Source organism: Pantherophis guttatus, chromosome 2, assembly GCF_059756535.1.
Source record: "Pantherophis guttatus breed Tessera chromosome 2, ASM5975653v1, whole genome shotgun sequence".
NCBI classification, from domain to species: Eukaryota; Metazoa; Chordata; class Lepidosauria; order Squamata; family Colubridae; genus Pantherophis; species Pantherophis guttatus.
Genome location: NC_142064.1, coordinates 195,724,770 through 195,839,594, shown reverse-complemented (window position 1 = coordinate 195,839,594; position 114,825 = coordinate 195,724,770). Strand labels below are relative to the sequence as shown.

General features: G+C 39.1%; 2 protein-coding genes across 9 annotated transcripts; one reads left to right on the top strand and one right to left on the bottom strand.

Annotated features, from left to right (window-relative positions):
- The first annotated feature begins 7,566 nt into the window (after positions 1–7,566).
- On the top strand, positions 7,567–57,404 carry MAPK9 (mitogen-activated protein kinase 9). Of its 8 annotated transcripts, none has more exons than XM_087887488.1 (14): positions 7,576–7,700; positions 16,727–16,830; positions 26,662–26,897; positions 27,825–27,995; positions 29,976–30,105; positions 31,493–31,551; positions 33,959–34,097; positions 35,306–35,471; positions 37,122–37,193; positions 41,784–41,966; positions 42,525–42,649; positions 43,140–43,203; positions 43,637–43,708; positions 51,018–53,370. In XM_087887488.1, exons 4-14 carry the CDS (start codon positions 27,874–27,876, stop codon positions 51,158–51,160), a joined length of 1,275 nt encoding a protein of 424 aa, XP_087743614.1. In that variant the 5' UTR covers positions 7,576–7,700; positions 16,727–16,830; positions 26,662–26,897; positions 27,825–27,873; the 3' UTR covers positions 51,161–53,370. The 8 variants fall into 8 exon arrangements, 6 of the variants coding, with proteins under 6 accessions (XP_034258980.1, XP_087743614.1, XP_087743615.1 ...); XM_087887489.1 differs by having other exon boundaries at positions 51,013–53,370; XR_004588701.3 differs by lacking the exon at positions 26,662–26,897 and adding an exon at positions 55,998–57,404 and having other exon boundaries at positions 7,587–7,700; positions 51,018–51,219.
- A 5,755-nt stretch (positions 57,405–63,159) lies between these two features.
- LOC117655559 (rho GTPase-activating protein 24-like) lies at positions 63,160–66,171 on the bottom strand. The gene is made up of 2 exons (XM_087887487.1): positions 65,603–66,171; positions 63,160–64,840 (listed from the first exon to the last, which is right to left on the bottom strand). The coding sequence occupies exons 1-2, from the start codon at positions 65,734–65,736 to the stop codon at positions 64,603–64,605; spliced, it is 372 nt and encodes a 123-aa protein (XP_087743613.1). The 5' UTR covers positions 65,737–66,171; the 3' UTR covers positions 63,160–64,602.
- Positions 66,172–114,825: the final 48,654 nt, after the last annotated feature.

Genomic DNA, 114,825 nt, shown 5'->3' with positions numbered 1-114,825 from the left:
GAAATTTCTCCTTAGTTCTAGGCTGGTTCTCTCCTTGATTAGTTTCCATCCATTGCTTCTTATCCTGCCTTCAGGACAAGAAATAGGTTAAGATAGGTTGACCCCATCTTCTTTGTGGCAGCCCCTTAGATATTGGAAAACTGCTATCATGTCACCCCAATCCTTTTCATTAAACTAGCCATACCCAATTCCTCCAGTCCCTTAATCATCATTGTTGCTCTTCTCTGCACTCTTAGTCTCAACATCTTTTTAATATCGTGGTGACCAAAATGATGCAGTATTCCAAGTGTGGTCTTACTAAGGCATTATAAAGTGGTATTAACACTTCACATCAGGGGTGGGTTCTACTTACCTTTACTACCGGTTTGCAGTGGAGCTGCGCACATGCGCAGAAGCATTTTGATGATGTCGGGGTCAGTGGGCGGAGCCTCCCACCAGTTTTACTACCAGTTCTATAGAACCGGTGTGAACCAGGGGCAACCCACCACTGCTTCCCATGATCTTGATTCTATGCCTCTGTTAATGCAGCCTAGAACTGCATTGACTTTTTTGGCAGCTGCAGCACACTGCTGACTCATATTTAAGTGACTCATTTAGAATCCATTAGGATTCCAAGATCCCTCTCTGTTGCTACAATTGAGCTAGATGCCACCTGTTTTATACCCATGCATTTGGTTTTTCTTGCCTAAATGCAACTACTTTCCTCACCATTGAATTTCATTTTTTTAGATAGGGCCCAGTGTTCAAGTATGTCAAGATCCTTCTGTATCTTCAGCCTATCTTCTGGAGTATTGACTATTCCTGCCAGCTTGGATAATGCTGATGAGTTTTATTCTTAAATATTGACCTTGAAGTCTGTCTCCTGGGATATTAGGTCTTAAGTAAAAGATGTGATACTTGGTGTGTGTGTGTGTGTGTGTGTGTGTGTGTGTATACACACACACACATTGTTATATTACTGATAACTTTTTAAAACCCTACATCAATCAACAACTGCATAAATCTAATGAAGTGAACTAAAACTCATGGAAACGTAATGCCTTTTAATAAAAAGTGTTAATCAGGGTGCTATCAGGCATCTCCTAATTGGGCTACCATAGACTAACAGTTTTCTGCAACGTGTGGGAACTACAGGAAGTACTCCTGAATACACTGGTGCCCATGACATTAGGTTGCAAACCCCTACTATTTTCATCACTTAAAATAGAAAAGCAGAAAGGTTTGATAGATTTTCATATTTGGTTTTGGGTCAAGGATGAACCACATAGTTGTCTTTGAAAAGATAATCCTCTATAGCCAGTAGAAATGCATTTTAAGAATAAAACAATAAAAACACACCTGGGCAGGCACGAACAATCAAGACCAAGAACTTAACGTAACGGCCCCAATCAGAAGGTGAGTTACTTTTTAAAAATTTGCTCCTTCATGGATTACTGCCTTGTCGTGGTGAAGGGGCTTGCATAGTTCTATGAGCTATGAGCTATGCCATGCAGGGCCACCCAAGATGGACAGATCATAGCAGAGAGCTCTGACAAAATGTGATCCACTGGAAGAAGGATCCAGTATCTTTGCCATGAAAACCCCATGGATAGTACCAAAAGGCAAAAAGATATGACGCTGGAAGATGAGCCCCTCAAGTTGGAAGGTGTCCAATATGCTACTGGGGAAGAGCAGAGGGCTAGTACTAGTAGTGCCAGAAAGAATGAAGCGACTGGGCTAAAGCTGAAAGGACGCACTGCTGTGGATTTATCTGGTGGTGAAAGGAAAGTCCAATGCTGTAAAGAGTTATACTCCATAGGGACTTGGAATGTCAGATCCATGAATCAAGGCAAGCTGAACGTGGTCAAACAAGAGATGACAAGACTGAACGTCGACATCTTAGGAATCAGCTAACTAAAATGGACAGAAATGGGTGAATTTAATTCAGATGACCATCAGGTATACTACTACGAGCAAGAATCCCTCAGAAGAAATGGAGTAGCCTTCATAGTCAATAAAAGAGTAGGAAAAGCAATACTGGGATACAATCCCCAAGATGACAGAATGATCTCAGTTCAAATCCAAGGCAAACCATTCAATATCACAGTAGTCCAAGTCTATGCCCCAACCACTGGTGCTGAAGAGGATGAAATTGACCTGTTCTATGAAGCCCTACAGCACCTTATAGAATTAACACCAAAAAATGATATTCTTATCATCATGGGGGACTGGAATGCTAAAGTAGGAAGCCAAAAGATAACCGGAATAACAGGCAAGTTTGGCCTTGGAGTACAAAATGAAGCAGGCCACAGGCTGATAGAATTTTGTCAAGAGAATACAATGGTCATAGCAAACACTCTTTTCCAACAACCTAAGAGACGACTCTACACATGGATATCACCAGACAGTCAACACAGAAATCAGATTGACTACTGTATGTGCTCTGCAGCCAAAGATGGAGAAGCTCTATACAGTCAATAAAAACAAGACCAGGAGCTGACTGTGGCTCAGATCATGAGCTTCTCATTGCAAAATTTAGGCTTAAATTAAAGAAAGTAGGGAAAAGCACTAGGCCACTCAGGCATGAACTAAATCATATCCCTGATGAATATACAGTAGAGGTGACAAATAGATTTAAGGAATTAGATTTGATAGACAGAGTGCCTGAAGAACTATGGATGGAGGTTCGCAACATTGTACAAGAGGTAGCAACTAAAACCATCCCAAAGAAAAAGAAATGCAAGAAAGCAAAATGGCTGTCTGAGGAAGCTTTGCAAATAGCTGAAGAAAGAAGGGAAGCGAAAGGCAAGGGAGAAAGAGAAAGATACATCCAACTGAATGCAGAATTCCAGAGAATAGCTAGAACAGATAAGAATGACTTCTTAAATGAACAGTGCAAAGAAATAGAAGAAAACAATAGAATAGGGAGGACCAGAGATCTGTTCAAGAAAATTTGAGATATGAAGGGAACATTTCATGCAAAGATGGGCATGATAAAGGACCAAAATGGCAGGGACCTAACAGAGGCAGAAGAGATTAAGAAGCGGTGCAAAATTACACAGAAAAACTATACAAGAAAGAGCTTAACATCCCTGATAACCACAATGGAGTGGTCACTGACCTCAAGCCAGACATCCTAGAATGTGAAGTCAAATGGGCCTTAGGAAATCTGACCAACAACAAAGCTAGTGGAGGTGTCAGTATTCCAGCTGAACTATTCAAAATCTTAAAAGATGATGCAGTAAAAGTGTTACACTCAATTTGCCAGCAAATTTGGAAAACTCAACAGTGACCACAGGATTGGAAAAGGTCAGTTTACATTCCAATTCCAAAGAAAGGCAATGCCAAAGAATGTTCAAACTATCACATCATTGCACCAGGGGTGAAATGCCCCCGGTTCGGAACGGATCGCCCGATCCGGTAGCGATGGCGGTGGGTGGTTCGGAGAACCGGTAGCAAAAATCCCTGCGCCCCCCCCCCACCATGCCCAGCTGAGCCTCACAATCATCAAAGGCTTTTTTTTTAACTTTTAAAAGCATTTTTTCTACAACCTCTTCCGATGAAAAAATGCTTTTAAAAGTTAAAAAAAAAAGCCTCTGATGATCGCACAGCTCAGCTGGGATCATCAGAGGCTTTTCAAAGCATTTTTTTCTGCAACCTCTTGGCCGAAGAGGTGGTAAAAAAAATGCTTTGAAAAGTCTCTGGCAACTTCCAGCTGAGTTGCCTGATCGGCAGAGAGGTATTTTTAAAAGAGCCTCTCTGACAATCCCAGCTGAGTTCCTGATGGCAGAGAGGCTTTTCAAAGCATTAGAAAAAATGCTTTGAAAAGTTAAAAAAAAAAAGTTGACCACGCCTACCCAAGCCACGCCTACGCCCACATTACCCACCCACCCGCCCACGCTCACAGAACCGGTAGTAACAGATTTTACATTTCACCCCTGCATTGCACTCATTTCACATGCTAATAAGGTTATGCTTAAAATCCTATAAGCTAGGCTCCAGCAGTATGTGGATCGAGAACTACCAGAGATACAGGCAAGATTTTGAAGAGGCAGAGGAACTAGAGATCAAATTGCCAACATACACTGGATCACGGAGAAAGCTAGGGAGTTCCAGAAAAATATCTCCTTCTGCTTCATTGACTATGCTAAAGCCTTTGATTGTGTAGATCACAACAAATTGTGGCAAGTTCTTAAAGGGATGGAAGTACCAGATCATCTTATTTGTCTCTTGAGAAACCTATATGCAGGTCAAGAAGCAACAGTGAGAACTCGACACGGAACCACTGATTGGTTCAAAATTGGGAAAGGAGTCCAGCAAGGCTGTATACTGTTGCCCTGCCTATTTAACTTATATGCAGAGCACATCATGAGAAAGGTGGAGATAGATGAATCAAAAGTTGGAATTAAGATTGCTGGGAGAAATATCAACAACCTCAGATATGCAGATAATACCACTTTAATGGCAGAAAGTGAAGAGGAACTAAAGAGCCTCTTGATGCAGGTGAAGAAGGAGAGTGCAAAAGTTGCTTGAAATCCAACATTAAGAAAACTAAGATCATGGCATCTGGCCCTCTCAATTCCTGGCAAATAAATGGGGAAGAAATGGAGGTAGTGACAGATTTTATTTTCCTGGGCTCCAAGATCACCGCAGATGGGGACTGCAGCCAAGAAATTAAAAGATGCTTGCTCTTGGGAAGGAAAGCTATGGCAAATCTACAGCATACTAAAAAGCAGAGACATCACCCTGCCAACAAAAGTGCGTATAGTCAAGGCTATGGTTTTCCCAGTTGCAATGTATAGCTGTGAAAGTTGGACCATAAGAAAGGCTGAGTGCCAAAGAATTGAGGCAGGAAGACCTGGAGGAACGTTGTCCATGGGGTTGCGATGGGTCGGACACGACTTCGCAACTAACAACAACAAAGCAACTTGGGGGTAGACCCTGAAAGTCCAGCTGTTAAAAAAGAGTACATTTGTAAGTGGGAGATTAAGGATTTTCTTAACAGTGTTCCCTGAGGCAACTTTTACTGTACAAGAATATCTCAGACATTTTCTTCCATTCTCTCCTTATTAACAAAAATGACGCCACCAGCCTAAAGAGCTGTCTAGTTTCAAATATTCAGACCAGCCAATCATTATTTTGGAAAAACCATTAAAACATAGCCCAATGAAGATCTTAATCCATATGATCCATACCATTTTTCCTCAGAATCTCTGCTTGTTTTCTTTACCACCAATTTGTATTTTCTATTTTCAATAGATCCTTCCAAAGACGTTCTTGGATCTCAGTAGTCCTTTTATAAAAATGAAGGTATCTATAATTTTCTATGACGAGTATAAACTTCAATCCACATTTCAAAAACCATACACAACAGTGCCACTTTGATACTGGGCAAATAAATACCCATAATTAAAACAAATCAATTCCTCTTCCTTTACCCAACCCCAAAACTTAGTTTGGAAAAAAAGGCACAGAGGTTTCTGATGCAAGAATCTTCTGTAGTCTTACCTCTCATCTATTAAATCCTGCAGCTTTTTAGCACAACTGGGGAAAGTGGTTATTCCTATCTCTCCTAAGCAACCTGTTTCAGGATAGTGCAATAGCTAGCTAGCCTAATTCTTCATACCAACTAGCAAGAGGGTATGGGATCAGAAGAGATGATGACTGCTGTTTAAAATGAGCAACCGTATTATGCTTGCTCATTTTCATTTGTTCCTTTCCTTTCTACCTCATGTCAGGGAAGACCACTTTTTATTCAGGGATGAAATCCAGCAGGTTCTGACAGGTTCTGGAGAACCGGTAGCGGAAATTTCAAGCAGTTCAGAGAACTGGCAAATACCACCTCTGGCTGGCTCCAGAGTGGGGTGGGACTGGAGATTTTGCAAGATCCTTGCCCTAGGAGTTGGGAGGGAATGGGGATTTTGCAGTATCCTTCCCCTGGAGTGGGGAGAGAATGGGGATTTTGCAGTATCCTTCCCCCAGGAGTGGGGAGGGAATGGGGATTTTGCAATATCCTTCCCCTGGCATGGGGTGGGAATGGAGATTTTGCAGTATCCTTCCCATGCCACGCCCACCAAGCCACACCATGCCTACCAAGCCACGCCCACAGAACCGGTAGTAAAAAAAATTGAATTTCACCACTGCTTTTATTAAACCACATCAAGCATGTTATGGCAGGCACAATAGTTTCCACTGCCTTGTCTGTAGAGAAGGAGAGGTTCTGAAGCAAAAGAAGACAAATGAGCATTTCAAGAGAGAAGTAACCATTACCTAATGTTTATTCTCTGGGGAGTGAGAACACAGATGAGCAATAGGATGAGATAGCTGTTCTAAGACCAATCATTTGCCCTGCATAGCAGAGTGGTACAAACAGCAGGTCCTTCCTCTTGTGGTAAGAGAAAGATACCAAATAACCATTGCCCTACTTGTCAAAAATATATTGTGCCTACTGCCAGGTAGCCAAATGTAGAGGTGGCACTATCAGAGGGAATCTAGGGGCTTTGAGTGCTAGCAAAAAGCATTCTCTACTGTCCATAAATCTGATGTTTTTATTATTATTTTCTTTTAAAGGTAGCATTAAGCATAGTTTCCCCCCAAAGGGATAAATTTCTCAGGGAGTTACATTCTTAGTTTGTGTTTTGTTGTACAAAAATGGTCCGTAAGGAGGTAAACTGTGGCTGCAACATATACCTTTTGTGCTGTTCTGAGTAAGGCAGCCTTGATTTTGTATTCATGGTTTTGGAGATGTGGGTTTGGCGCAATAGTTGCCAAAGGTTGAAGCAAAAGCATGAGCTAAATCCTCCACCCTTTGTCTGAACTCATGTTTAAGTTTTTGCTATAAACCATCCAGTATTACAGTATATTGTATCTAAAATAAGTGGGAAAATAAGCAAATAAAAAGAATTTATTAGACAATGATCAAAATATTAAATTGGACAACACTTCAGGGACATTTGGGTACTTCCTAAAAAGAGGTATATATGCCAACTTTTTTTAATGACACATCTGTCATTAGGTAGCACACTATATCACAATATATCCAAACACATTTTAATCTAGACTATTATGTGAACCTGGCCCGAGTAGATCAGTTTATAAATACTATCTCTTACAGAAAAGGGGGTTGAGAAAACTACAGGTAAATACAAGTAGTTTACAATGGCTAATTCTGCCCATCCTACTTGCATTTACCCTACCTCATGCCATAATTAAACTAAATTAGTGCATTAAAAACAGAAGACTTTTTCTTGTACTCTTCTGTTGACTTGTACCATTTCTGTTGTTGTGAAAAGTGGACGATTACCGGGGAGCAGACATTAGTCACGATGTACTTTCAAACCGAGCAACCGAATCGGAAAACTCGTCTTAGCCAAAGTCACGCACAAGGCGTGTGGCATTTCAGCCTCCCAGACGCAGATAACTTCGCCTCCGAGGAACCCACCCAACACCAGCCCCCCCCAACCCCCCCTCCGCCCCCCCCCCACCCTCTTAAGAGGAAGGCGCCTGTCGCGCCTACTTTATATAGTGGTCTTCGGACTCGCCTCCGAAAGCTGGTTGGTAGACACCTGCCGAACGTCCGCGGCGATTGGGTGGCACGGGTGCTCATCAGCATGCCTGGTTCTGGTGCGGCCTGTGAGGCGCTGAGGGAGGCCATTGCGGCTCGAGAGTGTATGAGAGCTCGATAAAGACGCGAAGCGGCTCGCCCGGGGGCACCAGAGGAGGTGAGGCGGGAGCGGAGGGGGGGGGGGTGAGGCTCTCTGCGGGGCGGGCAGGCGGGGCAGCCGCGGGGGCTTGGCGATGACAGCGGCAGAAGCAGCGCCGCTCTAGGGCTTTAGCCCCCCCCTCTCCCCCTCCCCCACCAGGCGGTTTGCCTGGAAAGTTTCCCCGGCATCGCGTCGCCTCTTCGGCCTCCTGGCTGGGCGCGGGTACCGCAGAGGCTCCGCTCGGAGCCCCAAGGCGGCTTCCTGTCCTTGCGCTCCCCCCCGCCTTGTTGCCGCGGCGCGCCTCTTCTGCGCTCTGGTGCCTTGAAAAAGGAGCCCTCAGTCGCCCTTGCGCAGAGCCCGTCGCGGTCCGTGGTGGTCCTTGGGGACGGAGCCCAGTCCTGGCCGTCTTGAAGGACCCTCGGTCGGGTGTCGTCAGGCATCGTCGGGCCGGCTGGACCCCGAGCTCTTGTCTCGGTACGGACGAGCATATGTTAACGCCCGGTTCGGTCTACATCCCTGCCTCTCCCTTGGCGCTGTGTCCTTTCCTTTTACTATTGGCAGCTCGTCCGAGGTGGCTGCTGGTGCTCTGTCTGTCAACTGGAGTGATTGATCGGAGGGTAGAAGATCACTCCGATCTACCCCTCGGAGGCATTACAGGGGGTTGAACAACTTTTCGGGGCAAATGATTTCAAAATCGTGAGGGGAAAGCGGGGAAAGGCATTCCTTTGCACCCATGGTTTTTTTTTAAAAAAAACCTTTTTCAGCCTCAGAGAGTAGGATCTTGTGCAGAAAAGGCATAGGGAAGTAAATAATTTCCACGTCTTGAGTTGGGGATAGTTTTATCTCTATCATATCAAGCAACCATGCTTTCGAATTAACATGTTTCTATTCTGCCCACAGTCATCCTACACACACACACACACACACACACACACACACACACACACACACAAACTGATAACTGAACCACATGAGAGGTCAAACATATTTCAGTCATCATCTCTTCTACTCTGAACCAATCATAGATGAGAGAGATATACACAGTGAATAGAATCTCATCTTATTTCCTTTTTTAACTTTTCGATAGAGAGTAGAAACTAACAGAGGGGTGAGGGACCTCTTGGCAGGAAACCCTCCCCATAATGTCCTCTCTCCAAGGTGAGATTTTATTTATTTTTTAAAGTTTTTCCAAAGATGTTATTGCTTCTAAGAGTTTAAGAAATGGATAAGGCAAAAAAAGCAGCAGTAACTCCTGTTCCTGTCTTTTAAGGGTGCAGCTTTGGTTATAACAGGAAAAGGAGGGCTGGCCTCAGTGCTGCCCATTGAGAAAGCAAGAGCAGTTGTCGTTTCTCTCTTTACCTAGACAGCATACAGGGAAATCTCAGAAGGATGGTGTCACTTGCTATCTATATATTCAGATGTACTATCATTTTGAATGGTGTTGAGAGGATTACACTTAATCTCTTCAGGGGTCCATTATCACCAAGGGAAAGAAGGTTAAGGAGCAAGTTGGGTTGACAGTTCCTCCTCCAAATAAAGTCTCTTGATAACTCCTCTCTTAATTGTTTGCTCTTTCTTCTTTGTTCTGCATAGTAAGATGAGGCAACTGAACAGTTACCTTATTTTTTCGGTTGACTCACTCTCAGTGTCCCTTTTAAACATCTGCATATATTGCCCAAAATGTGAGGCTAAGTTGACAAGCGAGAAATTAGACACCAGCAGCCATGATTACATAGCTTTTCCTGTCCAGAAAATCTCAGGAAATTGGTAGATTACAGGCCTCTGACAAGTTACTCGCCCTCCGAGAAAATTCAGTTTACTGAGCTGTAGCTGAACCATTTTGCTACCCAGGAGTAGGAGTCCAGATTTATGTGGTAGAGAATAGTGCTCCTGCCACAATCCTGTTGCTTCATCAGTTAATAAGAGGAATAGTGATAACTGCTGTTATCTAAAGGAACAGGGCCCAGAAAACATGAACAAGAGAGATTGGTAGTATAAGATATTTTTTTTCTGCAATTAACATGCTTTTCTTAACAGTCATTGCCAGAACTATGCTATACAGAAGAAACGTGTTAAAGCTGTAGTCACTACTTCTATACAATCCTTCAGCTTTTTTTCATTGTATAATATGCTGCTTTGCATTCTATGACTTGGCCAATGCAACAAGAAGAATATTATTATATCTAATTCCAAGAGCAACCTGGATTTTATGAAGGAGTCACTTGGTTGGACCCAATCTTATTTGAAGGTCAGAGTAGTGGTTATGTTAATAATGTGAGTGTAGTTGCTTCTCTCAGTTTTGGTCTCCTTAAAGTAAAAGGTGGGAGTCCCATAAGGTTCCTTCCTATCCAAAGCTCTTTTTAAAAATTGAGCCCTCCACTTTATAATTTATAATTATTTCTTTCAGTTTTAAGCAAAAAGTCCAAAGGAGGTTTTCAAATAGAAACAAAGCTAGACTAAGTCTTCTTTAATCAAAGCAGTCAGTTTTGCCATCTCTGCCAACTCCATTAACCTTATCATTTATTCTGCTATTGTGGGAATTTGTAAGTCCTTCCCTCTGCATACAAAAGTCTTGCTACTGTTGTCATATATAAAAACAAAATCCAATGGTTTTTTTCTGGTTTATCTATCAAACCTAAAAAAACTCCATCTGGTTTCAATTGTACATTTATTTTAAGAATTCTCTGAATTAAAATACATATCTGAACCCTATATTTCATAGCTGCCTTACATGTCCACCAAAGATGGTAAAAGGTACCTTCACTTTGATTATATTTCCAATATATATTTGACACACCCTTATACACCAACCTTTACATCTTCCCTCTTCCTCTTTGTTCCCATGATGGGTAAAATATATATTCTAGCTTTCCCAATCCAGCCTACAGAACTGCAGTTTCCTTTTTTGTTTTTGTTTTTGTATTTATTTATTTTATTTTTCCCTCTTCATCCCCCCTTTAAGTTGCAATCAAGGAGTGAGCTGCTTTAATGTTGTGAAGCTGAATTGTGAGTTGTTTCCTGCTAGAGTTTCTGTTAACTTACTGAGAAAAATAGGAATGAATGAAAACCAACTTCCCTATTGCTTTGAGTATAAGAAGTCCTTGCTTAATGACTGCTCTGTTAAGTGACTATTCAAAATTATGGTACTGAAAAAGTAACTTTGTGAACTTTATAAATTCATGTTTATGACCATTGTAGCATCCCTATGGTTCTGGGTTCTTCACATCTGGTGAACATTTACGATTACAAGCAGAGTCAGTGGAGAAGCCAGCAGTAAAATCACAAGTCACAGTCATGTAATATCTCACATAATGACCGCATTGCTTGGCAAGAGAGTTGCTGGTCCCAGTTAGGGTCATAAGCGAGGACTAACTGAGCTGTATCCTCAGAGCTATGATGATACCATAAGAAGAAAAAAGGAGGCATCTGTGTCAATGTCAGAGAAGAGAATTGTGAAGGGGAAGTAAAGTCATTTGTTTGTACAAATTTCTGTACAGGAGCTATTGATGCAGGAGTAAGTCTTAAAAATAAAAGGCAGGTATTGGTGACTGGTCCACACCAAAACCAACCAGTGAGATTTGCCTTCTCTGCATGGATGGGAAGGGTGGAAGGCAGGCGAAGAACCATGCCAGTCTTGCAATGGGTTTAGTCCATGCTGAGCAGCAGCCTGACCCATTGCCAGCTTGCTGCATTTTCTGATATTTTTGGAATTTGATGTTGTTGAAGAAACACGTAGGAGCATCATGGGAGGCAATTTGATATTGTTGAAGAAACGTGACATTTTCGGAATTTGATATTGTTGAAGAAACACGTGGGAGCATCATGGGAGGCAAGCAACTTAGCCTGCAATGCTCAATTATACTGAGTTGGATCCGGTGGGGAGGGAATAGTAGTTCAGTGGGTTGACTACATTGACTATATTGGAACATCTTTGTTCAGGTAAGATGAAAAGCACTCCTCTAAACCACTAAAAATTGCTCTCAGTTGATGTGTTCAGTATTGGAATTAATTGGACCAATAGTCTGACTCAGTATAAGGCAGGGTGGATTTGATTTAAATCGAGTTGATTTAAATCACAATTTAAATCATGATTTAAATCACAATTTAAATCATGATTTAAATCACTAATAAAAAGGCTTGATTTAAATCAATTCGATTTAAATCATAATTTTTAAAGAGCAACTGTCATCTCTGCTACTCTTTTAACCCACTGTTGACTCACCGATAGTCCCAGTGTTGCAGAATATACAGCCTCATGCTACATAACTAAGCTCCATTTCATGCTGAATAAACTAAATTATTTATGTATCTTAAATAGAAAACTATCTTACGATAGATTTTTACCCCAAAAGTTTTTTATTAAAATAAATTCGATAAAAATCAAAAAAATCAGATTTAAATAAAAAAAAATCAGATTTAAATAAAAAAAATCTGATTTTTTTGATTTTTTTAAAAAAATCATTGATTTTTATCCACCCTAGTATAAGGCACATTTCTAATATATTCAAAAGCCTCTCTTCTTAGCTCCGAGGGTGATGGTGGCCAGATATTTTTGTTCTTTTCTCACTAAGCAGATTCCTAAGCAAAATCTTTCCTTCCTACACTACCCACAGAGGCCAAGGAAGAAAGAATAAATAAAAGCTGGTGCTGCCCTCTCTTGTTTCCACACTTCTTTTTCATTTTCACTAACAAAGTGTTATGGTGAGGGGAGGAGCTGTAGACTTCCTGCTTTCTTGTTTTCTTTCAGCATCAGCTGTGGGACAGAGAAAATGAGGAACAATTGCTAATTATTATTTAATTACCTCTTCTCACCACTGGGTTTCCTTTCTAATAAAAGGGGCATTTGAAAATAGCCTTTTCAAATACCTGTACAAGTGTCCTCTCTAATTTGGCACAGAGGAGAGAGAGGAAGAGCTCTTATTTTCCTGCTTTATAAAGAGCCCTTTCAGACTCTAATGGCAAGCCAAGCAAATAATTTTGAAAAACAAGAATAGTGTAAAACATTGGGGATGTAAAAAAAAAAATGCTGAGAGCCTTTGGGCATGCAGTACAGATATATCACAATTATTTTTATTCCTCCAGAGTACTATTTTTAAAAATGTGAAAAAGCAATGTAAGCTGATATGCTTCCAGTTATGTACAAGGGCTTTCCATTCATATAAAAACATACATGCCCCCTCACAAAAAACCAAAAAATGCTAGCATCTTTTTCAGTATTCTTGGATCAAAATATATTTATCTACTTTATGAAATGCTGTTTTGTATTAAATGTTAGTTCATTAATAAAATATTTATGCTATACAATAATGAGATAAATCTCACTAATCAGTGACAGATCCTCCACATGTTCATTTAGGAAATTCATTGAATTTGACAGGCTTAACTTTCAAGAAAACTTTTGCCTAACCTTCCTTTTATCTAGTCACTGTCCCATCTCTCTTTTGTGTCCATGAAGTGTTATTTAAAATACTTAACAATAGAAAGAGGATAGGAATTACCCTTTGAAGCTGTATTAATTGTTTAATGCAATAGGCTCTGCCTGGCAATATTTGAAGTCACTCTTGTGTGAGATTTATAGCTGTCTTTTAAATTAGTATAGAATTTTGATACGTTAAATAGTTCAGTGGGAAGTAGGATTAATTACGTTACAGAGATTTTTATGTTCTGTTTTTTATTTGTTGGACTCATTTATTTAAGCTGTCATAATTGGTGACTCTGATATTCTAAATATCAGAAAAAGAACAATAAAGTGAAAAAAAATGATATGTTCATGTCACAGTACAGATTCATTGGAGGGGGAAAAGCCAGATCTTTAAAGCTCTATAGAAAGCTAAGAGGATCATCCTTATTTCAAAGGTCAGGCATAGCAACAGAGAAGGTCTAATTAGGTATTGCATCAGAGACCTGAAGCATCCTTATCTTCTATGGTCTTATAGAAATGGCCATTACTTGCTACTTATAAAATGTATTATAGTTTTTTTTCTCCACTTAGTCACTGAAATCAGCAAAAAAAACCTTGCAAATCATGGTCACATGACCATGGGACATTGCAACCAGTTGTAAATGCGAACAAGTTGTCTAGTGCCTGAAATGTGACTACGTGTTTCTGTGGCAGCGTAACTTCAAGGATATATCATAAGTAGATTTTAAATTCTTATAACTTTGAAGTCATTAAATGACTAGTCGTAAGTTGAGAACTATTTGTTATATGAACATTAAAAAATTAAGCGTTAGATCTATAACTAAATTCAGCATCTAGTAATGTTAACAGCATTAATTTTAATAGAAAATAAGACTAAAATACTGATGTAATTACTAATATAAGAACATAGACTGCTAATGTCAAGGTTAATATTCTCTGCATTAGAGGAAGGCAATTGTTAATAATGTGGCCTTGCATTTTTGTTGTTATTGTTCCTAAAAGGGACAACACGTAACATTATATTCACTGAAAAATGTATAGTTATGAAAAAGTTGGTTGTATGTTTGTTGATATAAGAAAAATGCATGATAATTAGCTTCAGCTACGTAATGTGAATGCAATTTGAAAGTTGGTTGTTGAATGCAATAAGACGGATGAATGATGGAAGTAAAGTATGTGATGAAATGGAATAAAATGCATAATACATAGTTCAACATTGAGTAAGGAGATACGTTTGCTGGAGATATGAATGTGTATACACTTTTGTATGTGAAAAATTTGCAGTACATTCACTCCTCGTTTAGCAACCACCTTGGTTAGAGACCATTCAAAAATATGGTGATAATAAATGGTAGTAAAAAAATAATTAATTTTCCAACTAATGCAGATTAAGAGCAAATTTTATCCACCTTACAACAAAAGCCTTCAGTGTGAAGCTGATTAAGGTCTAGTCAGTTTCTGGCAGCAGCATCAGAAAACTAAGGTGTCTAATCAACTAATTAAGGCACAGAGCTGAACTTCTTAAGTGATAGCACTTTTAAAGGAAGTGCTGTGTGAGCGGGAACAGCTCAGGAAAAGATAGCTTGTTTAACCAATTGTGTCTATTCCATGAAGAAACAAAAGGGTTCAGGCACAGGATAATGTATCTTTATCTGAATGAGATGGCAGCAACCAGTGTTCTTCACAACATCTCTCTTTCTCTCTCACTTAGTGACCAGAAATATGGATTTCAGGCTGGACTTAATAGGTTGCTCCAACACGGCAGAAATTAGATTAATGAAGGTATTTAGGAATTGGCAAAATCTAACTTTCCCCAAACTGAGGATAGCATTTTTCAATGCCAGTATAATATTTTACAGTCTATACTGCTGCGAGGCAAATATTCCAAAATCCCATTAACTGAGCAGAGCTGCCTGTGTGGTGACAAGGAGCTCAAAACCATTTTGATCACCTGTTTTATTTCACAGTAATAGTATCAGGTTTGCTTATATTCTGCCTTTAATACCTAAATTTCCAGGACAGACAGACACCTTCTATGTGAACTATCTTCAGAACACGTTTAGAACACTTTCTCATGTGCAGCAGCCAAATTCTGTGTTGCCACAGTTAAAATAAGCATAACTGGTCACAGAAATGACAATTTCTGTTTCATTTTATTTAATGTATATTAAACCTAATTAATAAAACTATCTTGTTTTAGGTGTTTTGGTTTCTATTTCATAGGTTCCGTAGTAATATTTTAGATTTACACTTGCACAGGAATTAACAAACCTTTTTAATAGTGTACGCTACACTTTTTATTTGTTATTTTATACTTTATGTAATATTTTATTTAATCTATTTTATTTTACTTTGGTGTATTTTTTTATCAAATGTTACTGGTTATTGATTGAATAAACAGTATTTTGATTCATTCTGGCCATTTCACTGAACGACAATCATTGGAATGGAATGCAGTTGCTAAATGGGATTATATACATTAGGCAAAGGGCAAATTAATATGAAGAATTTGGATCTGAAATTTACATATTATAAAGACCATAATAGATATGGTTGACAATTAAAGAGGAGTGAATGCTTTTAAGATACATATGTATGAAAAACTAGAGCAAGAAGATAAATTTGTGTGCCTTCATAGAAAATGGAAATTAGAGATGGGGATAGGACTGCAGATATAATTTATGTGTACAAGTGCTGATATTATAAATAGACCGTATATAATTTGTTGTGAGGATTATTTATCAAAAGTATTCCCAAAAAGGAATACAACGAGTTCTATGCATGTGTTCATCATTCTCACATTCTTTTACTACTTATACATTATAAATTGAAGGATTTCAGTCTTTTAAATAGGCTTTAATATGTTTTGCTATTTGGGAAAGGTTTTCCCATAAAACAGAAAGTTGTTTTTACTAGGTAAACTTCTATATCAACATATAAATATTTTTATTATATTTCATAAAATAAATAAAATAAACTTCTGTCTTTTGTTTTCACAATAGATTTGTGACAGTAGCTATTTGATGCATTTGCAGTGGAACAGTACTTTACTTTTGATTTAGTCATTATTTGATTAACACATGACCAGCTGTAGTTTGGTGTTAGTCACTATTAGAAGATTTTGCTTTGACATTTCCTAGACTATTTAACAAAAATAGTATGAATTGCATACTATTATTATGTCCTGTAATACAAGACATGGTTCTTACTTTACTGTTGAATTGCCAAAACTATTAAAATGTACTATTTCATATAATTTTTAGAGTGAGAAAAAATGGAATCATAAACTGTCTGATGTTGATACAAATGTAGCAATGCATAAAATTCGAATTCATGTCAGTGATATTCAAAAACTAGTTGTCCATATTCAATCGTACTAGAAAAGTCTACAGCTTATACAGGAAGCTGGTTGATGGAAAACAGGAAGGAATAGGGAAGGAATACAAACAGAGTATCTTGGCATCTGTTCATTGCATAGAAAACAGTACACACGATATGTTCTTGATATTGACAGATGGAGCATGTTGAGAGTTGGGAGAAACTCAACCCAAGCATATTTAAAAATAGCTGTTTGTTCGCGCATTTATTCCCTTGTTTTCAATTTTCTTCTTGGTTCTTTCAGAACTGCCTGTTTCAGCTTTGGATGCTTGGAAATTACAGTCCTGAATTCTTGAAGCTTGATCATCACAATTCCAGGCCTAATTTTCAAAATAGCCAAAAAAAGTGGTAAGAATATGCCCTGTTAATACACACTTTCAAAGAGCAGGCAGAATTCACATAATTAACTACTTTTAGGTTCTAAAACATCCTCTCTACCAAAAAATTAGAACTGGTTCATACATGCTGAAGTATAATACGTGGATGTATACATGATAAGTTACATATTCATGTCAGTAAACTGTTTCAAAGGAAAGGTGTGATTCTATCAAGATAAGAAAATTAATTTTTACCTTGAAGGAATATTTCTTAGCATCTTAAAATTTCTCTGTTTTTCTTCTGTCATCTGCAAAGTTACAAGAGACATCTGTGAGATGCATAGAAACCTTTTTATCCTGCGCTGGTAACTGCTAAAAGGAAAGTATTTCTTTGCAGTTTACCTACTCTTGGCATATTCAAAAGCAGGAGCCTGTAGCACTCAACCAATCCAGAAAAGGCTTCTCTGCAGTTGTTTGTAGAAGTCTTTATTGAATTTTCAAGTGCTAGAGAATACTGAGGAGGACTGCTTTTCTCTGCTCTTAAAAATGAAGGGTACATGTTGTTTATCAAGGGGGTGTTTTTCTTGAAACTTGAAACCTGAAGCAAAGCATCCTTTTGTAGATATGCACAATTATAGTAAGTAGTCTGTTGTTTCAAACTAGCGATTAGTTTGAAAACAATAATTTTTAAAGTGTTGAGTTCCCTTACCATTGCTTGAGTCCATGCAATATCTCTCTTGCTTTCTGCATATCTGTAAGAATATTCCCCTCTTAAAATATTAGTTGACTGTCTTACCAAGCATTTCATTGCTATTAAGACTTTTAAATACACATGCTTGCTGGTACCTTAGAAAATACAACCATTTAAACTTTACATGGTTTATGAAATAAAGCTTTCTATTTTTATGTTAGTATTTATAAAAATTTCTTTGTGTTATATAAGATTTCTTTGACAATATTTTACTTTATGGAGCTGCTTAAATTGATAGCTGGAGGAAAGTAGTACCACAACACAGAACAGCAAGTTGCCTAGTTCAGTGCTCCAATCAGCATGAAGATAGACTGCTTTGCCTGAATACCTAATTTCAAAGTATTGTCTTCTGCCCATGTGCATAGAAGATCATTGAAGGCATGCAAAACAGTTGTTTCAATACAATGGTTGCTGCTTTTGCAAAGTTATATCAAAGGAGCTCTTCTTTTCCTCACCTGGCATACTGTCTTTACTACAGAACAAAAAAAAAACAGGGAGAATTCTTTAAGAAACTGCATGAACAATTAGTGAAAATGGCATATACTGAAATCTGTATGATAGGGGATTTTAACGGCATTGTAGATCCGGAGAAGGACCATAAGAGCAATAAAGTTAAAAAAAATAAAAGGACAAACTTACCGAGAGCATTTTTTGAGTTAGTCGATGAATTAGATCTAATTGATATTTGGCGTACCCTGCACCCAAATGACAGGCAATATACCTTCTTTTCAAATGCACAAAAGTCGTGGTCCAGAATTGACATGGCATGGGCCAGTAGAAATTTGGGGTTGGAAATTGAAACTGCAGTAATTAACCCAAACGATTGGGCTGATCATAATCCATTAGAAATCAGATGGAAGTCTCTCCAGAGAAAATACCAACGGAGGTGGAGGTTTAATGCTAAATTACTGGGCGACAAAGACTGTATACAAAAATTTAAAGAAGAAATAAATTTCTTTTTCAAGGAAAATGAAAACAAAGGCACATCCCGCGCAATAGTTTGGGACACAATGAAGGCCTATCTGAGAGGAGTCGTGATTTCATATATTGCACATAAAAATAAAGAAGAAAGGAAGATCCTGGAAGAGTACTTAAATCATATAGGAGAATCAGAAAGAAAACTCCAAGATAATCCAGAAGATGAAGCAGCCAAAGAAAATTGGATGATGTGGAAGCATAAAGTAAACATCATGGAGCAAGAAGAGTTGGCACAAAGAATGAAAAGAACGAAACAATATCTTTTTGAGAATACCAACAAATCGGGGAGGTGGTTGGCCTATAAATTAAAAAAGGAAAATGAAAGGGGAATAATTCATACTTTAGTAGACTCTAAGGGCAAATTATTGATTACCGAGGAAGAAAAACGGGATAGGGTGAGAGAATATTACGAATCCCTATATAAAGAAGAGGAGATATCGGATGACAAAATAGAACAATACTTGATAAAAGCAGAGCTCCCACAAATAACTGATGATGAGAAAGAAATGCTTAACAGAAAGATCACAATTGAAGAATTAAAAATAGCCCTTTCCAAATTGAAAAATAATAAAGCGCCAGGACCTGACGGATTTCCAGGGGAAATATATAAAAAATTAGAAGAAATACTCCAACCGAAATTAGTAGAAATTTTTAATGATGCACTGTTAGACCACAAAATTCCAGAGTCATGGAAAGAGGCGCATGTCACACTTGTGCCGAAAGAAGGTGCCGACCCAAAACAAATTCAAAATTACAGACCAATCTCGCTCCTAAATACGGACTACAAATTATTCATGGGCATAATGGCCGAAAGAATGAAAAAGATTTTAAATAATTGGATATATAAAGACCAGAATGGATTTTTACCGGGGAGACAAATTAGGGATAATATGAGAATTGTACTAGACACGCTAGAGTATTATGAGGAACACCCTGAAAAACAGATGGCTCTGATTTTTGTCGATGCTCAAAAGGCATTTGACAATCTAAATTGGAAATTCATGAATAAACAAATTGAGATGATGAAATTTGGAACAAATTTTGAAATGATGATTAAATCCATTTATAATAACCAAAAGGCGAGTATCTTGGTGAATGGGGATAGGACTAAAACATTCCAAATCAGTAAGGGAGTAAGGCAAGGTTGTCCCCTATCCCCTTTATTGTTCATTCTGGCCCTAGAAGTTCTTCTAAGGAAAATTAGATTTAACGATGAAATAAAAGGATTACAGATCAGAAAGGAGATTTACAAGACGCAAGCATTTGCGGATGATGTAGCCCTAATCCTTGAAGACCCTATAGAATCGGGACCTAAAGTATTGGAGGAATTAAGTAAATATGGAGAGGTGGCAGGCTTCAGACTGAACAAAATCAAAACCAAAGTATTGATCAAGAACACAACTGAGAGCCAGAAAAACGAGATAGAAGAAGTACTAGGATTACAGGTTGCCAAAAAAATTAAATACCTAGGAATTTGGATTACATCAAGATGTTCGACCTTGAAAGACGATAATTATATTCCCCTAATCAGGAAAATAAAACAAGACCTAGATTGCTGGAAAAAAATAAGACTATCACTTTTGGGCAAGATAGCCACAATTAAGATGAACATCCTCCCCAGAATATTATTTCTATTTCAAAATATACCCATAAATTTAGATAAAAAATTCTTTTTAGAACTAGACAAAATTATTAGAGAATTCATATGGGAGGGAAAAAACCGAGATTTTCCATTAAAATTTTAAGGGGCAAAAGAGACATAGGTGGATTTGGACTCCCGGACTGGGAAACATACTACAGGTCAGCCAAGCTAGTATGGATAAAAGATTGGATCACCCTGGAAAATAAGAGAATTCTTACCTTAGAAGGCCATGACCTGCAAAAAGGCTGGCACGCCCACATCTGGGAAACGGAGAAGAAAAGGAAGACACATTTTCATAGACACAAAATTAGAGATTCCCTGATACAAACATGGACCCAGATTAGGCAAAAATATTACAAAAAAATCCCAAATTGGCTCTCAACGATGGAGGCCCTGACCCACCCAAATAGGTGGGAGAGGGAGAAAATGGGCAGATATAAAGATATCCTAGACGAAAGAGGGTGGCTTAAACCAAATGATATTCTACGAGAGCAAGGAATAACTTTAGATTGGTGGACTTATGCACAAGTAAAATCCAGATATCAGAAAGACAAAGAACAATATGGTTTAGAACTGGGATCAAACGGACTGGGTAAAGTCTTGATGGGAACAAACAAAAAGATTCTGGCAAAATTATACAATTATATATTAAACGGTGACAAGTTCGAAGATGTCACGAAGAATCAAATAATTGCATGGGAGAAAAATATAGGGCGCAATATAAATTTTGGGGAATGGGAGGAGGCATGGAACAGAAATCTTAAATTGACTAGAGCGGTGACATATAAGGAAAACCATTACAAAATGTTTCATAGATGGTACTTAGCCCCGGCCAGACTAGCGAAGATATATCCCAATATACATCCCAATTGTTGGAAATGTGGCCACGGTCAAGGCACCTTCTTTCACATGTGGTGGACATGCCCGGAAGCAAAAGGATACTGGAATAAAATTAGGAGATGGTTATATGAAATAACTGATGAAGATATTGCATTAACACCAGAGATTTTCCTCCTGGGAATAATAAAGAAGCCATATAGAAAGGAAATGATGCATTTAATGATCCATATAATTACGGCCGCTAGATTGGCATACGCACAGTATTGGAAAGAGAAAATTCAACCACCAGAAGAGCTTACAATTAAGAAAATACTTGAGTGCGCAGAGATGTCTAAATTAACCTATGAATTAAATGATGAAAAGTCAGTTTACTATATGGTGTGGGAAAGGTGGTACAAGTGGTTGCATGATAGAATGAAAGAAAGATCTAAAGGTGTATTAAATAATGGTTAAAAGTGAGTTAAAATGTCACCAAGTATTATTTATGGAAATAGTTAAAACACTGCACATCCGATACAAATTGAAAAGCTATATTATGTATATGTTGTTTCATGTTATTGTTTGAATGTTTGTTTGTTTTTTCCTCTTATTTCTCTTTTGTTTTTGTCCTTTGTTTTTTGTTTGTTTTTTTTAAAAGAAAATCTCAATAAAGTTTAATTAAAAAAAAAAAAATTGTTCTAGCAACATATTTAAAAAATATTCCTTGTGATTCAGTGGCTTTCTATGGAAAGTTGATTCAGAATTTGAGTTTAGATCAGGAGTGGGCAGCCTATAATAACTCCTCTAGTGATGGAATGAGAGCATAATGCTATAAATCATTGATGTTTCTAAAATTGTCTTTACTAGTGCACTAGGGATTTCTGCACTTATGGATCATAAAGGTAGTCCTTAATTTACGACCACTATTGAGGTCAAAATTTCTGTTGCTTCTGTTGTTTGAGACAGTTGTTAAGTGAGTTTTATCCCATTAAAACCTTTTTTGACACCGTTGTTAAGTGAATCATTGCAGTTGTTAAGTTAGTAACACAGTGGTTAAGTGAATCTGGCTTCCCCATTGACTTTGCTTATCAGAAGGTTGCAAAAGGTGATCATAGGACACCAGGACACTGCAACTGTCATAAATATGAGATAACTGCCAACTGTGTGAATTTTGAACATGTGACCACGGAGAGAATACAGCAGTCATAAGTGTGAAAAGTCACACAGGTGTCCTAAGTCACTTTTTTTCAGTGTCATTGTAACTTTGGTCACTAAACAAACTGTTATAAATCGAAGACTATCTGTATAGCCCTTGTACAAGTACTTGCATTATAACTTTCAGTTATAACATTGTACAATCAAAATTTAGTGTCAGAATAGTCAAATTTTTGGCTTTGGGGGCTTTTCCAAACTCAAAAAAATAGAAATTGTGGCGTTATAATATTCTTTAATTGGCCAAATTATAGTAATATAAAATGTTATTGTTTCTGTATTGTTGATTTTTTTTGTTTTTTGAGTTGTATATTGTTTAGAGTTGAAAAACCAAATCTGAATAAAAAGATTCCCAATAAATAAAGCAATAGAACCCTGAAAAGATTACTGAAAAAATAAATACATCCCACCTCAATGATATCTCCACACCATTGGATAACTTTATATGGTTTCTCTCTAAGGTTGGGGGATTGAATTCAGTGGGGGGTTGCCCCCGGTTCGCACCGGTTCTGTAAAACTGGGGGGAGGCTCTGCCCACTGACCCTGATGTCATGAAAACACTTCTGTGCTTGCGCAGAAGAGCGCGCAAGCGAGCGAGCGTGTACGGCCCCGTTGCGAAACGGTAGTAAAGGTAAGTAGAACCCATCCCTGATCGAATTGTATATGTAATTTAAATGTTGTCCATCCTGATCTAGATGATAGCATGCAATACAAATATTGTCAACAGAGTAGAGACACAGAAGACTCTTCCTGCTCATTTAATATATCTGAACCTTATTTATTTATGAAGGAAAAACTTCCTTTATATCCAGTTGTGTCCATCCATCAAGTTTACAGACATTGCTGGCAGATCAGTTTTCTCAATCCTCTCTCTTGCATTCTGTGGAATAAATCTGAGATGTGCAGGAGAACAAGGGGAACTCCTTATGTCCATACAGTGGACATAATATGTAGATTCTTTGCATGCAGTTCAATTGAGAGAAAAACAGAATGTTGTATCCAGAGATCGACAACACATTTGTGGAACAGTGTGCTGGCAAGGCATTAATTAATATTTTTAAATACTAGCAGTTCTATACAATGCTTTGACAGTTTGGATCTGAGTTTTAGTATAAACTTTAAATTCTTTTAATTATTGCTACATATTGTTTATAAAGCACAGAAAAGGAAAGGTTAGGTTAATGAGGTATTGCTGTTTAGAGAATTGCTTTTACTTATTTTTTTGCTAATATTTACTGTAATTCAAGACAAATATGGTTTCTGACCAAAGCAATAACTTCACAAGTTTTATTTAGGAGCCATAGCAAGAGGATACCTAGCAATATCAGAAATCTGGATGGTCCTAACAGCAACGAAGTATAGATTTATTTTCAGTTAATTTATCATACATTTCTTTTTGTGATAAAGTACTGTTAAATTATCCTGATAAAAATTCTTCATAATATTGGATTTCTGCCCTAAATTGGCTTCCTAGAGTATAGGGGAATGTTAACCATTAGAAAATATTAAAATTTTCTAATACAAGGAAATATTTAGATTCGGGATAAGAATATGGAATGTAAAATATATGAATATTATTAGATCTTTTTGTGATAATCATTTTTGAAATATTTCAATGTCATATTAAATTATGCATGGAGAAACTTGAGAACTAAGTTATACTATGCTATAATTAGACTATACTGATTGTAAAGTTTCCACATTGTATTTCATGTATTACCATCATTGGTGAGAATGCTAAATTAGAATTTGGCAAGTTCTTCAAGGAATTTGGCATTTCTTGAAGAACTTTCAAGGAATGAGGAAAATCATTAAACAATATTTCATTAACTAATCTTGATATTGGTTTATTACCCATTTTTCTTAATAATAATGGCAATGAGCAATAAGTATTGATTCAGTGATTGCTGTTGGTTTCCAGACTTGTTAATGCAAGATGAGAGGATTTTTTTTCCTTAATAGATTACCTTTATACGTATAGATTTAATTTTAACTACAAATATTTAATACAGATTTTAATTTTTTCATTCAAAAATGAATGTTGCTTGATGAGGAGTTATATTTTATAACTATTGTTTCTACAAAATAAAATCATTTTTTAATGAAAAGCCCTAAAATGTCAATGTTGATAAAACCTTTTTTCTCTTTTGCATACTTCAGCTATCAAATAATTACAGTTCTAGATTTCTTTTGGTGAAGAAATATAATATTCAGAGTAAAAAGCTGAACTATAAACTTTCTTTTCATAATACATTTTAGCAATCAGAAGTCATGATACCAATGTTTTTTATTTGTGTAATTGAAAATAAAATAAATTCTATACCCTGTTATTTTTAGGGCTACTTCTACCTTTTTCATTTTTGCTTTTTTTCTCTGTCATTATTATTTATTTTTATGCACAAACTCTTTAAGTTCTTTTACTGCATTGTTAAAAACAGACAATATGGTACTTTTTTAAACATTCTTAATTATCTGTTCTTTTTTAAGAACATCACAATTCAACTAAAAAAAGCTTTTTTAAGGAAACCACTTCAGTGATTTTCACAACTATAACAAATATTACATCTAACTACAAATTATATCTAGTTATAACACAAATATTATATTATATCTAGCATATAATATGTGTAATATGTGTGTTACAGTATGATAGAATAGAATTTAAGGCACTTATGATACTTTGTAGCTACATTAAACATTTCTTGAAGCTATATTTGTTATTTCTTGAAGCTTACCGTTGAAATTACAGGAAGCTGTTCAGCATTTGGACCAGTTACTGTAATTTGGCCTAGAGAGCAAGGCATCTCTCCACATAGACTTCTTACCCTAGAACAGAGTTGCCCTACTTAACTATTTGCCTAGAGGAGGGGTGGGCAACTGTGGCCCTTTTACAGCCTGTGGACTTCAACTCCAGAATTCCTGAGACAGCCATGCTGTCTCAGGAATTCTGGGAGTTGAAGTCCACAGGTTTTAAAAGGGCCACAGTTGCCCACCCTTGGCCTAGAGCATGTCATCATGACCACCTCTGTAAGACAGCCTGAAAATAAGTTTAGACAGTCTAGTGTGACAGTGATGTTTTTACATATTATACCAGAACAAGCCATTCCATGTTGTTAATGTAGGTTTCATGGAACAGGCAATTTGGGATAACATGTTTCAGTTCAGCAATCTCGTAACTCCAATTGGGCCACTAGGTGTGTCCTGGGAGATTACTACCTTCTGTCCACTCACTGGGCTCTGTTTCTGTCCTGCATACTGTTTTGACTGAGGAAATCACCCATATAGTGCATTATTATAGAGCTCCAAGTGATTTGCTGCAATATAATGAAATCTTTTATAATTTATGGAATGAGGCAAGAGCTTAGGTACTGTAAAATAGTCTAACAATTGCAGTAAGGTTCATCTATTCTGCCAAGAAAAAAAAAAACCTAAGCGTGTAAGGTATATTATATAGTCAGATCTGAAATTAGAAGTTTGCAGACATATGTCTCTCTGACACTCTCTCTTTCTCTCATACACACATGTTAATCATATCAGAAGCATTTATTTGTTATAATAATTAGCATTGTATGATAGATTTGTTATGATATCAAATAGCCAGAATGCCTTTAGGGGCACATTAAATTTATGCATAATAGGTTATTTGCTACATAATGGAAAACAAGTGGTTACAATGATGCTAAAATTTCATTTAAGTACTGTGTTACATTGATCAACCTTTTAGATCAGGGGTGTCAAACTCGCGTGGTCATGGTGTTGTCATGTGACATGTCACGACTTCCCCCCCTTCGCTAAACTGGGCATGGACGTGGCCAGCGCTTGATGCATCAGGCCCACGGGACATGAGTTTGGCACCCCTGACCTATAGTAATCAAATCACTTTGAAGATAATTTTATTTGTATGCTTACAAGCAATAATACTGGGTTCCTAGCAAAGCTTTGATACTTTGCTGAGCAGCTATGAACAAAAGCAGAACCAGGGCTTATATATTATTGGCCTGCTACATTACAAGGCAAACAAAGGCAACAGCAATACAAAGAAAAGGGAAAACACGGTGGAACCTGTGAGATGTGGGCAGTGAATAGAAATAATTTGGTTTACTGGGCCACAGGTTCCTGAAGAGTCTTATCTCTGTCACCACTTGGGCAGTACAGCTTGTTGTGAATGTTTTCTTCAAGGGCACTTTAAGCAATTCATATGTGGGAGGGGCATCTTATAGGGTGACATGTAGAGTACTATATGAGGAAAGGTGATACCTATTACTCATTAAAGATTGATTCATCGTACCTATAAAAATTTTACTTGGAAATTTTAAAATCTCCAAATAAATCTGGAGCACATTATGGAAAGTTAACATTTGGAAGTAGCAGGCCCAGATAATATCCCTGGGCATGTTCTTAGGGAATGTGCAGATGAGTTGGCTTGTGTTCTTACAGATATTTTCAATCTTTCATTGCAGCAGGCAGTGGCCCCATCGTGTTTTAAGACTACCATTATTTTGCCAGTGCCAAAAAAGTCTACAATTACAGGTCTTAATGTCCGGTTGCACTTACATCCATCATTATGAAATATTTTGAGAGGCTGATAAAGGACATTTTTGCATCCAGCCTCCCTACAGCATTTGACTCTCTTCAGCCTCGTCTTAAACGTAAAATGTAGGAAAAAATAAAGAGATCATTGTCGATTTCAGAAAAGGCAAGCAAAGTCATACACCTGTGTATTAATGATTCACCTATTGAGATAGTTAGCAGCATCAAGTTTCTGGGTGTGCAGCTAATGAGTAGGCTAGCTTGGTCGCTCAACAGTGAGACATTTTCTGTGTCACATGAGAAAAGTACATCTTCCTTTCTCTGTCCTTACCACTTTCTATAGAGGGACAATTGAGAGCATCCTGTCATATGGCATTACTGTCTGGTTTGGAAGCATTACTGCTTCGGACAAGAAGGCAGTGCAGAAAATGGTGAGGATGGCAGAAAAGATAATTGGTAGTTCACTCCTTTCTATCCAGGACATAGCATATAAGCGATGCTTAAGCAGGGTCCACAGGATTGTCTGACACACTACACATCCTCTTCATGACCTGTTTTCCTTGTTACCTTCTGGGAGGAGGCTTCATGGTATCCGAAGCAGAACATCTAGATTTAGTCACAGTTTGGTTCCATATAGTATCAATCTTGTGAACTCTCAAGTTTCCTGTCTGTGGAGATTCTCAGTTTTCCAGGTCATGGTTGTCCCAAAGGTGCTTTTTCAAGAGGCAACTGGACTTTCTGTTTTTCTTTGAAGATGTTTCGCTTCTCATCCAAGAAGTTTCTTCAGCTCTCAGCTGAAGCGAAACATCTTCAAAGAAAAACCAGAAAGTCCAGTTGCCTCTTGAAAAGCACCTTTGGAATCTCAATTTTCTTCCTTCCGCTATGTATTCAAAATGGACAGTGAGATGTGTGTGTGTGTGTGTGTTACATGTGTATATCTGTGTTATGTATGTGTATGGGTAGAGGTATACTTTCTTTTGAGAGGAGGCAACTGAATTTCATTTTTGATGTGTGCCACAGTAAAAAGTGACAATAAAAGTTATCTTACCTATCTTAAAAGACATTTCACATTTCAAAAATTCTTTTCACACAGATCCTGAAAACTGCCAAATTCTGAGATAAAGACTACATGACACTACAACATGAGCGAGAATAAATGTGACACACAGTTTTACAGTGTTCAAGTTGCAGATTCAACATTCACTGTACTAAAACGCTATCAGCAATTGAAACCTATTGGCTCTGGGGCTCAAGGCATTGTTTGGTGAGTAGGCAAACAAATAGCAGCACCTATCTTTTCTTGGTTAATTCCAAAGAAATTTAGTGGGGTTGTTTGTAACAGTAGGCTAAATTATTCAAAAAATAACCTGGCAGTTGACAATGGCAAAACAGTTAGATATTGCTAATAAGCAAGCTGCTACAGTGTGTTTGTCAAGTCTCAGGAAACAAGTTTGACTTGAGAGTCTTCATCTTTTATTTGTAAACACTAATATAAACAACTGCTAAAGTACAGTCCACCTCTAGGAATAGTAAAATAGTAAACAGTTAAAATTACCAAAATTTTAAATACTTCATATATAAGAGAATTGTTAGATGGTTTGTGGCTGGATCTTCCCAGTGCCAACCTCATTCGCCCCCCCCCAACCATGACAGTCATTCAGCCTAAAGGGATATGGGAAAAATACGACTGAAAATATGAGCTGGTTGCCAAGCACCAAAAATACGATTATGCAACTGTGAGCTGTGTGAAACTGTTGGTACTTCGAAAACAGGCTGTAATAGCTCTAGAGAGATCAGTTGTAACTTTGAGCAATTGTTAAGCAACTGGTCATTAAGCAAGGACTATATTTTAATTACTTGGCCAAAAAACAGCATCTAACTCTTGGCATTCACTTTAAGGAACAGCCAGATGACTTACATAGTGGCCAAAATTGTGGAAACCTTTTGGGAAAAATGTATTTTTGAGGTTTGATGGCTAATAACACCAATTTTTTTTTGGAGTTTCAAGATAATCATATTCCACTGCTGGAATGGCCTGGGAATAGCCCAAACCTTAATCTAATTGAAGCCAACAATATGGAGCCGACTAAAGAAACTTGTTAGTCAGAAGCAACCCAGCAATAAAACCCAGTTAATAGAAGCAATCATTCAATCTTGGTTTCACATTATAACAGCTGCAGAACTAAAAGACTTGATTTACTCCATGGGACGACGTTGTAAGGCCGTAATTCACGCTAAAGGTTACCCAACTATTAACTGACATGGTCATAATTTTTGTATATCTTGTTTTTTCTATGATGATAATTTTTGTATATCTCATTTTTTCTACGTGTTTCACTTTTCTTCTTTATACTGTAACTGTTATTCTAATAGCAAACCCTTCATAAAAGTTATTGCATTACATTCTTGATTAAATTATCTTTCCATTGATATATAATTTTATGGTACTACTCCCAAAAAAAGTGGTGTTATTAGCTAGTCTTAGAAAATACACTTTTCCCAAAAGGTTTCCACAATTTTGGCTACTACTTTATATAGCTCTGTAGGAACAGGTGTTTGAGCAAATTAAAGATGGTAACAAAATAAGTAGATGAATTTAGATTGAGGAACAGATGAGGGAAGATAGCTAGGATTGGGGCACTATAACATCCTTGGCAATTGCACAATTTGTAACTTACAATTTTATGTTTATGCCAGTGCTGTTATCCATGGGTGCAGAAATTCATGGACAAATGAATAGCTCTTCAAAATCTGGCATATATTACTGCCATTTTAATGTTATTATTGAAGAGTTGCTATAGGTATGTGGTTTTTCTGGGGCTGGGAATCCAGGTTCCCATCTCATCTGGGACTGTTTAACCCTTTGCCAGAAAGTTCGTGGTATACTTCTAAAATTCACAGGGGTAGTCATTGGAGGGAATCCTTGCTTCATTCTGGAGCTCTACACAATCATTATACAGTAACTGCATTGATGGTTGTTTGTCTCCCTATCCCTGTAGAATTTCCTTTGCACACTGGATGCGAATCTTATTTTTCCTCAGTCCGATATCCATTCACTCAGCTTAGCAGTACAATATGCTGGTCATGATCCTGGTTGTTGGGAAAGCAGGAGTTTTACGTGCCCTGCTCAGAACAGGTTGCTGGCTGGCAAATGTTAGTTGGCTCAAGTTGTCATTGCTTTCAACGTACACTAGTCTTGTTTTCAAAGAACCTGAGCTAGAATGTTTCTGCTTCACTGTTTCAGTGCTGCATTTGATACTGTTCTTGGAATAAATGTTGCTGTAAAGAAACTGAGTCGTCCTTTCCAGAATCAAACCCATGCAAAGAGAGCTTACAGAGAACTAGTGCTGCTAAAGTGTGTAAATCACAAAAATGTGAGTAAATTTAATATAGCATATTTTGAAAATATGTATTTTATATTGAAATCAAATGACTACCCAAAATGTTATGTATGTATGTATGTATGTATGTATGTATGTATGTATAGGGAGGAAGAGGGGGGAATCTGGAAATGTGAGAAATACTTAACAATAGTGTCAATAAAAACATATTCGTATGCTTTTATTGAGGAATTTTCAACCATTTCTTGCATTAGGCTTATTTAGTATAATTACTGATATGACGTATTAGCACAACAGCTTGAATTACATTGTTGCTAATTTCATTTATTTTAATATTTTAATAGCATATAGCTTACTGTACCTTTGTAAAGATTGCTTATACTGAGGTGTGAAGTTATACAAATAAGCTTTTATATGTGGCTAATAAAATAAAACACTTGAGCCAGTCATTCTCTCTCAACTCTAGAAAATAAACAATGGCAAACCACTTCTGAAATCTTGCCTGAACTGCAGGGATTTTCTATGCAGTTGCTAGGACTTAACTCTGACATGAAAACACACACACATACACACAAAGGACAGAAAAGTTTAATGATGAATATTATTAGTAGATTTGAGTGTCATAGAATAGCTGAAAACATTTACATTACAGTTTTGGAGTAAATGTATCTGTCAGTTGTCATTACAGTCTAAGATAATATGTAGTAAATCTTAATAATTTGCATTAAAACTTTTCACCAATGTTAATGAATTATGATAACTATAGGAATTGCTTTCTATAAGGTGAGAAATGTATAGTATTTATTGTTCTGAAAATAATTTTATTTACATTAGCTTTTGTTTCATTTTGTAATAATTCTACTCTGAAAGCTGTTTGAAAGGGTTCTTTTCTTTAATATATACTTCAACCGTAAAATTTCAGATATAATTATGTGCTCAGTGCAGCCATACAAAACTATATATAAGAAATTGAGATAATATTGTTGAAATACAGAAGATCTATTATTATACTAGAAGAAACTAAAAAAGATTTTTCATTAAAATCTATTTATCATATATATTAATTTTGCCAAACATTGCTGAAAGTGGAATGATGGTTCATTGGCTTGCTTCATAAATTTGCAACCAATATTTCTATAATTTATTAAAATGGTCTAGACAATAACATCTTGATTGCTGTTTATGGTTTTGTCACTCTTTCTTCAAACTAATATAGACTTGATTATACTGCATTACTGCATTTTACTACAGTATTTTAGAATCTTTATACTGTACTGTATATTCTTTGATCTTAGCACTCCCAGAATGCTTCATATTAACAATTACTGAATGATCTGATTATTATATCATCATATAATAATTGTGCAATTTTGTGGTTGTGCTAATTTTGTTTATTTCTATCTGACTTCTGCTTTTGCAGATAATTAGTCTATTAAATGTATTTACACCACAGAAGTCATTAGAAGAATTTCAAGATGTGTAAGTTTTTATTTATTTATTGAGTTTTTTTTATAAATATACATTTTGACCAACAGTAAGCTAAACATATAATTCTTCCTAATGTATCCTTAATGATCTTTCAGTAAATATGAGAAATATATGTATATATCTCTGTTTCTCTCCCTCCTTCCTTCTCTCTCTCTCTCATTTGTTCATTTTTAATCTTTACTAAACAAACCTAATTGTTAAAGATACAAATAGTTTTTGAATTAGAACCATTCATTTAGTGATCATTTGAAGCTGCAATGAGAAATTTCCTTTAACACAAACTGGGCAAATGAAATATTTTAGGCTTTCCATATATACCAGATTTCTTCACTGTCTATATAAAGTTCAGCTAAGAATAGTAGTAAGACAAGTTATTTTCCCATTAAAGTGCATATTGGATATGATTTTTGGGATACAATAACCTGTTTGGTATATAGTTCACATTCTTGTTTTAACTATATTCTACCTTGTTGTGGACAACATACCGTTTTAAAAAAATCTATCTATCTATCTATCTATCTATCTATCTATCTATCTATCTATCTATCAATCATCTATCTACCTACCTACCTACTTACTTAATCTTCTGTTGTTGTAATCCAAAGAACTCTCAGTTATTAATCAAAAATAACCCCCCCCCCAAAAAAATACAAAAAATAACAGAAACTAACAATAATGAATTTATCTGTAACAGCAGACCACCTCTCCAATAATTCTCTCAACATTCTATAGAGAAGACTTGTCCTATTTGAGAAATGCTAATGCATTAGGTGTCGCTCCAGTCTTTGGTGGGAGACTAGTCCACAGAATAGAGGAAATTACTGGAAAATACTTTTTGAGTCCCCACTTTCCTTACCTCAGAAAAATTGATTGAGCTTTTGAGATACAATGCATTTTTGCTGTGCTACAGATGATTTGCATGTTGCCTTTGTAATGCAATTTGTTTCCTCTGACTTTGGTTGCAGCTGTTTCCTTACCCAAAACTAGTAACATCATCAGTGCTAGTGGGAAGTGGGAAGTCCTAGTGGGAAGTTGCTCTCAGTGTATATACTAATAGCCACTCCCTACTAGCACTGATGGTGTTACTTAGTTTGGGTCTGCAAGAAAACAACCATGCTCAGAGATCACCAAGGACCCCCTTCAAACCTGAGCTACAAATACACTCCTCTATTGCCAATTTGTTTTCCTGGTTTATTCAATTTTAAGATAGGGTCACATATTTAAGGTATTGGATGGGCACTGGGAAGATACAGCTGCTGGTCTACTCTCAAGCTTGAGTTTGAGTTTGGCTAGTCTTTCTTGATCCACCTGATCTAACAGAGTTGCTATGGAGAAAAATTTATATTTAATTCAGTTAAATGTTTCAAGTTTAACACTTTAATCAACTATTTCATTTTAATTGTAATTTTTTGTTCTTTGTTCCATTTATACTAAGTGCTTTCTATTTGATTTTAAAATAAAATAAAAAGTGTATATCTGACTGTTGAACACTATGACAATCCTTGATTAAAATGATTTCTGCATAAACATGCAGGTGGTCCTCGCTTAATGACAACCCTGTACAGCAGGGGTGTCAAAGTCAAGGCCCGCGGGCTAGATCTGGCCCATGGGATGTTTAAATCTGGCCTGCAGGGCCGCCCTGGAAACGGCGAAGGACTGGCTTGTGGTGCCTCTGCCAACGAAAATAGAGCTCAGGAGGGCTGCGCGCAGCCCTCCCACACGCAGCCCTCCTGAGCTCTATTTTCGCTGGCAGAGCACTTGGGCCACCATAGGTGCCCCCGACACGAGTGACATCAAGCTGGCCACACCTACCCTGGCCACATCCACCTGGCCCCCCCAAGGTCAAACACAACCCTGATGTGGTCTTCAATGAAATTGAGTTTGACACCCCTGCTATAGAGCAACTATTCAAAGTTACTATGCTGCTGAAAAAGTAACTGTACAATCAATCATCACACTTATGACCATCACAAAGTTCCTGTAGTCATATGATCAAGATTCACGCACTTCACAGTCAGCAGGGACTTACGAAGTCAGAGTGTTTTCCAGTCATGTTTTTGCAATTTGTGTGCTTCACAGCCAGTTTCTAATAAGGAAAGACAATGGAGAAGTCAACTGTAAAATTGCAAGTTGTGGTCATGTGTTTTCTCGCTTAATAACTGGGAAATGATGGGAAATGATGTCAGAAATCCATCATGGTCATGTAATTAGTGACCACATAATTTAGTGATTGAGTTGCTGGCTCCAAGTGTTAATTAAGCAAGGACTACCTGTACTATAGTTTTAAGCCTATGTTATCTCACTTATTGTCCTGAAATTATTTTATATTGAAGAAAATACACTGATGGCTTGAACTGTGATAGAATATATGTTAATTACTTTTTAAAAAATATTTCAGGTATTTGGTTATGGAATTGATGGATGCTAATTTATGCCAAGTTATTCATATGGAGCTGGATCATGAAAGAATGTCCTATCTTTTATACCAGATGTTGTGTGGGATCAAACATCTTCATTCAGCTGGTATCATCCACAGAGTAGGTAGTGCTGTTATAATCACACTATTAATGTGACTTTTGATGACTATTGACTTTTATTTTACATTGTTGTGTCTATATCTTCTATAAATCTTTTTCTAATTCATTTTTCTACCTGTTGAAAAAATAAAAGTGTATACAATGATATTAGTTTTTATGGATTACTTAGATGCACTGTTGCTAAGAATCTTACCTGCTATGTATTTTATCAAAATACATAATTGGGTAAGATTTTTTAGAGCTATACTGTTGCTTTGATACTTGCCTATGGATTTTGACATTAGGGTGAAGGTATTTCACCAGGTATTTTGCACAATTTATTTATTCTGTTCCAATGCAAACAAAAGTGACTCTCAACAGCTTATAGGAATAATATTAAAATATATAATGAGAATCAAGTTATTTGCTTCTTGAGGAGAGTCTGTACTGTTTCCTCCTCCTTCATGGCAAGCAGCACCACCTTGTGTCCTAAGGATCCATTAATTGTCCAGCCTCTTATTATGTCCCTGGGGTGGAAATATTTGAAATGTAAACATAATATTGATTTGCTATAACCCCTCTCTATATTTTCCTACCTTAAGTTATTGGTTTTTCTTTTCCAGAAAAGGGGAATCCATTAAGTAGAAAAAGATAGTGGTGCCTTTTTATTGTAGTGGTGTATGAGCCATCTCTCTGAAGACATCCAATTCTTAAAATGAAATTTAGGAGAGTGTCTTCCTCTCCATCCCCCCCAAAAATTAGCCTCTACGCAATACTGCACATTCTTAACTATTACCTGTCATTTTATTCAGAATTAGTTAATAATTTAAGACTGTATAGCCCACCTTGATATTCCACTTTTTTTACATTAATTTTTTAAATAATGTGTTCACTTGGGAGTTCCTCAATGTGGGCTACACTGTCAGTATTATTACACCAATAAACACCGGATAAAATTACAAAGAAGTGTAAGTGCTTTTCCAACTGTCGAAAATATGCCACTGCTAAGGCAAAGTTTCAGTTACAAATAACTTTTTGAATAGAGGTAACTCAGAACAGGGTTCATTGGAATCAACTGGAAAGCATCTGTGACACCTGTCAGCATCTGTTCAATGTGATTAATTGATCAATAGGTTTTGCTTGTCATGTATGGCAGCCTAATAATGTGCTGACTTTTAAGGATTATACTACTTTTTCAGCATTTAACTGGATTCATTTTTTGTCCATAGGATTTAAAACCCAGCAATATAGTAGTAAAATCAGATTGTACTCTCAAAATCCTTGACTTTGGACTTGCAAGAACAGCATGTACTAATTTCATGATGACCCCATATGTAGTAACACGATATTATAGAGCACCAGAAGTTATTCTTGGCATGGGATACAAAGAGAATGGTAAGTTACAGAATAGAAGTGACATGTTTGGAGTACTTGATCAATGGTTAGATTTTACTACTTTTTCACTGTCTTACCACAAGCTTACTGGTTTCAGACTGTAACTTAGTTTTCTTGTCCTGTGAGGTAAATTACCTGAGTCAGTTTGGCTAGGCTTGTTCAGAGAAGAGTCTTTATTTTGAAGATGAAGATGGCATAATATAATATCAAGTGATATAACTAACTCAGCCATCGATACTAAATAGCCCCTTGAAATGAAGGGGATCTCATGCTTTGGCTAGTGTAGGAAGTAGCTTTAGTAACAGGAGAAAATGTTTTGGTGAGTAGAAGTTCCAAACTTGACCCAGCTGCTCACTTATGCAACTTTAGTTCTCAGCACTATCTAGGAAGTACCTGCTGATTGCTTACAGTAAAAGTAGGACTTCTGTCCTTGATTACTGTATACATGATAGTTGACAAAAACTTTCTGCAATATCTTCATGAGTACAGAATGAAAGCTAATGATAAAATTGATTTCCTGAATTGCTACATGGCAATTAGAATTTTAACGATAAAATGTGCCACCTGCAAATAAGCCAAGTGTTTTTTAATTTTCACAATTGACTTATCCACATGTAGTGCATCTTTCACATTATTTTGGTTGAAAATACAGCTTATCCATGGTTGGTTGGCTTTATCGGTAGATTTATATAGGATATATAGGTACTTTAAAAAAGTATTACCATGTATATTTACAGAAAACCCAAACTCAATACTTTGGGTGTATTTTGGCATTTAAAATTCTTGGCTGATTCTTGAATATATGCAGTACATTTGCCAATGACTCCTTCACAGTGCAATTATTTTATGAAAATATATGTATAGATTTTTAAAAAATGTTTAATTTTTATCCCCATTACACTTAACATTTAATAGTGGATATCTGGTCTGTTGGGTGCATAATGGCCGAAATGGTCCTCCATAAGGTCCTGTTTCCTGGAAGAGATTGTATCCTTTGCAGCTCTTTCAGGGAGTTCAGATTATTCAAAATAAGCTTGACATGTATGTGTGTGCGTGCGTGTGTGGGTGCATGTATATGTATATGTTTATGTGTAAAGCAAATTTCTTGTATGCCCAATATATATACATACATACATACATACATTCTGAGGTTTTCGCGGGTGTTTGTATGTAGGTCTTTGGTTATTCGGGTTTTCTCCCGTGTAAAATTGGAGGTGTTTTGGCAACGTTTCGATGAAGTCTCATTCGTCATCTTCAGGCTGGTGTTCTCGGCCAAGAACACCAGCCTGAAGATGACGAATGAGACTTCGTCGAAATGTTGCCAAGACACCTCCAATTTTACACGGGAGAAAACCCGAATAACCAAAGACCTACATATATATGTATGTATGTATGTATGTATGTATGTATATATGTATATGTATATATATATGTATATGTATATGTATATGGGTATGCATAAGATTTACTTTTAATGGTGTTCTGGTATTTTAAATTTGTAATTAGATCATTATTCCTGTCCATATTGTTCCAAAACATGTTAGCTGTTTTACTTTATGCATTGTTATGTTTTAAATGTAAAAATGTTTTTTCGTTTTCTGCTTTAGTTCATAACACTTCATAATTTTATCATTTCACTTTTACTTTCAGTTGATATCTGGTCAGTTGGTTGCATCATGGGAGAATTGGTGAAAGGTTGTGTGATATTCCAAGGCACTGATCGTATCCTTCCCTAATAATCTTTGAATCTTAATTCATATTTAGCAACAAGTTATTTGATTAATGGGTGTAAAAGATGCTAATCCCATAGCATCTGTTCAGTGGAACAGTTCTTTCTTGTATGAACCAAATTTGTGAAATTTGTTGTTTTAACAAAACAGCTAAACTTTTATTCTTATATTAATTGCATTAATTATAGTTTTTGAACATTAATTGTCCATTACAGGAATTTTATATTTTTATAGTTTTAATAATGCAACACATTTATTTAAACTGAAAATTCTGCAAACTGTTGCTCAAAATTTAAACTGATTGCTTTTTTCATTTTTCTGCACGATGGAAATGGACTCAACTATGGTTTTGTCTTGTCACTTCTTATCCTGCTACATACCTAAAGAAGGCATGAAGGTTAGAAAAGTATAATTACAAATGCTTAATTTTAGGTATTTTAATGGTTGATTGTGTGTTAACCTATTAACACAATAAAAGAGAGGAATCTTGATTTTCATTTTTTTTTAATTTCTATCCTGTGTATTCTTTTATTCTCTAAAGCCTTATGACCAACCTAACACAATTCTTCATGAATGCTGTGTCTCCTGTGGATTTTATGTTAATGCTGATTTTCATATTTGCTGTCTTCATATATGTGTCTTTCATGCTTATTAAAACTTTTTGCAATAAAAATATCTTGGTTATGGGAATCTTGCCAACATATTACCCATGTTGTTACTTTTTATTTCTGAAGTTGTATTGGATCGAACATAAATTGCAGAAATAATTGTAGTTTCTTCAGAAATGTTATTTCTGTTTATGATTGAACAGGAACAGATGAAAAAGCAGTAGTCTTCACAAGACTGGATAATATTTTAGGGTGGAGGCTGTAAATTAGACTTCTTGATCTAGAACAGGCCTGTCAAATTGGTGGCCTGCGAGCCGGATGCGTCACATGCAGGCCACACCCACACCAGCTCCGTAAAGAAAAAACGATACATCATGTGACGCAATCGAGTTTGACACCTGTAATCTAGAGGATCATATATAGAGGATGTGGTGAAGTCATTAAAAGAGGTGTGACTGTTTTTTTTTTTTTTTTGCCTTTGTTATATTTGGCTGCGTGTGTGGGGGAAAGCATATTGCTACAATTCTCACCTTCTAAATTCAGAAGAGTGCCCCCAAATTTGTGCCCTTTCCCCATCCTATAATTTAGCAGAATCTGCAATTTAACCTTTAACTGTGCTATTAATTCTCTAATCTGATGTTCTTCAGAAGTATAAAAACTTGAATTCATAGAGAGCAAGGCATGAGATTAGTCACATCAGTGGATGGAATAAAAAAGCTCAGAGATTATCTTGATAACTTCATATCTCCAGCATGAAAGGCACAGATTTTTAATTATTAGCATTACTTTTGAAATATGCAACAATTTCCTTCTATATTTATGTTAAAAATTCTTATCTTTATAATGTGAGCCTGCTATATTGTGTTTATCCCTCGCCCCTTTATATGGCGTGCTCTTCTTCAATATACTTTCTAAGTACTTTTTCCCTGTTCGGTTCTCTAGTTGATGTAATGATTTCCTTACCTATCTTATTGATTCCTTGCAGGATCTGATATAATTATGTTAGTGGTGAGTATCTGTGTTCATACTGATCATTGTACAGAGTTTGTTTTATACTCTTGGGTAGAGTAAGAAGAAAAGTAAGACAAAGAAATGAAGAATTATTGTATTAATATTTTAAATAAGTTTATACACACACATACACATATTTTTTTGCTCCACTGATCGAATCCTTTAATAAAAATATTTACCAATACAGAGGAAAAACTGTTTCTATTTGCATAATTTAGGGTCTGATTGTTTTGATATGTTATAGTACTAAGTTTTGTTTATAAAATTTATATAGCCACCTATCTCCCTCCCCAACTCTTTGACCATGTTTCAAAGAAGGAACTTTCGTTTTGAGTCTTCTGTGTAATACGTTAATTCAGCTGACAATCAGCTGCAAATTGTCACATGGTTAGGGTACCTAGAAGCAGATAGGATGTACAGTAGATGAAATATATTAACTACCAGGAGGCAATTTGTAATTGGTTTCATTCTTACTGGGAATGTTCAGTTGTATGTAGCCATATCTTACTCTATAGGTAGTATATTAAAACCTACAGAGAAGGCGGATTATATATGTCATTCTGACAGAATCTATATTTTTGTTGGTCTGTCTAGCTCTCTAGCTTTCTAACTAATTTAAATAGCTACCCATCTCTTTCTGAAATACTGCTGATCAATAGGAGCTGGATAGTTTTTAAAGCTAATGCTTTGTATATAGTCATCTAAAGTGCAATGAGTTATGAGTTCTGATCCCAGTAAAGGGCTTGAATCCCATAAAATAAGATCTGCCTGCTTATATCTGATAGTTCCCAGTAAGGATGAAACAGGTCACCTACTGCCTCCTGGTGGTCAGTGTGACTGAACATAACCCCCAGGACATAAAATATGAAAATAGATAAATTTTAGAAAGAAATTGGAAGTCATGGAAGCGTGACATCTATCTCTCTATCCCTCTGCTTAAGGGAAGATGAATAGAATAAGAATAGAATAGAATAGAATAGAATAGAATAGAATAGAATAGAATAGAATAGAATAGAATAGAATAGAATAGAACAGAACAGAACAGAACAGAACAGAACAGAACAGAACAGAACAGAACAGAACAGAATTCTTTATTGGCCAAGTATGATTGGACACACAAGGGATGTGTCTTGGTGCATACGCTGTCAGTGTACATAAAAGAAAAGATACATTCGTCAAGAATCATAAAGTACAACACTTAATGATAGTCATAGGGAACAAATAAGCAATCAAATCATATTAGGAAACAGTCAATATAAATCTTAAGGATACCAGCAACAAGGTTACAGTCATATGTGGGAGGAGATGGATGAGAGGAACGATGAGAAGATTAATAGTAATGCAGACTTAGTAATTAGTTTGATTATGTTGAGGGAATTATTTGTTTAGGAGAGTGATGGTGTTTGGAAAAAAACTGTTCTTGTGTCTAGTTGTTCTGGTATGCAGTGCTCTATGGCGTCATTTTGAGGGTAGGAGTTGAAACAGTTTATGTCCAGGATGCGAGGGGTCTGTAAATATGAAGGAATCAAATATGCCATTCTGATAGTATATTAAATAAAATATCAGAACAATTAGCAGCATTAGTAAAGCTAGTTGTACAAATGCACTGAAATGCTCGTTGCCAAACATCCAGATCAAATGACCATAGGATCACTGCAATAGTAATAAATGTGAGGACCAATTGTTAACTTTTGCCACTTTTTTCAGTGCTCTCATAACTTTGAACAGTTGCTAAATGAATGGTTGTTAAGTGAGGACTACCTGTACATTTCTCTTTCTTCTGGAAAATACATATCTCAATATGTTTTCTCCAAAATAGTGATATTAAACTGCGCATGAAAGCTATTGTGCTCTCCTGGTCAGTTGGGCTATGTTGTTTAATGAAGAGGCTCTATTTAATGAAGAGTGGGCAAACCTTTAGGGTAGAGGGATAGATTTGGAATTTTGGAACAGACTATGGATACTCACACAAAACAACTTTCATGGTAGGCAAGGGCAGCAATAGCAGTAGCACTTAGAATCTTAGACTTATATACCGCTTTACAGTGCATTACAGCCCTCTCTAAGCGGTTTACAGAGTCAGCATATTGCCCCCAACAGTTTGGGTCCTCATTTTACCTACCCTGGAAGGATGGAAGGCTGAGTCAACCTTGAGCCTGGTGAGATTTGAACTGCCAAATCCCAGGCAGTTGGCAATCAGCAGAAGTAGCCTGCAGTCCTGAAATATCCATCCATTTACTTTTAGAAAGTATAAAAAGGTAAAAAGTAAAAAAAAAAAACAACAACCTTGTATCGCCGGTAATCCTGTAATGTGTTATATTTAATTTTGTTTCAATTAAAATCATTTTTAAGAGTAGAACAGTAAGAGTGTTGGGAGCCAAAGAAAGTGTCTGCAGATGCATAAGTGCACATGGTTAGAATAGGCTTTATGTTCCAACCGCTTCACAGGACTCCTGAAAGATTTTGTTATTGTGAATTAGAGATTATTCACATAAGGATTTAACAGAGAACTAATTTCAACACACTCATTATAAATACTTAACCCCTTTATTCAGTCATCCAAAGCAGTAGGCTGTATTCTGTGAATAAATGCAGTTGTTGACAGAGAGTGCAAAAAAATCTGATTTGCTTTAACTATTTGATTTTCAGGTGTTTTTAAAAATATTCAAGGTATCATGAAATACCTTGAGCATGAGTTCAGAGTGAAACAGAAACTAAAAACAAATCTAGTTCATATACCCTATGAATTTTAGCAGCATTATCCACAGTCAGTTTTGTGAACCTTGTTCATCCAAATTAATGGTTCTTGAGATTTTGTTTTGTTATCACAATTTCTGTAAGAACCTGTTTTGTGAAATAATGATGTTGTTTAAAATAGCACCTAATTTTCCCAAAGTTCCACATATTTACAATATAAAGTTGGAGAAAAAAATATGTTATTTTCCTAAATGAAATTTTTGCAGATATTGATCAATGGAATAAAGTTATTGAACAATTAGGCACACCATCAGCAGATTTCATGAAAAAACTACAACCGACTGTACGGAATTATGTAGAAAACAGGCCAAAATATCCAGGTATCAAATTTGAAGAACTCTTCCCAGATTGGATATTTCCATCAGAGTCTGATCGTGACAAACTAAAAAGTAAGTTTATGTATATTTGTTTCAGTAAAGATGTAGGATTTTTGTTCTATTTTGCTACATTTTTATAGAAATGTGTATTTGTCAGGTTACAAGCCAGAATCTACCATGCTAACTTGATTTTATAATGGAAATTGTTGATTTATTATTTCATTTTTTCAACTGAATTGGTCTGAAGTTCCAGTGAAGTAATTTAATCTATGAAAATTCAGGTATCATGCTCCAAGATCAAACTTTGAATTTTTTTAGCATTTTGAATGATAGTTTAATTGTTGAACACTACTTATTCTAATTGATACATATACTTAATAATGTAAGAGGTATCTGTTTTTAATTGTCTGATTATATTTACAAGTAGTGCTCATATCAGTTTCATCATCTGATGTTGTGAATATCCCAAGTTCCGATATTTTTTATTACCTATATTAATAAACAAAGAGTAAATGAACTTTAACAGTGAAATGCCTTTAACATGATAGATAGATAGATAATAGATAGATAGAATTTTATCTTTATGTATCAAAATTTTAATTGTAAGATTTTTCTTTTACTGTTTTCTAGCGAGTCAAGCTAGAGATTTACTATCAAAAATGCTAGTAGTAGATCCAGACAAACGAATTTCAGTAGATGAAGCTTTGCGACATCCATATATCACAGTTTGGTATGACCCAGCTGAAGCGGAAGCAGTAAGTGTACCTTAAGGTCTTTTTATTTTTATGTATATCACACTCAGTAACAAATATTGCCTTCTTCTTCATGAATTTAACATTTTACTACAATTTACATAACATATAAGGAAGAGATAAATCATCTGAGGATAGCATTAATGCTAAGAATTTAAAATTCACTAAAAGATTTTAATATTGGAAAGACCAATAGGAATAGATGACTCTTGCATTTCACCTTGATGAGTCATTTGGTAAGGGTTGTTCATACAGGGCATTTATAGATAATCTTCAGTTCTCTGTAAAAAAATATTAATTCTAACACTTGAATTTGACTTGAAAACTTAATAGATTCCAGTTCAGATGCAACATATAGGCATATCATCATAATCACTACCACCACCTAAGGAGTGCACCAAAATACTGTTCCCAGCTCCATAAGTATTTTTAACTGTAAGATTTGCAGTTGTATTTATCAAAAGATAAAGTAGCATTCTTTCTTTGTTTATAGCCACCTCCCCAAATCTATGATGCACAATTGGAAGAAAGAGAACATGCCATTGAAGAATGGAAAGGTAAGTAAAACTTGCAATATATTAAGGAACTTTGATAAAATATTTTGCAGATATGCCATAAGTAACTGAGATAAAGTGAATACACCCTTTTGCATAAATCAGTGTCTGTTGCTGCTAAGCAAATTTATATTCCATTCAGTCAATATTGATATTTAAGATTGGGTTGTTTTCATTTAAATGTCACAAGTTCTTTTCATCACCAACAATGAAAACATTTTCATCTGCAATAAAATTTAGAGCTTTAATGATTTTGTCCAAGCAAGACTTACTCCGAGAGCTCAGGACCATAATCCGTAGGTTGGTAATATGCAGAAGAGGCCTTCATCCTGCAGTGGATAGACAATGGCTAAAATGATGATGACAACGATGATATATAAGCAACAAGTGTATTATTATAACTTATGTCCATATTTGTTCTCTTCTTTATATGCAGAGTTAATATATAAGGAAGTAATGGATTGGGAAGAAAGAAATAAGAATGGTTTGGTAAAAGAACAGCCTTCAGGTTAGTCATTGATGTAATAGATTGGTTTTTTTTCTTTTACAATTTTTTTTAATGGTAGGTTGTTTTAACCATGGTTGCTAACAAAGGATATGTACCAAATAAGTTATATATTTCGCAATAGATAATATGCACACATGACTAAAAACAAGATAAAAAGCATATGGACAACAAACAATAACTTTTTGATTACCAAAAAGAGGCTGCAAAGAGTTAAAGACTTTTATATGGATGGAGAGATACATTATTTTCCAGAACGCTGCTACTACACTCCAGCATTGGGAAAATCCTCTTCTCTGACAGCAACTGAGAGAACTTTTTTACACTTATCTACCTACTCTGTGCTCTCTCCACGCCCCCTTTTGCACCCGAATCCCCAGTCTTTCTCTCAGTTGCTGACAGACTGAGAGGGTTTTCTCTGTGCTCTGAGTGTTGCGGTAGGCCTTTTGGTTATTTTTGATTAGCCCCCTTTCTTTTTATTTCTGTTTAGTTCGGGCAGGTTTAGGTTTTCCTTTTTTTGTGGATCAGTCAGCTGGTCGTCGGTTTCGTGCCCAGGGAGCTGGGTCGTGCCGGCGTTTGCGCTGCTGCGCTAGCTGCCGCCGGCTTCTGTCCCTTCGGGGCGGATCCGGCCGGATTTCCATCGCTGTGAGGTCGGGGCTGAGCGAATTGCTCCCCGACCGCCGCTTCAGACCTTCGAGCCGCTGCAGGGTCGTTTCCAGGAGCGGCTACCAGCGCCCCTCACAGCGCGGCGTGGTTTGTCCAGCGACCGTCCCGTCAGGTTTCTGCGGGCGGCGCTGCGATTTCAGGCTTGATCGGCCTCATTTCGACCGCAGTGAGTGTTGGCTTGGGGGGGGGTGCGGCGTGGCTTTCTGTTGCTCGCCACCCTCCCGCCGTGAGGCGGCCAGCCAGGTTATCATCCCTGAGTGGCGTCCGTGTGCAAACGGCGCCAGGGGAAAGCGCCCAGTCACTCTACAGAGCGAGGGCGGGCCGCCATTTTATTCCTACGCCACCAACGCGCGGCCGCCATTTTGAGCAGGGGCGGCCGCCATTTTGGATTGCTCAGGGCAGCGCGGACCCTAATTAAAGGGCCGCAGCCTTTGTTCTGAGAGCTTGCTGGCTGAGTCTCTGTCCCGGTCTGGGCATTGACTCAGGAGGAGGGAGAAGGGGGGGGGAGCGTTTGCAGTTATCGCTCACCCCTTTGGCAGCCTTTTGTGCAAGGCCTTCCCACACACCTGGGCAGAGACAGGGGTGCCCTCGTGCTGAGCGTGGCAGGAGTGCCAGCACTGCTTGCTGGGTATAGTGCATTGCCCAGAGCTGTAGCCAGACTATCAATTACTCAATTAATCAATTAAGCAAGCTTTCATCCAATCAATCAATTAATCAAGCAAGCTGATACCTATTAATCAATTATTTAATTAAAGCAACCAATCAATTGATCAAGCAAGCATTCATCCAATCAATTAATCATTTAATCAGGCAAACTGATATCTGTCAATCAATCAATCAATTATTGATTCATTATTTATTATTATTACAAATCCATCTGTCAATCTATTGATTAATAATTACTATTCAGCTTGGGGCACTCTCACCATGGCGGACTGTTCGTTCTCCTCAGACAGTGATCAGGAGGTCAGTCCTGTCAGAACTAAGTCCCGCAAGAAACAATCGGGCAATCGCTCTGAGTCTGGCGGTCACAAGTCCCGCCACTCTAAGACCTCCTCTGCCGCTGAGAAGGATGCTCTCAGGCGTCATAAGGCTTTGGAAAAAAGATGTGAGAAGGCCAAGCAGGCGTCAGCTTCTTTGGTTCGTGGTGATACGGGATCCGTCCACCAGGCTGTTCCTGTTCCTGACCTTTCGGAGCGGAGAACGGTCCAATCCGGTTCCTTGGCTTGGCAGAAGGGCGTGTCCCAGTCGATGCCTGATGTTTCCTCAGCGGGTTTAGAGGCCTTTCCGCCCCCTCGGCGCCAACCTTCGGCCACTTTCACGCCTACAGCAGCGGGACTCCGTGAAGTGGACAATCCTCCGCCTCCATCTCAGTTTGACTTCCAGACGATGTTGTCAACAGCGTTGGCTTCTATTATGGCGGCCGGAGCGCAGACAGCGGCCCAGACATCAGCGGCGGGGACTTCGGGCACGTTGGCCTCTTCAAGCTCTCGCAGGGTTCGTTCCCCCTCGCCTCGTGAGTCTGTTTCGTCTGAGGGCTCGGGCCATGACGAGGAGGGCCCCGATGACCTCGAATTCTCTGAGGATGAAGGTCTGGTACCTGACACTCCAGCCTTCACGGGCTTGTTTCGTCCTTCACTATTTAAGTCCCTCCTTCACAAGGCTCGTTTGACTACTAATCTGGGTTCGGTGGGAGCACAACCCCCGACTACCCCGTCTGAGACCGGTCCTCATGATGCCCTGTTTAAGCAAGTCAAGCAGGAGAAGGACTTTATTCCGTGCCCTCAACTGTTCGCGGATGTTCTGCAAGCGCCTTGGGCCCAACCAGGGTCGTCCACTGCACCAAGCAATTTAGATAAGAAGCTGTTCTGTGCGGCGCCCGAACTTGAAGCCATGTTGGACGTGCCCACTGTGGATGCACCGGTGGCGTCTCTCACTTCGCATTCGATGGTCTCATCCGATCCGCTGGAGGGGCTCAAATCGGAGGACAGGCGCACCGAATTGGCCTTTCGTAGGTCTCATCAAGCCGTGGCCTGGACTGTTAGAACTGCCACGGCTACTTCATTCTTCAATAGGGCCTCGTTGATCTGGCTGCGCCAACTTCGGGAACGGCTCCCTCCAGAGGATACCCGTTTGCGCCACGATGTTAACAAGATCATTGCAGCCACAGAATATTCGGCGGATGCTTCGTTGAATTCTGTCAAGTTTGCATCGCGGGCGTTGGCGACATCTGTCACATCGCGACGCCTTTTCTGGCTACGGCCGTGGAAGGCCGATGTGAAAACCAAATGGAAGTTGGCGGCGGCCCCATATAAAGCCCCGAACCTGTTTGGCACAGCGTTGGAGCCGGTCCTTGTGGAGGACAAAGACAAACGCAAGATTATGCCCTCGTCCTTTCGCAGACAAGACAGGCGTTACACCCCTTACACGCAGCGTCAGCCATTTCGTTCTTACTCGGGGCAGGGAGGCCCCTCAACTTACCGGCAGTCATTCCAAGCTCCAGATCGCTTTTCCGACAGACAGCGTTTCAGAGAGCGTGGGAGATCTCAGTCCTCCTCCAAGCGCCCCTATCGTGGGTCCACTTCTAGGCCCTTCAGAAGGGGCAAATGACTCACCGACTCCGGGGCCAGTGGGGGGACGTCTCCGGGCCTTTCGTCATCAGTGGGCCCGGTCCACTCCGGACGAGTGGGTGCGTCGCACGATTTCGGAGGGCCTCGCAATCGAGTTCACGGATCGGCCCCCACGACGGTTCATCCGGTGCCCAGTGCCCCTATCCACAGATTCTCGCAGCCTGATGGTGGAAGAGATAGCACACCTGCTCGAGATCAACGCGATAGAACCGGTTCCGTTGGACCAACTGGGGACAGGCTTCTATTCGATTCTGTTTTTGGTTCCCAAAAGTTCGGGCGGGGTCAGAGGCATTCTCAACCTCAAGGAGTTGAACCGGGCGGTACGTTACCGTCGTTTCAAGATGCATTCTCTTCGGTCCATTCTGGCATCCATTCGCCAAGGGGACCTGATGCAGTCAGTGGATTTGCGAGAGGCATACCTGCATGTCCCAGTACTTCCTTCGCATCGGCAGTTTCTGCGATTCGAGTATGCGGGCAGGCATTACCAGTACTGTGCAATGCCGTTCGGTCTTTCCTCGGCTCCCAGGACTTTCACCAAGCTGGTGGCGGTAGTGGCCGCGTCTCTCAGTGCCGTTCCGGTGAGAGTGTTATGTTACCTGGACGACATTCTAATCCTGTCCTCGTCCAGGACACAAGCGGCGCAAGACAGGGACAGGGTGCTTTCGGCGTTCCGGGAGCACGGATTCTCCATCAACTTGGACAAGAGCCAGCTCGTCCCCACGACCTCAATTTTACATCTCGGGACCCTGATAGACTCCGAGAAGGGTCAGGTTTTCCTGTCTTCAGAGAGGGCGAAGAACATCAAGTCGCTTGTGGGCCAAGTGCTGACCCGGAGGAAGGCTCCTCTATTGACTCTATCACGATTGTTAGGGAAGATGGTCTCGTGTTTCCGCATTGTTCCGTGGGCACGCAGACATTCTCGTCCACTGCAATGGCTACTTCTTCCGTTCCAGAGAACAGGCAGTTCCAACTCCGTAGGGACAGTGTTAGTGCCTCCTCAAGTCAGACTGTCACTGAGTTGGTGGAAGTCACCGGCCATCCTGCGAGGCTGCGATTTCCTGGAACTAGACCGGGTCGTGATCACCACCGATGCCAGTCTCCATGGCTGGGGAGCCCACCTGGGTGCCCAGGTGGGCCAAGGACAATGGTCTCCAGAGGAACGTGCACAGAGCATCAACCTATTGGAACTTCGAGCCATTCGTCTCGCCCTTCTGCATTTCCGGGCGCTGGTTTGGGGCCGTCACGTCCTGATTCTCACGGACAATACATCTGCCAAAGCGCACATAAACCGGGAAGGGGGGACGAAGTCACAGACGTTGATGCTCGAGTCGATACGTCTGTTCAACTGGGCGGAGAGAAATCTGGAGTCCATCCTCGCAGACCACATTTCGGGGAAAGCCAACACACGAGCGGATTGGCTCAGCAGGGAAGTGATCGACCAGGCCAAATGGCAGCTGCTTCCCAGTCTATTTCAGGAGATTTCTCTTCGCTTTGGACGACCTCTGGTAGACCTGTTTGCCAGTCCGACCAACGCCCAACTTCCCCGGTTCATCACTCGGTATCCAGCTCCAGGGGCAGAAGACACAAACGCTCTGCGGTGTCGTTGGCCAGCGGGTCTATTATACGCCTTCCCTCCTGTCACACTGATTCAGCAGGTGGTCCGCAAGATGATGGCAGAGAGGGCAGAGATGTTATTGGTGGCACCACATTGGCCCCGCAGGCCGTGGTTCGCGGATCTTGTGGAGCTGTCGGTGACAGACCCGTGGGTGATTCCTCCACATCGGATCGTGCTGTGTCAGGGGGCCATTCGTCATCCCGAGCCCCAGTGGCTGCAGTTGGCCGTCTGGCATTTGAGCGCGTCCTCTTGAAGAAAGGCCGTTTGCCGGATACGGTGATTGGTACGATTCAGTCGGCCCGTCGACCATCCACGACGAGGATCTACGAAGCCACGTGGAGGGCCTTTTGCCGTTGGTGTGCGACTAATCATGTGGATCCTACGTCTGCAACGGTTCAGGATGTCCTCATCTTTCTACAGGCGGGTTTGGAACGGGGTTTGTCTCCCGCCACTCTCAGGCGCCAGGTGGCGGCCCTGGCAACTGTGTTGTCCTGTCCACCGAACACTTCCTTGGCTCATCATCCGTGGGTGAAGGGGTTCCTTCATGGAGCTACGAACCTGAGACCGCCTACGGTTCATCGTTATCCCTCTTGGGATTTATCTTTAGTTTTGCAGGCTCTCACATTGTCTCCGTTTGAGCCGCTGGGTTCCGCCTCACTTAAGTTCCTGTCGTTCAAAGTTGCATTTCTTCTGGCGATCACGTCGGCTAGACGCATTTCTGAGTTGGCTGCCTTATCCGTTAGGAAAGACTTGTGTATTTTCCATGCTAATACTGTGGTCCTGAGGATGGACCCTGCCTTTATGCCCAAAGTTAATTCGTGGTTTCACCGGGCGCAGGAGTTAGTGCTTCCGGATTTCTGTCCATCGCCGAGACATCACCGTGAGGTTCTTTGGCACACTCTGGATGTGCGCAGGGCATTGCGACGTTACATGCGTAGGACGGCGGCGTTTCGGAAGACGGAAGCCCTTTTTGTTTCGTTCCATCCTGCATCCATGGGTCAGAAAGTGTCGTCGACTACGATTGGTCGTTGGATTAAGGCCTGTATTGCTTCTGCTTATGAGAATCAGCGTCGTCCTGTTCCTGGGAACATTTTACCTCATTCGACTCGGAGTGCGGCTACTTCGGCCGCCTGGGCTACCCAGGCTTCTGTGTTGGACATCTGTAGGGCGGCTACTTGGACTTCTTTGTCGCCCTTCATAAGACATTATCGGATTGATGCCTACGCTTCGGCTGAGGCGTCTTTTGGGCGACGTGTTTTGCAGGCGGTGGTGTCTGGGTCTTCTGGGGTGACTAGTGTTTTGCCCGACCCTGGGAGTTAGGCTTGGGTATGTCCCAATGCTGGAGTGTAGTAGCAGCGTTCTGGAAAATGGACATTGACTTACCTGAATGTCCTTTTTCGGAACGCTGCGTATACACTCCATTTCCCTCCCTTTTCGTTTGTTGGCTTGTGGTTGTTTTGTGTTAATAAATTTTGTTGTGGTTCACCTGTTGTGTCTTCGTTCAAGACTGGGGATTCGGGTGCAAAAGGGGGCGTGGAGAGAGCACAGAGTAGGTAGATAAGTGTAAAAAAGTTCTCTCAGTTGCTGTCAGAGAAGAGGATTTTCCCAATGCTGGAGTGTATACGCAGCGTTCCGAAAAAGGACATTCAGGTAAGTCAATGTCCATTTCTTTTTTGAAACAATTTTACTTGGAATATGCTTGGTGACTGAGAATTCTGATTTATTTAGAAATAATTTCTGGGGGGGGCAGATTCATTGCTCTTGATGAGAAGCATCAAGGGAAACGTTGTGTTTACCACTGTAATCTCTCTTAACTGCAGTATATGACAGAGATGAATAAAAACACTGCCTGATTTGCACTCCAAGGGAGTGTATTAAGTGTTATGGATGACAATTTGCACCTAGCTTTCAGGAACAAATCAAAATAGTTATTTCTATCACTTTTGGAAATGCAAACTCTATTAGTATCCAAGCTATTACTGGTCCTGAGTAAATCACAGGCCTGTTACCTGGCAGACGGCATTACCAAAGGCATTATCTATTTGTGATGCTAAATGTGATTTTCTACATTGTAGATAGCTACAGTTCTTTGTTTTTTCTTGTGAAAATTAAGCATAGAGAATGGAGCTGTTAATATGAAACTACAACATTCCTTGTAGAATAAGGTTATTATTCTTACAGAATTGAAATCTGTTCTTTCCACACATCTTGCACATCACATAAAAGTGCATGTGTTTCTGTATTGACTGTGTTCTTTTGTTACCTTAGAGACTACCTTCGAGGGAAAAATTTTCAAATTGGCATTGTTTCTCCATGCATATGTTTTTATGCCACATAAAACACCTACGCTTTCAACCATGTCTTGCCTCAGATTTTCTTATGCTTGGTTTACTTAGCACAGATGCAGCAGTGAATAGCAATACCAGCCCTTCTCAGTCATCATCAGTCAACGACATTTCATCCATGTCAACAGAACAAACATTGGCTTCAGACACGGACAGCAGCCTTGATGCTTTGACAGGAACACTTGAAGGATGTCGGTGATCAGCTTTGAAGATTAAGATTAGCAAAGAATCTTTGCTTCTGTTGGGCCTCTATTGCTTGTAAGTTCATGGAGCCAAATAGAAAACTTCATGTTCCGCATGTTCCTCTAAAATAATGCCTGTGATTTTACTCAGTTGCAGTAAAACTGTCTGCTTAATATTGTAGAGTGAATGCAACTTTGTATCTCAAGGCAAATGAAATATAAATATTAATATAATCTATTCTGTTTTGATCTATATCAGGTGAGCAGTTAAAATAACAAGATCAAACAAATCCATGGGCATTCTCACAGATTTTTTTAAAAACATGTTTATAAAACAAATGTGTGTATGTTTGAGAGGGGGAAGGAAGGAAGGAAGGTGTAAATCTTGTTGAATGTATATTCTGTTTCTTAACTATTCAATTGCAGTCATATGCCATTCTTAATATATCTTGCTGGTATTCTCAATACCGTATAATATAGATGCAATTGTTTTTCTGTATAGCACTCTTTTCTTGAGGCCTTTTTCTCTCCATCACCAAATAATATTGTACTCCTTCTCATAGAAGAAGCAAATTTGTGAATTTTTGCTTCACATTTTACATCTAAATGCGTTTTTGAATGTATTATTTCAGTGCTTTTCTTTGAAGAGTAGGTGGGATAAATAAAGATAAGTCTTAATACTTATCAGAGTTAGGGTTTGTTTTTAAAATAGCAACGTTGGCACCTATTTTTAAGATGTGACTAAACACTTGTACGACCTGTCTCTCCATTGCCTTTTCCTAGTATTAACATAGAGACTCTGATGTTGACATCATGTTGGAGCTAACTTTGAGCCTCTTAATAGATATACCTTTAGTTGCTTTTGATATGTTTTAAGGGACCACTACATAGCTTATCATTACTTTCAAAAATTCACATATGGGAAAAATTGAAATACATTATAAAAAGTGAAAGGAGTCATTTTTAGAACTAAAACACAGAGGTAGGAATTAGAGGTAATCCTCGCTTAACAACACTAACTGGGACTGGGCTTTCCATTGGTCAGCGAAGCAGTCATTAGGCAAAACATGACATGGCTCCACCACTTCGTGACTGCAATTCTGGTAGTCTTACTTGCATGAGTTAGACAAGGACTTCATGCTTCTCCTGTCCTTCCATGCTCATCTCTGCTTCAACTCCCCTCACCCACCTATCTGGGTTCTTTTGGCTGCCTTGTGTTCCACCAGTGCCTCATTACTCACAGCTGACTTCCACCATCTTCTTTCTCCCCCTGCTGACAAGACAGCCTGCAGTCGTAAATGTGGGTAGCTGCCAAACGCCTGAATTTGGATCACATGATGGCGGGGGTGCTGTAGCTTTGTGCTATAATTATGATTCGTTCAGTGACAGTGTAATTTTGAATGGTCATTATGTGAGGACTACTTAAATATTATACTCAGTCTATTTGCTTTGCTTCAATTTCTTTCTAGCTCTGAACATGAGCAAGGTTGATTTAACAGGAAAATATTTATGTTACTATGTAGGTGGACTGGCAGATGAGCATTAAGTTTTAGAGAAGGTATGGTGGATGAAGCGAAGTTGTGAATCAACTTTGTGGTACAGTTGTGAATCAAGGTGGTACAGTTATTGAAGATTTCCAGGCTGGGGGAGGGGCAATTCCCTTGGAAGAGATTGGGAAAGGCATATTGTGTATTACCGCCTTTTACTTCGGGCACCAGCACTTTACTAGCAGCACAAACATATGACTGGGAATAAGTCCTATTAAGTTTAATAAGTGTGATATAGGATCACAGCATAAATTCATTGTTTTTAGAAAGAACATTTTTTTAGCAATAGGTTCTTCAAAACACACTATCAGAATGAGCCCCACACTCCTAATTTCTCCAGATAGAATTTGCTATCAGATCTTTTGGCTATAAGATATTCATACAATTTTATCACTTGATAAAATTCAATTACTAAGTTGCAACTGAACATATTAATTGCTTTCCTTAAACATTCTACTTGAGATATGAGATCACATGAAATGCCTGTGAGAGCTTACATGTAGCAATTAACAGAATGTTCATATTTATTCTTAAATGAATATAAATATACATTTTATGATGTACAGACACACAATCTATTATTTGCACTAGTAACATATTTCCAAAGACAATATTAATGAGTAAAATTAAATGAAATATATCTCATTGCTAATTAAAATAAATATAGGAAACAAAAGAAAGACTGAAGTGAAAGAACAAAGAAAGGTGTTTAATCATATCCAATAAAGCTTAATTTGTAATGTTGTTAAGCGTTCCACCAAACTATGTTGAAATAACTCTATAGCCCCTTTTTTTTTGCACAAAATCCATTCGATTTACCTGCATGAAATTTGGAAAGAGCATTTCTCACTGTAAATGCTATCTATTTTGAAATGTAATATTGTGTTCCAAAATAATCAGTTTTCCCCTGTAGTAGTGTTCAATCACATTTAGCGCATTGTAAAAAGATAGATTGCTTTTGATTTCATCCCATTCTGCCAAACAACCATAAAGCCACAGTTATATTTTTCTTAGGCTATGCTGGGGAGATTAAACTCTGAAATTCAGTTGGGATCAAGATCCCAGCTGGTACTGTATTTAACCAAAAAGAAGGCAAGGATAGGAGTTAGACATAAAAGTATATTGATTAAAGTAATAACTACTAATGAAAACTCATTGCCTGTAAAAATTAGGTCCCTCATTCACAATATTAATTGATCTCCATCTTCATATACCAACATTCGCTGATCCATACAACCCACCCCCCATCGCATACAGAATCATTCAACTACACAGATGTATTTTCCCCCTTTTTTACAGCAGAAGCCAGCAATTGAACAAGAGGGATATAGAATAAGATGAAGGGATGCCTGCAGTAAGAATGGAAAGAAAGAGAAGGGGTGAGAGCAAATTGGTTGGAGATTGGGTGGTGGGTGGTGGGTGGTAGATAGAGTTACTGGACAAAGAAGGAAACAAAAGAAAGGACAAGTCTTTGTGGCAGCCTCTGAGATACTGGAACACTGGTATCATGTCCCCCCTAGTCCTTCTTTTCATTAAATCAGACATACCCAATTATGAAACAATTCAGCTGTTTCTGAATTCTGAAGGCATTATAATAGCGAGTATCTTGGCTATAACTAAACAGAGAATAATTATTGGCTAAATCCTTATTTGGAGAGAATGTGCTAAAGAAAGGGTAAGGCGTAAATGAGTTGATTATCATCTAATAGGGAACAATGTTTGCTGTAATTATGTTATAGCTTTTTTGTTTTATGTATCTGAGGAGACAGAAAAATGTGGTTGCATGTACATGTACTGTAGTTGCACTGGGACAACCAGTTAAGTGCGCTGCATTCATAAAGAGGGATAGGTAGAGGTAACTTTTATAGCAGCCATAAAACATTAATGCTATAGTTCAGCTATTTCTTTCATGCTTTGCAAAATCCATGACATAAAATTAATAATAGTAAATATCACTGCCCGTTAATGACACACACACATAAACACAATTTAAGTGATAGAAATATTTAACCACACTTGCCTAGATTTTTTCTTCTACATTGCTCCATAAAATTTTATAACAGATTATAAACTGTTTGGAGGACATGGTAAATGAAGGTAGATTCAAACTTTTCTGCCACTCTAGATAATGTTCTTGTTGTAAATCAGTTGATAATGTTCTTTTGAGCAATGGGTATGGCATTAATTCATTAAGAAAGGCATGGACAACTCCAGGTATGAGAGGGAAGGAACAATGAATTAAACATTATGATTCAATGGCCATTTTCCATATCTTAACTAATGTTTGGCTAGCATTATATCATCACCAGGCTAAGTATGACTCTTCTAACATTTATTCATTGAGTTGAAGATAAAACTAGTCAATATTTTAAGTATAAGGACAGAGTTCTAAGCCTGAAGCATACATTTGCACAACTGATTTTCTTTCTATAAAAGAATGTAAGTAGGATGTAACATGGAAAGTTTTCCATGTTTTGTTTATAAGTTTGATGGTGAATCCTACATTTCAGTAGAGTCATTTCTTACTAATTTAGATCAAATAGTATATAATTACTAAATACTTTCAATCACCTGTAGTTTGATGTGTTCAAATCAGTTCAGTGTCACTTTTCCAAAAGCTAAGTGTGTATTTGTAAATGTCCAAGTCTTTCTGTAAAAATCCTGTCACGAACCTGTCTACTATAGCATGCTCTGACATTACTGTGAAATGTTTTAATAGGCATAATGTGTGTACTTCCTGTACTTAACTGCTCACCTGAAAAAAAGGAGAATGAAGCAAATTGGCTAGTAAATGTTCAATTTCTGTCCTCTACATATTATTTTAAATATACTGAGTAGCTGAATGGCATTGCAGAGATAGAATGGTTTTCCAAGTTATTTTTGTATGTGCCCCTTTCTTTGTTCAGAACATTAGAGTCTGGATTGTTTGGAAAGTGCTTTAAGGAAATGAGTTTACACAAACTTGCATATTTATGATGAAAATTATATGAAGAGAAGCATGTGTCTGTGCAGATCATTTTCTTTTTAAAAGCCAAGAGGTACATTTCATGATGCAGCAACAAAGGAAGCAAAAAGTGTGTCTTACTAGGAAAATGGATGAAATGGCTTTTTGTTAATACTGCAGCACAGTTTAAAAGTGAAGGCAAAGTCAGTAGTGCTTCCTGCTGCTTCCAATAATGGGTGCCAAAGGCTTAAAGAAAGTTGAATAATGCTGTTTTAGTTTAGATTAAGTTGTCAGAAATTTAGACTACATTAATTAAATGTAATTATAAGGGAATATTTATGCATCCAAATGTTTACTTTTCAGATGACTTCAGTGTCTGTTTACATTATGGTTCAGAGTTGGTTTAAAGACCCTAACACCTGCACCTTCATTGATCCATTCTATCTAAAACCTTTTCTGCAAAACGGTATGCTGAAGTCTTTTGTTGCTGTTACATCATGTTTACATGATTTTTTTTATTAAAAAAAACATAAATTTAGAGAGAAGGGCTTAGATCATATTTCTAATTTAGGCCTGGATGTGCCCAGTGTGCCTTGACTCTCTTTTTCCTTTGAATGGCAGATCACAGGTCATATCACAAATATGTTTTTGAAACTCTGTTAGCTTCACAAGATGCTTGTCAACTGCTGGACTTGGGAAATTATTTTGAAAGCTCCTTTGATGTATGGAATTAAGTATAAAGTTTGTTGGATTAAGACTAAAGTAATAGGATATAATAGTATTGATCTGTATCTTTGGGCCATTATGTAGCACTCTATGAATTAGGGAAAAATTCATGTGTGCAGTCTACAAATTTGTGCTAGGATATACTGCAAGTTGCCAAGTTAATGATGTCTGAATCCCAGAGATTCTGAGTTCCAAAACGGAATTGGTGACCCTTTTAGTTTGAGAATTACTTGCTGGATAAATTCCTAAAATGGCAAAATACTTTTTTTTCCCCAAGTGCAGATACAGTTTGCAGTAATGAGATCTATGTATAATAGTTGAACTGCAAAATCCAGAAGTAAAGAAATGTATACTAAGAACCTTGATTAAATTTTATGAATCTAAAATCAATAGTGCCTGTAAAGCTGGTTGAAGTTGTGATGTATAAAACTAATCAGGGCATATAAATTTAGTAATTCTGTTGGAGCGGAATTTCTTCCTGGTGATGAATGTATTTGTAGAACTTAATTGAAGCTCATGTATGTTTCACAGATTCCCAGGTCTAGTACTTGAGCCCCAAGTTAATTTCTCTCAGAAGACTCCCTGATTTTTTATGTCTTTCTTCCATCATGTATACTTCTGAGATCATATTTTATATGTTGGGACATGAAAATTTGCCAAATATTTAAATAATTTGCTTAGAATCTTTTTTAATGCCATTATGTAACAAATCTCATGATATATGCATTGTGCATGATAAGAACTTTGTATTGAAGAATTGCAAGCCATCTACTCCTTATATGTACAAAAAAACCATTCTCATTTTTGAATTATAAAATTATATTTTATTTTTATAATTGTAATTCTGATTGTGAATTTCACTGCCACTAACTCATTGTGGATATTGTAGATAAGCTTGGGTCCTATATTTCAATACTTACACAATTTAAAAAAAATAAAGTAATGCCTTGGAAGTAGTAACATTTAATTAAACCCCAAGTTTAATTGGTTCTTAAATTAAGAAATGAATTCTTCTAAAAGCCAAGAAATAAATGTTTAAAATGAGTTTAAGATTTACATTGTGTTATTTAAAATTTTAATGTTCATGTTGTCATGCTGCTGTTCAATTTTTGCACTCCAGTAATTTTTTAAAAAAAATTAAGCATGGTAATTCTTCTCAGTATATTCATGCCTCCTGTCTTTATTGATAAATCATTTATAACATTTTGCATACTACAGTTGAGATTGATGCAATCCAACACAACTATAGCCCCAATTCTTACAGATACCTGTGCATTAAAGTAATATTTCCTTATTTTCAGAATTTATATAAAGCTGCACATATATATGGTCCTCATTTAACAATTGCACATTCAGTGACTGATCAAACTTATGATGGTGCTTAATGAATGGTAGTCCTGATTAGCCGTCAGTGCTAATTTCTGTGGTCATGTGGTCATGATCTGTTTGCTAGTGCCCGTCTTGTAATTGCAGCATCCTATGTCATGTGATTGCAATTTGTGAACTTCCCTGCTGACTTCCCACAAGCAAAGTCAATGGGGAAGCCTGCAGGAAGTCATGGTCACAGGAGGTCCTAGCTTAACAAATAAATTTTCTTGGCATATTTATTTTCCACTAACTTCAGTTAGAAAATTACTAAGTTTGCAGTTTTTCATGATGACTTCAGAATTATGGCCTAGGAGTAGAGCAGTAACTTTAAAAATCCATATATTTAAAGTTCTGTGAGTGAAGTATTCGCTATTTTTTCCTCCGAAATCAATTTGCACTTAAACATTGGTTAAGTTGATTTCAGAGAGACCTAAGCGCACCTTTCTGGTTAGATTTAAAGAATTATTAGCATTAGTATTTATAATATAAACATAGTGCACTATAATACTATATATAATTACGTTATTTATAGTGTACTTTAAGCATGTCTGTATGTATGCAGTCACACATACACACACATACATGTATAAACAAAACCTTTGTTAAGAAAATCCTAAAGGTAAAGGTTTGTCTTGTCCAGTCGTATTTGACTCTAGAGGGTGGTGCTCATCTGTTTCTTAGCCAAGGGAGCCAGCGTTATCCGAAGAGATTTCCATGATCATGTGGTCAGCATGACTCTACTATGAGGCACAAGGAATGCTGTTGCCTTCTCACCAAAGTGGTACCTGTTTATCTAATTGCATTTGCATGCTTTTGAACTGTTAGGTGGGCAGTAACAGAAGCTTACCCTGTCAAGCAGCACTCTGTCCTCAAACCCAGGCTGTCAACTTTCCAGCTGAGAAGCTTGGCATCTTTAACCTCTAAGCCATCGCGCTAATCCTAATCATGCTAATAATGTTGCTCTCTTAATTAAGAGAAATGACTTTGTTTATAGGACCCTACTGTTGCATGGTGTGCCCTAGACTGAAATATGAATGAAGGAGTGCCTTAGTTCTTTCTCCTTTAAGGTGAAGTATATACACAATGACCACATTTCACTGCTCTTGCAGGGCACATTGGGAGCAATGGTTCTTTCACAGTATATCTTATAATGGGAAACTACACTATACTTTTATATAGAAACAGGTAAGTAAAACATGCACAATATTTTAATGTTTAGGTGAGATTTTTCAACAGAAAATAATTGGTGGGAAGTGGAACCGAAGTGAATTCTGGTAAGTTCAAAAAAATTAAACAAATCTCAACTTTTGACAAGGATGTCAACATATCAGCTGGTAATACATTTTAAACTAGATTCCCACTTCCACCCCCACCCCATAATCTTGTCACATCGAATTATATTCAATTTTAAAGCCACTATAAAAATTAAATGTTGATGAAATATGCATACAATCTCTCGCTCACTGATCTTTGTCTCTTGAAATAAATACCCTGTGTTGTTGGAATGGGTGGGGATCATACAATTATTTTCCATTATTTTATTTAAATTTGTATCCCTTATTCCATTTCTTAAGGAAATTAAAGCAGACTAAGGCATTCTGTTAAAGTTGGGAATGTTTTGAAAATAATTTGAAAAAGATACTTCAGAACCTGCAGAACATTCACTCTACAGTAAAATGTTACCATACTTTTTCAAGTTTCTTTTTTTTATTGAAAAAGTTTTCAAATACAAATTTTTTCCCCATTTTTCTCCCCCCCTCCTCCCTAACCCCCCCTCACCACCCATCCCCCCCTGTGACTTCTCCACAACAAAAACCTAATTCATAACAGATTATATAATATTTTACCATCCCCTTACTCCCTCCTCTAAATACTGACCCTTACATGCTAATAATATTATTAATATTATTACTTCCCCCTTTTACCATACATTTCAAAATAACATTATATAATAACTTCTAATTTAGCATAATAATATTATTATAACTCCCAATCTAGCAACAATCTGCCTTTTTTTCTCCTCCCCCATACTTATATATATAACATTTCTAAGCAGCCTTCCCCATAAATCTTAATTTAACATTTATTCAACTCTATCCATTTCCTCCACTCCCCTAAATATATCACTTAAACATCCCTTTTCTTAAACTAAACAATCAGTAAACTAACCTATCTCCACCCACTTTCCTACAAAATTGCCATGCACAACAATTCTTAATATCTTTAATCTACTGCCCGCCCTGCTAAAAAAAATATATTCCGTTATATAAAAAAAATCAATGACTTTAAATTTATAATCCATATAATATCTTCTTTGATGTCTTTCCCCTGGATTGTTGAGTCCATCATCCATATTAGGGTAACATAGCATCCTGGTTGCAACAGTTTGTTCAAAATCCTCAGTCATCATCTGCCCCCATCAGTAATGAATATCCTCATATATATATAAAAAAGGAAAACAACCACTCGAGTGACATTATAATTATATTCCATATAGTATCTGTAATTGTGGCTTTCATCAGGATTATTAATTCCCATCATCATAATGGGTAACAACCAGATCTTCTGCGTGCCCCAGCATAGCTCTCTTGCCTTATAGCTCAAGATAAATATAATACATTTATCAATTAAAAAAAGAAATCCAAAATAGATAATTCCAATCCAACAATTTAAGGCTCTTTTCACATCCCAAAGTTACGACATTGCAGAGGTCTGTCACTCTCCTCAGGATAATGTTAACCAATACTTCGCCTCAACTATCTTTTCATATATTCATTCATTTTTTAAAAATAACTGGCTTCACTGTTGTTTAATTTAGAAATTTTTATTTTTGTGAGACCTATTTCTTTTTTTCTTTTCTTTTTGTGGGTTTGATCTCCATCCTAGTTTCCTTTCTACAAGTTGTATATCAACTGATCGATTTTCATTCTGCTTTATGACTTGATCTTGTTGGTTTTGCTTTTGTATCTCATATTTCTTTTTTATCAATTGTGTATCAGCTAATTGGTTTCCATGCTTGTCTGTGACTTGATGAATCATCACATTAGAGTCCGATACCACTTCTCTCATATTTGTAGATAATCCAGCTGAGGTGTCTAAAGAATCCAAAGGCAATTTGTCCACAGCAGCCTCTATAATTCGATGTTTTCCCTTTATTTCCAACTCCTTCTGCTTATCCTGTATTGTGCATAAAGATGTTAAATTCATTTTCAAAATTTTTTGATAAAATTCTTCCGCTTTTTCAACAGTATTTAGTTGGTATCTTTCTCCTTGATATCTCAATATTATGCCAACTGGAGCATCCCACCTGAATAGAATATTTCTTTTTTTAAGCTCAGTCACCAGAAAACCAAATTTCTTTCTTTCCAATAACATCTTGGGCGGGAGCTCTTTGTATATCCAAATCTTTCTTCCAAACAATTGCAAAGTAGAGTTGAAGGAATTTTGCACAATATTATTTCTTATTTCTTTATCTGTAAAATAAATCACCACATCTCTAGGCAATTGCCTTTGCTTTGCAGTCCAGGAATTTATTCTATAAACTCTATCGATCCTACAAAATACTTCCTCAGGTTGAACCTTTAAAATCCCAGCCAAAATTTCAGAAGATATTTTCCTTAAATCATCTCTGTTATTTTCCTGCAATCCTCTCAGTCTAATCGCATATTCAGTAAAATTATATTGCATCATTAAAACTTCTCTTTCGATCCGTTGTTGTATGTTTTCTGCATTACAAGTCTTTTGATCAGCCTCCATTTTAGGTTTTTCTTCTGAGCTATTGTCTTGAGTGTTTGTCAAATCATTTTCAATTTTTTGTATTCTATTGTCCAAATTGTCCTCAATTTCTTCCATTTTAGACTCTAATAAATTAGTATGTGCATCCAACTTGATCATAAATTCTGTAAAACCATTAGCCATTTTTATAATCTTTCGATCCAAAGTATCAAACTTTAATTGCACTAATTCTTTAATTTCCTGCTTAAATTTTTCAAAGTTCTGATTCACAATCTCATCCCTTCTTACAATCTCCTCCAAAAGAAATTCAATTATGTTAAAATCAGTTTTCTGAGACTGGAGATTTAGAACTTGTTCATGTAATTTATTAATGGGGGAATCCCCCCCCCACTGCTTGTTTGTCCGGCTTTGTAAGTTTTAATGCCATGTTTCCACACAGACAAACTTTTTTAGAAAAGAAAAAAGAGGCAAAGAAGAAAAAAAAAACTTCTTTCCAACCAAGATCACTATCAGATCTCCAGGAAAAAGAGAACACAAAAGTAGAACTTTATCTTCAATTGTAGCCAGAGGTATTTATTCCGCTACTTTGTATCTTAATAGGAAACGGAAGGACTCTCCCTTTCAGCCCCTTCTCAAGCCTCAGCAGTCGCCATTTTTAAAAATTCTTTTTTTCTTTTCCTTTTCCTTCTTCAATAACTGTTAGAAAATAAACGAAATACTTGCGATTCAGGGTCACAGGTCCAGCTCACATCCTTTTTAATTATTCTGTTAATTTTGCAGGCTTGTTCTTGTCACCTAGCTCTGCATAAGCAGAGGTCTCCCAAAGCCCGGAGCGGCGGCGAGGGAAATAGGGAGCTTCGTCTGCTTCGTCCCCAAAAGTAAAAAAAAAACTTTTGGGGCTACGCAGAGAGCTCTACCTGCCCCCGCCGGCTCTATCTCCATTTCCACATGGAAACGGAGTTTTTTCGAGCCACCTTTCAGTTATAAAGGCGGCTCTTTACAGGCAATGGGGCTGGCGGTCCCGAGGGATCGCCTGGCGGCGGCGAGAAACAAACCGGAAGTCACTTTTTCAAGTTTCTGTACAAGTCTGAGAAAAGGTTCTGCAGGTTTAATGAGTTTGCTGCTTATTAAAACAGTCACATCATTTTGCAAAATCTCATGAAGTCTTGAAAAAGTGGACTCTTTTAAAGCTGTATTGCAGCCATATGTTCCAAATTTATCTCCCCTGAATAATTTTCAAAGCGTATCCCCTACAAAATATAAATCAATTTAGAACCTTGTTTAGAACAGCACCTAAAATAATAACCAGTCTAACTCATAGACTTTTCTAATAACAAATTGGGGCTATGTGCAAAATCAAAGACAATGCATGCTAATGCTTGGAAATGAGGCACTTTGGAAATAATGTGTTTTAAGAGAGTCCCTCAATAATATTTTAGCGCATAGAGAATTCATGAGGAAGGTGTTCTTGTCAGTCAATTGGCCTCTAAGCTAGCTAGGGTTGAAAGGTTAAAATCAAACTTAGCTGCTCCTGTGTTTTTGTACTACTGGAAACTTCTATATAATTTTTAAGAGCACCTCATTTACAGCACACTGCAGTAGTCTCCTTCTGTAACTTACAGAAGTATAGATAATGACTAGCAGATCCAGCAGGTTCAGGAACAGCAGAAACACTAGATTTAATAATACAATGCACTTCTTGCTGTAATCAATTTATTAATCAGACTTACATAGCCATTCATCTCACAGAAATGTCTCTGGATGATATAGAATAATAAAAAAAGAATACATATATAAAAACTGGCATTTAAAAGCAGGAAAATCAGCATTAAAAATGGATGTAATTAAAACAAATTCTATACAAACCTCAAACAGATTGCACCAAATAGCTATCTGTTAAGGTTGCCAAGGTTAACAAGCACCTGGTGGTGTGGTTATTAATTAGGGACATCTTTTTAAATTTAAAATATTTGTATTTTATCATGACATGCATCTCCATGATTTCAAGGAAGGCACTGTTTGATCTACATATTTTAATGCATTTATAGATTCCAAAGTAAGTACATTGTTGGCCTGAAGCTACAGAAAGAAACGTCAAAAATAAATATTTTTTGTAATGTTCATTAAAATTAAACATCTGTATTTCAAATAATAATAGAAAAAAAGAACCTTTCTTTTTCTTCCTCTTTTTGTTGCTATGCCAAGATTTCCTATTACAAAGACATCTACAGAACACTAAACAAGAAGCTGACGGACTTTATTACAAAATGGAAAATTCTTCTGGAAAAATAGGCTCATTCAAAATGTCCTCATGATTGTATAATGACTCCTACGAGTGAGCTTCAGTGACTTTGAACCTTGACATTTCTTAAGACATTTACCAAGATCCAAAATATGTAACCCACTAGATGCCATAACTGTACTTGTAAAATGCAAAATGTGAGAGGGGAAATATTCTCTTTTACACACAAAAAAGCAGTTAAACTGTCCAGCTCCTTTTCAGCAAAACTATGACTGATTGAATCTTGTGTATTAAATCAGCTAAATTGTAGAAATTCGAAGATCCCTCCTGTTAAAACATCTGACGTAACTTTCAGTACTAGACCTCTTTCTGAATCTAACAGTCCTCTCACTAACTCCTCCTCCTCCTCCTAAGTGTTGGTTGCCCTGTACTAAGATCTGTTGTTACTTTCACATATATGCTTGTATCATTTTTAATGGAAGTCAGATCACATATAATTATGGTCTATCAATAATTGTAACAACACATTTGAATCTTGAGAGATGTTTGGATTCATTGCAGGATCCCAAACTGGATTTCGCAATTCAAAACAACTCTCAGTCTTTCTTTTTCTCCTCTTGCAGGGGATGCAAGAATGGGGCTTGCTATAGAAATTCTGTTTTCTACTCTTAACAAATACTTATTCTAGATTTTTCTTCCAGTACATAAACCATTCCAGGCTCAGTTTTAAAAATGTAATTCTCTAACCATTCAAACAAAAGCTTACTAAACATTTAGTGTTTTAAAAAATGTAACAAAGAGGAACTTCATTTGTATTTTTACCTTTAAATACTTGGATAATTAGTACATTTATAGGTTTGTTTTTTTTTGTCAGATGAAGTTAGGATCAAATAGCATCTAAAAATTTTGAGTAATTTGCTCCGGCAGTTTTTCTTCACTTGTCAGTTTTCCAAAAGTACAAAAAAACTCTTCCATTTCTCTCTGAAGTGTTTCATTTTTCTTCTCTGCATCCTTGCATGCCCTCTCTGCATTGCCTATTTTAATTTCCACTAAATGATGCCACTGTCGTTGCTGATTCAGTTTTGAATGTAGATCCTTAATCTTTATGTCCCTTTCTTTATTCTGTTGCTCCAGGCTGTTGGCATAAAAACAGTATGGTTTTGCATTTTACAAGGGCTTCATTTCCCTGGCTTTATCCCGAGTTACATTCATTTCAAAAGTAGAAAATACTTGAAAGGTTTTATTCTAGACTGTCAGTCATATAAATCAAGAGCCACAAGGTAAAGAAAGATGCTCACGTGTCATTGTAATAATTTGATCTAAAAAGTAACATCTCAGACTATAATCATATCTTTGTCTCCATTATCACTGTCATGTGTTGAAATCACTGTTTTCACTTATTCACAGGAAGAAAACGAATCTGACACTAGTAGCCCAAACATTGTACCAACAATTAGAAGAACTTGTAGTTCAATAAAGTGGCAGTAAAAAACCACAAAACTTCCCTGTGAAATGTGAATTAGGATGATTACTCAATACATGCAAATGATATGTGATTTATTTTTCTGTTTGCACTTGATGTTTACCATGCAAAGTGCAATCATATTAACTGGTCTTTCAAAATGCATTGCTAGAAGTATATAAAGCATGGGACAAATATTGGTAGATTTTAATCTAATTTACCATTATTCATTTCAACCAATCCATAAATTTTCTCATAAACCAATATTTCCGCTGCATTTCCGACAATAGCAGCACAGAAACCATCCAAATGCATGTTATTGTATGCTGTCTAGAATTGCTTTGTGTAAGATGTGCAGCCATATAAATTTGATAAATAAATAAATACAGTAAGCCAAGCCCCAGTTGGTGACGTATTGTGGACTTGAATATTTACCTTAAAATAATAGCTTCGTACTCTGCCCTCTGTTGGGCCATCTGCCTCTTTAGATGGGCAAAGTGGCACCGCAAGAAACTTTGACACGTGGAAACGTCTTTGTGGGAAATGGAGCATTCGCTACGGTTGTTCATCTGGCCTTGTTCCAAGCTGTCGACAATCCCTCAAATGTTTGTTGTCATCTTATTAGCCCCTGGAAATTCTTCTTTATGCTTATGCCTGGTGTTTTTTTTTTAAAAAGCCAAAACCTCAGTTTTAATCCAAGCTTCGTATTATCTAGGTAATTATTTGATTAGATCTCAGTAATATTGTTGATAATTTTTAAGCTCCTTTGAAAAGTGCAAGCGGTTTTCTTCTAGGTGAGAAGTAATTTTTAATTTTGCCCGTTTTCCGGTTTGACGTTGGACATGGAGGTCTTATCCCAGCTGCAGCTGTCTGAAGCTTCTCAGATGCTTGGAAATAATAATCCACTTTTACGGGATCTTGGATCTTGTTTCATTCCTGACTTTGTTCTGGATAAGGAATGGGAAACATCTCACACTGCCACGCTTCCCATGTTTTCTTGCAATAAGGGCTTATGTCTATTTGCCACTACCCTTTTATTACCCTCCCTGTTTTCTCATATGCAGCGTGCGTGACCAAAATTGGTGGGTGGAACTCTCTTCAATGAATTGTTATTTACTTACTGTTCAGATATCTGCCAAGCTGTTCTTGGCTGTGAAGCAGCAGCAGCAGCACAGCCAGAGTGTACAAGTTTTGTATAGACAATAGAAATATATTCAGCCTGCTTTAGATTCACTGGTTTAACAACCTAAATAATTGGGGGAGGGGGGGAAGGATAGTGATGTCAGTGCCAATGGCTGATATCAATACAACGTTCCCAAGCTGGTGCCATCATTACCTGACAATTCCCATCAGGGTAGTTGAGATGATAATATTTTTGGGTAGAATACAATTAAAGGTCATTAGGCTAGGGAAAGCAAGATAAGATAGGATGACATTTGTTTCTCACTATCTTTATTAAGGTTGTTGGCAATGCTGAAGAATCAGTTCACACAACTCATCTGTTTAATACCAAGTAATAAAAATAAAGTACTTTGACATGTGCTTTTTCAAACTCAAGAAATACCTGTTACTGTTCCATGCCTGCCAGTTTGCCATCTGTGTTTTACTCATTTAAGCAAATAGCTTTTCTTGAAGAAAGAAGTTTAACAGGAATATTATGACAAATCATTTACTATAGTATTCTTTCCTTTCCCACTTGAACAAAACTGGAGAATCTTATGCCAGCCATTCAAGAATTGAAACTAGAGAAATGAAAGTGTTCTCCTATTTTTACTCTTCAGCAAATATTTTCTGGCTCCAATGTAAACTTCACTTTTGCTGATGTTTGTGTATGTGAGTGCAGAGAGATGTTCACACAGATAGGTATGTGTACATAAATGTAACCGTTTGTATCAGTACCTCATTCAGCTTGTTTGGGTATTGTGCTTTTTTGGAGCCTGAAAGAAGCAAAGAAGGTGTAATTGGAATATACTTCTGAAATGAATTCTGTGTCCTGAAGCCACACACCAAACAATCATGATTTGTTCCAGCAGTAGGGCTGTTCTTTTATTATCTTCCCCTTGTTGTCTATGTACAATGATGGTGAATTTTATTCATTGAATCTTGAAACTGACCCATAAATAATACAAATGTGCAATATGTAATTTTGAACCAAGCAGAACATGAGTCCTTCTGGCAACTGCAATGTTTGGGGCATGGGGAATTAGAACCATATTGTCCACATAAAAAACAAGATTGAACATATTCTAGAGTTGCACATAAAATCATACTGGAACAACTCTGTGTTATATTTTGCAGTTAATTTTATAGAAATGAAATGATGAGGTTCTTGTACTTTCAATATTCCTTGGAACATCATGTGCAATTTACTGACATTTTCAGTTATTTAATTTTACTTTCAGTTAGTTACAATTTTACTGTCCTCCATCCTCTATTCATAATCAAACCCACGTAGTTTGGAAAAAGTCACTGCAAATATTTTTTTTTCTAAGTTGTTTGTAAGATTCTGCCTGTGATTTGTTTTTTGAAATGGAGGAAGAGATATATGATTTTAAAATGATATTTAAAATGCAGTTAATTGGCATCTTTGGACTCTGCAAAAGTAGCAGGGTGGGTTTTGATAGTCCATGCCAGATTCATCATGGATCTAATTATTTTTCAAGAGTTGTTTGAGAATTTCCCAAGCAGTCTGGCAGGTAAACCTCACATGAACCCCACTAAGCTCTTGAATGGAGAGATGATGAGGGGAATTGCCTCCAAGTACCCTTTTTCTGTTCACCAGAGTGAAGGCTCTTGACTTACTGGGGAGCTCATGAGATGATGGAGCAAAAAGTGAATGATTGAACACTGATGGTAAAAGATAAGAAGTGAAGATTGAGTATTTATTTATTTATTTATTTACACAAATTTATATGCCGCCCTTCTCCCTAAGGACTCAGGGCAGCGAACACAGGTTAAAAACATACAATAATAAAAGGAAACGTAATTAAAACCAATTTAAAACAGCAACAATAAATAATAAAACCCAGGAATCAGAATCAACCCATTTGTTGAAGCAGCCAGTTCTTTAGGTCTTGACGGAAGGAGCGGAGGTCAGGCGCCGTCCGAAGCTTGGTGAATAACTCATTCCAGAGGGCAGGAGCGCCCACAGAGAACGCTCTACCCCTGGCTGTCACCAGCCAACATTGCCTGGTCGACAGTACCCTGAGGAGGGCAGCCCTGTGTGAGCGGACAGGACGGTGGGAGGCGGGTAGGAGATGGTCCTGCAAATCCCCCGGACCTAAGCCATGTAGGGCTTTAAAGGTAAGTACTTGAAGCGGATCCAGAGGACCACTGGTAGCCAGTGCAGCTCACGTAGGAGAGGTGTACAGGAGTAATGGGGAGCTCCTGTAACCACCTGCGCGGCCACATTCTGGACCAGCTGGAGCCTCCAGGTGCACCTCAAGGGCAGCCTCATGTAGAGGGAGTTGCAGTAATCCAAGCAAGAAGTAACCAGGGCATGAGTGACCGTGCGAAGGGCATCTCAGTCTAGGAAAGGGTGCAACTGACACACCAGGCAAACCTGGGCGAAAGCCCCCCTGGTTACGGCCATAAGATGGTCTTCCAGAGACAGCCAGGAATCCAGGAGGACACCTAAGTTGCGGGCCCTTTCAACGGGAGCAAACACCTCCCCATCAAAAGTGATGGCACTTCTAGAGCACGAGACGCCAGCATCCACAGCCACTCAGTCTTGGAGGGGTTGAGTATGACCCTGTTCCTACCCATCCAGGCCCGTACCGCTTCCAGGCAGCGGGACATCACGGAAAGGGCATCCCCGTGGTGGCCCGAGGTGGAGATATATAATTGAGTATTATCAGCGTATTGATACTCACCTGGAAACCATGAATGATCTCACCCAGCGGCTTCATATAGATGTTAAAGAGTAGGGGGGAGAGAACCGACCCCTGAGGCACCCCACAGATTAGGGGCCTCGGGGTGGACCTTTGCCCCCCCGCCCATACAAACTGCGAACGACCTGAGAGGTAGGAGGAGAACCACTGTAGAACAGTGTCTCCTACCCCCAACCCCCCAAGTCGTTGCAGTAAGATACCATGGTTAATGGTATTGAAAGCCGCTGAGAGGTCAAGTAGGACCAGGATGGAGGAACAAGCTCCATCCCCGGCCCGCCAGAGATCATTCACCAGAGTGACCAATGCCGTTTCCGTGCTGTGCCCGCGCCGGAACCCTGATTGGTACGGGTCTAGGAAATCCATTTCCTCCAGGAACTGTGGGAGCTGTTGCGCCATGGACTCAACAACCTTTGTTATGAAGCGAAGGTTGGAGACAGGCCGATAGTTATTAAGTGAGTCTGGATCCAGGGCAGGCTTCTTGAGGAGGGGTCGAACCACCGCCTCCTTAAGGGAGGCGGGTACGACCCCCTCCCTCAAAGAAGTTTTAACAATAGCCTGGATCCAGTCTCCAGTCACCTTCCGGGCAGCCGAAACAAGCCAGGAGGGACACGGATCCAACAAACACGTGGAGTACAAGTATGAGTTCAGGCTCATGCCTATACTGTAATGTGGGACACATAATTGTCTGCTCTCAATTAAATAATTGAATGTTGTCTTTTTTTAAGATGGCCCATACTATTTTTGGTAAGAGTGGATGAAGTATTTTTATATCTATGTAAGCTGCCTTGAGTCACCATGTGTGAATAGGCGGCAATATAAATTTTCTATAAATAAATAAACGAACAAATATATAAATAAATAAATTGCCGCTGTTAGCTAGACATTTTACCTTTGGAGACTAAGTGGAAATGTTAGTTGATACAGAATGTGACAGCCCATTTAAAGAGCCATGGTGGTACAGTGGTTAGAATGCAGTACTGCAGGGCTAACTCACTGCTCACTCAAGGAGTTCAATTCTCATTGGCTCAAGGTTGACTCAGCCTTCTGAGGTTAGTAAAATGAGGAGCCAGATTGTTGGGGGCAATATGCTGACTCTGTAAACCTCTTAGAGTGGACTATAAAGCACTGTGAAGCAGTATATAAGTCTTAAGTGCTATTGCTAGTTACACATGAAAACTTCAGTAGTGTGCCTCTTGAACTAAGGGTGTTGCCAATAATTTTCTGAGTTCAGAGCAAAATGCTGATTTTGACCTCTAAATCACTACTTGGCATAACCCTTCCTACCGGCCTCCCACCGCCCAGTGCGCTCACATAGGACTGCCCTCTTCTGGGTGCTGTCAGCCAGACAATGTCAGCTGGTGGCCCCCAGGATCAGGGCGTTCTCTGTGGTCGCACCGACCCTCTGGAATGGGTTAGCCACTGGGCTCCGGACAGCCCCCGACCTCCGCACTTTCCGCGCCGACCTGAAGACATGGCTTTTTCAGCATATTCCCTGATCTGCTGCAAGGTTTTAATTGTCTGGGGATTTTAAATGGGTTTGTTTTAGCACTGTTTTATTGTTATGCTGTTTTTATTCTGTGAGCCGCCCCGAGTCCTACGGGAGAAGGGCGGCATATAAATTTGATAAAATAAATAAATAAATAAATATTGTTGGGACCATGGTCTCCAACTGATCTGTCCATCCTGTGTGTTCAAACTCAGACAGGATATTTTAATTCCTCTCCTGGGGTAGCGGGTAGGCAAGTGTTCTTGGTGTGGCCCCCATTTCTATGAAATAGTCTTTCTTCTGAATTTTGGATACCTCCTTTATTGGTAGCATTTAGGAAGGCCACAAAAATTGTCCTTAACTATTGGGTTTGGGGGGCAGGATTAAGTTGTTTCCTCAGGCCACTTAAATGTTTATATGTAATATGTATGTAATATATATGTAATATATATGTTTGTGGATGTTTGTGTGGGTGTTTATTGTACATCTGTTACTCCTGGCAACTGTCTGGACAAATCCCAGCAGTTTTCTTAGCAAGATTTCAGAAGCAATGTGCCATTGTCTGTTTCCTAGGGCTGAGAGAAAGTGACTGGCCCAAGGTCACCCAAATGGCTTCATACCAAAGATGAAACTAGAACTCACAGTCTCCTTGTTTCTAGCCAGATGTCTTAACAACTACACCAAACTGATTCTGGCTTTACCAAATGCTTATTTTTAATGATCCTAATTCTTATTTATTTTAACTTGAATCTTGGTTAATGTTATTATTTAGAACTGCCCACTTTCATGAAATTCCTGTCCTGTGATTTCTTTTATTTTGGAATATAATTTCTTGCGAGACATCCCCAGTCCCCAATCCCCACAAGTTTTGGCAAAAACTCTGCCCTTTTCTTTTTCATAGCATATTGTTACTTACTGTATAGGTCAGCTTTAATTTATGCATTAGAGTTTGCCAAAATTGAAAGAAGGAAACAACATTCTTCTGGAAGAAAAGCTTTTGTGTTTGTGTGTGTGTGTGTGTGTTGTTTAATTGTCCAATCATTCTGACTTGTTCGTGAAGCATTCAGAGGGCATCAGATGAAAGACTCTGCTATGCTTTTCCCATTCCATTAAAAATAGATAAGAAATAAAATGGATGCATAATATATTTTATGTATTATGGAACAGGAACAATTTCTCTGAAAGCACCAATACTATAGATAATGAATACATTCATTTTAAAAAATAATACCTAACTGAAAACCATTTTAATGAAATCAGTATTGTATCCCTGATACTGTCAATGGTAGCCACACGCCCTGGATCCTTACTGGTATCCTCAAACCCAGAGAATTTAGCTTTGGCATATCATCGTCACAGGCTGATGACAAAGGCCTACGTCTTATGAATGAAAGTTATGGAGGGAAAAGACTTGGGAGGAATTCAGCTCATCAATTTATGAATCAGCTTATGAATCTGTGCACAAGTGCATGAGTGATACACACCAGCATATTACCAGGGCTTAATCACCAACTCAGGTATTAGAAATACGAAATTAATGTGCTGCATAATACATTTCCTCTCTTGTTCTTGCTGGTGAAGGCCATTAGGCTGAATCTGAGTGTGAGCAGTGGCAATAGCCAAAACGTTTAGATTAGTGTGCTCTCAGATGCATAGAATGAATATGTTACAAAGTCAAACAGATGGCTGGGTTTTCACTTCGCTCAGTCTTTCTACAATCATCAAAGTTGTGTCTCAAGGGAGCTAGATTCTGGTCTTCACCTCCAGGAAATGGAGTAGCAACTAGCTATTAAAATATAATTAGACTGGAAAATAATCACCTCCTTCAAAAGCATTTCTGTATTCCATTAGCACCAATAGGTGGGCTCCCAACAAGAATAGGATAAGCATCTTTTTTGAGCAAGAGACACATTTGGAAATTTGAGAGCTTGTGAAAAGCACACTCGAAAATATCCATTGTGGCTATATTGCCAATTAAATAACTCTAAATAGTATTTTGTTTAAGGAAAAACAGGCTGCAGATTAAATATATAATCATAATCATAAATTTACTTTGTCAAGCATATATAAAATAACAGTTAAAAGTATAAACATAATTTGAATACATGAAAAGAGTAAGAGTAAAACAGAATATTAGGACAGGGACGGTAGGCACGCTGGTGCACTTATGCACGCCCCTTACAGACCTCTTAGGAATGGGGTGAGGTCAACAGTAGACAGTTTAAGGTTAAAGTTTTGGGGGTTTGGGGAAGAAACTACATAGGCAAACTATGGGCCAAATTTAATTATTTTAAATCTATTTTTAATCGTATTTATGTATAAATGTTTTTATTTTGGCTGTTCACCGCCCTGAGTCCGAAAGGAGAAGGGCGGTATAGAAATTCGAATAATAAATAAATAAATAAATGTGTGTTTGTGTGTGCGTGTGAGCACACATGTCCAATAGCCTTAGACTCAAAAAAGGGGATTACATGATTGAAATGATGTCTTGATTGAACTGTAATTCAATAAATAGTTTAAATACCTTGGGTTCCCTCACACATTTCTGTTTATTGATTCGTAGGCCCTCCAATAGAGAAAAAATATATTTGTTGTTAGTTGCGAAGTCGTGTCCGACCCATTGCGACCCCATGGACAAAGTTCCTCCAGGCCTTCCTGTCCTCTACCATCCTCTGGAGTCCGTTTACGCTCACGCCTACTGCTTCAGTGACTCCTTGGAGGGAGACATTAGACTACTATGCACAATATTCTGCTTAATGCAAGAATCCAGATTAAAGCTCTCCTAGCAGATTAATCCAGATTAAAGCTCCTCTAGCCTCTATTTTACCACATACATCAGTTCACTCACTGCTCTTACTGTTAGGATATTTTTCCTAGCATTCAATTATTATAATCTGCCTTCCTATAAAATTAAATACCCTGTTTTTTATTCCATAGCTTGTGCTTTGGAATGATAGGGAACAAGTTTTGACCTTCTTTGGTGTGACCTTCTTTCAGATATTTGAAGAATGCTATCATTTCCCTCTAAGTTTTTTCTCTTCCCAGGGCTAAATATGTCCATTTCATTCAACCTCTGGGAAAACAGGAATTCAGCAGAGCACAAAATGTAATCCTGCTCCCTCCCTTGTAAATTTATGGTACATGAAACCTACTGTAAAATAAATCACAGTTAAATCTTTGCAATTTATGGCAAGGAGAACCTGGAAATGCAATGTCAATAGAGAAGCATGAAATAGGCAAATACACAGAATGAAGTGACTTTCATGCCATGCTATTCCGCTAAAACCCCAGAAGAAGCAATTTGTCAGCCATTTCAATTTGTTTACTTTAAACCTTGAAATCAAAACGTATGAAAACTGTAGGGCTAGGGAGTGGCCACTAGGTGTCACTACCGGAGTTTATTTTCAAAATTGAAACTGAGGAACAAGAAATCAATACTTCCTCTCTTTTTAAAAATCTTTTGCATATCATTATTTGGTCTTTTCTGTCTTAAATTCTTTAAAGCTTGATCTGTGACACTTCTAGTTACGGTATATAAGTATAAACAAAAATGTCAGGTTCCTACCATCCTGAAACAAAGGTAGGATCTCAAGAGTGAAATGGAGAAAAATTTAAATAACAAATACGAGAATCTCTGCTACTTACAGCATGTCACAAAATGGAGTCCATAGAAGAAGTGCCAACAAAGGGAAAGTTAATTACAGAGTTATTTTAGGAATCTACAGAGGAAAGAGAGAGAGAACGGAAACACACTTCTTGGCCCATGCCACCTCCTCCGCCCCTCCGCCCCCTGATGTTCCCTCAACCTGTGCCATGTCTGAGCACTTTCCCCACTCCATACAGTACCTCTAGCATTGCCGCCCCCCATGGTGCTCCCCTCTGAACCATGCTGGCCCACCCTTCCTTTCCTGAACTGTGCAGCACTTTTGTGCACCACCATATACAGTACATTGAGATGGATGGTTTGTCTTGTTACTCTTGTATATCCTGGAGGTCTGTAAAAAATCTTAGCCCATCTTCCTACTTCCTCCCAAAATTAGCAGGACATGTTTGGCATTTTGCTGCTAGATTTCAGTGGCTTCGTCTTGAAGAGAAACTTAGAGAGACCTGAACCTATGGATTTTCAGAATAAACATTTGGCTCCTCTTATGACATTTAGCAAAGACATTCTTGTCCATTGTGAGAGCTTAAATATTCAATTATTCAGGATCCAATATGCAGCTCTAAGAGCAGCACTGGTTTACAGTTTTGTCTACAGAGATTCTCAATCATCTAGGTCATGGTTGTCCCAAAGGTGCTTTTCAAGAAAGGCAACTGGACTTTCCTGGTTTTTTTTTTCCCCCCTTGAAAACATTTCCCTTCTCATCCAAGAAGCTGAGAACTGAAGAAGCTGCTTAGATGAGAAGCAAAATATTTTCAAGGGAAGAAGTCCAGTTGTCTTTTGGAAATGCACCTTTGGGGCTTAGAGTTTTCATTATGGTGAGTTTGTGAATTTGCTCTAATGCAATATTTTGGAGAAAACATATTGAAGTTGAAATTCACACTGCCCAAAGGAAAGAAAAATGGGTGGCCTGTTTTAATTTTCTCATTTATTTGTCTACATTTCTAACCTGCCTGGCAGATTGTAACCAAGCTAATCTTTAAACTAATATTGTAATTCTTTCTCCAACCAATGTTACATGCCAGTTATTCCATAACTGTATTTACTCTTACTTCTAGTATGAAAATGTCTCCACGGGGTCTGTATGCTGAATGAAGATTAGAATCATCTATTTATTTCTTTAAAGATTTATCTGGCTGCCCAACTTAAACATAATCTGAACAATTCACAATATAACATTTGCAGCTCCATCGACTTCGTGCTCTGGTTTCAGTGAGGGCCTCAGCAGAGGTAGAAGGGATCACTAAAGGAAAAGCTATGCCAGATGTAAACTGATCTAAGTGGAGTGATCAGTAGGTAGTGGTCTCATCTAATGGCTGACCAAAATGGATCTTGACTCTTCCTAATTTTTTATCGAATATAATGGATAATTCTTTCTGAAAGACATGTGCAGGTTTTTAACAGACATTCTGTACTGATGTTAATATTTTTTCTTTTTGTTGGTCTGTGTTTTATACCAAGAAATTTGATATGTGAGTTAAAGGATTGTTGAGGGAGAACTCAGGAAATGTTAACCTAATCCCAAAGTAAAGAAAATAAGTGACAAAAATAATCCCTCCCACAAACAACATTTTCTTAGATTCCAGTAGTGTTATATTTTACTAGACTGTCAGTAGCTGTAACTTCCAATACAGCTTCCAATAGTCCTTTACTTACAACTGGTTGCTTAGTGACTGATGTTCTGACAGACCTACTTGGTAGGTATTTACGACCCACATTTTAAATTCTTTTTAAAATATTACTATTTGTTTATTAGTTTATAAACAAAATACAAAAATACCGAAGAAAATAGTAGGAAAATAAGGAAGAAAAAAGGGAAAAAAGAAAGAAAAAGCATTGACTTCCAACTCCTTTTGGTGCAGTAGAATAGCATAATAGCATCAAACCTCAACCGTTTTTTTTACATAATAATATAAACTAGCCATTTCTATAACAACAAACCTATCTAATCCTATCTAATCTAATCTGGAAACCCCAAAATCAAAGTTTCATTTTTTTCACCTCAAGCACAAAGTCCAGAAGCGGTTTCCAAGCAGACCCACATTTGAAGTTCTGATGGTTTCCTCCACACAGACACCCTACTGCACTTGGGGCACTTGGCAATAAGGCTGCATTTATGGTTTTTCAGAGCATCTGTCGTGTAACTGTGTTTTATAACTGTTTTGCTGAAAACTAGCTTTTATTTCCAGTTTTCAGCAAAACTGCACCCTCAGGAAACCATTGGTTTGCTTAATGACCACTGCAAAAAAAAAATGTTGAAAAATTGAGTTGGTTACCATTTTACCACCGTCATGACAGTGGTGAAATCTAAAATTTGTTACTACCGCTTCTGTGGGCGTGGCTTGGTGGGAGGGGGAATGTGACTGGGTGGGCGTGGCCATTTTTTTTTTTACTTTTAAAACCATTTTTTCTACAACCTCTTCGGTGAAGAGGTTGTAAAAAAATGCTTTCAAAAGACTCTGACGATCCCAGCTGAGTTGCCTGATGGTCAGAGGCTTTTTTTCTTTTAAATGCCTCTGACGATCAAGCAACTCAGCTTGGATCGTCAGAGCCATTTAAAAGAAAAAAGGGTTTTTTTTCTTTTAAAAGCCTTTGACAATCCCAGCTGAGCCGTGTGATCATCAGAGGCTTTTTTTTTTTAACTTTTAAAAGAATTTTTTTGGCTGAAGAGGTTGTAGAAAAAATGCTTTTAAAAGTAAAAAAAAAAGCCTCTGATGATTGTGCGGCTCAGCTGGGCATGGGGCGGGGGGCAGGGATTTTTGCTACCGGTTCTCCGAACCACCGCCTCCATCGCTACCAGATCGGGCGATCTGGTCCAAACTGGGAGCATTTCACCCCTGCCTCATGAGTATGTGCATGATAGGTAGGCTCCATCATAATTTAAAGTCCACCTGTACAATATACAGCACTGGATGGGTTTCATATTCCATATGTTACATAGATTACCCTCCAAAACTGCTACTTGGATTCTTTGGATATGCTTAAAACTCAAAGTCAAATAGGTCAGCTACCAACTTTTTCAGTAAGGATGAAATTTAAAGCAACTGCTTCTTTGACAGATGCAGCTGTTCGGGGATTTTATGATGATGCAAAAAATCTGCTTACGCTGGGCTTCCAAAGCTTTAAAACACCAGGCAAGTCCTACGTCTCCTGCTTCTTATATGAGCAGAGAAAATTTGTTATCATTGAACAGGATTTACAGCCCAGAAGACACATAAACTGCCTTTTGTATGCGCATCTCATTCGATGAACATATTTACAACACACTGCACATAGTGCAATAATTACAATTATTCAATTCTTCTCACCTTTCCAGAGCAGTTATATCTATTCAACGAGGAGGATCATGTTAAAATGCAGAGCATACAAATCGGCAGAGGTGTGCTTTGGAATCACTTAAGTCTTTCTCACTGCTATTCCTTATTAAAATTCCAAAATATTTTTAGCAGCAAAAGAATAAAACAATAAAATACCATGACCACTCTTCCAAGACACAAGTTAAATACGCTAGCAAGACAGAGTTTATTTTAACGACTGAGCTGATGTATTTTAAGGTAGGCACTTTCACAAGGCAGATCTAATTGATATTTGGTCCATTCATATTGGTCAGAGTTCACCTTTGGGGATCTTTCTTTTTATTTATTTAGCATATTTATCTCTAGTTTTTAGTTTTGGGTTTAATAAATGTGCATAATGGCATGAATAAAGATTAGAGGGGTTCATCATTGCTCTGCAAATAACTAGGAGAAAAAAAGAACAGTGAATAAGGATTGAATACATGAGAGGATGTGATAGAAAGAACTGTGCATGGCACCCAAAAAAGCACCTAGGACATTGGTGGTATATAGGATCAGGTATATTGGTCACTACCATCCATAGAGTTTCCATCTTCTTCTTTGGCAACTCTGGGATGCTGGTGTGGACAAATACAAATTTGGAAGTTTTATACCTTGTGTTTGAAATTCTGGGCAGGCTGGGGTTCTACAGCTCCTTCTGCTGCCCAGGAGTTTTGCTGCCTGACATGATTAAGGCTGACTCAGATTTAGCGTTGAAGATTCCCACAGTGATAGCCCTGAAGGACTTCAACATCTGTTGCTCTTTCTAAAAGAAATGCAGGGTTTCATGGTTGCCGTGACAACCTAACAAGTTTCAAAGTACTAAAGAAAAGTGGGCGGGTGCCGAATGACATTAACAGCAAAAGGCTAGTGGCAAACTTTCTTTCCAAGATTGGATAATCAAGAGAAAGCAAGTTATCGCCACCAAGTCATGGTGGGGCAGTGGGTAGAATGCAGTCCTGCAGGCTAACTCAATGCTCACTCCAGGAGTTCGATTCTCACCGGTTCAAGGTTGACTTAGCCTTCCATCCTTCCGGTAAAATGAGGACCCAGATTGTTGGGGAAAATATGCTGACTCTGTAAACCACTTAAAGAGGGCTGTAACACACTATGAAATGGTATATAAGTCTAAGTGCTATTGCTATTGCAAGCAGTCCAATTTGTGACTATCTTGGATGGTTGAATGAAGCCAAAGATAGGCAAGAAAGCAAACCAACCAACCAGATTTGTTCCAGATAAGTCAAGAGCTTTTGTGTTTTTGTGTATTTGCGTTAACACTGGAGCGTAAATTAGGCTACCTAATTTTACAGGTAGTCCTTACTTACAACCAGTGGTGAAATGTAAAATTTGTTACTACCGGTTCTGTGGGCGTGGCTTGGTGGTGGTGGTAATGTGACAGGGTGGGCGTGTCCAACTTTTTTTTTTTTTTACTTTTAAAAACATTTTTTCTACAACCTCTTCGGCCAAAGAGGTTGCAGAAAAAAATGCTTTTAAAAGCCTCTGCCGATCAGGGCAACTCAGCTGGGATCATCACAGCTTTTTAAAAGAAAAAAAAAGCCTCTGCCAATCAGGCAACTCAGCTGGGATCGTCAGAGCCTTTTAAAAGCATTTTTTCTACAACCTCTTCGGCCAAAGAGGTTGTAGGGAAAAAAAATGCTTTTAAAAACCTCTGATGATCCCAGCTGAGCTACGCGATCATCAGAGGCTTTTTTTTTTTTTTACTTTTAAAAGCATTTTTTCGGCCGAAGAGGTTGTAGAAAAAATGCTTTTAAAAGTAAAAAAAAAAAGCCTCTGATGATCTCACGGCTCAGCTGGGCATGGGGGTGGGCAGGGATTTTTGCTACCGGTTCTTTGAACCACCCGCCTCCATCGCTACTGGATCGGGTGATCTGATCCGAACCAGGAGCATTTCACCCCTGCTTACAACCATTCATTTAACAATAGTTCAAAGTTATGATGATACTGAAAAAGCTCCTCACACTTATGATCATTTCAATGTCCTGGTGATCATATGATGAAAGTTTGGGTGCTTGGCAACCGGCATGTTTTTATAACAGTTGCAGCATCCCAGGGTCATGTGATCACCATTTGAAACCTTCCCAGGGGGCTTCCGGCAAGCAAATTCAATGGCGGAAGCAAGATGAATGCAGTGGTTTACTTAACGACAATGACCAAAAAAAAGGTTGTAAAATTAGGCACAACTCACTTAATGACTCACTTACAACTGTGGTTGTAAATTGAGGACCAGCTGTGATCCAGTCAGTAAACTGGAAAAATACATTTAGCCAAGGCATATTCTAAAAATAATTTTAAAACGTTACCGTTGTTAGGGATTCCTCTGACTCCAATGCTGAAGAGGAACAACAAGCAGACTCCATCAGCAGTTCAAGACGCAACAGACAATCAACGACCTCCTCCAAGTGATGTGACTGACTTAGTGCACTGGTGACTAAGGAGTAAGGAGTCGTAGCCTGTCCTTAGGAGAAGGCTAAAGAGGGCCAGCAGCAGAAGAGGACCGGATGCTTAAGCAAGGCAGGGATTTTGGCTGTGCTCCAGATCTCTCTTCTTGTTAGAAATTACACTTCAGCTTCTAATCTGTACTCCTATAGTATCCTGTTTGAGGTTCCTCCTGCTTCTAGTCCCGGGATCAGACCTTCTGTGGAATTTTCTGGCGTTGCACTTATAGACTGTCTTGATTCCTCTTGACATTCCTGCCTCTGAATTCTTCAAACTAGCAGCTTGTTCCTCTGGTATAATTTATGAGGCAAGCAATTTTTCCTTCAACTCTCCAAGACCTTGTTTAAATTACTGGCTCTTAGCTCTGTCTTGGCTATGATGGAAGATTTATAACATGGTAATTAAAGTTTTAAGGTTTGTAATTGCCTTACTTTCTGCTTGCAATCTAAGGCTCACATAGGACAACCATATTAAGGACTTTCTCCACATTCATCTTTGAATCAATTATATGACTAAATATTAATTATGTCCACTAATATTCTAATATTATCCAAGAGTTGACTTCTTTTTGTAAAACCAGGCTGCTTCAGAATTAACTATTTAAGGTAATGGTAAGGTAAAACCATTATTTAATGGTATGGTAAATCCTTTTTTAAGGTAAAAAAGACTTTGAGCCAATATCACAGTCAAAATTGGAGCATTCACATATTAAAAAGATTTTGGATATCTTCATCAGTTTTCAAAATCAGTTATAAAGTATCAATAAAAGATGGAAAAGTTTGTACCAAACAATGCTGTGGTAAACCTCAAATAACACAAGACTGAGAATAAAATCAATAAAAACCTTGTACCAATCAATAGGAATGACATTTGTACCAGCTTTCTTACCCAAATTCATTAATGTAATAATATCCATTATTTCTTGAAGATGTAATAATGCAGCTAAATAAGTTGCTTGATCCTGAGTGATCTTTGGGAGATATTTTAACATTAAAACATTTTATTTTAACACCTAATGCCTTTAAATCAATGGGAAAATGGGTGATTTATCAAATTAGAATAATTATATATTCACCCTGAGATGGTATTCAGAAATTGCCATGTATCTAGAAAATCAAATTCCATTAAATAAATAAGGATTTAGCAATTGAAAAAGAGAATTTCATTTACCTGAAACTGTACTATGAGCAAGTAAAAAAAAATAATAATCCAAAGTTTGATTAAAGTCACTACTCATGATTACCATGATTAAGTGATTAAAATTAATGAAGAAAAAAAATTATATAAAATATCTGGGTGTTCTTAAATTGGACCATAGTGATTACTGTACAATCTTGTTACTGTAAAATTTTAATATGAATAAAATTTTAAGGTGTGGCGAACAGGTGCTATGTTTATTCTTCATGTGCTCTGAAACATCTTTTTGTGATTGAATCCTAAATTACACCTAGCCCAACTAAATTGCTTTTTTTCAAGTAGAAAAGAGAGATCTAACAAACTTGTCATGTTGAGCATTTAGTATTCATCATGACATAGTAATTGGCGTGTTTCTGTTATGGGAAAAAAGAATCCTTCTATAGAGAGAGAAACAGTTTGGTTTGGTGGTTAAAGCAAGGGGCTAGAAAGCAGGAGACAGTGAGTTCAAGTCCTGCCTTAACCATGAAAGTCAGCTGTGTGACCTTGGGCCACTTACCCAACCTACCTCACAGGGTTGTTGCGGAGAAAATAGAAACAAGTTGTATTGGATATGTTTGCTGCCTTGACTTATTTGTAAAAATAATAAAGGAGGCTATAAATAAATAAATCTATCTTGTAAGGTAATTGACCACAGCTGCATTATTTTGTGAAGAGATTAGTCTAAGATATATGAATTTCCTGTGAAACTACACATAGAACACACAGCCTGCTTTGAGACTACAAAATGGGACCCAAGATCTTTTTCATGTGGGAATACAGGTATGTCAACCGAATATGATGATGTACTGTCCATATTATAAACCCTTTCATAAATATTTAAATGTTTAAGAAGATTGCTATGGAAAAATTATGGCAGAATAACAGAATTGGACAGGTCTTCTAGTTCCTATACCATTTCAGACAAATGGTTGTCCAATTTCTTCTTAAAAACTCTTCCAGTGTTGGATCACCCACAACTTCTGGAGACAAATCATTTCATTGATTAATTGTTCTCGCTGTCAGGAAATTTCTCCTTAGTTCTAGGTTGCTTCTCTCCTTGATTAGTTTCCATCCATTGCTTCTTGTCCTGCTCCCAGGTGCTTAAAATCTTTTGAACTCTCTCTCTCTCCCCCACTACCTCTCTCTCTCTCACACACACACACACATACACATTTCTGCCAAGTTTTGCTTTAAGATTTAATTGTAAGCACTTATTTCTAAAAGAGTTGTTCTGAGGAGTGGGCCATTTGTAACTGCCATATTTAGGTAATTGATTATCAGTTCCTTTTTATTTTATCCATTGGGTGACAAGGCAACTGCAGTACGACCACAACATAGATATTTTGTACAATTGATATAAACACATCCATAGTTAATCAGAGTACGAACTATAAAGTGTAGATGTGCCAAAAGAATGGAAGATGTATGTAGCTGGGAGGGGAAGGAATGGGAAACTAAAACTACTTGCTGTATTAATTTGAAATATTATTGCATAGAAATAAGCATGGTGACTTTTCATGTGTATGGAACTACAGAGCCCAGAGTTCCCAGCCAATATGGCTAAGAAAATACTGGCTGCGAATTCTCAGATTTGCAGCTACTGTATTCCAGTGTTTTGTAAAGTTTGAAGGTACTTAACATTTTAATGATACACAGACAGGGTCACTATAAAGAAAGGAAGTTAGTATAACAAAGCACCAATCAATAATAAACAATTGTATCGAATAACATATGAGGAAAAAAGCAAATTCAGAAACATCTAAGAGAATACGGTAACTAGTTTATAATAGTTTAGAATTTTGAGTCCACCATTATGCTGCTCAACTCATCTCCAAATATCAGGGTGGACAATGTTGGGCTTCAGGGTTTAATGATGGTCAAGATGCCAGTCACAGTTGCTGGTGAAACGTCAAGAAACCAGGCATTTTTTTTAATTTGATTTATATGCCACTCTTCTCCGGAGACTCAGGGCGGCTTACAATGTGTTAAGCAATAGCCTTCGTACTTTTGTATATTTATACAAAGTCAGCTTATTGCCCCCACAAACTGGGTCCTCGATTTACCTACCTTAGAAAGGATGGAAGGCTGAGTCAACTTTGAGCCTTGGCGAGATTCGAACTAGCAGTAATTGCAGGCAGCTGAATGATAATAACAGGCTATTAGTCTGCTGCGCCACCAGGCTCTTCTAATATCAGCAGAATAGAATATTTGTAACTCACAGTTGAACTTTGCAAGAGACCATCAAGGATCCCACAATCAGGGGTTCTCTGTGGGTACCCCTACTCTTCAGACAAGTAAAAGAAGCAGCTAGAATCTGAAAAGAACCCAGAAATAGTGGGGAAAAAGAGTGAATTGATCTGGAAATAAAAGCAGGATATATCAACATATGGGTACCGCAAGCAAAGGCGGGGAGATGCAAAACACCATCCAACAAACAAGCATTTAGGTTCCTCTACAGCAGGGGTGTAAAACTCGATTTCATTGAGGGCTTCATCAGGGTTGTGTTTTGACCTGGGGGAGCAGGTGGGTGTGGCCAGGGTGGGAGTGGCTAGCTCAACATCACTCATGTCAGAAGCATCTGTTTTCGCTGGCAGACAGTTGCAGGAGGCTGTTGCAGCCAAAAACGGAGCTCAAGAGGGCCACGCCGAGCCTCCCAAGTTCCATTTTTGCTAGCAGAGGCACCACGGGCTAATCCTTTACTGTTTCCGGGGAGGCCCCGCGGATCTAAGCACCCTGTGGACTGGATCCAGCCTCCGGGCCTTGAGTTTGATACTCCTGCTCTACAGCTTATTCATTTAAGTGGAGGAGGAAAGTAATGAAATCCCTAGGAGATAAAGTATTTAAGTTAGACTTTATTGCATCCATAGTGGTTTAGTTAGAGTTAAAAATTAGAGGAAAAAAGACCAGGATGTGAACAATAGTAAACAATAAGGTGGATAAAAATGTGGAGGAAAAAGGATTAGAAAAAAAATATTTCTTTTTTAAAAATAGATTTAGTTCCATTGTTCTGCTTCTCTTTCTGACACTTAACTCTTATTTTCCTCTTGCTGGACCTGTTGGGTTAATTAGTTTGGACACAGAGTATTGAATGTCTAGTGATTTTATTACAAAGAAGCTCTTAGTGATACAGAAAAGAGAGGCTGATACTTCTCATTCAGGGGAAGATTAGGGGCAAGGTGAATAGGTTAATTACTTTTATAGACTTACCAAATACTTAAAATTGTTTTCTTTTATCTGTAATTAGTGAAGCTACTACTCTAATCTTGCAGGCAGTCTTTGCTGAATAATTCACATCCAGACAATGCCTAGTCTGGCTATCTTTTCAGCAATGAAGAAAGACCTTGAATGTGTTGGAGAAATGAAATAGTTGATTTAAATAGTGCATCTCCTGAGAAAAGGCTACATTTCCATCACCTTCATGTAGCAGTTGTAAGAGCTAAGTTCAAAAGTGCTTCATCTCGGTCATTAAAAAATGAGAAAGCAACGGTCTTACCGATAGAACCATCTGGAACAGAAGTTTATCAATTAGTTATTTATTTGGTATTATATATTGTATCTATTTTGCTTTGATTTGTGAAATTGTAGTCCACATTTGTTATTTTAGTCCAATGTAGTCCATTTTTATTTTACAATGGACATTTTACTATACTTCTACGTTATTGCAAGTCACTGTAAGTATAAAAGATTTGGCTACATACAAATATAATAAACAAGCAAACGAAAAATAATGAGAGTAGCCATAGAAATATGCTTATCCTAATATTTAATGCAGCTAGTCCTCGATTTACAACAGTTCATTTAGTGACCATTAGAAGTTACAATGGCACTGAAAAAAGTGATGTATAGCCATTTGCTCCATGTAAACAAAAGAGTGTTACTACTACAACTTTTTTTAAAAAAGATCTTTCTGTGGAATGTATTGCCTATAGTTGTAGATCACGAGTATCCAACTCGTTGCGTCACGTTGCCATCACGTGACGTTTCGTGACACTTTTCTCATTTGCGGAGCTGGAATGGATGTGGCCTGCAGGTGATGCATCTGGCCCGCGGGCCACCTGTTGCAGATAGTGATCATAGTTTACAAGTCTGAGTTTTAGTGAATTATAGATATTTAGGGAAATCAAATTAGTTTCACAAGTAATATACACTGCTCAAAAAAATAAAGGGAACATAAGCAGAAGACATCTGAGATCTGAATGAATGAAATAGCCTTATTAAATACTTTGTTCGTTACATACAGTAGTTTTGTGTTCCCTTTAGTTGTTTGACCAGTATATAAACTACTGTTTATATACTACTGCCAGTGCAGTTCGCGCAGGAGAGGTGTTATATGGGAGCGCCATGTCGCTCCCGTAATCACCCGCGCGGCCGCATTCTGGACCAGTTGGAGCCTCCAGGCGCTCCTCAAGGGGAGCCCCATGTAGAGAGCATTACAGTAGTCCAGACGAGAAGTGACGAGAGCATGAGTGACTGTGCATAAGGAATCCCGACTCAGAAAGGGGAGCAACTGGCGTATCAGGTGAACCTGATAAAAAGCTCCCCTGGCCACGGCCGTCATGTGCTCTTCTAAAGACAGCTGTGTGTCTAGGAGGACGCCCAAGTTGCAAGCCCCCTCTGTGGGGGTCAATGACTCGCCCCCAATAGCCAGCGATGGCACCAGCTGGCTATATCAGGATGCCGGCATCCACAGCCACTCGGTCTTGGAAGGGTTGAGTTGAAGCCTGTTCCTCCCCATCCAGACCCGCACGGCCTCCAGACACTGGGACATCACTTCAAGGGCATCGTTGGGGTGATTTGGGGTGGAGATGTACAGCTGAGTGTCATCAGCGTACAGATGGCACCTGTTAAGGATATTTGTGTTGTGTTACCAACCAGCAGAGTAAATGCACAAGGAAACGTTGCTGAGAGCAATGAATAAGAGTTATGCAAACTGGTTTATCAAAAGCTTACTTTATAGTGGAAAAAACAGTCTCATAGTCTTTAAACAAATTCCAAGTCTTTGCCAGTAAATCAGTCCAGTAGTTACAGAATCTTCTTACCCAACAAACAGTAGTTGGTTAGAATAACAAACTCACTCTGGTTCACAAACCACAATGGTTGCAGATCCATCCAACGATGATTAGCAGATAATAACTCCTCTCAATGATAGCTTATCATAGCAGCTTCATCATCAATGGCAGCATATCATAGCAGCTTCATCATCAATGGCAGCATATCATAGCAGCAACTGAACACGTTACAATACCTTGCTTAAATACTCTCACAACCAGTCATTACCTAATTACAGCATGACTCAGCATTAAAGTCACATAATACATTTACAGATTAAAGTTACAGTACACTTATATTGCCTGGACAACTTAGTTAGGCTCAAACCATATCCTAACAGCACCGCACCCCAAATCCACGGAGAATCTCACCCAGCGGCTTCACATAAATGTTGAACAGGAGTGGCGAGAGGACCGACTCTTGTGGCACCCCACAAACAAGGCACCTCGAGGTCGACCTCTGCCCCCCTGCCAACACAGACTGTGATTAAACAAATAGCACACAAAACTGAACGTATTGAGATGATTTTCATGGTCTCTGTTGCAATTTTGTTCCTATCTGTATTCTGGGTGGAATCAATGTAGATTTAGGGTAGTTGGAGACACAACCCTATTGAAAAGAGACTCTGTAAAGACTCCTGAAGCTACAGTGCATTCAGAAAGTATTCAGACTCCCTTCACCGTTGTCAATTTTGTTATGCTGCAGCCTGATTTTGTTGTTGTTGTTAGTCGCAAAGTCGTGTTCAACCAATGGACAATGTTCCTCCAGGCCTTCCTGTCCTCTATCATCCTCCGGAGTCCATTTAATCTCAAATCGACTGGTTCAGTGATTCCATCCAGCCACCTCATTCTCTGTTGTCCCCTTCTTTTGCCCTTAGTCTTTCCCAGCATTAGGCTCTTCTCCAGTGAGTCCTTCCTTCTCATTAGGTGGCCAAAATATTTTGAGTTTCATCTTCAGGATCTGGCCTTCTAAAGAGCAGTCAGGATTGATCTCCTCTAGGACTGACTGGTTTGATCACCTTGCAGTCCAAGGGACTCACAGAAGTCTTCTCCAGCACCATAGTTCAAAGGTCTCAATAATTTGGTGCTCAGCCTTCCTTATGGACCAACTTTCACAGACTGATTTTACAGTTGTTGAAATTCATTTTTTCTTCATTAATCCATAATGATGAAGTGAAAATGCCTGCAGCACAACAAAATTGACAAAAGTGAAGGGGATCTGAATACCTTCTGAATGCCCTGTACATGCCATTAGTTTTATGAGTCCTTAAAGAATGGTCCCGGACAACTACTGGGAGATGTTGATCAGATTCCAGTAAAATTCTCTGTAACTGAAGTGTCTCTGAACTGTTAGTGTCTTGATCATGGTTTGTTTTGCGTGTTTTGTTTCTTGTCTGAAATGGTATAGGGTTTCCTGTTTGAGCAGGGTGTTGGAGTAGAAGACTTCTAAGGTCCCTTCCAACTTTGTTATTCTGTTATTCTGAATGAGGTATTATCAGTCTAAACTAGAAGCAATTTAAAGGACCACAATATTTGATTCCGTGAAGAATATATGCTACTATTCTTCTCATGAACTGTAGTATAATCAACCTGATCTATACGCTGGACAATCTGGTCAGATGCCTTTAACTAAAAGTGGTCTAAATGAACCTGATCTGCCAGCTTGCCACCATGTAGTAACATTTGCTTCCATCTACTATTGCCCTTGTCCCTGCTTGAGGACAAGCACATATATTTTAATGCTGAAGAATTAATTCCACGTAGATAGTGGTTAACCTGATTATTGGGACCTAAACAAAGAACTTCATTGCTGCCACCCTGAAGGAACCCTTCCTCTTGAGATCCCTGTCCAGCTCTCCTCCACACACTTTGCATTTAGCCATAATGTGGTTTGGATTTGGATTTTGTTTTTTTTTCCCCTTTTGGCTTTGTGGATTCAGCGTTAGCAATATGCTCAAGTTATTGCTCAAAGTTATATGAGGTCTATTTCATTTTACATGTTCTTTGTTTTTTACATTTATTCTGTCGGAGGTATAAATAAGATGCAAAAGAAAAATTTAAAACAATGAATCAGTGAACAGGAACAACTTATGCCCCCAAATTTGAAAAAACAAAGCAAAAGCCCAAACACTTACAATAGGGCAAAAGGAATGAATACTAACATATGACTTGAACAAGAAAATTTAAGTCAATTCAAATGCATTGAAACCCACTGATCGGCTAAAGAAAATTAAGACTGTTAACGTATAACTTTAAGTACTTCCAAGAACCATAGAAGGTACTGGTTTAAAAGGTCAGTCTTTTTACTCTAATTGGCTGTCAATTCCTTTATGCTATTCAAATTAACTCTCAGGAAATGTCCTATGCATTCCTTAGTGGTTTTCAATAAAATAATTTAGGATGAACAATTCATTTGTTGTGAAGGTCTCCCTTGTAAATTGTTTTCCAATTCGAGGTCAGATGAATTAAACATTTTGACATTTGGTTTTCCATTTGGAGACTGAGACAGCTTTCCAGGTTGAGGAGTTACTAATATTTTCTGGCAATCATTGTGACTTTGATTGATTGATATTAGTGATTCAGCTTTCAGGACTCCTGCTGCCATTGTTAAAGACTATAATCACTACCATCCCTGGACTTTATTACCTAACTACCCAAGTCTAAGGGAGCAACCACAATCATGGTGCTCATCAAAACCTTCTCAAAATTGGTACATTCCATTCCTTGTTTATGGTTATTCACAGCCAAAGAATCATCTCAAGTGTTCCTATGCCATCTGCTCTGGCTTCGTGGATTATGTGAACATCTGGCCTCAGATCATGTCTTCACTACCCAGTTCAGAAGAATTTTAATCCAAAATCTAAGAGTCCATCTGTCATCCTTCAGTTTGATAGCCAGAAGCAACAAATAGTATCCTGGAATTTTTTCAATGCTGTATCAGTTTTCAAAAAGACAACTGAATAGAGCCGAGGTGGTGCAGTGGTTAGGGTACAGTACTGCAGCTACTTCAGCTGACTGCTGGTTCAGCAGATCAGCGGATCAAATCTCACCGGCTCAAGGTTGACTCAGTCTTCCATCCTTCTGAGGTGGGTAAAATGAGGACCCAGATTGTTGGGGGCAATATGCTATTTAGTATATTGTCTTTGGTGTAAGCCATCCAGAGTCCTCGGAGAATGGGCAGCATAGAAATATGAATAATAAAATAAAATAAAATAAATTGGGATGACATCTTCCTGAGCTACATCTGAATGTTGACTCAGTTTTCTGGATTTTTTAAAAAATGCTTTGGTCCCCCTTTGCCTATGTAACAGTTCTTGCATATTTCTGCCAAAATCATCTTTCTTATGCTCTACACCCATGATGGCGAACCTATGGCACGCATGCCACAGGTGGCACGTGGAGCCATATTATTGGGCACGCCAGCTCAGCTCTGGGGCACATGCGCGCGCCGGCCAGCTGATTTTCGGGCCTTCTGGGCCCACCAGAAGTAGGGAAACAGGCTGTTTCCTGCTTCTGGAGGGCCTGGGGGTGGTGGTGGGGAAGGCCCGTTTTTCTTTCTTACCTGGCTCCAGATCCTCTCTGTGTATCTGGGAATGGCGAAAACAGCCTTTCCCACTCCCTTGAAGGCCCTACGGAAGCTCAAAGGGTCCATTTCCCCACTCCCGGTGGGACAGGAAGTGACTTTTTTCCTGTCCCCAGCCTCCAGACACTCCTAGAGAGGCTCCTAGAGACTCCTAGAGGGGTTCTGGAGGCTGGGGACAGCAAAAAATGTCACTTCCTGTCCCACCGGGAGTTGAGAAATGGGCCTTTTCAGCCTCCCTAGGGCCTCCAAGGGAGTGGGAAAGGCTGTTTTCGCCTTTCCCAGATATACAGAGAGGATCTGGAGCCAGCTAAGAAAGAAAAACGGGCCTACCAGGCCATCATGTGCCAGGAGTGGGGGGGGACGGGGGAGGGGGTTGCGCACACATGCGTGTGGGCACGTGCGCGCGTGACCCTCCCCCGCTCACCCCTCTCCTGGCACGCGATGGCAAAAAGGTTAGCCATCACTGCTCTACACCTTCAAGAGAATTTCCAAAAAACTAGACTATTGGTTTTCTGCACTGTTATTCTATCACATCAGCCTGGTGTCCTTCTGTGTAATACTCCTGTCAAACCTTAGACCAGGGATGGGTTCCACTTACCTTTACTACTGGTTTGCAGCGGGATCACACGCGTGTGCTCTTCTGTGCATGCGCAGAAGCTTCTGGGAATGTGCAGATCACTAATGATGATGTTGTGGCAGGTGGGCGGAGCCTCCTGCCAGTTTTACTACCGGTTCTATAGAACTGGACAGAACCGGGAGCAACCCATCACTGCCTTAGACCAATTGTAGCTTGCATTGGATTTTCCCCCCCAGTCCTGAATAGGATAATATATAACCTACTTGTGTTGTGTTTTGTGTGTGTGTAAACTGTGAAAGTTGTTTTTTTGGGCTTTTTGTGGCTGTGTGAGGTTCCTGCTTGTTGCGGGGCCATTTTGAGTCTAGCATAGCTGCTTTTACATTGTGGGGAGCCAGTTGTGTTGTGTTGTGTTTTGTAGGTTAAAAAAGGGCAAAGAAGTGACATTGACTTGGCCACGCCCACCCAGTCACCTTACCACCAAGCCCCGCCTACTAATTAAGCCACGTCCACAGAACCGGTAGCAAAAAAATTTAGATTTCACCCCTGATTTAAACTAATTATTATTCATATGTTTTATATTGTGAACTTTCTTTAGGAGCTTAAGGTGCTTTATATATGCATCCAATTTTTCACTATTACAACAACCCAGTGGTGGAATTCAAATTTTTTTACTACCAGTTCTGTGGGTGTGGCTTCGTGGGCATGGTTTAACTTGGTGGGCATGGCAGGGGAAGGATACTGCAAAATCTCCATTCCCACCCCACTCCAGGGGAAGGATACTGCAAAATCTCTATTCCCACCCCACTCTGGGGCCAGCCAGAGGTGGTATTTGCCGGTTCTCCGAACTACTCAAAATTTCCACTATCGGTTCTCCAGAACCTGTCAGAACCTGCTGAATTTCACCCCTGCAACAACCTACATAGTAGGTTAGGCTGAGTGATTGCACTTAGCTTCAAATAATCTAGTGAACTTCAGTGGTTGAGGAGAAACATGAGTCTGGGTCTTCTTGATTCTAGTCCAGCATTCTTAGCATTGTACTAGTGAGGTCGAATTCAGAAGAGTATGTCCACTTCATTCCTGCATTTGAAATAGTTTCTTTTTTTCTCATACATACTTAATTAGCAACTAAGTAACTAGAATGCTGGGCTGCATGGATAATTACTCTTGGAAATAGATTTGGTTCTTTTGTGGAAAGCTGAATAATGACAAGAATAAAATGATAAAATATGCTACGGCACATTAGATGCTGTTGGGAGAGTTTTTTCATCTTTTGTTAGATTGCTTGTTTGCTAATGAACAGAAACAATCCATCAATTTTCCATCAAGTAGGGTTAATGAAAGGAGAAACACTTGCAACATAACACCCAGCAGGATTTGGTACGGGAAAATATCCTTTTTTCATAGAGGACATGATGATAATAGAAAAAGGCTAGGCCAGTGGGGAGGGGAATGTATTTTCCCCAGGGGTGGAATTCAATTTTTTTTTACTACCGGTTCTGTGGGCGTGGTTTGGTGGGTGTGGCAGGGGAAGGATACTGCAAAATCTCCATTCCCACCCCTCTCCAGGGGAAGGATACTGCAAAATCCCCATTCCCTCCCCACTCCAGGGGAAGGATACTGCAAAATCCACATTCCGTCCCCATTCTGAGGCCAGCCAGAGGTGGTATTTGCCGGTTCTCCGAACTACTCAAAATTTCCGCTACCGGTTCTCCAGAACCTGTCAGAACCTGCGGGATTTCACCCCTGCTTTCCCCTCAATTTTTACATGTCTGAGATTTCCAGATGAGATTAAGCTCATTGGATACCTAGTGTAGCTGTGGCACCAAGTGTTTCTTTCCTGTTTTTTCCTGTTTTTGAGTGATGGTGATGCTTGCTGTTAATTTTATACTATTTTATATTGTTTTATTGATTGTAATCCATTGAGGATTGTTTTTAAGAAGGATTGCTATATAAATGTTTTAAATAAATAAAGACTGAATACACCAAATTTCCTTTATTTCCAAGTGAAAAACTGGAAAATTTGTCATGTCCCTGGTGGTGGAATCATTGTGCTTAAGTTCATGTTTGGACTGATTAACCTTTGAGTAAAAATTGTGACAGAACATAAGTCTCGTACAAAGCCTAGGAATTAATTTAGCATTTAATGCTGGGTTCACAACTGGCAATAAAATGGAATTTTTAAAGCAGGATTACTGAACAAGCCATGGTATATTAATTCACCAACACTAAACGATAATGGATATTTCATGTGTTCTAAAGTAACACACACACCAGCATGCATACATAAATACACAACATACAATTGCTTTTTCAGGATTGGTAATATTACGCAAAACTCAGAAAAGGGCTTAGGAAATAATACTCTGATGGGATATGTCTACAAGTTCAAGAAATCTAATTGGAAGAGGTGAGACCCCATAGCTTTCTGAGTTTTGTTACTTCTTTGGGGCCCATTTTTATTTACTTAAAAGATAGTAAAGAGCAATTTCCAAGCTTAATCAGGACACTTTTCCAATTCATTGATTATTTTGCATTCCTTTGGAAGTGCTTTTCCCTCTCAGCCTAATGCAAAAGTGCCAGACCACTTAAAGCCTTGGAGCAACTGTAAGAAAGCTCATCTTTGCAAGTTATGTTATGCGTGTACACAGTATCAACACAATCTTCTAGGTTCCTAAATACTAAAGCTACTCTTATATACTGTAGAGGCTTAACAAAGAGGCTTACAGAATTTAATGGTAAACTTTCCGTATCTCTCAGTCAGATGAATTAGCAGTTGTTTTGGAACTTATTAATAACCTTCTGTCAGGTACAACTTTGATCCTGTTCTTCCTGTCTGCCTTTTGGCACAGCCTCCATGCTATCTGCATCGTTATGATGGATCCCATGGTGCTTTTCCTGGTCTCACCCTCAGGCAAATCATAGACTTCACACCAGCCATGAACAGATGAGCCTTCAGAAGGACAAAAGACTGCTTAATTCATTTTGGGATCACTAGCCATTCCTTCTATAGATTAAGCTCAACAGGCTATGCTTAACATAGCCACTAGAAATGGCATAGGTCATTGTTGCCATGGTAGCACCTTCAGCTACCTTCCATCCTCTGCTCCTTCTCAGCATTCTCTTTGATGTTCCAGCAGCATCCTGGATGTTTCAGATGTCCCCTCTTTTGCTAATTCTGCCTCTGCAGCCCCTCCCTTCCATGATGAGCACAACATCGCATGAGAATCTAAACAGTCATCTATTTCCAACTCCTTATCAGCAAAGCCTATTACAGAGAATTAGTACAGAGCTTGTTTAGGTGTCTGTATGCATGCACACTCTAATGGAGAGCCAGCTCATCACCAAACTAAATAAATTAAAGGCATAAGATGAGGGCAGGAAAGAAATATAGCTAAATATAGTCAACACCATTCACCATTCCTCTCCATGCATTTCAGTCTTAGCAAACCAGCTTTTCTTTCATTGTGTTCATCCGCCATTTCATAAAGTGAGTCAAATTAACAACTCAGCATGAGACATGGAGACGGCTGTCTTAAAATCCCCATGAAGGCTCACAAAGGGAGCTATGAGAGAGTATAGTGTGCACGCACACAAGTGCAGGCACACACACACACACACACACACACACACCCCAAATACTATTGTCTAATCTCAACGCCCAAATAAGCTTACATTAGCCATGCCCCAATATCATTTTTCATGAATATGTTTGACACAAACATATGATTCCTCTTGATAATGATTAAATATGTTTCTTCCTCCACCAACAGAAGCCAGGTTTATACATCACCCTTATACAAGGTATGCAAATGTCTCTTTAATTCATTCTTCTGAAATAGGGAACATGGTGGGACGATTAATTTTGTTTTCTCTCTCTTGGATGAAACATTGCTCTTTCCACCCCATTTTAAGGGAAAGGGAAGAACTGGTTGGTTCTTGAATAGTAGCAAATCTGAAAGATCATATAAATATTCAGATATGAGAGGAAATTAATCAGGCTCTGTCACTTTCCTACCTTTTCAACATGATGATATCCATAAGGCCTTTTTGAGAACCAGTGGAATGTAATCTGTCAAAATTGGTTTTAATCAATCACAGGATCCAAAAGACTCCCTTTCTGTAATATTAAGCACACACTGTATTTACCAAAAGGCATGTTTTCACTTTCAGATGTCCAACAAATTTTAGCATTGTTCTCCTCCATTTTCCGCTCAACCTGGCACCCTCTGATTGTCTTGATTGCTTCACCCCACAAAAAAAGAAGCTGGGTAGGAGGCCAGTATGGGATTTGAAAAATGCATGTCAGAAGTGACATCAAAGATTTCATTTGTAATCTCTGTTGAGATTTTTTTTGGATGGAAAAAGAACATGAGGTTGCAAAAACAAAAACAAAAACACCCACTTTTTTAAAAAACAAAACAAAGCTATGCAGGCAGTTAGATATTCTTAAGTGACTTGGTTAAGTCAGTATTACTTGCTGCCAACAAGATCGTATTTTGACATATTTTGCAATTAAACTGGTTACCCATGAATTGTATAATTCAATTGTTTGTACTTGCTATTTAGTATCTAGAAAATAGTTGGTTGTATTTTAGCATTTTCGAAACATCTATTTAGAAAACCCACAGAAGATGAATCTGTTTGACAACATAGCCAAAGTAGTCAATCTTTGCTTTGGTATTTTGCAAGCTTCATTAGTGTTATTTATGTAATAAATTGTTAAAGAAGAAATGAATGTGGAATATCATATTGCTTTTTCCAACTATTTTCAGGAACTCATTCAGGGGTGAAATCCAGCAAGTTCTGACAGATTCTGGAGAACCAGTAGCAGAAATTTTGAGTAGTTCGGAGAACCAGCAAATACTACCTCTGGCTGGCCCCAGAGAGGGGTGGGAATGGAGATTTTTCAATATCCTTCCCACAGGAGTGGGGAGGGAATGGAGATTTTGCAGTATCCTTCCCCTGGAATGGGGTGGGAATGGAGATTTTGCAGTATCCTTCCCCTGCCATGCCCACCAAGCCACACCATGCCCACCATGCCACACCACGCTCACCAAGCCACGCCCACAGAACCGGTAGTATAAAAATTTGGATTTCACCACTGAACTCATTATTAAGAATGATCTGGCAATATATACAGTAGGAACACACCAGTAGTTGGTTCCACTTACCTTGCTACCGGTTTGGAACTGTGAGTGTGCGCACGGCACTTCTGCGCATGCGCAGAACCTTCTGCGCATGCGCAGAGCATCCATGATGATGTCCGGGTGGGTGGGCAGAGCTTCCTGCCGCTGCCACAACCGGTTTGCCCGAACTGGTAGAAACTCACCACTGGAACACACACACACACACACACACACACACACACACACACACACACAGAGGGAGGGGGAGGGAGAGGGAGAGGGAGAGAGAGAACAAAATAGGCACCCCAATCAACAACTAAAAAGCCACACATAACCAGGTACTACATAAATACTACACCTAGAATAGCCCAAAGCACACATTTTGACGAGAAAGAAATTACCTGAGGATGGGCTCCCGCATGAATCTGAAAACTTGGAAGACTACACCTCTGGTCCCGATGACAGACCTAGATTGGCTCCTGCAACATTATCCTGGGACATGTATATTTGCCTTCTTTTGTGAAACAAAATAGGTTTGAGTTAATGGCAGATCTGTTAGCAAAAGTAGCAGGTATACACAGTTTAAATACAGATGGACAAATTAGAGACTGGCCAAATTTGAACTCAGAAATGTGCATCATGAGGGAACATGATGGAGATCCAATGAATCATTAATCATAAACCAAGTTTTAAACCATACATTCCAAGTGTTTTTCTCATGCTCCTGCATTGGTTGGCAGTCTGCTTTTGGATTCAATTCAAGGTTCAGTTAGCAGTTGAATGAAAAAACCACCAGATCAGAGGTCTTCAAACTTGACCACTTTAAGACTTGTGGCCTTCAACTCCTAGAATTCTCCAGCCAGCATAGCTGGCTGGAGAATTCTGAGAGTTGAAGTCCACAAGTCTTAAAGCGGCCAAATTTGGGAACCCCTGCACCAGATGGTAGAATCAGTTGACAAAGAAAAAACCCAGAAGAAGGCAATAGGAAACTACATTCAGAAAACAGCCAGGAAAACCATTTGGATATAGGCATCAGGGGTCAGCTTGTCTGGAGAGAGTTTATTTTCAAATCTTTTCACATCTTAATCAGCATCTGCTTCCCCACTCCACCTGTTACTCCTCTCCCTAACTTAGTGACTTAGCACTGCCGTGTAGAGAGCAAGGGATTATAACAGATGTTCAATATGTGGTTGATTAAGTCTTCTCCCTCACTGCTTGTTTCTAGAGAAGCTCAACCCCCCAGGAGAAATCTCATCCTAGCACCAAAAGGAAACAGCCCAGCAATAGTACAGCAAGAATAGAAATCCAGCAAGTGATTTTCTTGCACGATAGGTTGCCAGGCAACCATAAAAAAGCTCTGTCTCCTGTCAAAGGAGGATGACCCGGGTGATGAAGTGGTGAAGACTCACATTGTGTAGGTACTAAAATGTGATCTTGTTGTGGGCTTTAATCAGACCTTTGCACAACTAATCTGGTACCAAAGCCAGATTGTTATTCTGAAAATCAACTCAAGATAAATTGATTGTCAGTGTCAACTCTTTGTACCACTGAGGAACAAACATACTGCCAGCTTCTGTTGCTACTACTTAAAATGAATCTTGTCTACTAGTGGCTTGTCTGTTCAAGACGTCTTACAGTTCAAAGGAAAAATTGTCCAGATGGGAAAACTATTGTGTAGGCTGTGGTTTAAAGCACTTGTCCTACCAATAGAAGTATTATTTATTTGGCTGCTAGAGACTCAGGTGGAATTAACAAGTTTAGGTCTAGTTGATAAACAACAGATGGTAAAAATGTTGGATCTAAGCATGTCAGAGAGAAATGTTATTTTTCTCACTTCCTGACCAGTATTATCAGATTCTCTTTAATGACCCAATGGAATAGGGTTAACAGTGCTTCATGGTGGAATGGGACTACTTGCCACAGCTAACCCGCTATGGCCAACTCGCCGTAGGACAACTTGCTGCGGGACAATTCAACAAATACAAAAGTTAAATTAATTTTTGATAGAACTGTGGCCAATAATAATAAAAGAAAGAAAGTCAATCCAGAAATACAGGAGTTACAATAATTTCGATGAAAACGTGGTCACCAATAATAAAAGTACCTGAATGAAATGATTAATACAGCAATGAATTGTCCCACAGCAAGTTGGCTATTGGCAAGTTGTAGCCCTTTGACAGCAGAAGATCTCCAATTCAACATGTCAGCAGATCTGGTTGATACTATCTCCATTCTCCATGAAGTCATTCAGGTTCTTTGAAAATATGGACTGCAAACATTCCTACCTACTGTGTAAAGAAGTACAGGCAGTCCTTGATTTATAACCATAACTGAACCCAACATTTCTGCTGCTAAGCAAGACAGTTGTTAAGTCAGTTTTGCCCCCATTTTATGGTTTTTGCTATGCTGCAATTAAGTGAATCACTGCAATTATTAATTTGGTAGCACAACTGTTAAGTGAATCTGGCTTCCCCATTTATTTTGCTTGTCAGAAGGTCATAAAAGGGGATCACATGAGCTCAGGACACTACAACCATTATAAATACATTGTCAGCGTTCCAGAAAACCCCCAACTCCCAGTAAAGACACGGAAGCAGGCATTTTCCAAAGTTCTCTTTACTAGAATAGGCAAACTGGCACATCTGGGAAATCCCGAATCTGAAAAGCCCAGGCTTTCCTTCAGTAATTCAAAACTCCCAAAACCAGATAAGCTGCAATGATCATAAGTGTGAAAAAAGTCATAAGTCACTTTTTTTTCAGTAGCACTATTGTAACTTTGAATGGTCACTAAAGAATGGCTATAAATCGAGGATTACCTCATAGAGATGCTTTGAAACCACTTTTTGTGGAATTTTCTTTTATTTTTGTCTTATTTTTACCGTTCCCCCACCCCCATCCCCACCTCCTAAGCAAATATTTATTTCCAAAGCCTCTGTGGTATTCAAGATTAGGAAAGCTGAGGTACAAAATCACATCACTCTTATCTTAGGTTATTCTTCCACTACAAAAAAAAAAAAAAAAAAAAAAAGAAAGAAAGAAAGAAAAAAGAAAGAAAAGGGTTGCATGACAATATAATAAAATGTGGCCGGAATAAACCTAAAGGGAGGAAACATCAAATTGCATTCTGTTATGTTCCCTGTGGCCACACATTTCTACATTCTAACAGCATGATGCTAATGCATTAGAGCATTTATGGCACAAATTAATGTTCTGTCTCTAAATTTTTGAGGGGTGGACTAAAATAATCTGCTCTGTTGGTCTCCAATTAATTAAATGCTGACAGATCAGCTAAATGCAGACTAGTGAATTTATTTCTTGCCTTTCATATAAGTTAAGACATACCTAAGTTCATAATGAATATGTTCCATTAATTAAAATCAATACTGCAGAACTCTTTGAAACTATCCAACTATATTATAAAAAGATTATTTTCCCCAAAAAAATATTTGATGTGAAGGAGTGAGCATTAAATGCTGAAGTAGAATCTTTAAAGGTTACCTTGCTTTTAACAAGTTAATACCCTATTCTGACCTTGTTTAGAGAAAAGGCTTTCCCCCCCAAGGATAAAATCATTTGCCAACATATTCAATTTGCCACTGGTTAAAAATGAGTAAGAGATGGCAGAATGGAGAAAGAGAAGTTGATTCGTTTGTTGATCTATCAAAAATTAGAGATTTATTTCCATGTGAACAGAGGAAGTCCATTTGTCTTTGGTACATATGCTCTCAGTATATCTAAAAAGAAAAAAAATACATTCATCAAGAATCGTAAGATACAATGCTCAGTGATAGTCATAGGTTACTAAATAAGCAATTAAATCATACTAGGAAACAAATAAAACAATATAAATCATAGAGATAACAGCAACAAGGTTATAGTCATAAGTGGGAGGAGATAAGTAATAGGAAGGATGAGAGAATAATAGTAATACAGTCTTAGTAAATAGTTTGACTGTGTTGTGGGAATTAGTTGTTCAGCAGTGATGGAATTTGGGAAAAAACTGTCCTTATGTCTAGTTGTTCTGGTGTGCAGTGCTCTGTAGCATCGTTTTGAGGTAGAAGTTGAAACAATTTATGTCCAGGATGTGAGGGGTCTGTAGATAATTCTGTCCAGGATGTGAGGGGACTGGCTGAGAATAGATAATTCACTTTTAAAACTTATACATGGTATAAGACTGGGTTATCCAAGTACCACCTTCTCTCTAGAACATCTTTCACACCATATGCTTCCACAGATAGAGCATGTTACAGTGTTCTTCATTTAACCACTGTCATCTTGTAGGACCAAGGTAGTGTACCTTTTTAAAGGCTATCCCTGTTTCCCAGAGGGATGCCTTCCTTGATACATGATGATACCCCAGGCTCCTTGCCTGTAGAAAAGCTGTTAAAATTTGGCTTTTTCCTTAGGCATTGGAGCCCCTCTTAATTCTTCAATTATCCCCTTTGGGTTACCCTTTTATATTTTGTAGGGTTATTTTAATGAGATAGGGTTATTTCATTACTGTTTTTTGTTGTTGTTGTTGTTGTATGCAGCCAAGAATCAGTTGAGAATGAGTTGGGTAGCCTTTACAATTTGAAAATTCAATTAGATTCAGAGAAAAAACCTCAAAAATATTCTGCTTGGACTGACTACAGTATGAGCTCTTGGACAGCAAGTAGAAGAAACTTACTACAGAACCTATTTGTCAGGTTTTGATATTTAAAGGCAAAGAATTCAGTACTGCAATTAAAAAAGCATGTATTCTGTTCAGCTTGGAGATAGAAGAATAGAGATTTTGTCAGAGGCCCCTCTGGATATATTTTGAAAGCAAAGAGATGTGAGATTTTTGACATCCTGTCTCCATGAAAGAAAGATCAAAGTCCCATGGACCATTCCATTTCATCTCAAGGTTTTTATGGATGGTGGCAAAGCAGAGGACACTATTAAAGTGCTTGAATCATTGTCAGCAACAGAACAAGCCCCAAAAGATCCAGAACAGACAGATGATCAAAACTAGATCAAACAGCAGCTCTATTTTCATAAATTACATTGATAACTGACATCTTGGATCAAACCAAAATATTCTTATCAAACATTAACGGACTGAATGTGGTACTGTATTTAGAGAAAGAAAAAGATAACTTTGAAATTAAAAAAAGGAAAATGCAAATAAATGTTCAGAAGACATATATTTTAAAAGATAATTCTAGCATTTTAGAATGCCTTTTAGGTAAAAAGAATTTCAGCCTTGGTAGACAGAAAAAATGGAGCATAAACTTCATAAACTTGCCATTGACTCTGGAAAAAGGGAATGGTATTGGACTCCACTGGGTTTCAAAGGGAACTTAGGGGTCTTCATGAAAGTCTGGTTCGTGACCTGACCAAAATCTTGGCCACTGCTTGGAATAAGAGGATGGCTGGAACTTTGGATTGCCTTGTTCCCATATAGTTCTTCTTTTGCATATCCTGGGTTTACTGCGATGCTGAGGGAGATGAAGCAGACACCTGTACCACCATTGGAGAATGACAAGGAATGAACCTGACCAAACATGAATGAGAACCATGGTTAACATGGAAACATCAAAAGTTGTCCACCTTTATTGCCATCTGCAAATAACTGTCCAGTGGGCCTGCTTAGAATGACCTGACTCTTTCTAGGAAAGATTGAGTTGCATGTGTTTATTCCAGGTCCCTTATAAGGGATTGGGCAAGACATATGTTGGAGAAGATCACTTGAATTTGGTTTAAGTTGGACTACAGTCTTGAAGCAGATTCCAGGATGGTTACAGAGACCTGGGGTGTATACATCAGGTTCTTGGAACTATTAGGTCAGCCATTTGTACATTGGACCCATATCTCTCCTAATCAGGAAAAGGCTAAGGCTTTCCATAATATTTTTATTATTAATTTTTTATTATTAATTTTATATACCACCCATCTTGCTATCAAAAGTGATATATTTGATTAACTCATGAATTCATTTTTGAGAGGGAGGTTGGTTCTATAATGCTTAAAGACGTGGTATTTTATCTCCTCCGTAAGAAGTCATTGCTGAAGCCAACGATTCTGGATAATTTTTGTCCCATCTCCAGCTTTCTTTTTTTAGGGAAAGTTGTTGAGAAGATATTTGCACTGCAACTTCAGAAAATCTTGAAGGAAACAAATTACCTGGACCTTTTCAGTTGGCTTTCAGACCTGGATAGGAAAATGAAATGGCATTGATTGTGCTTATGGATGACCTCTGGCAGGAAGAGGATGGAAGTGGTTCATCCATCCTGGTTCTCACTGATTCCTCAGCACTTTTAATACCATTAATCATGGTATCCTGGAACAGCTCTGGGGTGGGATTGACAGTTATACACTGATTCTTCACCTTCCTCCAAGCCAAGAATGTTTTTTTAGATTTATTTATACTGCCTTTATTATTTTTTTATAAATAATTTAAGGTGGCAAACATACCTAATACTCCTCCCCCCTCTTATTTTCTCCCCAGCAACAATCCTGTGAGATGATTTAGGCTGAGATAGGTCCACTCCAAAGTCACCCAGCTGGTGTTGATTGGAGGAAAATATCTAGCCCAAGGTCCTTCTCTGTGGGTCCCATCAAATCATGAAGCTCTCCTAGTTAACATCTACACAAAGTCACTGGGTAAAGTCATTCCACAGCATGATCTAAACTAAGGTCATCCAACATTATGCTGATGAGACCCAGTTCTACATTTCCACCCTAAGTTACCTAAGTAATGCCCTATGTCATGGTTCATTGCTCATCTAGAGAATAAGTAAAATGTACAAGACCTTGGATTCAGTAAGTAGATTGAACAGCATAGCAAAGACACTTAGTGAAACTCCTTCCCAAACAAAGGTGTACCTGCTTTAATTAAGGACAGCTGGCTGCAGCCTGATTTAAAAGACAGCCCTGACCCAAGTTTCCTTGTTGAAGACAAGCATTTGATTTCTGACATGTCATTGCCTTTTGCTTGTATAAGCATTTGCAACTCTGACCCAGACAAACTGACAAACCTTGCTTGACTCTCCAAATGTGCATAAAACCTGATCAATTTATTTACAGAATTTATATGGCTGCCCATCTCATAAATGACTTTGGACAACTTACAGTGTTAAAACAAATCTGCCAAACAGCCCCCAACCAAATGTGGATTATATGAAAGAAATTCTGAAAACTTTCAAATATGTAGTTCTACACTGTATATTATTACTTTCCTCCTTAGATGAAGATTTAAATGTCCTTTGGAAAAATAATATACCTTTCTTCGGCTGACAATACTTGCTCTACAATATGCATGTGTTGGATATCTAACTCATTGTTAACTATGCTTACAAATATGGAAGTTGCAGCTCTTATTTATGCAGATCATAATCCATTAATAATTATAAGACTGCACTGGGGGACCTTTAGTTCAAAAAGCTGGAGATTGAATTGCTTATTATTTTAATAAAATTAAGTTAATATTAAATTGAAGTGTCAATTTGAATTAAAGAGCTTGTTTCAAACTCACACCACTTCCAGTTTTAATGGAGCAAGTGAATGAAGATGAATATATATCAGGAAGATTAATTTCATGAAATAGAAAAAAATGAAAAAAGTAATAGATCAGACAAGTTGTTAGCTTATCAACAGATGGAGGGAGGGAGCATTATTTCAGTTTGGGATGAAACTAGAAATGTCTTGTCTCCAGAAAACATAATGATTCAAGTTGTTAAATATTATTCTTAACAATACAGAAAACAGACACCAAGTCTGGAGAAGATTACAGAATATTCAAATGCAACACAGAATATGAAATTCACAAATCAATAAAAGGAGGCTCTAAATAAGCATAAAAACAATACAAAAGTAAAATGGAACGAATCCCAGACCTTAATGGGTTTTCTGCAATAAATTATAAGACTTTAAAAGAAATGCTGATAAAACCATTGGCCCAGCTAATAGATGAGATATAACAATATCAAATCTTTCCTTCTTTGTGGCAAAAGGCTTTTATTGGCTTTGATTTATAAAGAGGAAAATGTTCCAACTTGTCCAGAATCATAAAGGCATATCCTTTCACTGAATGTAGATTATAATCTTTTTTATAGCTGTACTTGCAAAGAAGTTACATGGCTTTCTAGCTGCTCTAATTCACTCTGATCAGATCAGGTGTGTCACAAAGAGATATATGAGGGACAATATTAGATATACCTTGAATGCTATTGAAAATATAATAGTAATCAGAAAAATAAGAAAGCGGCAGTGGTGGGTTGCCCCTGGTTTGGACTGGTTCGCAAGAACTGGTAGTAAAACTGGTGGGAGGCCCCGCTCACCGTCCCGTATGTCGTCATCGATCATCTGCGCATGCGCAGAAGCAAGGCGTGCACACAAGCGAAGCAAGTGCATGGTTGTGATCCCGTTGAGAACTGGTAGTAAAGGTAAGTAGAACCCCTCCTGGAAAGCTACTGTGATATTTCTTGATCTGGAGAAAGCTTTTGATAATTTGGAATGGGTTTTTATGCTCACAATTTAGAAGATGAAATCCAATTTGAATTTTTCCACATGAATAGAGAATATATATAACCCTCCTATCCTTTTTTAAGAGCCTAAAGACTTTCCTCTGCCAGTTGGCCTGGGGGATAACACAATGGAGGTGGTTGATCAAGTAACAACAGTTCCCACCTCCCCATATTCCGCCCTCGTCTTCCTCACATGTCCTTAGGTTTTAATCCTTGGTTTTAATTTATTTCTGTTTTACTCCCAATGCCCCACATGCCATTACATCATAGGACCAGCACAACAGGTGTTTAACTCTTAAGTGGACCCAAAGCCAATAGATAATTTGAATAATCTCCTTTGCAGATCTGCAAAGGTTCCTTTGAATACCAAGGAGGGACATCATCATCCAAAAGGGGAGCATTGGGCAGACCCAATACAAATGGAAAAATGAACATTTTTCACTGCCTTTATGCCACAAGGTATTCTTAATAAAGCCTCTTTATTTGTGCTCCATTAGAGCCACTCTTCATCTTCCTCCGGTGACACTCTAGGCATCTCATATGCCACTTCATTTCCTGGAGTTCCATAGATTGAAACTAATTTCAGATATTGACTTTTCCATCTTGCTGGTTTTCTGTTGAACATCACTAAATCTCAACAGAGGCTTATACAATATGCATTATTGACTCTGTATATGATAATTGTTGCTAGGATATCCTATGCTTCTTACTTGAAATTACTTACTTGAAACATAATTCCTTCCTAAACTATGGGAGCGTGTCTCAATTTGAAAAGGTCTGATCCTGAATTTAATTTAACCTGGAAACCATTTATGGACTGTGCCACATTGAAAAATTAGGTTTTTCTTAACATAAAACTTTAAAATATTATATTTTGCTTCAAGAGGATCTTCTTCTGCGCATGCTCAAGATGGCGGCTTCCTGCTGAGCCGCTACCACCGAGGGGGTGCTGTTTGGACCACGGGGGGTCTTTGGGGGCCAGACGAAACAACTATGGCCCCTACCAGGCTAGCGGAGGCTATTGTCAACCTTTTGAGAGCTTTTTAGCTCTCCGGAGCGCTTCCTGGCCAGAGGGAGTCGGGTGTTGCGGAGGAGGCGTTTGGGGGCGTTGTCGGCCCGGATGGCTGTGGCGGCGGCCTTTGCGGTCAGCTGGCAGTCGCCTGAGCAGCGGTGGAGACGGCGGCAGCGCAGCGCTCTCGGCGGACTCCTCGTCGGAGCCTCGTCGGAGTCCTGGGTGCCCAGGAGGTGTTGGCGGGGCTTGGGGAAGACGAGGAGGATGGCGGAGAGGCTGGCAGCTGTTGTGGCGCCAGCCAGGGAGGAGGCTGTGATGGCGGCTGCGGGCTGGCGGTGGAGGCGGCGGCGGCAGCCTGAAGGCTGCGAGGGAGATGGCAGGAACTAATTCCGGCGTGATCATCTTGGACTGACCTGGGCGGCTGTGAGGTGTGTGGCCGTTTGTGACCAGCTCACTGACGCCCAGAGGCCCCACAGTGAACTGGTGGAGGCTGAACCGGGTGAGCGTTGTGACCGGGAAAGACCTGGGGGGCGATGTGGAGGACCGGAAGAGGACTATGGGGATGTTTCCCCCCTAAACGCTCTGTATTGCTCCCCCCCTTTTCTGCCGGATTTCGCCCGTATGATGGTCCCACGCTATCCAGGCCATTTTCAGTCTCAGCTGGATACCACCATCATTTTCCATCTACTTTCCATTGGATCATCTCCTGATATGCCCACTGCACTAACTCTGTAAACCGACTTATACTTCTGGGCCTATGGATTGGCATTGCTCTATCTGTCCTCCCTAACCGAAAGGAGAAGTTTACCTTAGGTATGAGTATTGAGGGAGTCAGCCTCGGCTATTATTTCCATCGTTTCTGGACTATTCTTGGACTCCTCCCACTACCATGAAGGCAGTGGCGTTTTCCAATGTATACTACCTAAGACTTATATACTTTTCCGTTGGACTCTTAAATCATCATGATTGATCCCCTGGTTATAAGCCATAACTACTCCCAGTAACAAATGTATTCGGTGTCGGAACTCCTCGCCCTGCGAGATTCTCCCCACTCGCAGGTTTGGCCCTCCACATTATCGAGGGCCTATCTCGATGACGGACTTTGGAGTCCAGAGAGATGGCATGGAGCAAGGAAGAATTTGTGGGGTTTTTTAGGGAAATTTTTAAAGATTTTAAGGGGTTCTGGGAGGGGGGTTTGTAATGATCTTTCTAGAGAAATTGGGAAGAAGACTCTGGGGGATGGGGGGGGAAATCCACCAGGGTCAGAGCCGAGCCCGGCACAGGGTAACGATTTGGGAGGTGTTGGTCGAGGGACTGGGAAAGGGATGGGGGACGATACCTATGAGGTTTGTACCATCAGCACGGTAGATGGGAGGGGCAGATATGGCGGGAGCAGGGGACCATATCATGTGTTGGGGGCTCGCACTCGCTGTTTGAGAGCAATTGCTTGCCCCGGTCCCCATGGCTCCTCTTGGAGACTAGGTGGCTTAGATACTCAGGATCTGGGCCTTCGGCTGATGTTATGCAATGCCAGGTCCGTGGTTAATAAGGCCCCCCTCATTCACGATCTTATACAGGAGGGAGGAGCGGACCTGGCGGGTATTACGGAGACCTGGTTGGGCCCGGAGGGTGGCGTCCCTCTGGTTGAAATGTGCCCACCAGGCTTCAGAGCATTCCATCAGCCGAGGGCCCAGGGGAGGGGCGGGGGGGTGGCGGTTATTATTAACGAGGATCTGGATCCGAGGGAGACCACTGTGCCTCAGATAGCCGGATGTGAGTCCCTCCTTGTGAGGTGGGGCCGTGGGGTTCAGATGGGCTTGTTGCTTACGTACCTGGCTCCCTGCTGCGTGGCAACAGCCCTTCCTGAGCTACTCGACGTGATAGCCACGGTGGCAGTAGATACACCCAGGCTTTTAGTCATGGGTGATTTCAACTTGCCATCTGTCGGTGAAACGTCTGAGGTGGCTCGGGAGTTCATGGCTTCCATGACGGCCATGGACCTGACCCAGTTAGTTCATGGCCCTACTCACAGGGGAGGTCACACTCTGGATCTGATTTTTGTCTCTGGCCAGTGGTTGAGTGGTCTTGTTATAGGGGATATAGACATGGAACCCTTGTCATGGACTGACCACTCACTCCTTCGCCTAGATCTTCGAACCGCGACCCCTCGCCGCAGGGAGGCGGATCCAATTAGATGGATCCGCCCCAGGCGCCTGATGGATCCTGATAGGTTCCAGACGGAGCTTGGGCCATTTCCTGAGGATCTAGCACATGACTCGGCCGAGGACCTGGTAGCCGCCTGGGATCGGGCGGCTGGTGGGGCCTTGGACCGAGTTGTGCCTTTGCGGCCTCTGACCCGATGCCGATCCCGGGTGGCTCCTTGGTTTACTGAGGAGCTGAGGGAAATGAAGCGCCGGAAAAGACGCCTGGAGAGCGGTTGGAGGGCCAGTCTCGCTGAATCTGATCGAACACTGGTAAGGTCGCATATTAAGACCTACCTAGTGGCGATAAAGACGGCAAAGTCTAACTACTTTTCCGCCTCTATTGCGTCATCAGGGAATCGTCCGGCCGCCCTGTTTAGGGTGACCCGCGCCCTGCTCCATCTGGGAGTGCGGGAGGATCCCTTAGAAGGCAGGGCGGAGGATTTCGGACAATACCTGTATGACAAAATCGCTCAGATCCGGGGGGATTTGGACTCTGACTGGGTAGATCAGGGCAGGGTGACGAGGAACAGTCTTGAGAATGTTATCTGGGAGGAGTTTGACGCTGTGACTCCCGATGATGTGGACAGGATTTTGGGGAGACTTAGTGCGGCCACATGTTTACTGGACCCGTGTCCCTCCTGGTTGGTACTGGCTTCCCGGGAGGTTACACGAGGCTGGCTCCAGGGCGTTATTAATGCTTCCTTGAGTGAGGGTCACTTCCCCGCTGCCCTGAAAGAGGCGGTGGTGAGGCCTCTCCTCAAGAAGCCGTCCCTGGACCCAGCAATATTGGCTAACTATCGTCCTGTCTCCAACCTTCGCTTCATTGCGAAGGTTGTTGAGAGTGTGGTCGCGCAACAGTTTCCACAATTCCTGGAGGAAACATCCTATCTGGATCCGTTCCAGTCAGGTTTCAGGTCTGGGCACAGCACGGAAACGGCATTGGTCGCGCTGGTTGATGATCTCTGGAGGGCTCGGGACAGGGGTTATTCCTCTGTTCTGGTCCTATTAGATCTCTCAGCGGCTTTTGATACCATCGACCATGGTATCATGCTGCACCGGCTGGAAGAGTTGGGGGTGGGAGGCACCGTGTTACGGTGGTTCTCCTCCTTTCTCTCCGACCGGTCGCAGTTTGTGTTGGCAGGGGGGCAGAGGTCGACCTCGAGGCCTCTCATTTGTGGAGTGCCGCAGGGATCGGTCCTCTCGCCCCTTCTGTTCAACATTTATGTGAAGCCGCTGGGCGAGATCATCCGTGGCTTTGGGGTGAGATACCACCAGTACGCTGATGACACCCAGCTGTACATCTCCACCCCAGGCCACCCCAACGATGCCCTTGAAGTGATGTCCCAGTGCCTGTAGGCTGTGCGGATCTGGATGGGGAGGAACAGGCTCAGGCTCAACCCTTCCAAGACTGAGTGGCTGTGGCTCCCGGCATCCCGATATAGTCAGTTGACTCCATCACTGACTATTGGGGGCGAGTCTTTGGCCCCCACTGAAAGGGCTCGCAATCTGGGAGTCCTCCTGGATAGGCAGCTGTCTTTGGAGGAACATCTGACGGCTGTTACCAGGGGGACCTTTTATCAGGTTCGCCTGATTCGCCAGTTGCGGCCCTTTCTTGATCGGGATTCCCTGTGCACAGTCACTCATGCCCTCGTCACCTCTCGCCTTGACTACTGTAACGCTCTCTACATGGGGCTCCCCTTGAAGAGCACCCGGAGGCTCCAGCTGGTCCAGAATGCAGCAGCGCGGGTAGTGATGGGAGCAACATGGCGCTCTCATGTAACACCACTCCTGCGCGAGCTGCACTGGCTCCCGGTGGTCTTCCGGGTGCGCTTCAAGGTGTTGGTTATCACCTTTAAAGCGCTCCATGGCATAGGGCCTAGCTATCTCCGAGACCGCCTACTGCTACCGATGACCTCCCATCGACCCGTGCGCTCCCACAGAGAGGGCCTCCTCAGGGTGCCATCAGCCAAACAATGTAGGCTGGTGGCCCCCAGGGGGAGGGCTTTCTCTGTGGGGGCTCCCACCCTCTGGAATCAGTTGCCCCCGGAGATAAGAAGAATCCAGGACCTCAATGCCTTCCGTCGTTCCCTGAAAACCTATCTTTTCCAGCAAGCCGGGTTGGCTTAAGAAGAAATTTTAAAACTTTTAAATCCTTTTAATTAGTCTGTGATTTTTAATTTTTTGGGCCAAATTTTATATATATTTTTAAATGTTTTAATATTTGTATTCTATGTTTTTTATCTTGGCTGTACACCGCCCTGAGTCCTCAGGGAGAAGGGCGGTATATAAATTCGAAATTAAATTAAATTAAATTAAATTAAATTAAAGTGTTTAATAAGGGCAGATTTTCTCTACTTAGATAAAAACTCCTCTTAATTTTTTATTCTGGTTCACGATTCTTATTATATTGTCTATCTTTTGCTAATTATTGATTTGATTTTAACAATGATGTTCAAGTACTAAATTAATCGTAGAAGAGCTTTATACACAGTACTAATCTAATATTCCTTTGAAAATTCTTATTCGTTTGCATAAAGTGGAATAAGAATTCTTTTCTATTTCTTTTTTGCTCCTTTATATTTCTTTTCTGTGTTTTTCTTGATATGCCTCTGAATATGTGATAAAATAAAAAATAAAACTCTTACAAAGCTATTTAGCCTCTAAAGAGTAATAATTTTTTATATGGAGGGTCTCACTTCATAAGAATAAAATAGTAAGTGGCTGCTTAGATTTTTTTTTCTTTTAACTGTAGCATAATTATTTTTAATGACTTGTCCTTTTATTTTAATATCCAAAGTGCTGAAATGCTCCCTCTCTATGGAAATCAATTAAGGGCATTTCTAGCTTAGTTTCCTGCTTTAGCCATTAAACTTGCTGCCCAGCCAGAGTACTCAAAAATTATCCACACTGGCAAATTGGTCACTTACTCCCTACAAGATGCCTTGTAGTGCTGAGTATATTTAGTAGGACAATCCCCACCAAGTATAGGAACTCTTCCTCCTCCCCCCTCTCCTCCTCCTTCCCCCTCCCCTCTCCCCTCTCCCCTCCTCTTCTTACTTCTTACTCACCCCCTCTTCCTCCTCTTCCTCCTCCTCCCACAATCTATTTTCAGGTTTTCTGTTACTAAAGCAGCATGCCTTTATTCTGCTGAGAGAGAGGAAAAAAAGGAATAAAATGTGCTCCAGGCTTTTCTTCATTTGTGAACACGTGTCTGACATTGCACAAATGTATTAATACATTTGAGAAGAGCTAAATCAGAGAAGATTAAAGATGAAGAAATGTACAGAAAGCCTTCAAAAGTCTCCTGGTCCTCTCTGCTGCCTCTGTAATTTGCAATTCCAACAATTCGTCGGGGCACCTTTTCCCCCACTTGATTGAGTGAAAGGGAAGAGGAAGTGAAGGAAGAAATGTTCTCCGACCCATTCAAAACTTGAAGAGTGGATCGTCAGGTTCTGTGACAGGCTGTGGCAAAGGAGCAAAATTTCATTGTATCTGCTGTTATGCAATGAATTCAGAAAATGGAAGTCATTCTCTTATGCCAGACTCCATGAAGCAAGAGTTTTCTGAAAGGAAACCCAGGGTGCCTCTTAAAATGTAAGACAATAATAATGTGCACATTTTTCAGTGAGTCATTTACAAGACCATAAAAAGATTACCCTGGGTATGGATAAAACAGCACTAACAATAGCACTTACTTATATACCACTTCATAATGCTTTACAGCCCTCTCTAAGCAGTTTACAGAGTCAGCACATTGCCCCCAACACTCTGGGTCCACATTTTACCGACCTCGGAAGGCTGGAAGACTGAGTCAACCTTGAGCCAGTCAGGATCGAACTCCCGGCTGTGGGCAGAGTTTGCTTGCAATACTGTATTCTAACCAGTGGTGGGCTGCTCCTGGTTCGCACCAGTTTGCAAGAACCGGTAGTAAAAATTTGTAGTAGTTCTGAGAACCGGTAATAAAATTGGCTGGCCACGCCCCCGAACCGGTCCCCAGCGCGGTCGCCGCTCGCTTACCCCACCCACCTCATCAGGTTTTTTTTTTCTTTTAAAAGCATTTTTTCTACAACCTCTTCGGCCGAAAAAATGCTTTTAAATTTTTTTTTAAAAAAGCCTCTGATGATCCCGCGGCTCAGCTGGGAACGTCAGAGGCTTTTCAAAGCATTGTTTTCTGCAACACTTCGGCTGAAGAGGTGGTTAAAAAATGCTTTGAAAAGCCTCTGACAATCCCAGCTGAGTTGCCTGATCGGCAGAGGCTTTTCAAGGCATTTTTTTCTGCAACCTTTTAAGGTTGTAGAAAAAATGCTTTTAAAAGTAAAAAAAAAAAAAAAAGTTGGCCACGCCCACCCAGTCACATTACCCCCCCACACCAAGCCATGCCCACAAAATAAGCCACGCCCACAGAACCAGTAGTAAAAAAATGTTAGAACCGACCCCTGATTCTAACCAGTGGTTGGCTGCCCCTGGTTCAAGAACCGGTAGTAAAACCGGCGGGAGGCTCCGCCCACCGCCCTGGATGCCATCATCAGTGATCTGTGCATGCGCAGAAGCAAGGTGCGCTCACTCGCTTGCATGTGCATGTGATCCCGTTGCGAACCGGTAGTAAAGGTAAGTAGAATCTACCCCTGTTTCTAACCACTGCACCCCCATGGCTCATCCATATATAAGTATAAATATTTATTCCAACTGATAGTATTTGATTATTAAGGGGCCCATCTTCTCCCACCATTAGGACTGTGTTCTCATTTGGAAGGTCTCCAAGGATGCTGACTCAGCTGACTCAAGTGGACTTTTAAACATTGGTGTGATTGTTGTCCATGGGCGAATCCTCTGGACTTCTAGAGCTCTGCTATTTTAAAATCTAAACTTTGAGCAACCCTGATGTACTTCTGCTGCAAGTCTCCCATGTGTCCATGACTTGGACTGCTTGGCTCCTTTCCACTTTTAGGTGGACTTCTACTAAACTGTATTCCATAGCCACAATTTGGAATTCAGCAATCACAAGGGTCCTAACTGTTCATATTTTTGGCACTAATTTGTGTGTGTGTGTGGGGGGGAAATCAAATTTAAAGAAGAAATTTTGGACTCATGAGAGAACTAGAATCTCAAGCATGTTGATCTGGCAAATCATACAACATCATGGCATACAGGTAGCCCTCAACTTACAATCAGAATTGGGGCCAGGATTTCCATAGCTAAGCTAGGTGATTGTTGAGCATGTGCACCATTTAAATTTTTTTTTTTACCCATGGTGTTAAGTAAATCACTGCAGTTGTTAAGTGAATCACGAGGTCCATCTTCTCCCACTGATCTTGCTTGTCAAGAGCCAATAGGGAAGGTTGCAAATGGTGATCGCACTTACCTTACTTACTTTACTTTTATTTGATTTATATACCGCCCTATTCCCGAAGGACTCAGGGCGGTGAACAACCAACAATAAAATACATACATACAAAATTTAAAAAGCAGAAATAAAATCGAATTAAATAGTTCGGCTCAGACAAATTAAAAAACCCCAATCAATTTAAAACAAATTAAACTTTGAATATTAAAAATATTAAAAAATATTAAAAAAATATTTTTATTGATTTTTTAAAATTAAATTTATAGGCTGCCCAATTTGCAACCCTGGGATGCTGCAACCATCATAAGTATATGCTGGTTGCCAAGTGTCCAATTTTGATCAGGTGACCATGGTGATGTGGCAATGGTTGTAAATGCAAGGACCGTTCATAAGTCACTTTTTCCCAGTACTGTTGCAACTTCAAACAGTCACTAAATAAATGATTATAAGTCAAGGACTATCTGTATTTAAAAGCAGTTTGTTATGTCTGCCATGATCACTGCAAATCTTTGCCACTCTAGCCACAGCGTCCATCATGCACTCTGAGTCTTTTCGCAAAGGTAAGGCAGGCATTTGAGATTAAGTGCATTCGTTTGCAAATCAATATCCCATCACATATTGATGACATAATGGAAATTGGCCATTCTTATATAAGGAAGACTAGTTACCCCTCAATACAGGGCACATGGGTGGCTCGTGCTGTGCCTGTATTTTAATAAGCTGTTCAAAAACAAGAGATCCAACCAGAAATATTATTTTATAGAAAGAATGTCATCAGGATCAAGTGATTGAAAATACTTAAAATGGAAGAGGGAATCCCCCGCCTCCTTCTTAGCGTTATCTACATGATTGCTTTTCATTGCCTGTGTATTATGGTTAGCAGAGCAGCTATAATGTGGAGAGCAAGGCATAATAAATCTTGTTTTGTGCAAGGCATGCTTTTCATCACAGTGTTTGAAAGTACAAGGTAAGCATTTAAAACACACAAAGAGATGCACAGACATACACAGCGTTGCTTGCTTCCAAACAATATTTAGATCATTTAAAAAAAACTAGTATCTTGTGGGGATAAGGGAGAGAAGAAAGAGAGACAGAAACAACTTTCTTTGTTTCATGCTCATTTTGTTGAAAATTCTAACCAGGCCACTGAGAGGTTTACACTGATGGATCATATATATTGCTATCTGTGTAAACAAGGAATAGTATCAGCACAATGAGTTAGATCACGTCAAGGAGCAACCAGCATGGGGTTTATTTATTTTATTTTATTTTATTGATTTATTTATTTGTAAAATTTATTAGCCACCCATCTTGCCATATGGTAACTCTGGGCAGTATACTAAAGGGGTTCCTGGAATGCTGTTATAATGTGGTATAATAATAGAATCCTGAAGATCTATGGAGATTCTCAATCAGTGGTGGGTTCCAACCGGTGTTACCACCGGTTCTCTTCGCACATGCGCTTTGCGCACTCTGCCACGGCTATCAGCTGGGCTAAAAAAGTCAAATAAAGATAGATATAACGCGGGGGCAGGCGGGAGGGCCCAGCTCACAGTTATAGAGAACCGATTTGCTGACGTCACATCATGACCACTACCAGCTCGGTCAAACCGGACCAAACCAGGAGCAACCCACCACTTTCCTCAATCATCTAAGTCATGATTGTCCCAAGGTGCTTTTTCCGAAAGAGAACTGGAAATTGTTGGTTTTTTGTTTGAAAACGTTTCGCTACTCATCCAAGAAGTTTCTTCAGTTCTAAGCTTCTTGGATGAGAATTGAAACTTTTTCAAGAACTCCCCCCCCAAGAAAAGTCCAGTTGCCTTTTGGAAAAAGCACTTTGGGACAATCATGAAGGTTTCTCTGTTCCATCTTATAATTTTTTAAAAAAAATCAAGGCAGGATTATTCTGAATTTCTTTAGGATGCTTGCTTCAAGCTCTGGACTCAAGCTCATACCAATGTCAAGTCTACATTTCTTTCCAGGTGGGAAGTTGCTTATTCAACTCCAACTTCCATCATACATTGAACATTTTGACATTCCCTTGAATAAATCCAATTTTAAGTAACAACTCTGTAGACATATAGCCAGTGTTATTTAATTGTTAATTCATCTCTCTTTTTTTGAGCATTTTGAAGTTCCACAGTCATTCTGGCAAATTCCTTCATGTAAAAATACTTGAATGATTCCAGAAAGAGCAAAAACAACAACAACAACAAAAACCCATCAGACTGTTTCATTTTGTGGCATGGAGAGAAATCTGGCATTTACAA

Excerpts from the sequence above, each read along its gene's own strand:
- MAPK9 (XM_034403089.3), top strand. The coding sequence starts at position 27,874 with ATGAGCGAGAATAAATGTGACACACAGTTTTACAGTGTTCAAGTTGCA. Across the intron at positions 27,996-29,975 it reads GGGGCTCAAGGCATTGTTTG|TGCTGCATTTGATACTGTTC; the intron begins GTGAGTAGGCAA and ends TCACTGTTTCAG. Across the intron at positions 37,194-41,783 it reads GATATTCCAAGGCACTGATC|ATATTGATCAATGGAATAAA; the intron begins GTATCCTTCCCT and ends AAATTTTTGCAG.
- LOC117655559 (XM_087887487.1), bottom strand. The coding sequence starts at position 65,736 with ATGAACAACCGTAGCGAATGCTCCATTTCCCACAAAGACGTTTCCACG. Across the intron at positions 64,841-65,602 it reads TACGAAGCTATTATTTTAAG|CCTGGAGCAACAGAATAAAG; the intron begins GTAAATATTCAA and ends TTATGCCAACAG.